Source organism: Scyliorhinus torazame, chromosome 6 (assembly GCF_047496885.1).
Source record: "Scyliorhinus torazame isolate Kashiwa2021f chromosome 6, sScyTor2.1, whole genome shotgun sequence".
NCBI lineage: Eukaryota > Metazoa > Chordata > Chondrichthyes > Carcharhiniformes > Scyliorhinidae > Scyliorhinus > Scyliorhinus torazame.
In genome coordinates, this window is record NC_092712.1 from 111,016,977 (window position 1) to 111,161,155 (window position 144,179).

General features: G+C 48.0%; 2 protein-coding genes across 3 annotated transcripts; both read left to right on the forward strand.

Annotated features, from left to right (window-relative positions):
• Positions 1–43,242: 43,242 nt before the first annotated feature.
• steap4 (STEAP family member 4) lies at positions 43,243–74,287 on the forward strand. Its single transcript, XM_072508672.1, has 5 exons — positions 43,243–43,500; positions 60,133–60,577; positions 64,858–65,385; positions 67,091–67,255; positions 69,942–74,287. The coding sequence occupies exons 2-5, from the start codon at positions 60,146–60,148 to the stop codon at positions 70,200–70,202; spliced, it is 1,386 nt and encodes a 461-aa protein (XP_072364773.1). The 5' UTR covers positions 43,243–43,500; positions 60,133–60,145; the 3' UTR covers positions 70,203–74,287.
• A 10,125-nt stretch (positions 74,288–84,412) lies between these two features.
• Positions 84,413–114,510, forward strand: LOC140424953 (metalloreductase STEAP4-like). 2 transcript variants are annotated; one of them, XM_072508673.1, is made up of 6 exons: positions 84,415–84,691; positions 85,054–85,392; positions 92,967–93,439; positions 93,623–94,150; positions 104,167–104,331; positions 109,759–114,510. In XM_072508673.1, the coding sequence occupies exons 3-6, from the start codon at positions 92,969–92,971 to the stop codon at positions 110,002–110,004; spliced, it is 1,410 nt and encodes a 469-aa protein (XP_072364774.1). In that variant the 5' UTR covers positions 84,415–84,691; positions 85,054–85,392; positions 92,967–92,968; the 3' UTR covers positions 110,005–114,510. The 2 variants fall into 2 exon arrangements, with proteins under 2 accessions (XP_072364775.1, XP_072364774.1); XM_072508674.1 differs by lacking the exon at positions 85,054–85,392 and having other exon boundaries at positions 84,413–84,691.
• The last annotated feature ends 29,669 nt before the right edge of the window (positions 114,511–144,179 follow it).

Consider the following 144,179-nt stretch of genomic DNA (forward strand, 5'->3'; position numbering starts at 1 on the left):
GCCTACTTGTGATAATAAAGATTATTATTATTAAAAGCCTTCCAACACTTTAAGCAGGTCTTGCAATCTTCGAGCCTACTGGTTTATTTTGACCTGAGGAAACCCGCCATCCTGACCAGTGATGCTTCGCCATATGGGATTTGGGCAATTCTATTCCATACAATGGAGGATGGCTCAGAGAGGACAATTACTTTTACCTCAAGAACATTTTTTGATGCTGAGCGTAAATACGTGCAAATTGAGAAGGAAAGTCTTGCAGTAATCTACGGCATCAAGAAATGTTACCAGTATTTCATTTGGCTGACGGTTTACAATAATTTTATTTTTTAATTTAGAGTGCCCAATTTAATTTTTCCAATTAAGGGGCAATTTAGTGTGGCCAATTCACCTTCACCGAACATTTTTGGGTGTGGGGGCGAAACCCCCACAAACACGGGGAGAATGTGCAAACTCCACACGGACAGTGACCCAGAGCCAGGATCGAACCTGGGACCTCGGCGCCGTTAGGCAGCAGTGCTAATCACTGCGCCACCGTGCAGCACCCCAGTTAACAATAATAATGGACTACAAGCCCCTGCTGGGGTCCCTTTTTGAAGATAAGCCAATATCGCCAATCGCCTCTGCCAGAGTACAATGGTGGGCCTTGTTGCTGGTGGCCTATTATTTCATCTTTCAGCATAGGTTTGGTGCACAGATTTCATGGTCCTTTCATGTTCCTCGTTTTGGTCGTCGCCCATTAAAAGTGGTTGGAGCTTCAAGAGATGGAATGATGACCCCGGCAGCCACAGTAGAGGCCTTACGGTGGGTGTTTGGCACACTTGGCCTCCCTGAAGTTATTGTGTCAGACAATAGCATCCCTTTTACTGGTGAGCATTTTGTTGGAATGAATAGCATTCACCATACCGGGACAGCTCCCTATCACCCTGTCTCAAATGGGTATGCAGAGAGAGAGCTGTACAAACGTTCGAGGCAGCTATCAAGGAGTAGTTCAGCCGACCACTATGTCTCAGGTTGGCCACCTTTCTTTTGTCTTACAAAACAATCCCCCATACTACTACAGATGTCACACATGCAGAACCACTGATGGGCCCTCGATTAAGGACCCAGTTGGACTTAGAATCATACAGTATAAAAGTGTCCCTTTGGCCCATCAAGCCTGCTTGTTTTTCCCAAATTTGGTGGGGCGAGTGGAACCTGGAAGAAACAACACACTTCGTTAAAAGGAGACAGATCTTTCCAAGTCACATATTCCCCTTTTCTTCCGTCTGGTGTAGACCAGTTCTTATATTTTTGAGAATAATTCCCTAATCTTTCCCCAATAAGAAACAGCTACTCTCACTTACAAATTCAAGTATGCACTTCATTGTAACATGATTCCAACATTCCACTGCTGTCATCATGGAGTGTCCGTGGACTCAAACCGTCAAATTGGCCCGGGTTACCGAGGTTCTTGGAAGGGCAGATCGCAGGGACAGTGTACTCAGCTCCATGTGGAATTTATGGATAACAGCAACTGACCCATCATTCGGTATGCTCCAGCTGGTGACACTTCCTGAGCATGTGATTGTCCTGTACATGAGAAGCAAGTTTTAAGCTTACTTTTATTTGTGTAATAAGATGAATGCAACTATGATTTTACCTTAGTGTCCTTTAACTTAACCCACTTTTATTTCTTAATATGTCATTAGTTTTTAGCTCAGTTGGCTGGCCAGCTGGTTTGTGATGCAGAGCGAGGCCAACAGCATGGGTTCAATTCGCGTACCGACTGAGGTTATTCAACCTTGCCCCTTGGCTGAGGTGTGGTGATCCTCAGGTTAAATCACCAAAAGTCAACGTTCCCCTTCAAAGGGGAAAGCAGCCTATGGTCATCTAGACCAGTGTTCTTCAAACTTTTTTTCCGGGGACCCATTTTTACCAACCGGCCAATCTTTGGGACTCAACCCGGTCGACTTTCACGACCCACGCCGGCTGATCTTCGCGAACCACATCGGCCGACCTGCACGACCCACCATTTCCTCTTACCTTGTTTGCTGCTGACAAAAATGGAGGAAATGGGTTTGGGTCCCTTTGGCCCTCGTACACACTCCTCCAATGGAACCTGTTGGATGAAGGTGAAGCCTTCCGGTGTCGGAAACTATGGTGTCTCCATCCGTCCAAAGTTCTGCATTTTTTTCCTGTAAAGGTTTATCAAATAAAACACCCCCGAACGTGTAAAAAAAAAAATTTTTAAATAAATGAAAAAAATAAGAATTAATCAATAAAATAAATGAATAAAATGAATTAAAAACCCCAAACTTGTAAAACAAAAAGCTGCGACCATTTTTTTAAAAAGCGGCCGCACTGCGCATGCGTGCCCGATCATCGGCGTGCATGCGCATAGTTTTGCGCTTGCACGCAGATGATCTGGCACGCATGCACAATGCGGCCGCATTTGTTTTACATGTTCGTGGCCATTTTGAAGGCCGCTTGCAGCCAGCATTATTAACAGCTGGCTGCTGTGGCTGTTGCGCCCAGATTTGCGCGATCGGGAGCGCCGCGACGGATGGCTCCGCGACCCTCCCGACACCCGCCCGCGACCCACCCGCGGGTCGCGCCCCCGAGTTTGACAATGCCTCATCTAGACTATGGCAACTTTACATACTTAATAGTTTTCAGAGAACTGACTTAAAAACGCAAGATAAGTGTGTAACCTTCATTTGAAAGCTGAAGACTTTGACCCAGGCATACTTGTATGCAACTGTTAGTTTATTTCGCCTTGGCTTGTTTTGTACTCTGTTATAAATGATGGTCACTGAATTTTACCGTGTACATTAGTTGCTTCCTTATGCAATATTCTGTCGTTTAATTTAGCATTGGACATATCTTGGCTGCTATCGTCTTGTGCATGTTTGTGGTCAACCTAATCAGAGATTTGAGTTTGTTCCTATTTCTAATAAAATCCTTACTTGTATGTGAAGTACTGTTTACATAGTAACTCCAGCCAGTTGTGGCAACCTCAATCAATTTTTAATTGTGTGTTGATGCAAGTGGCAGACAGAAAGAACAGAGAACAATACAGCACAGGAACAGGCCCTTCGGCCCTCCAAGCCTGCGCCAACCATGGTACCTGCCTAAACTAAAACCGCATACACTTATGGAGTCCGTATCCTTCCATTCCCACCCTATTCATACATTTGTCTAGAGGCCCCTTAAATGCTACGATCGTACCTGCTCCCATCATCTCCCCATGGAGCGTGGTCCATATCGAATTGTGGAAAGTCTACTGTTCAATGATAGATTGTGTAAATATTGCTTTTGGCTGGACTATTTCTGTACAAATGATTTATTATATTATTAAACATTTTGTTAAGGTTAAAAGAATGAAATTAATTAGCATGTCCTCAAAAGATTAAGGAATATGTAAATTTTTGAATATCAAAAGACTACTTTGCATTTATATTTTGTTTCTTGCCTTTCTTGTTTCTAGAACTGAATTCCAGGCCATGAGTTGATCCTGTAACTCCCAAATCATTAATTAGCCTGCCCCCACATTTGGGAGTGTAAAAATACTTTCACAGTATTTTGTGTGCTGGTTCAGCCAGCTTCTTGAAGTTGAGGTCACTTGCCAAATGGAAATTTTACTCGGCAAACTAATCACCATTTTGGAAATATTATATTCTGATGCACTCTAATGAAGCTTGGGCAGTTTTATTCATATAGCACATCCGAGTTTAAGATGGGTTAATTCAAAGGATAGTGTGCGGGAGTCTCTGTTTCTGAGACTAAGTGCCAACGCCGGCGTGGGAACTGTAGCATTTTTCCTGTTTTACCTACCGGCACCGATTCAGCTACCTTAAATGGGCTGGCATCTTTGCCATGTGGAACGCAATCAATTCCATGGAAAACGGTGCCGGATTCGCTGGGTCCGTGATTGCCGTTCATGAGGCTCACATGCCGCAGCCGCACTTAAATGGTCCTCCCCCACCCCCCCCCCCCCCCCCACACACCGTCCCATCCAATAAGATGTCTGTAAGGAGAGCAGTGCCATGGTTCAGGGATGCTGAGCTGGACACCCTGATGGATGCCATGGAGGAGAGGTGGATGACCATGTACCCCGGCCCGGGAGGAAGATCGGCAGGCATTGCCATTCGCCGTGCCTGTGCGCAGGTAGCAGAGGTGGTCAGCGCCGTAGGCAACGTTGCCCGGACTGGCATGCAGTGCAGGAAGAAACTCCACAACCTCCTCAGGGCGGCCAGGGTGAGTTGGCCGCTCCGTGCCCTTGGCACTAATCCTGCTTCCTCCGCACACCTGCAACCCGGCCCCTCTGTCCCAGCGCCCATGCCATCCGCCATGGCCGGGTGCCTTGGCCACTGAAGCCACCAACTACCCAACCACTGGGCTGCATGCGTCGGAACATCTAACGGTTGTGCTGTTTATGTCCCCCCCCTCCCCCAGGAGAGGGCCGCGTAAATCCGCCAGGAGCGAGAGAAGACCGTAGGGGGACCACTAGAACTGCGATCCCTCAGAGGGCACTGGACGTGGTTGGCGGTCCGGAGGAAAGGGAGGACACCGAGGCGGAGTTCGGCAGTGGGCAAGGAAGTAAGACCCTGCTTAGTTGCGGGTCCCCATGACACATGTGTGGACACTCCCCTCCCCACACCCCCTCACCACCCCACCTCACACACACCCCACCCCGCTGATACCAAACCCCTCCACCCCCCTCACCCCTCACTGCACACACCCAACTCCCCTCACCCCACATCCCCCCACCTCTCTCACCCCACCCCACCACAGGGTGGTGACACAGTCAATGGGTGATGTGGTGCAGTCCCTGACAAAGATGCTCCACTCCCTGTGCTCCATGGCCGCGAGCGAGCAGACCCTGGTCGATACCATAGCAGGCCTCCAGCACTGGCAGTGCCAGATGGCGGGGGAGCCTCAGGGGATAACTCCGCTCACACTCCGCCCAATGAAGTAGCCCAGGGGCCATTGGACACTCCAAGGGAGGAGGAGGTGCTGGGGCCCGTGCTGGTGACTCCCGCAGGGGAGGTGCCGGAACACCGCAGCACCTCGGATTCCCCCCCGCCCCCCTCCTGTCCCTGGTGCATCTTGTGGGTATGGGGCAGAACAGGGCAGCACCACGCCTCCAGGGACATCCGAGCAGCAGCCGGGCCCATCCAGGCCGGGTTGCCGCCGGATATGCGCATCAACGTGAACCCTTGTCGCAAGGCAGGAGTCACAGTAGGCCGCCTCCACTCCTACTGTACCGTCTGGGGAACCATCTCAGCATAGTGTTGAGCCATTAAGGCCAGAAAATTAGACACTAGTTAGGTTGGCACGGGTGCAGGGTACAGTTTAATCATAGGGGCTAGGGTACTGACTGTATATACTTCCACACAATAAACACCTGTTAACAACGCTCAAACTAGCCTCGGTGCTCTGTCTGATGGCTGTGGGGGTGGGCCGGTCAGTGCTGACCTGGGGGACTACGGGGTGTGGGACCAGTGCAGGCCCAATGGGAGGACCATGCTCCCCCTCTCCCACTGTCCCCAGCACCCCCAGCCCAGTGGTTCGACGGGGCCGTGTGATGAACTGGCCAGCTTGCATGCAGGGATCACCCAGGTGGAAGGTGCTACTGTGGGCATGAATCAGACGTTGTCATTCAATTTGGAGCACCAGAGCTCATCGCAGAGCGGGCTGTCATCAGCCCATGGACCAGACCCGCTGTCACTGCCAACCCAGAGCCCCCAGCTCGTAATACTGCAGGTAAATATAATGGAGGGGTGTGCAAGCGGTGTGGGAAGTGAGTGGGTGTTGGTCTGGAATGTGGTGCCCATGCCCCTGGCCAGCAGCCACCTCCCTCCACACCCCCTGCCCCCTAGTCGGTGAACCTGGAGGCAATCAGAGCGTCCCATGCTCGTTGGCCCAGGCAATGATGTGCGGCCACCCCTGCCTGCCCGGGCCCCATGTCCTGCTCATTGTCTCCCCCCCCCATCCCTGCATCCTCCTTGTCGGACGAGGCCTACCCTTCACCCTCATCCTCCTCCTCCAGCACATCGCTCCTCTGCTGCGCGATGTTGTGGAGGATGCAGCAGGCCACTATGATGCGGGCGACCCTCTGACCTCGTACGGGAGGGCCCCTCCAGAACGGTCCAGGCACCTGAAGCACATCTTCAGGATGCCGAAACACCGCTCGACCACAGTCCTAATCGCTGTATGGGCCTTGTTGTAGCAGGTCTCCACGTCGGTCTGTGGCGTCCAGATAGGTGTCATCAGCCACGGCCGCAGCGAGTAAGCCCTGTCGCCCAGGAGCCAACCCCTCAGCCGGAGGGCGGGTGCCCCTCGAACATGTCAGGAATCCCCAAATGTGCCAGGATGAAGGAATCGTGCACACTGCCGGGTTTTGGGAGCAGAGGTGTACGATGCGTAACTAGGGGGTTGGTTTATCTCAGTGGGCTAGACAGCTGGTTTGTGATGCAGAATAAGGCCAGCAGCGCGGGTTCAATTCCCGTACCAGCTGAGAATTCTGAATTTTCCCTCTGTGTACCCGAACTGGCGGAGGAATGTGGCAACTAGGGGCTTTTCACGGTAACTTCATTGCAGTGTTAATGTAAGCCTGCTTGTGACAATAAAAACATTATTATTGTTATCATTGATGGTCACAGACTAGCTGGATGGTCATTGCGTGGTAACCCCCTCGGTTAGTGTAGAGCGGCCTGTTATCCGCAGGTGCCTGTCGGGCGACATGCATCCTGTCTATCGCCCCCTGGACCCGATGCATCCCAGCGATGGCAACGAACCCCGCTGCCCGGGCATCCTGGTGGGCTCGATCCACATGGAATTGGATGAATTGAGGTGCCTGGGCATATAGGGCCTCCACGCCGGCACGGATGCACCTGAGCGCAGAGGCCTGTGAGATCCCAGACAGGTCCCCACTCGGCGACTGGAACGATCCCGTCGCATAGAAGTTCCCTTGACGGTCACCGGGAGCGGGTGACCTCCCCCATACCGCCACAATGCCAGATGTGCCGTCATCTGGCAGATGTGTCGTACTGTCTCTCTGCTCATCCGGTGTCTCCGATGGCATGCCCTGTCCAGCTGGTCCTTAAATGACGGGCGGCGCCGGTACACACGAGGCCTCCTTGGCCCTTCCTCCTCCTCGGCCTGTTGGGCAACCGGCCCGTCAGCCTGTGCGGCCACCACCTGCCCCTCTGCAGCCCGGTCCTCTGCTGGATGTGTGCTGCTGCCCACTCTGCTGCTGCAGCTTCCTGTGAATGTGACTCAGTACCAGGTTAACCTTGATGAGGCGCTGCGGGCCATGTCCCAGTCTCAAGTGAACATTGTCATGAGCACGTCCTGGTCGCTTGGGGAGGTCTCCCAGTCTAATGTGGGCATAGCCGGGGCGCTGTGAAACATGCCCAGTCTCAGGTGGGCATAGCCTAGGCGCTTCAGAGCTTTCCCCAGTCGCAGATTGGCATTGCCGGGATGCTCCAGAGTCCAGTCACTGAGGAGCATCACCGAGGGCGTCAACACTGTGCTGCTGACATTGGGAGCCGCCAGGGCTGGCAAAGCCAGATGTTGCAAGGGTAGTCGGGCCTCGTTCCAGCTGCCACTCCGCCCCGAGGTGAACCCCAGGGCAGTTTGGACACCGACTGGGTACTGGATGCTGGTGCCCACCACCTTCCCCAAGACCCACCCTCCTGACAACGATGGATCTTGGAGTCAGCACCTGGAACAGGGTGGCATGGCAAGGCATGTGCCACCAGCAAGTGGACCGGTGCCTCCTGGCCCCAGGGCCCCCAGAGGAAACCCGACAGCAAAGGCCATGGGCCGCGGTAGGCAGCAGGCTGCCTCCATCTCTGATGTGCATCCTGGGAACACACCCAGGCGCAGTGGTAGAGCATGGAAGGTTAAGGAGGTCGCGGATCACTGAGAGGGCAATGAGACCCGGGGGATAAAGATAACGGGGTGAGGGCCATTGAGGGGGTATTGGGAGAGTGGAGCAGCACCATTGGGGGATTGAGGCAGCTGGGGATACATGTATAGAATTTTTAAAAATTGACCTCAATCAATATGACGCCTCTGGCACTTTCTTCCACAACGTGAGCTGAGCACCAATCCCATGCCACAGCTCTCAGACATGGAGGTCCTGGATGCCTCGTCCTCCACCTGCCGCCGGCGCACCACGTGCAGGTGATGAGTGGGAGCGAGCACTCAGCAGGCAGTCAAGGGCCAGACTATCACATAGATTGAGGAGCACCAGTGCTCAGCTCTCTGCGGGTTACCATCAGCCCCCTGCCCATGACAGTGACCCGCTGACAGTGCCGACACACTCCCATCACCCATCAATGTCTATGCTTCTGGGTCTTTCTATTGTGGGCAGGAGCCGGGCAGGAGCCATGCTGCTGGGGGGGGTTTCCGCGAGGGCTGAGGGACTGGTGGGGGGTGGCCAGGGGATGGCAAGGGGGTGTCCAGGAGAGCACTATCTGGCAGGTCAGGTCTGTGCACGGCCGACGCGATGTTGTACAGTGTGGCTGCTGCAGGTCGTCGCCGTGCGCCTGCGCAGCCATGGACCCGGCCATTCTCCAGCCTTTTATTTTGTGGCGGCCGGGAGTTTTACATGGCACGGCTGCTAGCCCGTCACCGGCCGCAGCTATATCAGCACCGTTATTTTTGCCACATAAAACGCCACGGATCCTCCGCACTTAGTCTTAGAATCGGAGAATCTGGCTCAAGGTCTTGGAATGATCACTTGGGAAGAGGAAGAAATATGAGAGATAAGTGTGAAATATAACGGGTCGTAAACATTAACATTTGCTGTAGTCTGTCCAATGAAAGAGGAGGTGGTCATTGGTTACGTGTAGGAAAGCATGTAGGCGCTCGGACTCACAGTCCCAAGAAAGGTATAAATATTAACGCAGAAGTGACCAAGGTTTGCAAAACTTCAAGGAAGAACAATCGCAGAAAAGACCTCTAGCCTCCAGCCTAAAGATAGAGTCCGATCCCAGCTCATGCTTCGCCAGTGTGATTGTGCAGTAAGTCTCCACAGGTCCACTAAAAGTCATTAGATAAGTATGATGGACCATCAATTCACACGAGTCGAGTTGTAGAAGAGAACAGTGGTTTTAATAAGCTAAGAAGTATGCCAGCCTGCTGCTGCTCCCGCGCTGAGAGCTGGCCACAGGTCTGCCAATTATATACCTCCCCTGAGGGGCGGAGCCACAGGCGGAGCCAACAGAAGCATCAACACGACAACAGTAAGTAACATTGAATAAGAACAACAGTGAACATATATACAGTGGTGGTTAACAGTAGGACGAATAACAAATAACGGTAAATATATATATATAGTAGCAATACGTGGTTCACCACATTCACCCCCAGTTAAAAACGAGTCCAGAGGGGGTGAAGTGGACTCACAGGTTGAGTCTGACGGGAGCCTTGACCTTCCGCCGTGATCGCCTGAGCCCCGGCTGCAGTGTGGGCACGGGTGTCGGGACCTTCGACTCCGGGACCGTGTCGTCTGCAGCTTCATCGCGATGTGTTGACGGAGAGGGAGACGGTGTAGGGGTGGGGGCGGTGGTAACGGCCCCTGGGAGGCTTGCCGGTGCCAAGTCCCGCCACATTTGAGTGATTGTGTTAGGCAGTGTAGGGGTGGGCGCGTTGGTAATGGTTGCTGGGGAACCTGCGGGTGCCAAATCCCGGAGGGAGACTGTGTCCTGCTGTCCGTCGTGGTGTGCCACGTATGCATACTGAGGGTTTGCATGGAGGAACTGACCCCTCTCGACCAGGAGGTCGGACTTATGGCTCCTCACATGCTTCCTGAGGAGGACAGGTCCTGGTGTTGTCAGCCAGGACAGAAGCGAGACCCCGGAGATGGACTTCCTGGGGAAGACAAACAAACGTTTGTGAGGGGTCTCGTTAGTGGTGGTGCAGAGAAGCGACCGGGTGGAGTGGAGCGCTTCGGGAAGGAACTCCTGCCAGCGGGAGACTGGGAGACCTCTAGACCGTAGGGCAAGAAGGGCAGCCTTCCAGACGGTCGCGTTCTCCCTCTCCACCTGCCCGTTTCCCCGGGGGTTGTAGCTGGTAGTCCTGCTTGAGGCGATGCTCTTACTAAGCAGGAACTGACGCAGCTCATCACTCATGAAGGGCCTTGATGACAGTGGCCGAGGTCATGTCAGGGCATGGGATGGCAAAGAGAAAACGGGAGTACTCGTCAATGATGTTGAGGAAGTACACGTTACGGTCAGTGGAGGGGAGGGGCCCTTTGAAATCGACGCTGAGGCGTTCAAAGGGGTGGGAGGCCTTCACCAGGTGAGCCCTGTCTGGCCGATAGAAGTGCGGCTTGCAGTCCGCGCAGACTTGGTAGTCCCTGGTCATGGTCCTTACCTCCTCGGTGGAGTAGGGCACGTTGCGGGCCTTGATGAAATGGAGACGCCGCGTGACCCCCGGATGACAGAGGTCATTGTGGATGGCCCAAAGTCGGTCTTCTTGCGCGCTGGCGCATGTACCGCCGGACAGGGCACCTGGGGGCTCGTTGAGCTTCCCAGGACGATACAAGATATCGTAGTTATAGGTGGAGAGTTCGATCCTCCACCTCAAGATCTTGTCGTTCTTGATCTTGCCCCGCTGTGTGTTATTGAACATGAAGGTAACCGACCGTTGGTCAGTGAGGAGAGTGAATCTCCTGCCGGCCAGGTAATGCCTCCAATGTCGCACAGCTTCCACAATGGATAGAGCTTCTTTCTCGACAGAGGAGTGTCGAATCTCGGAGGCATGGAGGGGTACGGGAAAAGAAAGCCACGGGCCTTCCTGCCTGGTTGAACAAAAGAACAAAGAACAAAGAAATGTACAGCACAGGAACAGAGCCTTCGGCCCTCCAGGCCCGTGCCGACCGTGCAGCCCGACTAAACTACAATCTTCTACACTTCCTGGGTCCATATCCCTCTATTCCCATCCTATTCATGTATTTGTCAAGATGCCCCTTAAATGTCACTATCGTCCCTGCTTCCACCACCTCCTCCGGTAGCGAGTTCCAGGCACCCACTACCCTCTGTGTAAAAAAATTGCCTCGTACATCTACTCTAAACCTCGCCCCTCTCACATTAAACCTATGCCCCCTAGTAATTGACCCCTCTACCCTGGGGAAAAACCTCTGACTTTCCACTCTGTCTATGCCCCTCATAATTTTGTAGATCTCTATCAGGTCGCCCTTCAACCTTCGTCGTTCCAGTGAGAACAAACCGAGTTTATTCAACCGCTCCTCGTAGCTAATGCCCTCCATACCAGGCAACATTCTGGTAAATCTCTTCTGCACCCTCTCTAAAGCCTCCACATCCTTCTGGTAGTGTGGCGACCAGAATTGAACACTATACTCCAAGTGTGGCCTAACTAAGGTTCTCTACAGCTGCAACATGACTTGCCAATTCTTATACTCAATGCCCCGGCCAATGAAGGCAAGCATGCCGTATGCCTTCTTGACTACCTTCTCCACCTGTGTTGCCCCTTTCAGTGACCTGTGGACCTGTACTCCTAGATCTCTCTGACTTTCAATACTCTTGAGGGTTCTACCATTCACTGTATATTCCCTACCTGCATTAGACCTTCCAAAATGCATTACCTCACATTTGTCCGGATTAAACTCCATCTGCCATCTCTCCGCCCAAGTCTCCAAACAATCTAAATCCTGCTGTATCCTCTGACAGACCTCATCGCTATCCTCAATTCCACCAACCTTTGTGTCGTCTGCAAACTTACTAATCAGACCAGTTACATTTTCCTCCAAATCAGTTATATATACTAGAAACAGCAAAGGTCCCAGCACTGATCCCTGCGGAATACCACTGGTCACAGCCCTCCAATTAGAAAAGCATCCTTCCATTGCTACTCTGCCTTCTATGACCTAGCCAGTTCTGTATCCGCCTTGCCAGCTCACCCCTGATCCCGTGTGACTTCACCTTTTGTACTAGTCTACCATGAAGGACCTTGTCAAAGGCCATACTGAAGTCTATATAGACAACACCCACTGCCCTACCTGCATCAATCATCTTTGTGACCTCCTCGGAAAACTCTATCAAGTTAGTGAGACACGACCTCCCCTTCACAAAACCATGCTGCCTCTCACTAATACGTCCATTTGCTTCCAAATGGGAGTAGATCCTGTCCCGAAGAATTCTCTCCAGTAATTTCCCTACCACTGAAGTAAGGCTCACCGGCCTGTAGTTCCCTGGATTATCCTTGCTACCCTTCTTAAACAGAGGAACAGCATTAGCTATTCTCCAGTCCTCCGGGACATCACCTGAAGACAGTCAGGACCCAAAGATTTCTGTCAAGGCCTCAGCAATTTCCTCTCCAGCCTCCTTCAGTATTCTGGGGTAGATCCCATCAGGCCCAGGGGACTTATCTACCTTAATACTTTTTAAGACGCCCAACACCTCATCTTTTTGGATCTCAATGTGACCCAGGCTATCTACACACCCTTCTCCAGCCTCAACATCTACCAATTCCTTCTCTTTGGTGAATACTGATGCAAAGTATTCATTTAGTACCTCGCCCATTTCCTCTGGCTCCACACATAGATTCCCTTGCCTATCCTTCAGTGGGCCAACCCTTTCCCTGGCTACACTCTTGCTTTTTATGTACGTGTAAAAAGCCTTGGGATTTTCCTTAACCCTATTTGCCAATGACTTTTCGTGACCCCTTCTAGCCCTCCTGGCTCCTTGCTTAAGTTCCTTCCTACTTTCCTTATATTCCACACAGGCTTCGTCTGTTCCCAACCTTTTAGCCCTGACAAATGCCTCCTTTTTCTTTTTGACGAGGCCTACAATATCTCTCGTTATCCAAGGTTCCCGAAAATTGCCGTATTTATCCTTCTTCCTCACAGGAACATGCCGGTTCTGAATTCCTTTCAACTGACACTTGAAAGCCTCCCAAATGTCAGATGTTGATTTGCCCTCAAACATCTGCCCCCAATCTAGGTTCTTCAGTTCCCGCCTAATATTGTTATAATTAGCCTTCCCCCAATTTAGCACATTCACCCTAGGACCACTCTTATCCTTGCCCACCAGCACTTTAAAACTTACTGAATTGTGGTCACTGTTCCCGAAATGCTCCCCTACTGAAACTTCTGGTCGGGCTCATTCCCCAATACCAGGTCCAGTACCGCCCCTTCCCTAGTTGGACTGTCTACATATTGTTTTAAGAAGCCCTCCTGGATGCTCCTTACAAACTCTGCCCCGCCTAAGCCCCTGGCACTAAATGAGTCCCAGTCAATATTGGGGACGTTGAAGTCTCCCATCACCACAACCCTGTTGTTTTTACTCTTTTCCAAAATCTGTCTACCTATCTGCTCCTCTATCTCCCGCTGGCTGTTGGGAGGCCTGTAGTAAACCCCCAACATTGTGACTACACCCTTCTTATTTCTGATCTCTACCCATATAGCCTCACTGCCCTCTGAGGTGTCCTCCCGTAGTACAGCTGTGATATCCTCCCTAACCAGTAGCGCAACTCCGCCACCCCTTTTACATCCCCCTCTATCCCGCCTGAAACATCTAAATCCTGGAACGTTTAGCTGCCAATCCTGCCCTTCCCTCAACCAGGTCTCTGTAATGGCAACAACATCATAGTTCCAAGTACTAATCCAAGCTCTAAGTTCATCTGCCTTACCCGTAATATTTCTTGCATTAAAACATATGCACTTCAGGCCACCAGACCCGCTGTGTTCAGCAACTTCTCCCTGTCTGCTCTGCCTCAGAGCCGCACTGTCCCTATTCCCTAGTTCTCCCTCAATGCTCTCATCTTCTGACCTATTGCTCCCGTGCCCACCCCCCTGCCATACTAGTTTAAACCCTCCCGTGTGACACTAGCAAACCTCGCGGCCAGGATATTTATGCCTCTCCAGTTTAGATGCAACCCGTCCTTCTTATATATGTCACACCGGCCCCGGAAGAGCTCCCAGTGGTCCAGATAATGGAAACCCTCCCTCCTACACCAGCTGTTTAGCCACGTGTTTAGCTGCTCTATCTTCCTATTTCTAGCCTCACTGGCACGTGGCACAGGGAGTAATCCCGAGATTACAACCCTAGAGGTCCTGTCTTTTAACTTTCTGCTTAGCTCCCTGAACTCCTGCTGCAGATCCTCATGTCCTATGTCATTAGTACCAATATGTACAACGACCTCTGCCTGTTTTCCCTCCCCCTTCAGGATGCCCTCTACCCGTTCGGAGACATCCTGGACCCTGGCACCAGGGAGGCAACATACCATCCTGGAGTCTCTTTCACGTCCACAGAAGCACCTATCTGTGCCCCTGACTATAGAGTCCCCTATTACTCTTGCTCTTCTGCGCTTTGACCCTCCCTTCTGAACATCAGAGCCAGCCGTGGTGCCACTGCTATGGCTGCTGCTGTTTTCCCCTGATAGGCTATCCGCCCCGACAGTATCCAAAAGGGTATACCTGTTCGAGAGGGGGACAACCACAGGGGATTCCTGCACTAACTGCCTGCCCTTTCTGGTGGTCACCCATTTCTCTGTCTGCACCTTGGGTGTGACCACATTTATATAACTGTGATCTATGACGCTTTCCGCCACCTGCATGCTCCTAAGTGCATCCAATTGCTGCTCCAACCGAACCATGCGGTCTGTGAGGAGCTCCAGTTGGGTGCACTTTCTGCAGATGAAGCCACTCGGGACGCTGGAAGCCTCCCGGACCTTCCACATCTCACAGTCAGAGCACTGCACCCCTCTAACTGACATTGCGTCAATTAATTAGTAAATTAAAATTAAAAGTTAAAAAAAGTTAAGTTACTGTTAACTATCTGTTTCCTCACACTAGATTTCTACTATAAATGTGAAAGCTAAATATAGTACTCTCCGATCTCTGGCTTAGATACCCCTCTAAATTATAATTAAGTAATTATGTTTAATTAGTTACCAATGCTTAATTTTTATAATTTAGTGTTGATTCCCAACAAGCCACTCAGGTCACAGCTTTTCTGTGATGTCACTTCAGTTCCCCCCCCACACACACAGTTTGAAAAGGTAATGAAAGTAAAAATGAGTAAAAATCACTTACTTACCTTCTTGCCAAGTCCGACGCATCGCTCTCCACCTGGAATGGAATGGACTCGTCCACAGCGTGCATCGTGGCCTTGGCAATGTCTGTCTTGATGCGGTCGAAGGCCAGGCGGGCCTCAGCCGTCAGGGGAAAAATGGTGGATTTGATAAGTGGGTGGGCATAATTGTCCGCAGAATTGGGGACCCACTGGGCATAATAGGAAAAGAACCTCAGGCATCTCTTCAGGGCCTTGGGGCATTGGGGGAGTGGAAGTTACAGGAGGGGGCGCATTCGATTGAGGTCGGGCCCGAGGACTTCGTTTTCCACGACATAGCCAAGGATGGCTAGTCGGGTTGTGCGGAAAACGCATTTCTCCTTGCTATAGATCAAATTAAGGAGTTGGGCGGTGTGGAGGTATTTCTTAGGTTAATGTCATGGTCCTGCTGATCATGGCCGCAGATGGTGACATTATCCAAATACAGGAACGTGGCCCGCAGCCCGTACTGGTCAACCATTCGGTCCATCGTTCGTTGGAAGACTGAGACCCCATTGGTGACGCCAAAGGGAACCCTGAGGAAGTGGTAGAGGCGGCCGTCTGCCTCGAAGGCAGTGTAATGGCGGTCCTCCGGGCGGATAGGGGGCTGGTGGTACGCGGACTTCAAGTCTACCGTGGAGAAGACACGGTAGTGCACAATCTGGTTGACCATGTCAGATATGCGGGGAAGAGGGTACGCATCGAGTTGCGTGCACCAATTGATCGTCTGACTGTAGTCGACGACCATCCGGTTCTTCTCCCCGGTCCTGACGACCACCACTTGGGCTCTCCAGGGGCTGTTACTGGCCTCAATGATCCCTTCCCGCAAGAGTCGCTTGACCTTCGACCTGATAAAGGCCTTGGCCTGAGCACTGTATCATCTGCTCCTGGTGGCGACGGGCTTACAGTCGGGGGTGAGGTTCGCAAAGAGTGAGGGAGGGGCAACCTTACGGGTCGCGAGGCTACAGACGGTGAGAGGGGGCAGGGGTCCACCAAACTTCAAGGTCAGGCTTCGGAGGTTACACTGGAAATCCAGTCCTAATAAGAGGGGAGCGCAGAGATGGGGGAGGACGTAAAGTTTAAAGTTGGCGTACTCTACACCCTGTATCACAAGGTTTGCGACACAGTACCCCCGGATCGGCACGGAATGTGATCCGGAAGCAAGGGAGATTGTTTGGGACACGGGGAAAATCCGGAGGGAGGAGCGCCTTACCGTATCTGGATGGACGAAACTATCCGTGCTCCCGGAGTCGAAGAGGCAGGACGTCCCATGCCCATTGACCCGGGAGGCCATCATAGAGTTCTTGAGGTGATGGGGCCGGGACTGGACGAGTGTAACAGAGCCGAGCTGTGGATGACTGGTCCGGTCGGCGGCAGCTGGGTGGTCCCAAAATGGCGGCCTCCATGAGTCGCACGTGCTGGGCGGCATCGAAGACGGCGGCCAAGATGGCGGCCCCCACGGGTCGCACGTGGCGGGCGGCGTTAAAGATGGCGGACAAAATGGCGGTCCCCATGGACTGCACGAGGTGGGTGACGTGTCAGAAGGGGGCGGTACCGGAAGGCACGATGCCACACTGCGGGATCTGTGAGCTTCAGGTCGGGCCTGGCAGGCTTTTGATTTGGGAACTTTAGGTCAGGCCAGGCAGACTTTGGCAAAATGCCCCTTCTTACCGCGCTCGTTGCAGGTCGCGTTCCAAGCTGGACAACGCTGCCTGGGGTGCTGGCCCTGGCCTCAGAAGTAGCAGAACGGCCCCCCGGAGTTGGCGGGCAGCCGCGTGGCACAGGCATGGGTCACGCCTGGTTCGGGTGATGGCCGCACCTCCGACGTCCATGAGGATGCCGCGTGGTCAGGCGTGAAGGCATCCAAACTCTATCAACACCAAGTCATAATGGCACAGGAGGACATTCAACCCATCAAATCCATCCTGACTCTGTGTAGACCATTTCAGTCAATCCTATTTTTCTGCTATATCCCCATAGCCTTGCAAAGTTTATTTGCCTCAAGTGTTCATCCAATTTACTTTTGAACTCATTCAGCATCACTGCCTCCACCTCCCTCCAGGTTGCTGCCATTCATTGCATTAAAAACTCCTTCCTCACATCTCTGCATCTCTTGGGCAAAACCTTTAATTTTTTACCCCCAGTCCATCCGCTATCAGCTAATGCAGGCATTTTCAAAGTGGGGGTCGTTACTCGCGGGTGGGTGTCGGGAAGGTCGCGGAGCCAGCCATCGCGGCGTTCCCGATTGCGGGAATTCACGTGCAACAGCCACAGCAGCCAGCTTTTAACAATGCCTGCTGCGAGCGGCTTTGAAAGTGGTGGCCGCGACCAGCTAAAAAAATGCGGGCGCACTGTGCATGCATGTCCGCTCATCAGTGCACATGCGGCCCGGGAATGTTGGGACTAGAATCCGGGGTCAAAGTGTAATCGCGGCATGGCGGAATCTGACTGCGTGGTGATCACCGATGATGAACAAGGCTATGACCCCGATCTGTTTTGCATCCCTAAACATTACTGTAATGATCTGGAGAGAGTATATATTCCTCATGGTTTAATCATGGACAAACCTGAACATTTGGCAAGGGATATAATGAAAGCCATGGGAAATCATCACATCGTCACCCACTGTGTACTGAAGAGTGGCTATACGTTTTTGCTGACCTTTTAGACTACATTAAAGCATTGAATTTAAACCAGTGACCAGTCAATCCCAATGACGGTGGACTTCACCCGCGTGAAGAGTTACTGTAATGGTGAGTCAGCAGGGGAACTACTCAGAGTTTACCAACTGAGGTACAAAATCCACACTCTCCTCCTGTGAATCTGATTGGAGTGAGCTCATGAGGACCAAGCACGCTCACCTCTCTCATTAAAGGTAAGAGAAAATGGTGGGTCGCAAAGTTCGGCCGACGTGGGTCACAAAGTTCGGCCGACGTGGGTCGCAAAGTTCGGCCAGCGTGGTTCGCGAAGCTCGACTGGTGTGGGTCGCGGAGGTCGTCCGCCGTGGGTCGTGAAGGTCGGCCGATGTGGGTCCCCGAAGGTTTGGCCGGTTGGTAAAGACTCTATCTGTATTTTATCCATAGATATTCCCCTGTCCACTAGTTCAGTCACACTGTCAACAAATTAAATCATATTTGTCAGGCATGATCTCAGCTTTATAAATTCATACTGATCCTCTATGATTGGGAGATCATTTTCAAGGTGTTCAGTCATGCTATCCTTAATTATAGACTCCAGAAATTCACTGACAACAGATGTTATGCAAATTGGTGTATCATTCCTTATGTTCCTCTTACCTTTCTTCGCAAGCTGCAGGCTGCAGGTTTTTCTGAACCTCCTCATCTCTCTTGTGGGCAACCAATACATTTTTGTGGTTGTTGGACCTGTCCCTTCTCCTCTTATTCATCCTCATATGCATATGAAAGGGCTTTTATAAGTGCATAATTACAGAAGGGTAAATACAAATAATTATTCCAAATCCTTCTGGCGAGTTGCATGCCAACACAGCTCCACCAGATCCATCAGTCATCTGAAACAAGACTTCAGTGTTCCGACAGTCCAATCAATAACAACTGGAGGTGCTCCAAGGCTCTTGTTATGCCTTTGTACCTTGCTGAGGATGTTGCCTTAGAGGTGTCATCAACTAGAAGCGCACAGGGTATCCTAGACTCCATTCAGTCTCGGCATTACAATGTTTTTGGCTCAACAATGCAGTGAGGGCTGATTGACAACATTAAATGAGTCACAGCTGCTTGCAAGGTAGCAGACATGGGCACTGACATGTAAAATTGTGTGTTTGGCATGAGCTGCACATTAATTGAATTAAACTCCTTCTCGTTTTTAAACTTGAAGGGTTTGGATTTGGATTTTGTTTTATTGTGTACCGAGGTATAATGATAAGTATTGTTCTGCGTACAGTCCGGACAGATCTTTCCATACATGAAAGAAAACATAAGACATACATAAATACACAATATAAATACACAGACACATCAGGCATCGGGTGAAGCATACGGAGTGTAGTACTACTCAGTAGAGAAGATGCGTGGAGAGATCAGTTCAGTCCATAAGAGAAATATTCAGGAGTCTGGCAACAGTGGGGGTAAGAAGCTGTTTTTGAACCTGTTAGTGCGTGTTCTCGGACATTTGTATCTCCTGCCCGATGGAAGAAGTTGGAAGAGAGAATAACCCTGGTTGGAGGGACCTTTGATTATGCTGCCCGCTTTCCCAAGGCAGCAGGAGGTGTAGACAGAGTTAATGGATGGGAGATGGGTTTGTGTGATGGACTGGGCTGTGTTCACGACTCTCTGCAGTTTTTTATGGTCTTGGGCTGAGCAGTTGCCATACCAGGCTGTGATGCAGCGAGATAGGATGCTTTCTAAGGTGCATCAGTAAAAATTGTTCAGAGTCAATATGGGCATGCCAAATTCCCTTAGTTCCCTGAGGAAATATAGGCGCTGTTGTGCTTTCTTGGTCGTAGCGTTGATGTGGGTGAACCAGGACAGATTGTTGGTGATGTGCACATTTAGGAATTTGAAGCTGTCAACCATCTCCACCTCAGCACCATTGATACAGACAGGAGTGTGTATTTGCTTCCTGAAGTCAATGACCAACTCCTTAGTTTTGCTGACATTGAGGGAGAGATTATTATCGTTACACCTCTCCACTAGGTTCTCCATTTCCCTCCTGTACTCTGACTCATCGTTGTTCAAGATCCAACTCACAACGGTCATGTCATCAGCAAACTTGTAGATGGATTTGGCTCCAAATTTTGCCACATAGTCATATGTGTATAGCAGCCGAGTAGAGGCTAAGTATGTAGCCTTGTGGGACCCCGGTATTGACGACTATCATGGAGGAGGTGTTGTTGCTTATCCTTACTGATGGTGAACTATGGGTCAGAAAGTCAAGGATCTAGTTGCAGTGGGAGGAGCCAAGTCCTAGGATTTGGAGCTTTGATACAAGCTTGGCTGGGCTTATGGTGTCGAAATCCAGGGTGGAGTGCGGTCACGGGCAAGGAAGTAAGACCCCGCTAAGTTGTGATTCCCCATGACACGTGTGTTGAGACCACCCCCGGCAACCTCCCTTTCCTCTGAGCCGCCGGCCACATTCAGGGCCCTTTGCTCAGCCACGGTGAGGGGCTTCAGGTCTGGTGGTCTCCATCCAGTCTACTCCCACTCCCGGCAGTTGTGCGCGGCCTTTTCTTGGGGGGGGGGGGGTACACCTACAACAAAACTTTTAGAGGATCCCACGCATGCAGCCCATGGGGTGGGTAGCTGATGGCCAACGTGGCCAGGGCACCCAGCCATGGCGGCTTGTATGGGTGCTGGCATGTGGGGCAGGGTGGAGATTCAGCTGTCTCCTGGGGGGAGAGGCCGGGTTATGGGTGTGTGGCGGGGCTGGGTTAGTGCCAGGGTCACGGTGCTGCCAACACAGCCTGGCCGCCTGAGAAGGTTGTGCAGTTTTTTCCTGTACAGGATGCCTGTCCGGACGACGTTGCCCACGGCGCTGACTGCCTCTGCCACCTGCGCCCCAGCACGATGAACGGCGGCGCCTGGCGAGCTTCTTCCCAGGCCGGGGTATAGGGTCACATGCCTCTTCTCCACTGTGTCCAGGAGGGTCTCGAGCTCAGCGTCCCTGAACCGTGGCACTGCTCTCCTTCCAGTTATCTTGTTGGCTGGGATGGTGTGTGTGGGGGGTAGGATCATTTATGTGCGGCTGCGGTGTGTGAACTTCATGAGTGCCAATCACAGGGCAGCACGGTGGCGCAGTGGGTTAGCACTGCAGCCTCATGGCGTCGAGGTCCCAGGTTTGATCCCGGCTCTGGGTCACTGTCCGTGTGGAGTTTGCACATTCTCCCCATATCGCTCCCACACACACCATCGCCCCCACAACCCAAAGATGTGCAGGCTAGGTGGATTGGCCACACTAAATTGCCCGTTAATTGGAAAAAATGAACTGAGTACTCTGAATTTTTATTTTTTTTTAATTATTTAATTTGTGCCAATCAGGGAGCCGACGAATTCGGCATCGTTTTTCGTGGAATTTATTGTGTTTCATGTGGCGATGGTGCCAGCCCATTAATGGTATCGGAATCGGTGCAGGTGTGGCGCCGATTTTTCTGTCATAAATGTCCACACATGCTTCGCTGCCATCACCATGGAGAACCCACCGCAAGGTTTTATACACTAACCACAGCAAAGGTGACTAATCGTTTAATAACCTCTTTAAACAGTCAATCAAGATGTCAATCAAGCTTTTGAAATTCAGCCAAGCCCTGGGAAATATCAGTGAAGAATTCTATTGAAATGCGAGGAATAAGTAGTAAAAATCTTTTCTAACCTACTCCAGATGGTCTGTCAATCAAAACTGATTGTGTGTATTATGCTGACTGAACGTTTCAACCTATTTTTCATGTTTAAAGGGCTGAGGATTTTAAATACTTTGGATCATAACATCTAAACCGACCTTAACTGCACTTCACAAGCATTTTATTTTATTCATTGAAGGTATGTGGGCTTCACTGGCGATGCCAACATTTATTGCCCATCCCTAATTGCCATTGAGAAGATGGTAGTGAGCTTCCTTCTTGAACCATTGCGGTCCATGTGCTTTGTGCCTACTTCATAACTTTGCGATTCCCAAACTGTGGGTTAAAGTTCTTGGAAAGCTAAAGTGGGGTCTGAACTCAGCACAAATTTTAAGTGGCCCCTTTTGAGTTTAAATTTTCTCCCTGTGTGATTTACCCCGCATGCAAAAAATGGGCGGCGGAATTCTACGTTCCTGAGACAAGTGTTGACACCGGGGCAGGATTCGTGGACTTCTACAGCAGCAAAACTGGACCGATTCAGCGACCTTTGACAGGTTAGCACCAGTGCCATGTTCAAAACAATCGATTCCAATGAGAAACAGTGCCGGATTCGCCGGATTCAGGATTGCCACTCAAGAGGCTGACAAGCTGCAAACACATGTACACACTTCACTCGCCACACACACCATCCCAGCCAACAATACGGCAGCAAGGAGAACGGCCCCGAGATTCATGGATGTCGTGTTTGAGACGCTGCTGCATGTCATGGAGGTGAGGCGGGCCACCCTGTACCCCGGCCCGGGAAGAAGGTGCCAGGCTCCCCCATTCGCTGAGGAGCAGGTGGCAAAGGCAGTAAGTGCCATGACCAACACCATCCGGATTGACCAGCAGTGCCGTAGGAAACTGCACGACCTCTCCAGGACGGCCAGGGTGAGCAGGCAGCACTGTGCCCCGGCACCAAACTCTGCCCCACACATCCATAGCCCAAACCCCCCCCCCCCATTCCACCCTCAGGGTGACTGAACCTCCGCCCTGCACCATATGCCAGCACTCATACGGGCCTCCATGGCCAGGTGCCCTGGACACTATAGCTGCCAGCTACCCACCCCCTGGGCTGAATGCGTCGGACTGACTAACACTGCACATTTTCTGTGCCCCCCACCCCACGTCCCAGGAGAAGGCCACCCACAACTGCCGGAAGTGCAAGAAGCCTGGAGGGGGACTGCCAGACCTGCGGCCTCTCACCATAGCAAAGCAGTGGGCCCTGGGCATGGTTGGCGGGCTTGAGGAAAGGGCATTTGCCAAGGTGGAGACCGGCAGCAGGCAAGGACGTTAAACCCCGCTGAGTTACGGTTCCCCATGACGTGTGTGTCACCCCCCCCCCCCCCAACGCCACCCTCACGCCCACACCACCACCACACCGCCCTTACAAACCCAGAAGATAGTGGCACGGTAACAGCTTGATGTGGCGCAGACCCAGATGGAGGTGGTCCACTCCCTGTGCTACATGGCCACAAGAGTGCAGATCCTAGTTCAGACGACAGCGGGCCTCCAGGATTGGCAGCGGCAGGTGGCGGGGGAGCCTCAAGGGTTAGCTCCGCTCACATCCCCATCCCATGGAGTAGCCCGAGGCCACCAGCCACCTCGAGGGAGGAGCAGGTGGTGGGGCCCGTGCCGGTGACTTGTGCAGGGGAGGTGCCAGAAGATATGGGGATTTGGTGTAAGAGCCGGAGAGTGGAGCTGAGTCCACAAAGATCAGCCATGATCTCATTAAATGGCGGAGCAGGCTCGAGGGGCCAGATGGCCTACTCCTGTTCCTAGTTCTTATGTTCTTGTAAGACCGCAGCACCTGGGGCTCCCCCTTCTTATCCCTGGTGCATCTGGTGGGCAGCGGGCAGGACAGGGTGACACCACGCCATCTGGGACAGCTAAGCAGCCCCAGAAGAAGGCCACCAAAGGTGTCCAGGTCACAGGACGGGAATCACAGCAGTCCACCTGCGCTCCTGATGTGCCATTTGGGGATCCACCTAGACGTAGCGTTAGGGCCCGTAAGACCAGAAAAGGAGACACCAGTTAAGTTGGCACAGGCGCAGGGCACAGTTTAGTGATTGGGGCTAAGGCACAGACCTGTACATATGTTTTCACATTAAACACCTGTGCACAATGTTACAACCTGCTCTGTTCGCGTATGTGCGGGGTGGGCTGGTCTGCGCTGGCCGCATAGGGGGGACGTGTGTGTGTGGGGGGTGGGTGGGGGGGGAATTGGCAGACATTGTGGATGGGCTTGTCTCAGGGACCGAAGTTCAAACAGTGCTCACTGCTCCGGTGTCCCACCTCTCCCCCTCCCCCCCATCATCCCCACCCCCACTGTCCCCACCTCCGGCACCCCAGGGATTCGATGGGACCATGTGATGGAATGGCCAGCTCGCATGCAAGGATCACCCAGGTGGAAGGTGGGAAGTGCTACCTTGGGTAGGAATCAGACGTTGTCAAATGATTCGGAGCACCAGAGCTCATCACAGAGCGGATTGTCATCATCCTTCATCCTGTGGACCAGGCCCGCTGTTACTGCCAACCCAGGGCTCATACCACGTAGTGTGGCAGGTATGTATCGCGGAGGGAGTTGCAGGCGGGGAGGGGGGTGTGGGGGGGGGGGGATGGTTGGGGGGTGGGGGTTGAAGCCGTTGTGGGGGTGATGTGGTGTCCATGCCCCTCGCCAGTACCCTCCATTTTGGTGAACCTGGAGATGATCAGAGCATCCCGTGAGCTTTAGCCCTGGCACACATGATGTGTGGCCTCCTGTGCCTGCCGGGGCTCCATGTTACAAAGAACAAAGAACATACAGAACAGGAACAGGCCCTTCGGCCTCCAAGCCTGCGCCGACCATGGTACCTGCCTAAACTAAAACCGTTCTGCCCGCCCTCGCCCTCCCCTGCTTCCTCCTCGTCGGACGCGGCCTGGCGTTCATTCTCCTCCTGCACGTCTTCCCTCTGCTGTGTAATGTAGTGGAGGAAGCAGCACGCCAGCACAATGTGGGTGACCCTCCCAGCGCTATACTGGATGACCCCTCCAGGCGGTCTAGGCACCTGAACCTGGAGGCTGAAGCACTGTTCGATCCCTAACGCTCCTGGTCGCAGCAAGGGCGTCATTGTAGTGGGTCTCTGCATCGGTCTGTGGCCTATGGATAGGTCTCATCAGCCAGGACTGCAGCGGATAGCCCCCTTCACCCAGGAGCCAGCCCCCAGCCGGGGGTGCGCCACGCAGAGGCCAGGAACCGTCGAGTGTGCCAGGATGAGGGCGTCGTGCAGACTGCCTGAGTATCAGGTGCAGACGGCATGATGCTCATCTGATGGTCACACATCAGCTGCACATTCATCGAGTAGAACCCCTTTTGGTTTATGTAGAGCGGCCTGCCATCTGCAGGTGCTGACAGGGTATTGTGCATCCTGCCAATCACCCCCTTGACCAGGGACTTCTTAGCAATGGCAGTGAACCCCAGTGCCCAGGCATACTGATGGGCTTGGTCCACATTGACGTGGATGTATTGTTCTGACTGGGCATATAGGGCCTCCGTGACGGTGCAGATACACCTGTGCACCGAGGTCTGTGAGATCTAGGACAGATCCCCACTCGGCACCTGAAAGGAGCCCACAACGTAGAGGATCAGGGCGACTGTCACCTTGACAGTGACTGGGAGCGGGTGACCTCCCCCCATTCCCCCACGGTGCCAGGTACGCCATAATTTGGCAGATATGCCGTACAGTCCCCCTGCTCAGCTGGAGTCTTCGATGGCATGCCCGGCTCAACAGGTCGTCAAATGACAGGCGCTGCTGGTACACACGAGGCCTCATGCAGCGTCTCCTTTGCACCTCCTCCTCCTCCTCCTCAGCCTGTTGGGCGGCTGCCTCTCCATCCTTAGTGGCTACCACCTGTTCCCCTGGGACACGCTCCGCTGCTGCAACGTCCTCCTCCTCCTCGAGCAGTTCCAGCTCGTACAGCCGCAGTGCATCCCCCAGGGCTGCGGCGACTAGGAGGAAGGCCACCATTGCTGGTTGTATTCCAATACCAATTGTCCACAGGGGGTGAAAGGCTGCCATGTTAGCATGGTGCATACCCATGTGCAGAACCAGGTCCAATGGGCTACACGGTGGCCCCAACTGGCACTGCAGGCTCTGCCCCCACATGTTCCCCCCCTCTCCACACCCATGGCTCCATCAGTGCCCGGTACCATGGGGGCCTCTGTCCCTGGCGCCCAATGCTGCTGCCAGGGGTATCATTGGCTGGCATTGCCCAAGTCAGCGGTACACTCCGCACCCCCCACCCAGTGCCCCCTTGTAGGGCTACTGTGGGCTTTGCCCTTGGGTGGGCCGTGTGATGACCCGCCAGTTGGGCGGGGTGGTATAGCAGAAAGTAGGGTGTGGGGGTGAAGGGTTCGAAGGTGGGAGCTGGGGCGAGAGAGGTGGAGCCTGGGTGCTGGGGTGCGAGGGCTGGTGGGGTGGGACAGTGTAGGCTGGGGCGCGGTGGTGGGAGCATCCTTATGGGCCGGTGGCATTCTGTAGAACCAGGGGCCAGGGTCGGTGATCAGTGGGTGCGCAGCAAGTCTTGCAGGCTGCAGTAATGGCGATCAGTGCCTGGGCACCGCCCCAGTCCCATGGGGGTTCACCCCCGGCCCCACGACCAGGCCCCTGGTCACCCCCCCCCCCCCACCCCCAGGCCCCAGCAGGTGCCCTCCCCCTCACCCCGCCAGCTCGGCCAGTGTCTGGACCGGCAGCTCACGGTCGCGCCTCTGTATGTCCTACCTCCTCTCTCTCCCTCATCAGCCATGGTGCCCGTTTCCCGATTTTTAAAAGCACAAGTGAACCTCGCCATCGGGAATCCACCCCGGTGGAGGCGGAGAATCACGGAGGTCCCGGAGAATACCGGGTCAGACCCATTAATGATAAGCCAACAGTATTTACTGTACTTGCAGAGTGGAACGTATTGACGCCAATGTCGAGGCACCGGAGAATTGTGATTTAACGTGAAACCGGCGCCTGCCATAATTTTGGCATTGGAAACATTTCTCCGCCCAATCGCGTTTCCCAATTCCAGCTTCAGCCGACAGAGTAACCCGGCCAGGATCTATTGGAAATGGGGGCAGGACTTTCACATCCAGTTCCAGACACAATTTGCAAAGGTAATTGGCCCGAATGGTTTTTCTGGATGGATGATTGTCGAAATGGCCTCCCTCCATCATAATAATGTTGAGCTGGGATAAATTCTCACACCGAAGAAAACAAATACCTATCCAGTTTTTAAATGCTTTCAATTCTCTTATTCATGAGTTACTTTGTGTGAACCTTTCAACAATAAAAAAAGTTGCCAGTAAATATTCCAAACCATGTGCAAGACTGTGAACAGGAATCAGCTGTTCCTGTTTGTTCAGCCTGTTATTCAGAAAGTTATTTAATAGTGATGTCTTTTAGAGTAAATTTAATGAATCTTCAAGGTCTGTGGGAAGCCTCAACCATCAGTAGCACAATTTTGTTTAGAAAATCATCGGCAATGCCAACATGAATCTATATTAATTTGAAATATTTACAAAACTGTGTTCTTTCAGTGCTCATTATCTAGCTATCTGGATCGGATAAAAGTCGATGGTTCTAGGCAGATTAATGAAGTAAGGATATCGATTTTAATCCATGGGTGAAAAGAAGCCAGGTTAATTGGCTGGCAGTGATGTACCCAGCCGAATTACTGAACGATTATCATAGAATGGTTATGGCATAGAAGAAATCCATTCAGCCCATCTTCTCCATGCCAGCCTGAGACCATCCAGGTGCGCTTTCTAATCCTGCCTTCCTGCACCCGGCCCATAACTCTGTAGTTTTATAGCACTTAAAGTGAAGATCCAGGGGCGGGATTCTCCTACCTCCCGCCGGGTCGGGGAATCGCTGGGCGGGCGGCGTGAATCCCGCCCCGCCATCCCGACGCCGGCTGCCGAATTCTCTGGCGCCGGGGTTTTGGCGGGGGCAGGCATTGCGCTGCGCCGGTCGGCGGCCGCTGGCAGGGCACCCCCCCCCGGCGATTCTCCGGCCCACAATGGGCCGAGCGGCCGCCCGTTTTCCCCCGTTCCCGCCGGCGTAAATCAAACCAGGTCCGTACCGATGGCACCTGGCTCTACGGGCGGCCTGCAGAGTCCTTGGGGAAGCGTGGGGGGATCTGGCCCCGGGGGTGACCCCACGGTGGCCTGGCCCACGATCGGGATCCACCGATCTGCGGGCAAGCCTGTGCCGTGGAGGCACTCTTTCCCTCCGCACCGGCTGCTGTCAACCTCCGCCATGGCCGGTGCGGAGAAGAACCCCCCTGCGCATGCGCTGGGATGACGCCAGCACATGCTGGCGCTCCCACGCATGCGCCAACTCGCGCCGGCTGGCGGAGGCCCTTCGGCGCCGGCTGGCGTGGTGCCAACTCCGCCGGCGCCGGCCTAGCCCCTGAAGGTGTGGAGGATTCCGCACCTTCCAGGCGGCCCGACGCCGGAGTGGTTCACACCACTCCTAGGTGCCGGTAAGGACCGCCCCGCCGGGTAGGGGAGAATCCCGCCCCAGGTCTTTTAAAAAAGAATTTAGTGTCTCTGCCTCCACCGCCAACTCGGACAGTGAATTCCAGACATTCACTACCCTCTACATAAAAATGTTCTTCCTCATGTCCCCTCTACATCTTCTGCCACTTATCTTAAATCTATGTCCCCTGGTTCTAGAAATTTGTGCCAAGGGAAACATTTTTAGCCTGCCCACTCTATCTCTTCCCCTCATCATTTTGAACACCTCAATTATAGACACTCCTCAGCCTTCTTTGTTCCAAGGAAAATAACACCAACCTATCTAATCTCTCCTCGTAACTACACTTTCCTAGCCCTGGCAACATTCTTGTAAATCTCCTCTGCACTCTCTCCAGAGCAATCACATCCTTCCTGTAATGTGACCAGAACTGCACACACTACTCCAGTTGTGGCCTCACCAGTGTTTTATGCAATTCCAACATTATATCCTTACTTTTATATTCTTTATTTCTGCCAATGAAGGAGAGCATCCCATATGCCTTATTTACAACCTCATCTACTTGAACTGTTGCCTTTGGCGATCTGTATACTTTTACGCCAAGATCTCTCACTTCATCTACCCCACTAAGTATATTTCCATTTATTGCGTACTCTCTATAACTGTTTGACCTCCCTAAATGCATGACCTCACACTTCTCTGTGTTAAAATCCATCTGTCACTTTATCACCCACTCCACCAGACCATCTATATTGTTTTGAAGATTATAGCTATCCTCTACACTAACCACTATTCGGCCAATCTTTGCGTCGCCTGAAAATTTCCCAATCATACCCCTCGTATTCACGTCCAAATCGTTAATATACAACACAAACAGTAAGGTTCCCAACACCGAGCCATGTGGAAGACCATTTGAAACAACTTTCCATCCATTGACAATTTCTTTTTGTTTCCTGTTACGAAGCGAACTTTTAATCCAGTTTGCCACATTATCCTATATCCCATGAACTTTAATGTTTTGCCCAATCTGCCATGTGAGAACTTGTCAACCCCTTGCTAAAATCCATGTCCACAACATCCACTGCACTACTTTCATCAACCCTTCTTGTCACTTCCTCAAAGAATTCAATCAAATTTGTGACGCAAGACCTTCCTTTAGCAAATCCATGCTGACCATCCCTGACTAGTTCATGCCTTTCTACAGTTAATCCTCTCGCTCAGGTTTTATTCCACTAATTTGCCCACCACCAATATAAGACTAACAGCCCCATAATTGCTTTGCATTTCCTCTATCCCTTTTAAACCCGACACTTGACCCTTACACTTTTCGGGCAGAGTATTTTGGATGGTGGGGTTCCCACCCACCTTTCAAAGAGTTGACCTAGAACACATGTTCACCGATACTAGATGCCCTGCAACCATTTAATATTCAGTATGACGTTAATTGGCTAAGCGGGAAACTTCCGCCTTGACCTGGAGGTATTAATTGGCAATTTAACAGCCTCAATAGGCCCAAGAGTATGTGGGCTGCCTGATGCCTCCACCACCCCCTGTAAAAGGGGAGATAGGTCAGGGGCGGGCGATTAAGCAGCATTCAAGCCAGGCATTGAATGTTACAACCCCCTCTCCTTTCAAATCTGCTGATAGGGGACCAAAAACCTCCACCCATTTACTCCTACAGGTCTTCTGCAGTATCAAGTTCTCGATTTCTGTCAGAAGCTTTTCTTTCCTTTCTTTATCTACACTTTTAAGCCCTTTGATACCCACGGGACTCTGGATTAATTAGTCCCATAATATTTCTTTAAGAAAAGAAACTTTCTCTGAACCCTCATGATCTCTTCCTTTAATACCTCCCACTGATCTGGCACTGACTTACCTTGAAGGAGCTGTTACCAGCCCACCTTTGCTAAATTACATCTCAGTTTCATAAAACTAACTTTTCTTCAGTTGTACTTCTTGTCTATCTTTGCTTTTTCCATAACTACCCTAAATCTAACTAATTTATGATCACTTCCACCAAAGTGCTCACCAACAACATTCCAGAACACCAGCTTCATTCCCTAAAACTTGAATAGCCTAGAAAATCCTTAAATCCTTTAAACAACTTAGTTTATTCATATGTCTCCCATATTCAAAGGAGTGCAAGTCTATATAGTGTTCTCATAATTGAGAATCCCTTTGCTCTAGTATTATTCTGGTGAATTGGCACTGTCCCACTGTCCCAATATTTCCTTCCCGAAGTGTGATGTTCAGAACTGAATGCAGTAGTCTGGATGCTTAAGTAACTGTTGCATAACTTCTGTCCCTTTGTATTCCAATCCCCTTGAGATTAAAGTTGGCATACAATTGTTCTTTGGACCGTCTGTTAAATTTTGGTAGCTACAGTTTGTCTCCTAAATCTCTCCACATTTAGAAAATACTCATTTATCTTTCTTAGGTCCGAAGTGCATGACCTCACCCTTATTCATATTTACCTTTGTCTGCCACAGAGTTGCCCACTGATTTAATCTAACAATGTCCCTTGGTAATTTCCTGTTCCCATCAACACTACTTGCTGTGCCACCTAAATTAGTATTGTTAGCCAACTTGGATATACAGCTATCTATTCCTTAATCTGTGGGCGCAATTTAACACCTAAAAAACAGAGTCTTATTTTGGACGCGAATAGTGGGGTGTTTCTCCGTGCCTGCAGCAACGAGAATGAGCCCACTATCAAATGCGACTTTGGGGGTTTTTTGGGCCTTGGCTAGGAATGCCCGGCCGAAGCCGCATTTACCTCACTTCCTGCACTAACAATCAGCTCGTGCAGGAAGAGCCATTTTTAAATGCCGCCCCGATCTCTCGACCACACCCTTCCTCAGACTCCCCACAGCAGTCTCCAGACACCCCTAACTTACCTCTTCGGGGAGTCCTCACCTCTTAAGGACAAATCACGCGGCATGGGCAAGCTAACACCTGGGCACCTTGGCACTGTCAGCTTGACACCCTGGAAGGGTGCCCAGGTGCACTGCCAAGGAGCATGGCTGGAAGTGCCATGGTTCCTGGGTGCCAGTAGGAGTGTCAGGGTACTATCCTGTCCAGAGCCTGATGGCCACGGGGCCTCCGATGGCATGGGAGACCCCCTCAGGTGCCATCATGCCTGGTCTATATTTGTGTGGACCAGTGCTAAACGGCCTGATGGCAAGGTCTCCCAGGTATGGGCATTTGCTCCCGGGCCTTGGGAGAATCAAGCGCCACATATTGAAATGAGTCTAAACGCTTACTTAAAGATGTAAATCTGGATCTCGCCCAGTGACGGTGCAATCCAGATCATGACGTCTCACAAGATCTCATTAGATCTTTTTTTTAATAAATATTTTTATTCCCCTCCTTTTTCACATTTTCTCCCAAATTTACACCGACCACCAATAAACAATAATCAGCAACAAATATGTCAATCCCCATAACAATAACAACAATCCCATCCTCCCACCAACCCCCAAGCATTAACCCGCATGTTTACATAAACAAATGACAAAAAGGAATCAGGGATCACCCATAATACACACAGCCCCCCTCCCCCAACCCTCCCACCCATTCCCCCCAACTAATGTTCGATGTTATCCAGTTCTTGAAAGTGCATAATGAATAATGCCCATGAATTGTAGAACCTCTCCGTCCTTCCCCTCAGTTCAAACTTAACCTTTTCAAGAGTCAAGAGTCAACAGGTCCCCCCCACGCCAGGGCACAGGGTGGAGAGGCTGCTCTCCATCCCAACAGGATCAGCCTTCGAGCGATCAATGAGGCGAAGGCTACGATATCTGCCTCCGCACACGTTTCCAACCCTGGCTGGTCCGACACCCTGAATATGGCCTCCCGGGGATCCGGGTCCAGTTTCACACGCACCACCTTGGGAATTATCCCAAAAACCTCCTACCAATAATCCTCTAGTTTTGGACAGGACCAAAACATATGAACATGATTAGCCCCCCCCCCCCCCCCCCCCCCACCCCCGCCGCAATGCTCACACACATCTTCTACTCCTTCAAAGAATCGGCTCATCCTCACCCTCGTGTGGTGTGCTCTGTATACCACCTTCAGCTGTATCAGCCCCAACCTCGCACATGAAGTGGCGGCATTTACCCTCCGGAGCACCTCACACCAGACCCCCTCCTCTATAACCTCTCCCAACTCTTCCTCCCACTTTGCTTTGATCCCTTCCAGTGGTGCCTTATCATCTTCCAAAATAGCTCTGTAAACCACTGAAACTACCCCCTTTTCCAGTCCCCTTTTCGTCAGCACCTCCTCCAGCAATGTGGAGGCCGGTTCCTCCGGGAAGCTCTGTATCTCCTTTCTGGCACAATCTCGAACCTGCATGTATCTAAACATTTCCCCCTGCTCCAGTATCTAAACATTTTGTCCTGCTCCAGAAGATCTCATTAGATCTTGTGAGGCATTCTGAAAGTCGATAATCTCGCAATAGGCCTCTCGCTAGATTTAACAATCTCGTTGCGTCACCGAGTCGGGCACGTCGAGACCGATCAATTGGGCCCTATGTCTTTGATAAATATTGTAAAATGCTGATGCACCAGTACAGATTACTAGGGAACACAATTATTGTCATCCTGTTAATTTAAGTGTATTTTACAGATCAATAGGGACACCAGTTCGGGGATATGGCGTGAAATTTTGGATACCCTACCTCAACAAACTATAAATGGACAGAAAGGGCATGATCAGTATGATTCCAGGAACTAAGTTGTGAAGATAGGCTTGTCTATTTTCTGTGGGCTTAAAATTGAGGGAGATATAAAAACATTGAACCAAACAAGTAATTTACTTGGGTAATGGAATTAAGGGGAACAAGAAACAAAGTTTGAGGTTACAACAAGAAATTCTGATAAAATTGTTGGGATGTACAGCAGTCTCCAGAAAAGATTGGTGCCTGATTTCAAATGTTTTGAAATCTGACTATTGCTTTTACTGCACTTAACTCATATTCTAGGCAAAAGACAACTGAGGGAGAGATAGAGAGAAGCAGTAAGCAAATAGAACCCACAGAAATTAACCTCACAGTAATCCTGTTAGTACATTTTATTCAGGCATTCTGTTTGGGGTGAGGATTGGGAAGACATTCAGTACATTGTACTTATTGAGAAACATTATATACATATTACTAAAATTATAATAAGGCATGTACTTTCTGACCAGAAATCTGTATTACATTGTCACAATTTCTGGTAACACCAATACAATTCAAACTACCAGTAGCCTTTCATAATGGGAATATTCCGTTGTCACCAATTGTCTAACAGAATGAAATTTGAAGTTTCAGCACAGTGTGGCAATGTGGTGCAAGTTTCTCAAATTTGCCAAATTCTTTGCTGATCTTATTTTTCATTTCAAACATTTTTTCAAATCAATTTATTTCGATTTTAATCAACATGCATATTCATAGTTCATGACTTATTTACAGCTGACTCCTCATTAAATGTGCACCATTATTCAACATATTCTCTTCATTTTCTCAGAACCTTTCAATTTACTGCTTATGTTAACATAATACACTTTAGACTAAGCCTACCTTTATTTGAAACTGCTTCTTACAAAATCCTTTTTGTTGTTTACCTAAATGTTTACCAAACAGCTGTTTATGGGAGATTCTGAGTCACCAGGTCAGGCTGCATGCATCGTATTTTGCTCCTGTTTTTTCTTCTCTTGTTTCATGTATTTATTTGTGCACCACATGTTATTTCATTCTCAATGGAGTTTTCAGTTAATGCAATCAAATTATGCTTGCTCCTTTTAGTAAATGTGGAAATTTGCATAAACCTGTACAATACAATTTTCACCCATATCGTCATCAAATGTGTACTGCTTTTATTGAGTTAATATGTCTTTGCACCAAAGTTATTCCATTAAATGGCAACTTTTTAATTAATTACTTTTTTTGAGAATTTCAGCAATTAGCTATTTGGTAAACATTTAGGTAAACAAAAAAAAGGATTTTGTAAGAAGCATTTTCAAATAAAGGTAGGCTTAGTCTAAAGTGTATTATGTTAACATAAGCAGTAAATTGAAAGGTTCTGAGAAAATGAAGAGAATATGTTGAATAATGATGCACATTGAATGAGGAGTCAGTTGTAAATAAGTCATGAACTATGTATATGTATGTTGATTAAAATCACGTGTCTGCGTGCGTTTCCTCTGGGTACTCCGTTTTCCTCTCACAGTCCAAAGATGTGCGGGTTAGGTGGATTGGTCATGCTAAATTGCCCTTAATGTCCCAAAAAGGTTAAGTGAGGTCACTGGGTTACATGGATAGGGTAGAGACGTGGGCTTGAGTAGGATGCTCTTGGTAAGGGCCGGTGTAGACTTGGTGGGCCGAATGGCCTCCTTCTGCACTGTAAATTCTGTGTGATTTACATACTCAATATGTTTCTGCTAATTTGGATCATTTGCACCAACAGCAAAAAAAGAAAAGGGAAAGCCATTCATATTTCCATCAGAACAGAGGTGATAATTGTGATATGCTGGATGTGAGTAAAGATTGGAAATGGTAAAGCTGATTTAGGAATGATGGAGAAAGCCCACAGTTTCCGAACAAAAGCAGGTGGTTGGCAAAATTAAAAATGCACGGGACAGCAGAGGAGACTGCCTGACCGCAGCACCTTTAGCAGGGTGTGTCAAACTCCGGCAACTCCACCCCAGTTCTGCAAATGTGCAAAGCTTTCCTCAAATGATATCAAAGCTTACACTCATGGAGGAGTTTCTACATACACATGGACATAAGAATTAGGAGCAAGAATGGGCCATTTGGCCTCTCAAGCCTGTTCTGCCATTTAATAAGATCATGTCTGACTTCATTGTGGCCTCAACTCCATTTTCCTGTTTCCCCCAAGACATTCCCCCCCCCCCCCCCCCCCCCCCCCCCGCCAACCCCCAACAATGACTTCCTTGTCAGTCAAGGATCTATCTAACTCAGCCTTAAAAATATTCAATGACCCAGTCTCCACTGCTCTCTGGGGAAGAGAATTCCAACGTCTGATCTCCATTTTAAATGGGAGACCCCTTATTTTTAAACTCTGTTCCCCAGTTCTTGACTCTCTCCTAAGGGGAAAAGTCTTCTCAGCATCCAACCTGTCAAGTCCCCTCAGGAGTTTATCTGTTTCAATCAGATAATTTCTCAGTCTTCTAAACTCCAATGAGTACAGGCACAACCTGACCAGCCTTTCCTCATAAGATGACATTTCATCGCAGGAATCAGTCAAGTGAATTTTTCAGAACGGTTTCTAATTTCATAGATTTTACAGTGCAGAAGGAGGCCATTCGGCCCATCGAGTCTGCACCGGCTCTTGGAAAGAGCACCCTACCCAAAGTCCACACCTCCACCCTATCCCCATAACCCAGTAACCCCACCCAACACTAAAGGCAATTTTGGACACTAGGGGCAATTTATCATGGCCAATCCACCTAACCTGCACATCTTTGGACTGTGGGAGGAAACCGGAGCACCCGGAGGAAACCCACGCACACACGGGGAGGATGTGCAGACTCCGCACAGACAGTGACCCAAGCCAGAATCGAACCTGGGACCCTGGCGCTGTGAAGCAATTGTGCTATCCACAATGCTACCGTGCTGCCCTTAAACTCTAATGCAATAATGGATGCGATTTAACGGCCACGTTGCACCTGGCATAGACATGCACGCCGGTTAGATCGCGGGAGAGGCCGGAATTGGGATCTGCGCTGGGCACTGATCGGTTCATGATCTAACTGGCCCACTCCTGTTGGAGGGTTCCAGACCTCCCTCATCAGCCATGGCGCCTGTTTCCCGATTTCTAAAAGCGCAAGTGAATTTCGCCGTCGAGAATTCCCCCCAGTGGAGGCGGAGCATCGCGGATACCCCGGAGAATTCCATGCCCGCTAATGATATGCAGATGGAGTTTACTGTACTTGCGGAGAAGAATGCATTGACTCCACTGTCGATGCACTGGAGAATTGTGATTTGGCATGAGCCCGCTGCCCGCAATGATTTTGGCATCAAAACTGATTTTACACCCAATCGCCTTACCCAATTTCATCGTCGGCTGACAGAGAATCCTGCCCTACATTTCTCAATTCTGTCATGATTTTCTATACTTGCCGCCGATGCTGCACGCGGCGAGTGCAGCCTCAGGATCCCACCCTCTAATTGTGCCCATTCCACCAGCAACTTAATCCTTTAAAGGTTGGCTTGCTATTTTTAAAGGCAACCCTGATGTACAATATGTAGAACGGAACCCTTGCAATCCCCCACCACGCAACTCACCCCCCCTCCCACCACCACCACCACATTTCCCCCTGGCACTGTCCCTGGCATTGCCTGTTGGCACTCCCGTCATGACCCATTTTCCCCATAAGCTATGCACTCACCTGAGCTCCTCTGGCGGGTCTACCCACCAGGTAGATGCCATTGGAGACCAGTTGTAATTCACACCGGAGTGAATGGATGATCTAACAGGGGTTGGTCAGGCGCAGACGTCAATAATGACATGCAAATCTATTACAATGGGGTTCTTGACATCGAAAATCACAATTCCTGCTATGCCATTGGCCGGGGTGGGGACCATCATGATGAGACTCCCCCCAACGTAAACACTAGTTGGGTCTCTTGCGCGATTTTCTGCTCCAAACCCGCCCGAGAAGAATGGGAGTGAAAATTCCCGGTATGGTCTCACATCAAAGGAGCTATGTGGTTTCACTTCCTCTTTTCTCACAGCTGAAAGCACTTAGCTCCTTTGATGTGGTGAGGAGCTGGTTTAGAACACTGGGCTAAATCGCTGGCTTTTAAAGGAGACCAAAGAAGGCCAGCAGCGCGGTTCAATTCCCGTACAAGCCTCCCCGAACAGGCGCCAGAATGTGGTGACTAGGAGCTTTTCACAGTAACTTCATTTGAAGTCTACTTGTGACAATATGCAATTTTCATTTCATCTTCATCTTGGGACCATTCAAAAACATTGCCGTTAGCATCAAAGCAGGTACTTGAAATGCATTTAAGCGTTAAGGGAAAGATAAATAAACAATCCACCAAGTAGCTGTGTCTGAACCATTAAACTGTCAAGCACAGGTGGTGAAAAGTATTGCTCCATGAAACTAAATGGAGGTTTTGCATTTCAAAGTGTGTCGGGCATTTGAAGACTTTTAAAATGTTCTGGGCATTCGAGGAAGCCTCTTACACTTGCAACAGCTGCTGCTTTAAAGGCTTTTGACTGAGGGAGCAGATGTTCGCAAAGGACCAATTCTGCGGGCCCTGAAAAGCAGCGTGCTCGGGGAGTACACCGCGCCGCCTGGGAACATTGCCACTGGCCCGCTCAGCAATTCTCTGCCCCGAACCGGCCGAAGTCCTGACGCCGTGGCACTAATGTGCTCCAGCCGGTTGGGATACTCACATGGCGGCTGCGGACTCAGTCTGCGACCGCCCTGGTCGGGGCCGGGCCGATCAGAGGCCAAGGGGGAGCCTTATAGGCAGCCGGGGAATGTTCGTGCAGGGGTTGAGGTCGGCGGCACAGTCGATCAGGGGGTCTCTTTCTTGGGTCTAGCTCCGCAAGTCGAGTCCGCCATGGAGCACAGCGTGGCCTCTGGAGGCCGCCGCCATGCGCATGCGCGGCCTCTTACCCGGACGTGCGGGAGCCCATATCGGCAGCAAAAGCTGCAACATTTCCTCTCGGTGCCTGCTAGCTCCCTGCAGGGCTAGGAATTAGTGGTCCTTTCATGCCGGTTTTTCACGCCAGCGTCGGGACATACTTCCAAAATCAGAGAATCCGGCCCCAAACCTTTTGAAGTAAAATGCCAAACTGCCTTTTTTCCTCGCTTCATTTTCTTGGCTCGCTTTCAACTTTCGGTATTTTTGACTGCCAGATTCATTGGGCGGGATTCTCCATTGGCATACGGACGGAATCTGGAGACGCGATTGGGTGGAGCATCGGTTCCAATGCCAAAATCGCGGCGGGCGCCGATTTCATGTCCAATCGCAATTCTCCGGTGCCTCGACAGCTGCACCTATGCACGTACAGTAAACGCCGTTGGCATATCATTAGCAGGCCCGATCCAGAATTCTCCTGGGCCTCCATGTTTCTCCACCTCCAATGGGCAGAATTCCCAACGGCAAGGCTCTCTTGTGCTTTTAAAACTCATGAAACAGGTGCAGTTGCTGCTGAGGGAGAGAGTGGGGGTAGGGAAAGTGTCCAACATCATCATAGTTTGCTGACATTTGAGCCGCTGGTCGGGAGACTTCTGCCAGGGCCAGGGGGAGTAGCTGGGGTGCCGAGGAGGTGGGCTGTAGGGTCAAATTGGACGGGCACTGAACACCATTGCCGTGGCCTTTAAGGCACCCATGCGACTGCACTCGCGTTGACTGTCCACTGTGAACTTAAGGCCACAGGTCATATGGGTGTCTCCCAGACCATTCTCCAGGTGTCCTCTGGCCCCAGTCTACCTATCAGCTGACGGGCATGCTCCAGTGCAACCAGTGCAACCTTGTTGGTTGGGATGAGTGTGTGTGGGGAGTGGTTGTGGCAGTATGCGAATTGCAGTGAATCAAGCCATCCTGAGAGTATGGAGTTGATATGTGTATGCAGCTGCAGCTTGTCAGCCTCCTGAGTGTCAATCACGATTGCGGTGAATCCGGTGAATCCGGCACCTTTTCTCATTGTAATCGATTGAGGCCTCTGTGCCAGCCCCTTAAAAGCCGCTGAATTGTTTCAGGTGCGGCGCCAGTTATACTGGCGTGGAAGTCCACGAATCCTGCCCCGGCAACAACACTTAGTCTCAGGAACGGATAATCCAGCCGATAGTCAACGTGACTGATCTGTCTTCATTTGAAGTAATATGAATTTTCAGAAAGAGCAGCTTCTTTGCCCTCCTCAGCCTGGCCTGGAAGCCAAGTTGCTTCTGCAGCTACCGACTGCTCACTTTTCAGTCAGATGGACGGGCCTTGAGACTCAACAACCGCATGTGCTCCTGGCTGGCTGCCTGACTGCTGCACTGGGCCATCTGGCCAGGCCTCTGCTCTCGCCCTCGCTAGACCAGTCACCACCCAGCCATGTCACTTTCAGCCATTGCCACTAAATGTTGTCAAGTCACCCCGCTGACTGCTGCCTCCTGAAACCCACAACATTGGCGCTTGTCTCGCCCTCACACCTCATGGATTCTCACCTCTTGCTCAGGTGGCCAGGTGTCAAGCCTCAATGACTGCAGGTGTTCCTGGCTGGTTGCCTGGCTGCTGCTGTCTTTATCTGACCTGGCTGGCCTGTGTTCTTCCTTTGGTTGCCCACCCATCCACCCTCCTCAGCCCTGGCTTGGAGGCCGAGAATGGCCTTGCTGCTCCCCTCAATGGTTGTTGACCACTGTCTCTTCCTGTCAGAAACCCAGTAACTTTGACATCTGTCATTATGAAATGCTTCAAGAGGTTTGTCATGAAACACCCCATACCCTCAGAATGGCTTGATTCGCTGCAATTCACATAGCGTCCACAGCAGACACTATATCCCGGGCCCTACACTCATCCCTGGAGCTTCACAACAACAAGGACTCCTACGTCAGACTCCTATTCATTGACTGCAACTCTGCCTTCAACACCATAAGCCCAGCCAAGCTCATATCAAAACTACAAAACCTAGAATTTGGCTCCTCCCTCTGCAACTGGATCCTTGACTTCCTGACCCATAGACCACAAACAGTAAATATAAATTACAACACCTCCTCCACAATAGTCCTCAATCCGGGGCGCCACAAGGCTGTGTACATAGCCCCCTACTATACTCCCTATACACACATAACTTGTGGAGAAATTTGGCTCCAACTCCATCCACAAGTTGCTAGAGGGGCTGGTTCAGCACAGTCGGCTAAACAGCTGGCTTGTAATGCAGAACAATGCCAGCAGCGCGGGTTCAATTCCCGTACCGGCCTCCCCGAACAGGCGCCGGAATGTGGCGATTAAGGGCTTTTCACAGTAACTTCATTGAAGCCTACTTGTGACAATAAGTGATAATTATTATTATAAGTTTGCTGATGAAATGACCGGAGTGGGTCGGATCTCGAACATGATGAGTCAGAGTACAGGAGGGCAGGGTGGCAAGTGGCACGGTGGTTAGCACTGCTGCCTGCGGTGCTGAGGACACGGGTTCAAATCCCGGCCCTGGTTCACTGTCCATGTGGAGGTTGCACATTCTCCCTGTGTCTGTTTGCGTTTCACCTCCTACAACCCAAAGGTGTGCAGGTTAGATGGATTAGCCACACTAAATTGCCCCTGAATTGGGAAAAAAAATAATTGGCTACTCTAAATTTAAAAAAGTACAGGAGGGATAGAGAACCGAGTGGCGTGGTGTAACAACGACAATCTCTCCCTCAACATCAGCAAAACTAAGGAGCTGGTCATTGACTTCACGGAGTGAGGAATCGTACACACCCCTGTCTGCATCAATGGTGCCGAGGTGGAGATGGTTGACAGCTTCAAATTCCTAGGTGCCAACGTCACCAGCAATCCCATCCATTGACTCCGTCTACACCTCCCGATGCCTGGGGAAAGGGGACAGCATTGTCAAACATCCCTCCCACCCGGGTTGTTCTCTCTTCCAACCTCTTACATCGGGCAGGAGATACAAAAGTCTGAGAAAACAGATTCAAAAACAGCTTCTTCCCCACTGCTATCAGACTCCTGAATGACACTCTTATGGACTGAACCTATCTCTCCACGCATCTGCTCTACTAAGCAGCACTACACTCTGTATGCTCCACCCGATGTCTATGTCTGTGACTATGTATTCACATTGTGTATTTATTCTATGTCCTATGTTTTTCATGTATGAAATGATCTGTCTGGACAGTACGCAGAACAATATTTTTCACTGTACTCGGTACATGTGACAATAAATCCCAAACTAAATTCAGAGCTACCAGACTCTGATTGGTACTCCCGCACCACAGCCAGCTTTCAATATGGGCACAAACCTCCCCCCACCCCCACCCCCAGTCATTGTCCAGGGGCCTGCGATGCAACACTGTGTGTTTCATTGTCAGTCCATCTGGGGCTGTTTGGCACAGGGCTAAATCGCTGGCTTTGAGAGCAGACCGAGGCAGGCCAGCAGCACGGTTCAATTCCGTAACAGCCTCCCTGAACAGGCACCGGAATGTGGAGATTAGGGGCTTTTCACAGTAACTTCATTTGAAGCCTACTTGTGACAATAAGCGATTTTCATTTTCATTTAATTTCATCTCTACGTTTCTGTACCTTTTCTCTTTGAGGCACATCAAGAATATCACAAAAGTATATTTAAATGAATGGTAATCAGATTCACGTGCTTGCTGAGCATGAACCTGATTATGACTACTGAGAGGGCCCGGGAACTTTGCGAACTGTTTTGCGCGCAGCGCAAATTCCATTTCAGCTTCTCCCGCAATTTTCCCAAAGTAACATGATTTACACCGGATGCAACGTAGCTGAAAAAGAGCCCCCACTAGCGACGTTATATAATGCAGCTCCCTTTTGAGAAGGTCAGGCAGCCTCTAAGAAGAGAGTGCTGGTGGCTGTGCTTTTAGAATGACATAAAGGCACCGAACATTCATAAGGGATTATGTAAACATGCAGTGGGTTCATTTATTTATTCTAGGCATATCAGCACAACTATAGAACAGTGTGTGCTGTTTTCTGCCCACAGGCCAAAGTGAAACTGCAGCTTGATCACATGACATACCTCTCCTCTGGTGATGGCATGAGTTGCCATCTCTGAAAAAGTACATTACAATACCAGCTGCACCTCACGATATCAGCACAATGCTAATCAGTTCCCTTCTGAGTGCCGAGGCAACCAGCAGCACAAGGAGGATGCCAGCTGTGGAGAACCTGCTCGAACCTACATTGAAATTAGACAAATGAGTTGGGAGCACCGAAGGGTGGCACAGCGGTTAGCACTGCTACCTCACAACGCCAGGGACCCAGGTTCGATACTGGCCTTGGGTGATTGTGTGGAGATTGTATGCTCTCCCCGTGTCTGTGCGGGTTCCTTCCGGGTACTCTGGCTTCCTCACACAATCCAAAAACATGCAGGTTAGGTGGATTGGCCATGCTAAAATTGCCGTTTGATGTCCAAAAGATGTATAGATTAGGTGGGATTACAGGGATAGGGCAGGGGAGTGGGCCAAGTTAGGATGCTCTTTCAGAACCATTTCAACTCACTGTCGTGCTGTCACGTCCACATGTCCATCCTTCGCCTGCTGCAATGTTCCAGTGAAGCCCAGCGCAAACTAGAGGAACAGGGCCTCATCTACCGATTAGGCACATTACAGCCTTCCGGATTTAACATTGAGTTCAGACTGAGAACTCGCTCCGCCACCTTCACCCCATTTTTTATTTCTATCAATTAATTTTCATTTCTTCTCTTGATCTGTTTTTCCCTCGCCATTGTTCCCCCTCCCCCACCCCCCTTGAGCTTTCTGTTCCTCATTGCCCTTTGACACACCACTTTGTTCTACCATTCACACAATCTAATCTCTTTATGTGCCACTATCAGCACCATTCTTAGCCTTACCTATTTATATTCCTATTGTCTTTTTGTACTCAACATCTTTGTCAATCTCCACCTATCGCTGGCCCCCTATCCAGTCCCACCACTCTAAGCCGCGCACGACAGTATAAATCTGACCCCATTTCCTCTTATCTCTAGCTTTGAGAAAGAGTCATCCAGACTCGAAACGTTAGCTTCTTCTCTCTCCACAGATGCTGTCAGACCTGCCGAGATTGTCCCGTATTTTCTGGTTTTGTTTCAGGTCCCAGCATGCGCAGTCGAGGGTTGGTGCAGACTCAATGGCCCAAATGGCCTCCTTACGCACTATAGGAACTCGATGCATTCTACAAAATTTATGTTCTCCCTTACTTCCAAGAGAACCAGCAGGGGCAGGTCATGAATTGCAACCCTCACCCCTCAAAATTGAGACAAACCAATTTTTAACCCTTATATACAGTTCACCTGCAGGTTAAAAAAAAAAATTGATATTAAAACTCATAAACGAGAAGATAACTCAAGATTTGAGAAAGAATGTAACTGGTTTATTTACCTTTTTATGAGATTATAACAGATTCATACATAGCAATTAAAAAACAGATGATGTTGGAATAAATTGTATCTACTGCTGTTAGTATGGTTAGTAACATTCTTCATCTGATGGGACTGGGCAGACTTCTAAATTCTATTACACATCCACTGTGCACAGGCAGTACATTGTGTTAACTACTGTGTTTTCTGAAAGTAGGACAGAATACTTATCATGCAGTTGCACAATTCTGTGGTGTACATTTCTGGGAAAGAACAGTTAACATCAGATTAACGGCCATTGGGGATTTCCCCACAATCTTTGAGGAATTTGAGTATGATTAGCAATAGCTCACGCTGACGGATGGGGAGAGAAAGGAACACATTAGGAAATCCAGAATCATGCAGCCAACTATTTAAAGGCAGAAAGAGTTGAAAAACCTAACAGATGAGCTTGCACAGAAGACCAAACAAGTTGGCAAATGCGAGCTTCGAGTCATTTGTGTGGCAATATCTGATGTAACAGACATCATATTACGGTGAGTTGGATCATTCCAGTTGGAAAAGAAAATTAAAGGTCTTTCATAAATGTTTTTATTTCAACAATTTATATGGCTGTGTTGTGCATAGTAGTTTAAAAATACCCAAATTTAATGTCACAAGATCATCAAATGTATGAAATGTAAGTTGTCAGTGTTTCCACTCTTTCTCCTCTTTCCCTTTGCTTTCCGAAGCTGATTACTTGTAAAAGGTTATAATTCTAAAGATTTTTAGCAGCCTTTTAGTATTTTGTTCAAGCAGTTTTTCTTCACATGAGCAGACAGTGGAACCAGTATTAAATGCCTCCACTGGATGGGAACAGGGTAGTAATATTGCAGAAATCACAGAGCTTATTATCTGTACCCACCTGTACTTCGCCATTTTGATGGGAATCTTTATGGGGTTGGCCCAGGTCTTCACTAAAGCAAGCAGGAGCCTTATTACTTTATATTGAAAGGTTTCAATAGAACCCGAATAATACTTTTACTAGAAAGTGGTGAAATAATACAGTGGTGGTCACGATCTTTACCACCAGGTGGCGTATGTGTGAAAATGTTTTAGAATTGTTATTTTTAGGGGAATTATCTGCAAGTGCTCAGATCGTCGGAATCCATTTACAGTTTGCTCCACTATATTTATTCAGAAATTTATGCTTCTGAAGTCGCTCTTTTTTTTTTGCCGGTCATGTTGTGATCGGCCACATGCAGGGTAGCTCCCACACGAAGGGTACTTCGATATTCAGGTGGCTCCTGACTGGGCTGCGATGTATAAATGCGCCTGGTGGAGGGGGTGAAAGAAGATTTTAAACGGTGGAATGCCCTTCCGCTTTCATTAGCAGGATGGGTCCTGCCAAAGTTTTTGTTTGTGTTTCAATCACTTCCAATATTCTTGCCGAAGACGTTCTTCTGTAAGATGGATATAATAATTTTGGATTTCATGTGGGCTGGTAAGACAGAGGAGGGTGGATGGGGGTGGGGGGGTGGTAGCTGGCACTCCCTAACCTTTTGTATTAGTATTGGGCTGCAAATACAGGAAGAATTTGGCAGTGGTGGTCAGAGGAAGAATCAAAGTGGATACAGGTGGAGGAGGCATTGTGTACGGGGACTAGCGTGAGTGCATTAGCTGCATCCCCACTCCCATTTACTCCAGGGAGGCATACGGAACGTTCGGTGGTGGCAACTTCATTAAAAATCTGGAGCCACTTGAGGTAACACTTTGGTTTTGGGTGCATGTCGATGCTGGCCCTTATTTGTGGAAATCACCGGTTCACCCTGGTAGGGTTGGATGTAACATTTAAGCGGTGGCATAGGAAAGGGATAATACAAGTGAAGAACTTGTTTTCAGAAGGTAGGTTTGTGAGCTTTGAAGAATTATGGGATAAACACAAATTGCCGTGGGGGGTGGAATTTAGATAACTTCAGTTTCGAGATTTTGTGCGGAAGGAGTTGTCCTCGTTCCCTCCACTGCCAGATCACAACTTGCTTGGCAGGTTGCTCTTACTAGATGAGTTGGGGATTGGGAGAATTGCAGAAATCCATGGGTGACTGGTGGACTCAGGGAAAGCACCGATTGAGGAGATAAAACAGAAGAGGGAGGAGGATCTGGATTTGGGATGGGATGTATGGAGTGAATTTATCCACCAGGTCAATGCTATAACTTTGTATGCTAGGATGAACTTGAAACAGTTCAAGGTGGTACATAGGGCTAATATGACACAGACGCAAACGAGTGGATTCTTTGCAGAGGTAGAAGATAAATATGAGAGGTGTAGAGGGGACCAGCTAAACATATCCACATGTTCTGGTCATGTCCACGATGAGTGGGATTCTAGGATTCTGGACCCTAACAAACATTGTGGGGGTGGAGATGTCACCAGCTCCTCTTGAAGTGATTTTTGGGGTGTTAGATTTACAGGGCAGGTGGAGGGGAATGGGGGCCGATGTGGTGGCCTTCGCCACGTTGATCACCTGGAGGCACATTTTATTGGAATGGATATTCGGAGGAACCACCAAAAGTATCGACATGGTTGTGGGATATTGAAAAATTCTTGAAACATGCTAAAGATTAAGGGCGGAATTCTCTGAAAAAGGGGCTATGTCCCCACGCCCGTGAGAAAGTCCAGAGTGATTCTCTGTTTTGAAGGGGGCCAGCAGGGCCCCGGACTAGTCCACGCAGCTTCGGCTGCCAATACGGGGCCCTGCACTTACGGCACGCGGCTGCCGCCTATGGCGGCGGCCCCTTGCAACATGGCGGACCTACACAGCGGGCCGGCCCCGACAATATAGGCCCCCCCCCCCCCCGAGATCGCGCGCGCCCGCCAATCGGTGGCCCCGATCGCGAGCCTGGCCGTCCTGGATGCCCCCCCATGGTGGATACCCCCGTCCAGCGCCGCCACAGCCGGGGGAGGGCCGATCCGCAGGTAGTGGGCACATTATTCGGGGCTGGGGGCACTGTGGTGAGGCGGTCCACGGCGCACAAGCCGACCGAAGGGGGGGACTATTTTGGGGGCCGGGTCTGCGAGCGGCCTCCGCCATGAAGCACGGCGTGGCCGCTGCAGGCTGCCACCGTGCGCATGAGCAGTCACGGACCCGGCAATTTTCCGGGGCGTATCGGCAGCTAGAGCCTGGTGCTCTACGCTGCCTCCCTGCTAGCCCCCAGCAAAATGGAGAATCGGTGGCCGTTTTGCGCCAGTTTTCCCACCGTTCCCACCCTGGCATGGGGACATAGCCCGGAATTGGAGAATCCAGCCCCGTGTTTTTGGGTATCGGTTGAGGGCTGAGTGTCAACCAGGACATTGTCTTCTCTAATAGTGCTGTGGGATCCTTTACATCCATTTGGAGTTGGTTTAATGCCCTATCCTCACGTCCGACCGTGCAGCACTCCTTCAGTGTCCAGATCATGTGCCTACGTTGCTGGTGTGGTGCTTGATCCTATGGGCAGTTGATTTAAAGGCACAAAGGTTGCCACTAAGCCAAGGCTGACAGCTTTAAAACTATCTTATCACCCAGGGTGTCAGTGTCTGTGCTGATCCTTGGGAAGGTTGGAATGAATGTTTGTTCTGAAGGGTTGTCCGCCCAACTGCAAGGTTTGACTCAACAGAACCTAATAAAAGGAAAGAGAAACAAGAGCCAGCATGGCACAGAAAGATTGTCACACTGGCTGAATGTACAATTTCTTTAGAAAGGAGAAAAGCTCAATTAATTAGGCAGACAACCTCCTGAGTTTAACATCCAGCACTCCCATTGCTGAAGCTTCTGGAGCTGCCTGCTCCACTTTTGCCAATGGTTTTCTGGCCCTCTGGGTAAGTGCATGGACAACTGCACCCTCCTTGCTCCAAACCCTCATGTGCGGTTGTTATGAGAGGTTGTGCAGAAGTGTGAACAACTTCCGCTAATTGAGAAGGAGCAGGAATAACTTCTGAGCAGGAAGGTGATGTAGTTTTGTCCAAGGACATGGCTCTAGTGTGAAATAAGAAAACAGTAGTCAGAGGAGTGAAATGCTTTGCAGTTGCTACCACGTAAAAGCAGATTGTTTCAGGTGGCTGGTGCGTGTGCAGCAACAATCAAATGTGGGATTGGAATGTGAAGAGGATTCACTGAAGTGTCCCCTTGTGATTGAAGCACATGGAGTGAGTTATCAAATGCTGGGGCTAGGAGTGAGGGGGCACTTGTGGTTCAGTGTAATGCAGAGAAATAAATGAAGCATTACATCACTTTTAATTCTTGCAGCACTTGCAGCATTGAATCCTGGGGCGGTGGGAGGGGGGTGGGGTCAGGGTGATTGATACACCATCAATAATAGACGACGAGTGATAAACGCAACTGAGGCTTTAATACACTAAACAGCAAGCCTCCTGCCTCTGGACCCGAACTGGGTCCGGAGGCGGAGACTTGCCACTTTTATACAGAAGCCCCGAGGGGAGGAGCCACAGGCGGAGCCAGCCTGGACAAGCCCAGGCATGTACAACACAGCACAGTGAATATAATACAATAAACACAATAACGTGGTTTACCACATTCACCCCCTGCTTAAAAAAATTCCGGCGGGGGGTGAAGTGATGTTAAAGGTCAAGTCTGTCGAGGGCCTTGACCTTCCGCTGTGACCACCTCAGTCCCGGCTGTGGTGTTGCCGCCAGCGTCGAGACCTGCACGTGCGGGAGCATGTTGTCATCTTCTTCACACAGATGTTGAGTCGGCAAAGGGGGGAGGGCGGTGTATGGGTGGTGGTGGTGGTGCTTGTCCTCGGTCTGCCTGCGGGAGTCAGTTCGTGAGGAAGCTGGGTGGAGGTGGGGAGAGATGGTGTAGGGTGGGGTGTGGTGGTGATTGTCGCCGGGGGCCTGCAGGAGCCAAATCCCGAAGGGAGACCGTGTCCTGCCGCCCGTCCTGGTGTGTCACGTAGGCATATTGGGGTTTCGCATGGAGCAGCAGAACCTTCTCGACGAGGGGGTCAGTTTTATGGCTCCCCGCATGCTTGCGGAGATGAACGGGCCCCGGGACTGTCAGCCAGGACGGAGGCGAAACCCCAGAGGTGGACTTCCTGGGGAAGGCGAACATCCGCTCATCAGGAGTCTGGTTAGTGGCCGTACATAGAAGCGACCGTATGGAGTGGAGCGCATCGGGGGGGGTACCTCCTGCCAGCGGGAGACTGAGAGACTTTTCGACCGTAGGGTCAGGAGGACGGACTTCCAGACCGTCGCGTTCTCGCTCTCCACCTGTCCATTTCCCCGGGAGTTATAGCTGGTCATCCTGCTGGAGGCGATGCCTTTGCTGAGCAGGAGTTGACGCAACTCGTCCCTCATAAAGGAGGAGCCCCGATCACTGTGGATATAGGCGGCAAACCCAAACAGGGTGAAAAGGCTGTGCAGGGCCTTGATAACGGAGGTAGAGGTCATGTCAGAGCAGGGGATGGCAAAGGGGAATCTGGAGTACTCATCAACGATGTTGAGGAAGTACACGTTACGGTCAGTGGAGGGTGGGGCCCTTTGAAGTCCATGCTGAGGTGCACAAAACGGCGGGAGGCCTTTATCAGGTGTGCTCTGTCTGGCCGATAGATGCGGTTTGCACTCCGCGCAGACATGGCAGTCCCTGGTCACGGACCTGACCTCCTCGATGGAGTAGGGCAGGTTGCGAGCCTTGATAAAGTGGAAAAAGCGGGTGACCCCCGGGTGACAGAGGTCGTTGTGGAGGGCCCTGAGTCGGTCGACTTGTGCGCTGGCATATGTACCGCGGGAGAGGGCATCTGGGGGCTCATTCAAATTCCAGGGCCGATACACAATGTCATAGCTGTAGGTGGAGAGCTCAATGCTGTGGTGAATGTAAACCTACACGACCACAAATCCCTCGCGCGCAACTGTAACTACCAGGCCGTTACGGCCACTCAGCACATGGAGCTCGCCGTCCGAGCCGTTTACGTGGTGGGGGTCCGATCGAACTATGTGAGACAGCGCCTGCTCGAAAAAGGGGCCCAGGACTTGGACGACACGGTAAAACTGGCTACCTCTCTGGAGGCCGCTTTTCAGAGTTTCCCGTCCGATCACGCGATCCCCTCGTGGGCCCCCGACCCGAGACTACCCCAGGCCTGTGCCGCGCAGCCGCCCGCCCATCATGGGGGGCTACCCTGCTACTTTTGCGGCCAGTCCCAACACCACCGACTGCACTGCCCGGCCCGCAACGCGAATTGCAGCAGCTGCGGGCGAACAGGACACTTCGCCAAGGTCTGCCTGGCCAGGTCTAAGAGCTCGAACTCACAGACCCGATCCACAGACTCACAGGCCCGCAGACCCCGCAAGGTGGCAGCGTGTCTGCCGACTCCGCCTCTGCATAACATGTGCGACTCATGGGGGCCGCCACCTTGGCCATCCTCCCCCACGCGGCCGGCCACGTGTGATCCATGGGGGCCACCATTTTGGACACCATCTTCCTCACCGTCCGCCATCTTGGCCGCCATCTGCTACACCGCTCGATGCTTACGACCTACACGGACAGCCATCGCGGGGCCGCACCAGCACCTACGATCACGCCGCCGGCTACCCACACCTCAGCGCGGTCACCCTGGACCAGTCGCGACCTAAGCACCTCCGGAGCTCCATGATGGCCGTCCAGGTTAACGGGTACGAGACACCTTGCCTTTTCAACTCCGGGAGCACAGAGAGCTTCATTCACCCGGACATGGTAAGACGCTGCTCGCTCCCAATATTCCCGATGCAACAAACCGTATCCCTCGCCTCTGGGTCGCACTCAGTGCAAATCCAAGGGTGCACTACTGCAACCCGAGCGATACAGGGCGCTGAGTACGCTAATTTTCAACTATATGTGCTCCCAGACCTCTGCACTCCTCTCCTTTTGGGACTCGACTTCCAGTGCAACCTCAGGAGCCTAACTCTTAAGTTCGGGGGGCCCCTGCCCCCGCTCACCATATGCAGCCTCGCGACCCTAAAAATCGATCCTCCCCCCCTCTTTGCAAACCTCACCGCCGATTGCAAGCCAGTAGCCACCAGAAACAGGCGGTATAGCATGCAGGACAGGACGTTCATTAGGTCCGAGGTCCAGCGCCTCTTGCGGCAGGGGGTCATAGAGGCCAGCAATAGCCCCTGGAGAGCTCAGGTGGTGGTCGTCAAGACCGGGGAAAAGTTCCGGATGGTGGTTGATTATAGCCAGACCATTAACCGGTTTACGCAACTCGATGCGTACCCACTTCCCCGGATTGCAGACATGGTAAATCAGATCGCGCACTACCGCATGTTCTCCACGGTGGATCTGAAGTCTGCATACCACCAGCTCCCAATCCGCCTGGAGGACCGCCACTACACGGCGTTTGAGGCAGACGGCCGCCTTTTCCATTTCCTCCGGGTCCCCTTTGGCGTCACGAACAGGGTTTCGGTGTTCCAACGAGCGATGGACCGAATGGTGGACCAGTACGGGCTGCGGGCCACGTTTCCGTGCTTGGACAATGTCACCATCTGCGGCCATGATCAACAGGACCACGACGCCAACCTCCACCGATTTCTCCAAAGCCCCCAAAAACTCAACCTCACCTACAACAAGGAGAAATGCGTTTTCCGCACAACCAGGCTAGCCATCCTCGGCTGCGTCGTGGAAAACGGGGTCCTAGGGCCCGGCCCTGACCGTAAGCGCCCCCTCCTACAACTTCCTCTCCCTCACTGTCCCAAGGCCCTGAAGAGGTGTCTTGGATTTTTCTCCTATTACGCCCAATGGGTCCCCCAGTATGCGGACAAAGCCCGCCCGCTATTTAAGGCCACCCTCTTTCCACTGGCAGCCGAGGCCCGCCAGGCCTTCAATTGCATCAAGGCGGACACCGCCAAAGCTGCGATGCGCGCGGTGGACGAGCCCGTCCCCTTCCAGGTGGAGAGCGACGCCTCAGAGGTCGTTCTCGCCACCACCCTCAACCAAGCAGGCAGACCGGTAGCGTTTGTTTCACGCACCTTCACCACCTCCGAAATTCGAAACTCCTCGATCGAAAAAGAAGCCCAAGCCATCGTGGAAGCCGTGCAGCACTGGAGGCACTACCTCGCTGGTAGGAGGTTTACCCTCGTCACCGACCAACGATCGGTTGCCTTCATGTTTGACAATACGCAGTGGGGCAAGATCAAGAATGATAAGATCTTGAGGTGGAGAATCGAACTCTCCACCCATAACTACGATATAGTATATCGTCCTGGGAAGCTCAACAAGCCCCCAGATGCCCTGTCCCATGGCACCTGCGCCAGCGCGCAAGATGACCGACTACGGGCTATCCACGATGACCTCTGCCACCCGGGGGTCACCCGACTTGCCCATTACATCAAGGCCCGCAACCTGCCCTACTCCACCGAGGAGGTCAGAGCTATAACAGAGACTGCCAAATCTGTGCGGAGTGTAAACCGCACTTCTATCGACCAGGTAAGGCCCACCTGGTAAAGGCATCCTGGCCCTTTGAGTGCCTCAGTATCGATTTCAAAGGGTCCCTCCCCTCCAAGAACTGCAACACGTACTTCCTTAACATCATAGATGAGTTCTCCCACTTCCCGTTTGCCATCCCCTGCCCTGATATGACCACCCCTACTGCCATTAAAGCCCTGCATAGTGTCTTCACCCTGTTTGGTTTCCCCAGTTATGCCCACAGCGACAGGGGCTCGTCGTTCATGAGCGACGAACTGCGTCAGTACCTGCTCAGTAAGGGCATCGCCTCGAGCAGGACTATCAGTTATAACCCCAGGGGAAACGGGCAGGTGGAGAGGGAGAACACGATGGTCTGGCAGACCGTCCTACTGGGCCAGTGGTCCAGGAATCTCCCAGTTTCTCACTGGCAGGAGGTCCTCCCCGATGCGCTCCACTCTATTAGGTCCCTCCTTTGCACAGTCACTAACCAGACTCCTCATGACCGTTTGTTTGTTTTCCCGAGGGGAGCTACCTCAGGGGCCTTGCTTCCGCGCTGGCTGATGGCACCGGGTCCAGTCCTCCTCCGAAAACACATTCGGAGCCATAAGACCAACCCCCTGGTAGAGAGGGTCCAGCACTTCAACCCACACGATGCATACGTCGAACGTATGGCCGGCAAGATACCGTCTCCCTCCGGGACCTGGCGCCCGCAGGCTCCAACACCACTCCCACTACTGCATCCCCCACACTATGTCCCGTCCAACCTACCATGTTCAGCGCCTCCACCCCTATATGGTTCCCGCGCTCCCTCCCAACCGCCGCACCGGTCCACAGGAATGAAGCTCCGGAAGAGCCGCTCCCGGAATCCACGCCTGTGCCGGCTCCGGACCCACTTCCACAGCCACCCAAAGCGGCTGCAACACTAGTGCTTCGGCGGTCGCAACGTACATTCCGGGCACCGGACCGACTGAATCTATGAGCCCGTCACCCCCGCCGGACTTCATTTTTTAATCGGGGGTGAATGTGGTGAATGTATAATTACTGATAATTCGCCAGTGCACTGTGTTATGTTATTAACCCTGTGGGCTCTACCTATGGGCTATTGTGTGGCTTCACCCACAGGGGATATGTTGGGGCATGTACGGGCTCCGCCCATGGCTCCATCCCCTTTACAGGAAGTATAAGAGCCGCTGACCTGCGGGGCCACCTTCAGTGTTGTACCGGTCACAGGCTGGCTTAGTTCTAAGCTGATTAAAACCACGGTTTACTTCTCCACGTGTCTTCATGTGAATTGATGGTCACACCAGATGCTCCACCTCAGAATCTTGTCGTTCTTGATTTTGCCCCACTGTGTATTGTTAAACATGAAGGCAACCGACCGTTGGTCAGTGAGGAGAGTGAATCGCCTGCCGGCCAGGTAATGCCTCCAATGTCTCACAGCTTCTACTATGGCTTGGGCCTCTTTTTCGACGAAAGAGTGTCGGATTTCGAAGGCATGGAGGGTATAGGAGAAGAAGGCCACGGGCCTGCCCGCCTGGTTGAGTGTAGCGGCGAAAGCAAAGTCCAACGTATCGCTCACCACTTGGAAAGGGATGGACTCATCCACAGCATGCATCGCGGCTTTGGCGATGTCTGCTTTGATGAACTCGAAGGCCAGTCGGGCCTCAGTCGCCAGGGGAAACGTGGTGGACTTGATCAGTGGGCGGGCCTTGGCCGCGTAGTTGGGGACCCACTGGGCATAGTAAGGGAAGAACCCCAGGCAACTCTTCAGGGCCTTGGGACAGTGGGGAAGGGGGAGTTCCAGCAGGGGGCGCATGCGGTCGGTGTCGGGCAGGTTGTACGAAAGACGCATTTCTCTCTATCATAAGTGAGGTTCAGGAGTTTCGCGGTGCAGAGGAAGCACTGGAGGTTCTCGTCGTTGTCCTGCTGGTCACGGCCGCAGATGGTGACGTTGTCTAGGTACTTGTCAACGTTTGGTCCATTTCCCTTTGGAAGACCGAGACATAGAACATAGAACATAGAACATAGAAAATACAGCACAGAACAGGCCCTTCGGCCCACGATGTTGTACCGAACCTTTGTCCTAGATTAATCATAGATTATCATTGAATCTACAGTGCAGAAGGAGGCCACTCGGCCCCCCGAGTCCGCACCGGCCCCCGGAAAGAGCACCCCACCCAAACTTAACACCTCCACCCAACACCAAGGGCAATTTGGACATTAAGGGCAATTTATCATTGGCCAATTCACCTAACCCGCACATCTTTGGACTGTGGGAGGAAACCGGAGCACCCGGAGGAAACCCACGCAGATACGGGGAGGACGTGCAGACTCCGCACAGACAGTGACCCAAGCCGGAATCGAACCTGGGACCCTGGAGCAGTGAAGCAATTGTGCTATCCACAATGCTACCGTGCTGCCCTTGAGAACAAATAAATCTACACTATATCATTTTACCGTAATCTATGTACCTATCCAATAGCTGCTTGAAGGTCCCTAATGTTTCCGACTCAACTACTTCCACAGGCAGTGCATTCCATGCCCCCACTACTCTCTGGGTAAAGAACCTACCTCTGATATCCCTCCTATATCTTCCACCTTTCACCTTAAATTTATGTCCCCTTGTAATGGTTTGTTCCACCCGGGGAAAAAGTCTCTGACTGTCTACTCTATCTATTCCCCTGATCATCTTATAAACCTCTATCAAGTCGCCCCTCATCCTTCTCCGTTCTAATGAGAAAAGGCCTAGCACCCTCAACCTTTCCTCATAAGACCTACTCTCTATTCCAGGCAACATCCTGGTAAATCTTCTTTGCACCTTTTCCAAAGCTTCCACATCCTTCCTAAAATGAGGCGACCAGAACTGTACACAGTACTCCAAATGTGGCCTTACCAAAGTTTTGTGCAGCTGCATCATCACCTCACGGCTCTTAAATTCAATCCCTCTGTTAATGAACGCGAGCACACCATAGGCCTTCTTCACAGTTCTATCCACTTGAGTGGCAACTTTCAAAGATGTATGAACATAGACCCCAAGATCTCTCTGCTCCTCCACATTGCCAAGAACTCTACCGTTAACCCTGTATTCCCCATTCATATTTGTCCTTCCAAAATGGACAACCTCACACTTTTCAGGGTTAAACTCCATCTGCCACTTCTCAGCCCAGCTCTGCATCCTATCTATGTCTCTTTGCAGCCGACAACAGCCCTCCTTACTATCCACAACTCCACCAATCTTCGTATCGTCTGCAAATTTACTGACCCACCCTTCAACTCCCTCATCCAAGTCATTAATGAAAATCACAAACAGCAGAGGACCCAGAACTGATCCCTGCGGTACGCCACTGGTAACTGGGATCCAGGCTGAATATTTGCCATCTACCACCACTCTCTGACTTCTATCGGTTAGCCAGTTCGTTATCCAACTGGCCAAATTTCCCACTATCCCATGCCTCCTTACTTTCTGCATAAGCCTACCATGGGGAACTTTATCAAATGCCTTACTAAAATCCATGTACACTACATCCACTGCTTTACCTTCATCCACATGCTTGGTCACCTCCTCAAAGAATTCAATAAGATTTGTAAGGCAAGACCTACCCCTCACAAATCCGTGCTGACTATCCCTAATCAAGCAGTGTCTTTCCAGATGCTCAGAAATCCTATCCTTCAGTACCCTTTCCATTACTTTGCCTACCACCGAAGTAAGACTAACTGGCCTGTAATTCCCAGGGTTATCCCTAGTCCCTTTTTTGAACAGGGGCACGACATTCTCCACTCTCCAATCCCCTGGTACCACCCCTGTTGACAGTGAGGACGAAAAGATCATTGCCAATGGCTCTGCAATTTCATCTCTTGCTTCCCATAGAATCCTTGGATATATCCCGTTAGGCCCGGGGGACCTGTCTATCCTCAAGTTTTTCAAAATGCCCAACACATCTTCCTTCCAAACAAGTATTTCCTCGAGCTTACCAATCTGTTTCACACTGTCCTCTCCAACAATATCGCCCCTCTCATTTGTAAATACAGAAGAAAAGTACTCGTTCAAGACTTCTCCTATCTCTTCAGACTCAACACACAATCTCCCGCTACTGTCCTTGATCGGACCTACCCTCGCTCTAGTCATTCTCATATTTCTCACATATGTGTAAAAGGCCTTGGGGTTTTCCTTGATCCTACCCGCCAAAGATTGTTCATGCCCTCTCTTAGCTCTCCTAATCCCTTTCTTCAGTTCCCTCCTGGCTATCTTGTATCCCTCCAATGCCCTGTCTGAACCTTGTTTCCTCAGCCTAACATAAGTCACCTTTTTCCTCTTAACAAGACATTCAACCTCTCTTGTCAACCATGGTTCCCTCACTCGACCATCTCTTCCATGCCTGACAGGGACAGACATATCAAGGACACGTAGCACCTGTTCCTTGAATAAGTTCCACATTTCACTTGTGTCCTTCCCTGCCAGCCTATGTTCCCAACTTATGCACTTCAATTCTTGTCTGACAACATCGTATTTACCCTTCCCCCAATTGTAAACCTTGCCCTGTTGCACGTACCTATCCCTCTCCATTACTAAAGTGAAAGTCACAGAATTGTGGTCACTATCTCCAAAATGCTCCCCCACTAACAAATCTATCACTTGCCCTGGCTCATTACCCAGTACTAAATCCAATATTGCCCCTCCTCTGGTCGGACAATCTACATACTGTGTTAGAAAAGCTTCCTGGACACACTGCACAAACACCACCCCATCCAAACTATTTGATCTAAAGAGTTTCCACTCAATATTTGGGAAGTTAAAGTCGCCCATGACTACTACCCTATGACTTCTGCACCTTTCCAAAATCTGTTTCCCAATCTGTTCCTCCACATCTCTGCTACTATTGGGGGGCCTATAGAAAACTCCTAACAAGGTGACTGCTCCTTTCCTATTTCTGACTTCAAATGACCTCGTTGGTGACGCCGAAGGGTACCCTGAGGAAGTGATAGAGGTGGCCGTCGGCCTCAAAGGCAGTGTATTGGTGGTCCTCCAGGCGGATAGGGAGCTGGTGGTACGCAGACTTCAAGTCGACTGTAGAGAAGACTCAATACTGCGCAATCTGATTGACCATGTCAGATAAGCAGGGGAGGGGTAACGGTTGTTGATCTGGCTATAATCGATGACCATCCGGTGCTTCTCCCCAGTCTTGATGACCACCACTTGGGCTCTCCAGGGGCTGTTACTAGCCTCAATACCCCCTCTCGTAGGAGTCGCTGGACCTCTGACCTGATGTTGGCCCTGTCCTAGGCACTGTAGCGTCTGCCTCTGGTAGCGACGGGCTTACAGTCCAGGGTGAGGTTTGAGAAGAGGGAGGGTGACCTTAAGGGTCGCAAAGCTACAGACGGTGAGGGGGGCAGGGGTCCGTTGAACTTTCGGGTAAGGCTCTGGAGGTAGCACTGGAAGCCGAGCCCCAGTAATAGGGCAGCGCAGAGATGGGGGAGGACGTAGAGCCTAAAGTTGGTGTACTCTATGCCTTGCACAGTGAGGGTCGCGACACAGTTCCCCCGGATCTCCACTGCGTGGGATCCGGAAGCCAGGGAGATTTTCTGGGTCGCGGGTAGGATGGGGAGTGAGCAGCGCCTTACCGTATCTGGGTATATGAAGCTGTCCGTGCTCCCAGAGTCGAAAAGGCAGGCCATCTCGAGCCCGTTGATCCGGACGATCATTGTAGACTTTGCGAGGTGGTGCAGCCGGGACTGGTCCAGTGTGACGGAGGCGAGTGTCGGAAGATGGTTGGCGGACCGGTCGGCGGTAGTGGCGGCCAGTGTACGGTCGGGCGAGCTGGGTTCCTGGGAGGCAGCGGAGGGGTCCCAAGATGGCGGCCCCCATGAGTCGCACGTGGCGGGCGAGGTGCAAGATGGCATCCAAGATGGCGGCCCCTGTGGGTCGCACATGGCAGCTGAGATTAAAGATGGTGGCCCCCACGGTTCGCACATGGCGGGCGGTGCGGCAGCTGGGGGTGGCCCCGACCGGCAGCAGGCAGCGCTGCTGGGCCTAGAAGATTTAGGTGGGGGTCGGGCCTGGCAGGCTTTTGCGAAGTGGCCCTCCTTCCCACAGCCGTTACAAGTAGCATTCCGTGCTGGCCAGCATTGTCGGGGGCGAGTACCCTGGCAGCAGAAGTAGCACTTCAGGCCCCAGGCATTGGCGGACCGCTGCATGGCGCAGGTTTGCGTCGCGCCCGGGTCGGTTGATGGCTGCGCCCACGAAGCCCACGAGGGTGCCGCGCGGTTGGAGGTGTAGGCCCCCATGTACTGTGAGGCTTACTCCAGTGAGTTGGAGAGCTGGACTGTCTCTGGGAGGCCGAGTGTCCGCCCTTCTAATGAACGCTGGCGGATATAGTTCGAGTGCATGCCCGCAACATAGGCGTCGCTGATCAGCAGCTCCGCCTGCTGGGTAGCCGATATCGCCCAGCAGTCACAGTTTCGACAGAGTATGCGCAAGGCGCACAGGAATTCCGCGAGTGATTCCCCAGGGCATTGGCGTCTCGTGGCGAGGAGGTGCCTAGTATATACCTGGTTGACGGACTTCACATAATGTCCTTTTAGCAGCGTTATCACCTCCGCGTACGAGGGGGCGTCCCTGCTGAGGTTAAAGACTCTTGGGCTCACCTGTGCGTGGAGGACCTGCTTCTTCTGGAGGTCCGTGAAGTCTTCATTGAAAGATGCGAGGTAGGCCTCGAAGCAGCTTAGCCAGTGTTCAAAAGTCTCTGTAGCGTCAGCTGCTTGTGGGTCCAGGTGCAAGCGATCAGGCTTGAGTGAGGAGTTCATCTTGAGTGAAGAGTCCATCTTTAGAAGTTTAGTGTATTAAATTGATACACCATCAATAATAGACGATGAGTGATAAACATAACGGAGGCTTTAATACACTAAACAGTAAGCCTCCTGCCTCTGGACCCGAACTGGGTCCGGAGGCAGAGACTTGCAACTTTTATACAGAAGCCCAAAGGGAGGAGCCACAGGCGGAGCCAGCCTGGACAAGCCCAGGCATGTACAACACAGTGAATATAATACAATGAACACAATAACGTGGTTTACCACAGTGATTATCCTGACGTTGATATTTTCTCAAAACATCCTTCCAAAGTCTCCCCAAGCATCCCTGCACCCTTCTGTTTCCCCCACCCCATCATCCAAGGTGAAAAGAATTTGCCTACTTGTTAACTTTCAGTGCTCAACAAAGACCTCCACTCTTCTGGAGTCCTGGGCCAACATTTCTCCTTCAACCACACAACTAAAAAACAATTATCTGGTTATTATTGGTTGTTGGAATTTACGGTATGTACATTGACTGCTAATTTCTCTGCATTGCAATAGTTGCCAAAACAGTGGTCAAAAATAGTTGATTGACTCTGAGGTACTTTGAGATACTCTGAGGTTATGAAAGGTGCTATATGAATTCAAACAGTTTGAGGATACACTTGAGTCTGTGGCTGAACCTTTCAAGTAATCAGATTGTCAGGCCTCCCACTGTAGCATCTGAAAACCTGGAGGCCTTAGACACTGTAAGCCTTCTCAGAAATGTTGTCAGCCCTTCCCCTTTTCCCTTCCCCTGCCCTACCCCCTCCCTCTCTCTTGGAGGCCAGGTGACTGGCAAAACATCCTACATCATCATTGGGGCCTGTTTGAATTATAAAATCCAGGCCTCATTTGTATCGGCCCTGCCCGAAATCCAAAGCCCCAAATCAGCAGGAAACAGCAATGGGTGACCTGGTGTCTGGGGGGAGGGGCAGGGTGACCAACCATTCCAGATTTTGTGTGATTATCCCATAATTGAGGTGATTGTCCCCCAGTTAGAACATAGAACATACAGTGCAGAAGGAGGCCATTCGGCCTATCGAGTCTGCACCAACCCACTTAAGCCCTCACTTCCACCCTATCCCCATAACCCAATAACCCCTCCTAACCTTTTAGGTCACTAAGGGCAATTTATTATGGCTAGTCCTCCTAACCTGCACGTCTTTGGACTGTGGGAGGAAACCGGAGCACCCGGAGGAAACCCACGGTTGCATGTTGTTGGACTCTGGTTTTTCAACCTCCCAACACAAAGGTTCACCAGAATCCTCTGACTGCCTATAGGGCTCCCCCATGCCAAAGTGTCCCACAATTTTCTGGTCACTCTGATCCAGTCAGGAGGTGGGAGTGGATGTAGGAAATCGAGAATATTGTGCTTTTAGGAATGGTGATGCGCTAGGAAGGGATTCTGGTGGGTCTTACAATTGGAGGTGGGTGAAAAGAGTGTTGTGGGTAGGCCTAAATGTTCCTTGTGAGGACTAAAGGAACACCCATGCTCAGAGTACAGGTTTAAATTGAGAACTGTTGAAATTTGTTCAAGTGAGTCCAACAACCTGCTGCCCTGCATGGAGAAAACCTTAAGGTACGTACTTCTCATACGTGACTTTTCATTTAGAAAATTTCAGTGAATTTGCTTACTTGAATTACCTTGTTGGTTCATTTTACTGCTTTTGATAAACTCCTGTTCCTAATTTGGGTACAGAGAGAGGAAAACAGAGAAACACAGTAGATGAAGGAGGGTAATAAATGCTAAAATGTAATGGGGAAAGTTCATTAAGTCTGACCTGATTTGTACTGGAGGTAATAGCCTGATTTTACCAGTGATATTGGCATCTACTATTCTCTGTGCCTTCACTTCAAAATAATTTAAAGCATGCCAGTTCATATTTTTAGATCATTCAATAAAGATATTTACTTTTATGTGTTTAGTTTTACAGATAAAATGGCTGGAGTTGGTGAAAATGCTCACAAGCGGGACACAATTTGCATTCTTGGTACTGGGGACTTTGGAAGATCCTTGGGCATAAGGCTGCTCAAATCAGGTCACCCAGTGGTATTTGGGAGCCGAGACCCAAAGAACGCTGCCTTGCTGCCAAGTGGAGCACAAGTGTTTAGCCACGCAGACGCTCTGAAAACATCCAAGATCGTTTTCTTGGCAGTTCACAGGGAACACTATGATTTTATCCCAGCTCTGTCTGATTTGCTGGATGGAAAAGTGCTGGTGGATGTAAGCAACAACCTCAGAATGAAGCAATACCCTGAGTCCAATGCACAGTACCTGTCTCAGCTGGTTCCCAAAGCCAATGTGGTGAAGGGATTCAACACAGTTTCAGCCTGGGCCCTGCAGTCAGGCAGTCTGGATGCCAGCAGTCAGGTAAGATAGAATATTAGAATTAGGAGCAAGAATAGATCTGGTGGCCCCTTACACCTGCCCCCGCCCAATAAGGCAATAGCTCAACTTTGAACTCAGCTTTGAATACACTCAACAATTGAGCACCCACAGTTTTCTGTGGTAGAAATCTCAAAAGATTCACTGCCCTCTGAGTAAAAGATTGTTCCTCATTACAGTCATAAATGGCCAATCCATCATTCTCAGTATACCTCCTATAGATCGCAAGGTGGGGAAACAATCTCTCGGTTTCAACCCTGTCAAGCCCTCTCATTACCTCAAATGTTTCAGTGAGATCACCTCACAGATTTCTAAACATCAAGGGCATAGGTCCATTCTACAATCTTTCTTCCCAGGACAACAATGTCATCACAGGAATCAATCGAGGTAAACTTTGTTGCATCATTTCTAAGCCAATTATATCCTTCCTTAGATATGGAAACCAAAACTATACACAATACGCCAGATGTAATCTTATCAAGTTGCAGCACAAATTCCTTATTCGTGTACCCCAACCCATTTTGCAATAAAGACAAGCATACCGGCCTGAATTGATCGGCTGTTGCTATTCACTTTTCCTGCCAGCAACGCAACCCCGCCCATGGGCTTCCCGGTGGTGTGGGGTGGTTTCAATGGGTAACCCAATTGACAAGCGGAGGCAAGATAGAATCCCGCCACCAGAAAAAGGCGTGCCGCAGAGAAACACGCGGCAGGAGAAGCGGAGAATCTAGCCCATCATTTACCTTCCTAACCACTTGTTCTATCTGTATGTTAACTTTCTGTCTTTCTTGTGCAAGGGCACCCAAATCTCTGCAACAGCAGCATTTAAATGTTAATATTTCGGGTCAATTACCTTTCATTTAACTGGATAAAGTGGGTTCTAAAGTAGACTTTAAGCAAGTCCAAAGGCAGGAAAGGGAAAAGAAGGGGTAAAACAACAAAAGGAAAGTCTACGGTATGATGGACGACAGGAGGGATTAAATGACTAAAGGTATGGTGCAGGGGCATTTTCAGAGACTAAGTATTGAGCTGTATTTCACATGTGGAATTTCCCTTCTTAATTACAGCTCAGCTAACACAAAGACTCGCGGAGACAGCAACTCTGATTAAGACGGTTTTTATTTTCCAAGTTTGGTCAACATACGAGGGAGAGCGATATGGGGCAGTTCCAAATCAACTCTGCTTTACATTGCTTTTGGTTCAACAATTATACAATTTTCAAAAGTCAGTAGCCCTGCCTCAGATGGACTTGATCCAAACCTTGTAGCCATAGATTTTACCTTGACCAATGAATTTTACTTCAAGTGGCATGGTAACTGCATGATCAACTTATGGGGTCATTACTTCCTGTCTCATGCCCATCTGTTGTTTGGCAGGACTCCTTACCTGCTTTCCTTCACGATTCACATTCTCAGTTCCCTTCATCGTAGTTTGGTTCTTAACTGTACCATTGCTTGTTTGTGCACGGGATGTCTGGGACTGCAGATAAGAACTGTTTTCCCTGAATATGTTTATGATGACCAAATTGTATTTGCATGATTCTGTGTGGAACTGTCTTTCTCGAGAACATGGTTAGGTTAGTTAGCTAAAGTTCCACTATGCATTGTGGGCTCCTACTATCAATGAGGGTTTATATGCTTGTTACTGTTATGTTTTAAGACTAGATGCACAATGGTTAATAATGGTTACGGATATATTTTTGATGGTTAGTTTCTGTCCTTGGTAAACTAACTTATGTTGAGCTATTCTAGTGCTATCCTAGCTATCTAGTTCTAAAGAGTTTAGTCTGAGGCCCCTTTTCAGATGGTGGTGCAAAATAATAGGAGATAGTAACTGGACAAGCGTAGAAACAAAAAATAGGTCTGGAGGAATTGTGAGTGGGAAAAGCAAAATCATCACCAACAGTTGTCATCCAAAAGAAACAAAAAAGAAAAAAATAGAGTAAAGTTACCACCTGAAATTGTTGAACGCAATGTTGAATCCAAAAAGCTGTGAAGTGCCCAAGTGAGAAATTAATTGCTGTACCTCGAGCTCTCCTTGAACTTTATCAGAATAAGGATGCCTAGGACAGAGAGGTCAGAGTGGGGTGGAAAATTAAATGACAGTCAACCAGGAGGTCGGGATCATGATTTTGGACTGAACAGAAGATTCCATAAGCAGTCACCCAATCTGCATTTGGCCTCCCCGGTATACAGCAGTCTATATTTTGAGAAATTATTACAGTTTGCTACATTGAAAAAAGTACAAGTAAATTTCTGTTTCACCTAGGAGATGTATTCAGGACCCTGGGTGTTAGAAAGATGTTGCATCTCGTGCCTTGCATGGGATAATGCTATGGAATGTAAAAAGGATGTTGTGGGTGACGGAGAAGTGGATCAGGGTGTCGCTGACGGAACAGTATTTTCAGAATTCTGGAAGGGGAGGGGAAATGTGTTCGGTGGTGTCATCATGCTGGAGGTGGCAGAATTCTGTTGAGTATTGTTGCCTTTCTTTTCCTGTGGCTCTGCTGTAACTACGGCAATCAGTGGGTTTGCTCTCCTTCCATTTGGTACCTGTATTCTAATGCTCAGAGTCGCCAGGTATCAAATGATACCACCACAAGGTTCAACCAGCTATTGATCAAAGAGCCAAACACCAGTTAGTTAGTTCAAGCTCAAGGGTACTTTATTTATACACAATTAGTCATGCAACATAAACACTACTAGTTAACTAACCTATCGACTAAGACAACCTGTACTTAACTTCAGGCACCCAGCTTAGATCAGAGGAACAGTGGCCGCTGTCTGATTCTGGATCTATCGAGTCTGGAGAAGTAACTGCTGCTCAGCTAGGCTCATCCGTCTGGTAGTGAGCGTTGAACTTGGACTTGCTTCTGGTGGTGACGTGTTTGGAGATGGACGTTGCCGGGGCGCCAGGTCCAAAAGAGGACGAACATATGGCGTACTCTCTTCTTATACTTGGGAGTTTTCGCGCTCTTTCGGGCGGTCCTTCAGTTTGGACCCCACTAATTGGGTGATTCCCTGATCACTCTGTTCGATTCCTAACCAATAAATGGGTAGGTGCCTGGATGGCTGGGCGTGTCCCAAGCGGTCACTGACCCCGTTGTTTACGCTTCCCTTGAACAGGGAGTGGAGACGAAATGTCTGGGACTGCACCGGTCGCTCGAGTACCAGCCCATTGTCTTGGTGGAGATGAGCCATCAAATGCTAATCGGCCCATCAAAATGCTAATTGGTCGGAGTTTCGATACCGTCTGGACTCCTTCTTGCAAATATACATTTCAGGCTCTGAGCCTGCCTGAGTCTTGCTTTGTCCATTTTACCCGCTAGGCTTTGCGAGTTTCTCTGTTCCTGGTTGTAAGTGGCCATCCCAGAGAGCTACAGTATGGAGGCTGGTGGGGTGGAAGGTGAGGAAAAAAGGAACACAATCACCCTTTTGAGAGGGAAAGGATGGGGTTAGAGTAGAAGTGTGGGAAATAGAATGGACACTGTCTTTGTTGTTCTTTCTCACCATTCCCCCTCCAACCCTTTCCCTGTCCATATACTTGCTTAAAACCTGTTAAACCTCTATTTTTTCTAGTTTCGATGAAAGATCAATGTTAACTCTGTACGTTCACCACTGAGTGTTTCCAGAATGTTCTGTTTGTTAGATTCCTAGCATTCGTAGCACTTTGCTTTAGTAAGAGTTGATGGTTTCTCACCATTTAAAAAATGTTCTGTCTTTCCATTCTTCATCCCAACGTGAGTACTCACATCTGCCACCTCTTGCCCACTCACTTAACCTGTCTATATCCTATTGCAGGCACTTTACGAGGACTTTATAACTTACTTTCCCATCTAAGTTGGTATCATCAGCAAACCTGTCCATGTTACTCTCAGTTCCTTCATCTGAATCATCGATACAGATTTTAGTAGTTAAGGCCCCAGCATTAATCCCTGCAGCACCCAAGAGTAACAAACTGCCAACCAACAAATGACTCGTTGATTCCTATTCTGTTTTCTGTCCCTCAACAATTCCTTAACCATGCTAACATTACATTCCCAACCCCATGAGCACCTATTTTGTGCCACAACCTTTTGTGCGGCACTTTATTTAATGCACCTTGGAAATTTATATATGTACATTGCTGTGAAGAGAGTGGTGTGAGTAATTATCAGCTAAAGCTATTGTCTACACTGATACACTAACTATTAGTTTGTACTGAATATACTAAATTGCAGCAACAATATTTGCACCAGTAATAACATTTTTCATTCTGTGTTTCAGGTTTTCGTCTGTGGGGATGACAATCAATCTAAACAATTGGTGATGGATGTTGCCAGGAGTATAGGCCTCACTCCTTTAGACCAGGGATCCCTTCTAGCAGCCGAAGAACTGGAGAACTACCCTCTCCAGCTATTTCCAATGTGGAGACTGCCACTTACTATAGCGGCTGGTCTCACAGTACTGTTCTTCATTTACTGTGTGGTGATTGATGTAATTCATCCCTGGGCAAAAGAAAATAAAGATGTTTCCTATCGGCTTGCAATTTCCATTCCTAATCGTATATTCCCAAATGTCTCCCTAATCTTACTTAGCTTGGTTTATCTGCCGGGTGTGATTGCTGCATTCATTCAGCTCTACCGAGGGACAAAATACAAGAGATTCCCCAACTGGCTCGACAGGTGGATGTTGTGTCGAAAGCAGCTTGGGCTTGTGGCACTTGCCTATGCCTTCCTTCATGTTCTCTACACATTCATCATACCCACAAGATACTCAGTTAGATGGCGCTGGATGAACTCGATGATTGAAGAGGTAATAACATTTTCCACACATGTATTGTCTTTCTAGGATTTTCTATGCAAATGCCACAGAAGCAATTAGAGTATTAGGATGAATTGCGAGCATTATCAAATGCACATCAAAAAAATTATACTCTGTTTTAGTATAATGCAGTAGTTAGGCTTCATTTAGGATTGTGTCCAGTCCCGGTTTTGATGTCCTTAGGTGATAGTGATACAGAGGCTCCGGACATGATTTGGAGAAAAATCACTGGAATGTGCCTAATTTAAAAGCATTTAGTTATCACAGTGGCTTATGGGGCCTTTATACACTGGAGAAACATAACTTTCTGAAGATTTGATTGACTCTTTAAAATAATGAAAAGGGTAGGTTCAGTACTTATGGACAAGCTATTTGAGTAATGAGCTAGATTAGCAAGGTACGGCGATATAAATATAATTTCTGTAAGCGTGAGCTAATTTAGCTGTCAAGAAGCAGTTATTTTCATAGAAATCTGATGGAATAAATTGTTGGCTCATGCAGGGAGTGTGGACTCACTGGAAACATTCAAAAACAGAACAGAAAGTTTCCTGAGTGTGACTGACATTGCTACATAAGGAAGGTACCAGCAATGTGTTTCCCAGTCACAACATTCTCCTCAAAGTGGTTTGATTCTCGTTAGGGATTGGAAATATATTTTCTAAATTTTCCAACTTAGCAGTGAATACTTTTCCCTCTGATGTTTTTACCTCTCTCAGAGAATTCCACGAATGATTGATTATGGGCAAGTAGGTGACAAGAAGAAATTGCAGCATGGGTCTGGACCAGTGGGCCAACTGGTCTGTCCCTCTCCTTTGTTTTCACTTGTGAAGTTAATTGTGGGAATGTTGTTCATTTTGGGAGAAAGAATAAAACACAATGTATTCCTTATATAGAGAATGACTGTAGAATTCCAAGTTGCAGAAGGATCTAGGTGTTCTAGTGCATGAGTCACGAAAAGTTAATACGCAGATACAAGGAATTAAGATGGCTAAGAGGTGGTGGTGGTGTTGGGGTGGGGAGGGCGGGTGGAATGGGTGTTCCTCACCACTAAGAGACAGACACCGGCCTTCTGCCATGATTAAGTGGTCTCAGCCATTGCGCTTCCCCTCACAACGGATTGCATTAAATCCAGCTCAATGTGTTTTTTGTATTTTGCAGTGAGGTCATTGCCACAGAGAATAAGCAATGTATTAAAAACATCTCAAGATGGTGTCACTGCCATTCTATATGCTAATTTCATTCTCATTTCAAACTAAAAGATAATGGGACTAGAACGTTCAAAACTTTTTGTTGGTTAAAGATATAAAAAGATACGGAGCTAAGGACGGTAGATGGTATTGAGATACAGTTCGGTCATGATCTGATAGAAGATAAAAGCGAATTACTGCGGATGCTGTAATCTAAAACAAAAACAGAAAATACTGGACAATCCCAGCAGGTCTCACAGCATCTATGGCGAGAGAAGGGATCTAATATTTTGAGTCTGGATGAATCTTTGTCAAAACTTTGACAAAGGGTCATCCAGACTCCAAACGTTAGCTCCCTTCTCTCTCCACAGATGCTGTCAGACCTACTGATCCAATAGAAAGTAGCTCAAGGGGCTGAAGGGCCAATTCATGTTCTTAAACCCAAGGGTTATATTGCACCTTACACTGTATACAAACCATTATTTTGACATTTCTCTTTGTTCTTGCAGTCAAAGAAGAATAAAACTATGCAGTTAAGCAAAGTGCTGTCTTGGCGTGTGGACCTGTATTTTGCATTAGGAATGCTGGGGTTTGCTCTTTATGTTTTGCTGGGTATCACATCTCTTCCATCAGTCAGCAATGCTGTAAACTGGAGAGAGTTCCGATTTGTGCAGGTATGTGTAATCAATTCCTCAAATTGCTAAATTAGATATAAATTTTGCATTATTATTAGAAACATTACACAACATAATATTTTCAGGCACTGTATGCCTACCCCTCTGTTGAAGACATGGACTGGATTCCCCGCCGGCGGGATGCCCGGGGGTTTCCCGACGGCGTGGGGCTGCCCACAATGGGAAACCCCATTGACTAGACGGCGTAACGGAGCATCCTGCTGGTGGAGTGAAACAGAAATGTGGCACGGCGGGGCGGAGAATCCAGCCCATCATCTACAGCGATTTCCATATTGGGGAAATATGGGAATGAATATTAACTTAGTGTGTTTCACTTTTGCAACATTTTGAGCCAAAAAAAGAGCTTTGGCTTAATAATGATGTGACAAGTGTTGTCTGCAGTTGAAGAAAGCAATTTAAGGTGTCTGATCTAACCCAGAGTGTTTAAGGAGGTGGCTCTGGAAATAGTGAACGCATTGGTGGTCATCTTCTGGGATTCTGTAGATTCTGGAACAGTCCCTGCAGATTGGAGGCTAGCTAGTGTCACTCCAATATTCAAAAAGGGAAATAGAGAGAAAACAGGGAACTATAGACCAGTAAGTCTAACATCGGTGGTGGGGAAAATTCTTGAATCCATTATCAAGGACTTCATCGTGGAACATTTAGAAATCAGTGGCAGGATCAGTGAGAGTCAGCATGGATTTATGAAGAGGAAATCATGCTTTATAAATATGTTGGAATTCTTTAAAGATGTAAATAGTACATTTGAAAAGGGGGAGCCAGTCAATGTGGTATATTTGGACTTTTAGAAGGCGTTTGACGAAGTCCCGCATAAGAGATGATTGTTTAAAATTAAAGTGCATGGGATTGGGGGAAATGTATTGAGGTGGATAGAAAACTGGTTGGCAGAGAGGAAACAAAGAGTCGGGATTAATGGGTCCTTTTCAAATTGGCAGGCAGTAACTAGTGGGGTACCACAGGGATCAGTGCTGGGACCCCAGCTATTCACACTATATATTAATGATTTGGATGAGGGAACAAAATGTAACATCTCAAAGTTTGCAAATGATACCAAGTTAGGTGGGAGGGTGAATTGTGATGAGGATACAGGGCTCCTGCAGCATGATCTGGGCAGGTTGGGCGAGTGGGCAAATCAATGGTAGATGCAGTATAATTTGGATAAGTGTGAGGTTATTCACTTTGGAAGCAAAAACAGGAAGGCAGATTACTATCTGAATGGTTATAAATTGGGAGATGGGAGTGTGCAGCAAGACCTGGGTGTCCTTGTGCACCAGTCGCTGAAGGTAAGCATGCAGGTGCAGCGGACGGTAAAGAAGGCTAATGGTATGTTGGCCTTCATTGCAAGAGGTTTCGAGTGCAGGGGCAGGGCTGTGTCGGTGCAATTATACACGGCCTTGGTGAGGCCACACCTAGAATAGTGTGCGCAGTTTTGGTCTCCTTTTCTGAGGAAGGATGTTCTTGCTCTCGAGGGAGCGCAGCGAAGATTTACCAGACTGATTCCAGGGATGGCGGGACTGTCATATGAGGAGAGATTGACTAGGTTAGGATTGTTCTCACTGGAGTTCAGAAGAATGAGAGGGGATCTCATTGAGACTTATAAAATTCTAACAGGACTAAACAGGGTAGATGCAGGGAAGATGTTCCCAATGGTGGGTGTGTCCAGAGCCAGGGGTCACAGTCTGAGGATTCAGGGTGAACCATTTCAGATAAAGATGAGGAGACAATTCTTCACCCAAAGAGTGGTGAGCCTGTGGAATTCATTACCACAGGAAGTAGTTGATGCTAAAACATTGAATATATTCAAGTGGCGGCTAGATATAGCACTTGGGGCGAATGGGATCAAAGGCTATGGGGAGAAAGCAGGATTAGGCTATTGAGTTGGATGATCAGCCATGATCGTGATAAATGGCACTTCAGGCTCAAAGGGCCAGAAGGCCTCCTCCTGTTCCTGTCTTCTGTGTATCTATGTATATATATGTAACTGGCTGGGATTTTGACAAGCTGACAGGGATCATGCCCATTGGTTGGAGAATTGGGGGTATCTATAGCACATTCATTTGGAATAAGCATAGCTTAACGGGTTATGCTAATAAAGAAAAATACCACTTTTATATGGAATTATATGATTGCATTTTGTATCAAAATGCACATAATTTTGTTTATTTTCTGCAGACTTTTCACCAAGCTAATTAGGTAACTGAAGTTACATCTGTCACAGAAATTGTCTCAGTTGGAAAACATTAGCAATTGGGGAGGAGGTGGCGTAATGGTATTGACATTGGGCAAGTAATCCAGATACCCGGAGGAATGCTCTGGGGACCCGGGTAGAAACCCCACTAAGGCAGATGATGAAATTTGAATGCAATAAAAATCTGAAATTAAGCGTAATTGTGACTGTGAGGTGGTTGTTGTAAAAACCCATCTGGTTCACGAATGCCCTTTAGAAAAGGCAATTAACCATACTTACGTGCATGTGACTCTTGACCCACAGCAATGTGGTTGACTCTTAAATGCTCTCTGAAGGAAACTCAGTTTAAATGCTGGCTCATCCATCAATGACCACACTCCATGAATGAATAAAACACATTAAGTAAAATGTTGTACATGTGTGTATTTTACAGTTGTAAATAAGAACTGATTAAATGATTTCTCCATTGTCTTACAGTCCAAGCTGGGCTATGTAACACTCCTGTTGTGCACGACACATGCTGCAGTGTTTGGCTGGGACAGATTTCTGCAATCAAAGTGGTATAGATGGGGGCTTCCACAAGCATACATGTGGGGCCTGATCATTCCCTGCACTGTGCTGGTTCTAAAGCTGATTCTCATAATACCGTGCGTGGACAAAATGCTCACCAAAATCCGACGGGGCTGGGAGAGTAAACTAGAAAATAAAATGTACGGTAACAAATCGTTATGTATATGAAGAATACTTGGAAGCAGTTTTCCTCTGTTTTAAGCTAGGAAACATTCCCTTGGGAACACAAAGAAGGGAACAATGGGCAGTAATCCCTGATGCCTTGTTTCTGATTCCTTGCCCATGTGTTTCTATATTTTTCCTTGAGGTGCACCTCGACCAATGCATTCAAGCAGCATTTAAATGAGAGTCTGGAGTAAAGGAGCACCGTGCAGCATATTTGTCTGTCTTTATGCTGATCTGGATGACTTCCCAGGGAAGTGGGAAATTGGTCTCTTTTGTTTTTCTTTTTAGCATTTTTTTCCTGCACAGTGTTTGTTTGCTCGTGGTCTGTGATTCTGGGACCTGGGTTCAAATAAATGATAAACTGAATGCATGAAAATACAAATTTGGAGCAGGAGCACGCCATTTGGCCCCATGAGCCTGCATGTCAATTGATAAGATAATGGCTGATCTGATTATTGCCTTAATTCTATTTACCTGCTTACTCTCAATGCCCTTTGACTCCCTTGTCAATCAAGAATCTACTAACTCAGCTTTAAAAATACTCAATCAACTTGCCCCCTGGATAAGAGAATTCCATAGACGAATGACCCTCAGAGAAAAAAATATCCCTCATCTCTCTTAAATGAGAGACCCTTTATTTTTAAACTGTGTCCCCTCGTTCTAGTCTCTCTCATAAGGGGAAGCATCGACTCTTTTTTAAAAATGAACTTAGAGTACCCAATTATTTTTTTTCCAATTAAGGGGCAATTCAACGTGGCCGATCCACCTAACCTGCATATCTTTGGGTTGTGGGGATGAAACACAGACATGGGGAGAACGTGCAAACTCCACACAGACAGACAGTGACCCGGAGCCGGGATCGAACCTGAGTCCTCAGCACCATAGGCAGCAGTGCTAACCACTCGCAGCATCATCCCAGCATCCACCCTTTTAAAGTTCTCCCAAGATCTTACCTGTTTCTGTAAAATTGTCTCTCATTTTTTTAAACTTCAACTGATACAGGCCAGCCTGTCCAACAATTCCTCACATTGTAACGCCCTTGTCTCAGGAATTAGTTGAGTAAATAAACTCTAAGGGCATCCAGATCCCTCTTAACTGCAGAACTCTGCAATCTCACTCCATTTAAATAACTTACTGATTTTCTATTCTTCTTGCCAAAGTAGAAAAGTTCACATTTTCCCAAATTATACTCCATCTCCCAAACTTTTACCCACTCGCTTTATCTATGGACCTTTTCAGACTCTTTTGGTCCTCACAATTTACTTTCCTACCTATGTTTGTACCAACAGAAATTTAGCAATCATGCATTTTGTCCTTTCATCCAAGACATTCATGTAGATGTAAATAGTTGAGGCCTCATCACCGATCCCTTGGCACTTTACCAGTAACATCGTGACTACATACAAATTACCCATTTATCTGTACTCTCTGTTTCCTATTAGCCAATGAATCCTCTATCCATGCTACTGTATTACCCCGACACCATGAGCTCTTACTTTGTGTGGCAACCTTTGATGTAGAACCTTATCAAATGCCTTTTGGAAATCCAAGTACACCATAGCTACAGGTTCCCCTTTATCCATATTGTTTTTTACTCCCTCAAAGAACTCCAATGAATTAGTCAACTATGATTTCCCTTTTTGAAAACCACGTTGGCATTGCCTGATTGCTGTGAGATTTTCTGAAAGCCCTGCTATAACCTCCTTAATAACAGATTCTAGCATTTTCTCTATGACAGATGTTAGGCTAACTGGCCTAACCTTTCGGTACCCTTTTCCTGGTGATGGTAATTGTTTTCAGTTCCTCCCTTTTGCTTTGCATACCTCACCAAGCTGTTCTTGATGCTGACACCAGTGAGGAAGTGTGAGGGATGGAGGTCAGAGTTGGAAACCCATTTTACACCAATGTAATAATAATAATAATAATAATCAGCGCTCATTGTCACATGTAGGCATCAATGGAGTTACTGTGAAAAGCCCCTAGTCGCCACATGCCAGCACCTGTTCGGGGAGGCTGGTACGGGAATTGAACCTGCGCTGCTGGCATTGTTCTGCATTGCAAGCCAGCTATTTAGCCCACTGTGCTAAGCCAGCCCCTGGCCATTTAATAGAAAATGCGGCAGATTTAAAACATGCCGTTGACTTGATCGCGAACATTTGGCAAAACCATTCAATGTTTGAAAGTGTTCCATCCTCCAGCATTAACATCCCTCAGCTTAATGAGGACACGATTCCTAAAATACAATTCTTTGAAAAGAAATCTATATTTCTATTGGCAGGGCTTTGTTTATTTTAAATTTTAGAATGAATGAAAGCCCTCTTGATAGACAGAAACAGGATAGATATCAAAAAGCCTTGCTTCTCATAAATAACCTTGAGGACTCTGACTTATTCTGTACAGTTAATTTATTGTAACTGGGATATCTATTTATCTTTACTTTTCCAACACAGAGGCTGGAATTTTTGGCTCCCGTTCACATTAGATGCGAATAACGGTGAGAGCGCAAAATGTTGCAAGAGGCCCAATTCATGTTATGCGCTGCCGTTGCGATTGGTCCCACCATGGGCAGTGCCCAGGCAGTGCCAGAGGGGTGGGCGTGTCAGGGAGGTGGGAACTTCTACTTTTACTTTTGTGTACCTGGGTGACCTCCAAGAATGCTGCCCTGATCTTTAAAGAAAAAGTTGCTGGTGAAATCTACTCACCAGTGTGATACCGTGCCATTTTTCTCCTCTATGTTGGGAGCAATACGGCAGGGAAAGCCATCGTTGGGGCTGGCAGCTTTAATGTCCCTTTCGCCAACCATTGTGACACTCGGCAAGAAAAGGAAAGATTCTGCCCAGAGATTTTCACACTGCATGCATACATGAGAAATTCAGGCAGACAAATTCACAATTTTCTATTAATTAAATTAGCAGATAAGAAATTTAACTGAGGTGAACACCCAAATTTCCAATATGCATTTCATGTGGTAGCATTTAGTGTTTATGCCTTTTTGAATTTTACATGTACGAAAATAGAATGACAATGACATTGAAAGTACCACTGTCTTTTTAAGGATCTTAGTGAGATAATTTGTAATACCATGTCCTGATAGCAAAAATTTTAATCAAGTTGTCTTCTTCAGTAATCTGTACACAGTATGTAATTCTATGCAACTATAAACAAAACCTTTGTATCTATACATGCATTCCAGGAACGGAAAGACCTACAGTACACCCACAAATCTTTGTCAGAGGCAGGACAAGTTAATAAAGATGTTTGAAAAGATACAGGATCCTGGGCTTTACAAATAGAGGGATAGGGTACAAACACACAAAAGTTGAGCTATACCTTTATGATTCACTTTGGCCTATCCTGGAGAATTGTGTCCCATCTAAGCACCACACTTAAGGAAGAATGTCAAGGCCTTGGAGAAGATGCAGAGATCTACCAGAATGATAAAGGATAAGAGACTGCAGTTATGTAGAGAAGAAGCCAGGATTTTCTTGAAGCAGAGAAAATCAAGGGGAATTTAACAGGTGTGTTCAAAATTATGAATAGATGGGGTGATCGCTGACAAGGAGAGATGGTAACCAAAGAATACAGATTTAAGATAATTGGCTAAAAAAGAGGGAGGGTGGGGCAATGACAATTGTATTTTTAACTCCATATGTTACTGTGAACTGGAATGCACAGCCCAAAAAAGTGGCAGAATATGATTCAGTCATCAGATTCAAAAAAGGAATTGAGGATAAACATGAAAAGGAATAAGTTTCAGACCAATGGAGAAAGAGTGGGGAGTAGAAGTAATATCTTTCTGGAACTAGCACAGGAGACAAGTGATTAAATAGCATCTGATCATGCTCCATTGTTATTGATTTTATGATTATGTAGAATGATGATAAAACTTAACATGACAATGTTAATTCATAGCTATTTTAAGATTTCTTTTTTATTCCGATAACAGCAAAATATGTTATAGCTCTTGCAAAGTAGGTTTCTCATTGTTCTTCAGGACATATTTATATCCTATGTCTGGCTGCAAGTTTGCAATGTTGCTATTGTCATGCATTAAAAGAAGTTTCAATAAAACAGTCAGGTGAAATGTTTGCGAGTTTTGGCATGTAACTAAATTTATTTACTTGTAGATGAAGCAAAACAACAACAATCACCACTGTGCATTCATTGTTCTGCACTCACCAAAAGATGTTCTGTAACACTTTACCATGAATGGAAACAATTTGCCCAGATCACCTATTCATTCCCCAATTATTTCATAATTAGGTGCCATTAACCTTGGCCACCGGCATTTTGCCGACTGTATGTAGCCTCCCTACAACACCCTGAGAGGGCCATTAGTACCAGGTGCCTCACAGTTGACAAAGAGGTCATGCAGGAAAACTAACTCGCATCCCCAGTGGTTCCCGCTGGAGGGCTTTTCCATCTGGTTCATGAAGCCTTCAGCCCGCGGGCATCATTAATTTCTTTGTATCACATACCCTTCAGAGGCTTGAGGTCCTCTATCTGCTTCAGTCGCACCCGCCTCTCTCAGTGACACGGCCAAAGTTTTGAGTTGCCTGCCCTCTGATTGGAAGCTTGCCTTCAGTCCTTAATTAGACAATTATAAGAACATAAGAACATAAGAACTAGGAGCAGGAGTAGGCCATCTGGCCCCTCGAGCCTGCTCCGCCATTCAATGAGATTATGGCTGATCTTTCTGGACTCAGCTCCACTCTCCGGCCCGTACACCATATCCCCGAATCCCTTTATTCTTTAGAAAGGTATCTATCTTTTTCTTAAAAACGTTTAAAGAAGGAGCCTCAACTGCTTCACTGGGAAAGGAATTCCAGAGATTCACAACCCTTTGGGTGAAGACGTTCCTCCTAAACTCGGTCCTAAATCTACTTCCCCTTATTTTGAGGCTATGCCCACTAGTTCTGCTTTCCCCGACCAGTGGAAACAACCTGCCCGCATCTATCCTATCAATTCCCTTCATAATTTTATATGTTTCAATAAGATCCCCCCCGCATCCTTCTAAACTATCGACCTGGGTGTGACCGATTTGGAAACCTTGGATGAAAGAGAAAATGTTGGAAAATCTCAGCAGGTCTGGCAGCATCTGTAGGGAGAGAAGAAAACTAACGTTTTGAGTCCGATGACTCTTTGTCAAAGCTGGAAACCTTGGGCTTCATTTAACTAAATGGGAACAAAGTCCCATAGCGAGCATGTTTAGCCATGTATTTCCCGGCATTCGTAGCGCCGAGAAATACAACGCTGTTAAACGCACTCTCGGTTAGATAGGGGCCTCCGCAGGGAACATGCGGCCCGAGGCTGCACATAGCCCCATTTTGTGCAATGAGTAGCTCCGCTCGACGGAACTCCTCAGTGCAGCAAGAGATCGGGAAACCATTTTTAAATGGCATCCCGATCTCTGGAGCCCCTGATATCATGCAGCACTTACCCAACAATAATTTTCTTACTGACACAGTTTGGGTTCCACCAGGGCCACTTAGCTCCTGACCTCATTACAGCCTTGGGCCAAACATGGACAAAAGAGCTGAAGTTAAGAGGTAATGTGAGAGCGACAGCCCTTGACATCAAGGGTGCATTTGCCCAAGTGTAGCATAAGACCATAAGACCATAAGACATAGGAGCGGAAGTAAGGCCATTCGGCCCATCGAGTCCACTCCGCCATTCAATCATGGCTGATTTCAACTCCATTTACCCGCTCTCTCTCCATAGCCCTTAATTCCTCGAGAAATCAAGAATTCATCAACTTCTGTCTTAAAGACACTCAACATCCCGGCCTCCACCGCCCTCTGTGGCAATGAATTCAACAGACCCACCACTCTCTGACTGAAGAAATTTCTCCTCATCTCTGTTCTAAAGTGACTCCCTTTTATTCTAAGGCTGTGCCCCGGGTCCTAGTCTCCTCTGCTAATGGAAACAACTTCCCTACATCCACCCGATCAAAGCCATTCATTATCTTGTAAGTTTCTATTAGATCTCCCCTCAACCCCCTAAACTCCAATGAATATAATCCCAGGATCCTCAGACGTTCACCGTATGTTAGGCCTACCATTCCTGGGATCATCCGTGTGAATCTCCGCTGGACCCGCTCCAGTGCCAGTATGTCCTTCCTGAGGTGTGGGGCCCAAAATTGCTCACAGTATTCTAAATGGGGCCTAACTAATGCTTTAAAAAGCTTCAGAAGTACATCCCTGCTTTTATATTCCAAGCCTCTTGAGATGAATCACAACATTGCATTTGCTTTCTTAATTACGGACTCAACCTGCAAGTTTACCTTTAGAGAATCCTGGACTAGGACTCCCAAGTCCCTTTGCACTTCAGCATTATGAATTTTGTCACCGTTTAGAAAATAGTCCATGCCTCTATTCTTTTTTCCAAAGTGCAAGACCTCGCACTTGCCCACGTTGAATTTCATCAGCCATTTCTTGGACCACTCTCCTAAACTGTCTAAATCTTTCTGCAGCCTCCCCACCTCCTCCATACTACCTGCCCCTCCACCTATCTTTGTATCATCGGCAAACTTAGCCAGAATGCCCCCAGTCCCGTCATCTAGATCGTTAATATATAAAGAGAACAGCTGTGGCCCCAACACTGAACCCTGCGGGACACCACTCGTCACCGGTTGCCATTCCGAAAAAGAACCTTTTATCCCAACTCTCTGCCTTCTGCCTGACAGCCAATCGTCAATCCATGTTAGTACCTTGCCTCGAATACCATGGGCCCTTATTTTACTCAGCAGTCTCCCGTGAGGCACCTTATCAAAGGCCTTTTGGAAGTCAAGATAGATAACATCCATTGGCTCTCCTTGGTCTAACCTATTTGTTATCTCTTCAAACATCTCTAACAGGTTTGTCAGGCACGACCTCGCCTTACTAAATCCATGCTGACTTGTCCTAATCTGACCCTGCACTTCCAAGAATTTAGAAATCTCATCCTTAACAATGGATTCTAGAATCTTGCCAACAACCGAGGTTAGGCTAATTGGCCTATAATTTTCCATCTTTTTCCTTGTTCCCTTCTTGAACAGGGGGGTTACAACAGCGATTTTCCAATCCTCTGGGACTTTCCCGGACTCCAGTGACTTTTGAAAGATCATAACTAACGCCTCCACTATTTCTTCAGCTATCTAGGAGCCCTCGCAAAACTGAAGTCACTGGGAATTGGGGTAAAACTCTCCACTGGATGGAGTCATGCCTGGCACAAAGAAAGATGTTTGTGGTTGTTGAGGGTTAATCATCTCGGCCCCAGGACATCGCTGCAGGAGGTCTTCAGGGTAGTGTCCAATATTTTCAGCTGTTTCTTCAATGACCTTCCTTCATCATAAGGTCAAAAGTGGGAATGTTTGCGGATGATTGTACAATGTTCAGCATCATTTGTGATTCCTCAGATGCTGAACAATCTATGTCCAAATGCAGAAAGACCTGAACAATATTCAGGCTGCGGCTGGTAAGCAGCAAGTAATATTCGCACTATCAGGCAATGACCATCTCCAACATAAGAGAATATAACTATTCTACCCTTGACACTCAATGGCATTACAATGCTGAATCCACAAACTATCATTATCCTGGCAGTTACCATTGACCAGAAACTGAACAGGATAGCTATATGAGTACTATGACTACATTAATGGGTCAGAGGCTTAGAATTCTACAGTGAGTAATTCACCTTGTAATTCCCCAAAGCCTGTCCACCAACTACAAGGCACAAGTTCGGAGTGTGATGGAGTATTCTTGACTTGCCTGGGTGAGTGCAGCTCCAGAAATACTGAAGAAGCCTAATAATGTTTGGAACAAAGCAGCCAGCTCAATTGGCAATCCATTCACCACTTTAAACAATCACTCCCTCCGCTAATGAGGCACAGTGCAACAGTGTTTACCATCAGCACCTGCCAAATCAGCAACTTCGTCCAACCAGAAGGACATGGACTGCACCTTCAGTTTCCATCCAAGACACATACCATCCTTCCTTGGAACTTGTATTAACCCCGCGAGAACTCCCCATGGGGCTGGTGGAATACATAAGAACTAGGAGCAGGGGTAGGCCACCTGGCCCTTCGAGCCTGCTCCGCCATTCAATGAGATCATAGCTGATCTTTTGTGGACTCAGCTCGATTTTCCCACCCGAACACCATAACCCTTTATTCCTTTATTCTTCAAAAAAACTATTTATCTTTACTTTGAAAACATTTAATGAAGGAGCTTCAACTGCTTCACTGGGCAGGGAATTCCATAGATTCACAACCCTTGGTGAAGAAGTTCCTCCTAAGCTCAGTCCTAAATCTACTGGGGCTGGTTTAGCTAGGGGCTAGTTTAGCACAGTGGGCTAAACAGCTGGCTTGTAATGCAGAACAAGGCCAGTAGCGCGGGTTCAATTCCCATACCAGCCTCCCCGAACAGTCGCCAGAATGTGGCAACTCGGGGCTTTTCACAGTAACTTCATTGAAGCCTACTTGTGACAATAAGTGATTATTATTATTATTACTTCCCCTTATTTTGAGGCTATGCCCCCAGTTCTGCTTCCACCCGCCAGTGGAAACAACCTGCCCGCATCTATCCTATCTATTCCCTTCATAATTTTATATGTTTCTTTAAAGTCCCCCGCATCTTCTAAATTCCAACGAGTAGATTCCCAGTCCACTCAACCTCTCCTCGTAATCCAACCCCCTCAGGTCTGGGATTAATCTACTGAATCTCCTCTGCACACCCTCCAGCGCCAGTACATTCTTTCTCAGATAAAGAGACCAAAACTGAACACAATACTCCAGGTGTGGGCTCACTAACGCCTTATACAGTTATTGCATAACCTCCCTAGTCTTAAACTCCACCCCTGTAGCAATGAAGGACAAAACTCCATTCGCTTTCTTAATCATCTGTTGCACCTGTAAACCAACTTTTTGCGACTTATGCACTGGGACACCCAGGTCCCTCTGCACAGCAGCATGTTTTAATATTTTATCATTTAAATAATAATCCCTTTTGCTGTTATTCCTACCAAAATGGATAACCTCATATTTGTCAACATTGTATTCCATCTGCCAGACCCTAGCCCATTCACGTAGCCTATCCAAATCCCTCTGCAGACTTCCAGTATCATCTGTACTTTTTGCTTTACCATTCATCTTAGTGTCGGCTGCAAACTTGGACACATTGCACTTGGTCCCCAACTCCAAATCATCTATGTAAATTGTGAACAAGCAAATCATCTATGTAACTTGTGAACAAATCCGAGCTCCCCTGCTGCGGGGCGGAGGCCTAACAGTGGGGCTGCTTAAATCAGACAGATAAAAGCCGATCAGGAAAGGAACCGGCATCTTCGGATGGTCCCGGCTGGGACTGGATGTACTGCCCGCTGCATTGCAGCTTTGTATTTCTTTTACTGAAGAGTTTAAGCCTGGTCAGGATTCCTGCGAATATTGAATAACTATATTGTCGTTCTTTCACTGTTGCTGGGTCAATATCCTGGCACTCCCTTCCTACAGCAAATGAACTGCAGCTGTTCAAAAAGGTGGCTGAGCATCACTTTCTCAAGGACAATTAGAGATCTGCAATAAATGCTGGTCAAGCCAGAAACACCTGCCTCCCATGAATGAATTTTAAAATTTACTCGGATTGCTGAGGCACCACCGCAGGGAATTGACAGTGCCTCTATGGAGCATCCTTTCTCAGGGTGACAGCATTCATGTTGCCACCACTGCCACCCTGCCAGTGACTGGATAGCTTACATTCACCAACATGACACTCTGTGCATTGTCACACGCCAACTGCACATTGATGAAGTGTTAACCCTTGCAGTTCTGGTACATCCTCCCAGTTAGATGTGGGGCCCTCCGAGCCATGCATGTGCAGTCAATGGCTCTCTATAGCATTGGGAATCCTGCATCCCAAATAATCACCTCCCTGATGTAGTAATGGAGGGCCAACTGGGAAGTGTTGCCTATGCTGCCTGCTCCTTCCTGAAAAGAGCCCTATCGAAGGAGGTAACACAATTCAGTGGCCACCTCCTTGATGAAATGCAGGCCCCTGCCAAAGGCTCCTAGTTGAGGTGGGAGTATGGGAAATGCTCCTGAATACCCTTTGTAAGTATTGTATTCTGCTGAGAATGCTTCGCCTCCTTTGCACAGAATTTCTCCTATCTGCACCCTGAGCACATGTCACATTGCAACTCAAGACATACCTCAATTTTCTTTCATTGATTTACGGGATGTGGGCATCGCTGCTCAGGCCTGCATTTATTGCCCATCCCTAGTTGCCCTTCATAAGATGGTGATGGGTTGTCTTCTTGAACCGCTGCAGTCCTTGAGGTGTAGGTACACCCACTATGCTGTTAGGGAGAGAGTTCCAGGATGCTGCCTCAGTGACAGTGAAGGAGCGGCGATAGATTTCCCAGTCAGGGTGGTGAGTGATTTAGAGGGGAGCCTCCAGGTGGTAGGGTTCCCAGGTATCTGCTGCTCTTGTCCTTCTAGATAGTAGTGATCATTATGTTCGACAGTGTTCTCTAAGGAATCTTGGTGAGTTACTGCAGTGCATCCTGTAGATAGTACACATGGCTGCCACTGTTCATCGATGGTGGAGGGTTGGAATGTTTGTGGAAGGGGGAACAATCAAGTGGGCTGCTTTATCCTGGATGGTGTTGGCCCTCCATTACTACATCAGGGAGGTGATTATTTGGGATGCAGGATTCCCAATGCTATAGAGAGCCATTGACTGCACATGCATGGCTCGGAGGGCCCCACATCTAAATGGGAGGATGTACCAGAATTACAAGGGTTAACACTTCATCAATGTGCAGTTGGCGTGTGACAATGCACAGAGTGTCATATTGGTGAATGTAAGCTATCCAGTCACTGGCAGGGTGGCAGTGGTGGCAACATGAATGCTGTCACCCTGAGAAAGGATGCTCCATAGAGGCACTGCCAAGTCCCTGCGGTGGTGCCTCAGCAATCCGAGTAAATTTTAAAATTGAGTTTTCCCCGAGTCCCATTGACTGCAGTTTAGTCAGGGCTCCTTGATGCATTACTCGGTCAAATGATGATTTGATGTAACTCTCACCTCACCTCTGGCATTTAGCTCTAGTTTCTGTAAATATATTTTTTTTGGAGTGTTGTTGGACCTGCACTCATGCAATTGGAGACTATTCCATTATACTCCTGAGTTGTGCCTTATAGATGGTGAATAGGCTTTGGGGGGGTCAGGAGGTGAGATACTCGCCATAGGATTCTTAGTCTTTGACCTGCTCTGGTAGCCACAGTATTAATGTGGCCAGTCCAGTTCAGTTTCTGATCAATGGTAACCCCCAGGTTGTTGATTGTGGGCGATTCAGCGATGGTAATACCATTGAATGTCAAAGGGCAATGGTTAGATCCTCTCTTGTAGGAGGTGGTCATTGCCTGCCATTTATGTGGGGCGAATGTAACTCGCCACTTGTCAGCCCAAGCCTGAATATTGCATTTGGACATGGACTGCTTCATTATCTGAGGAGTCACAAACGGTGCTGAACATTGTGCAGTCATCCACAAACATCCCCACTTCGAACTGTGTAATGGAAGCGAGGTCATTGATGAAACGGATGAAGAAGATTGGACCTAGGACACTACCCTGAGGAATTCCTGCAGTGATGTCCTGAAGCTGAGATGATTGACCTCCAACCACCACAACCATCTTCCTTTGTGCCAGGTATGACTCCAACCAGCGGAGAGTTTTCCCCGAGTCCCATTGACTGCAGTTTAGTCAGGGCCCCTTGATGCATTACTCGGTCAAATGATGCTTTGATGTCACTCTCACCTCACCTCTGGCATTCAGCTCTAGTTTCTGTAAATATTTTTGTTTTCTGCTGACAAGTTATAAAACTCCCTTGACTTCCCTGTCAGGTGTAGCAACACTCCCTTTAAAATACAAATCTCAAAATATCCTTCAAGGGCTTACCACAGAACTTCCACGGCCATTTCAAGCACAAAAGTAAGCCAAGTCACCTCAGCTGCAAACTAGATGGCTGGTCCTTTAAATAACTTCAGTGGAGGCAGGAGGAAGTAAGACTGGGGGTGGGCCGGTGGGTGGGACAAGGACCTTGTGTACTTCAGACCATAAGACCATAAGACATAGGAGCGGAAGTAAGGCCATTCGGCCCATCGAGTCCACTCCACCATTCAATCATGGCTGATTTCAACTCCATTTACCCGCTCTCTCTCTCCATAGCCCTTAATTCCTTGAGAAATCAAGAATTTATCAACTTCTGTCTTAAAGACACTCAATGTCCCGGCCTCCACCGCCCTCTGTGGCAATGAATTCCACACACCCACCACTCTCTGGCTGAAGAAATTTCTCCTCATCTCTGTTCTAAAGTGACTCCCTTTTATTCTAAGGCTGTGCCCCCGGGTCCTAGTCTCCCTGCTAATGGAAACAACTTCCCTACATCCACCCTATCTAAGCCATTCATTATCTTGTAAGTTTCTATTAGATCTCCCCTCAACCTCCTAAACTCCAATGAATATAATCCCAGGATCCTCAGACGTTCATCGTATGTTAGGCCTAGTGCATATGGAGCTGTCTTTAATTAGGAGAAGGCATTAACTGGACCTGTGCTGTCCAAATTGGCCGAACTTGTTTAAAATTAGCTTTGCATACTGTTTAACATATTTAATTACCCATTCTGCATGCATTCAGCACAGACATGCTAACGCCCATACATTTATCATATGTTGTAGAAGGGACTTTAGTTGGTGGATTAGTTGCCTTAATACTCTGTATTCATTTTAACCGGCTGCTTGACTATATTTCATGGAAATAGGCACTTGGCAAAGCATGATGGATATTTAGCCTTATCTTTAGTCAAGAAGTTCTGTATGAAACAGTCGGAAGGTCATACAATGTAAACAAGCATACAGCTGCACATTGTTTTGCTGACAGCAGACAATTATTATTTTTCTTAGACGAGGAACTCAAGGCCTGCTATTAAACTCTAACTCCGGCCTGCTCGCGTTTCTGTCTTTTTGCTAATCTAAAGAATGCCTTTTATCCTAGATATTGCTTACTGTATCATATAAATTGCTTGCATTACTTCTGTAAAGCGGGGACATTTGGAATGACTGTGGTCTCTCTAATCCCCCCACGAACTTCGTGTTAAATAAAGGACCTTTGGTGAAAACTCGAAGTGCTGACTTATAATTTCTTCAACATACGTCATGCAGGCCATATCAGACGTACCCTGAAGCGGTGTGCCCAGCGTTTTCATTTCTCATTCGCGGCACAGTATGGGTTCCAGTGGCATTAGGTGAACCGGACATTCTGAATTCTCCCTCAATGTACCCGAACAGGCGACATAGTGTGGCGATTGGGTGTTTTCACAGTAACTTCATTGCAGTGTTAATGTAAGCCTACTTGTGACACTAATAAAGATTATTATTATGAACTACATCAAGTACAAAGTAACTAACTCTATAACTCCTCTACTCATCTTGAAGAAACTTTGGCTGTCGGAACTGATTTTTAGACGGACCCCTGCTTCCAGTAAGTTCTGCAACATTCTCTATACATATCAAATTTTTGGATGATTGATTACATCTAATTGACTCCTATTATAAAATGTGTTCACAATTTGTGAGGTATTCCAAGAAGGTAGCCCCAGTGTACGGTAGGGTATTTACTGTATACCGAACTTACCTCCAAAAATATTTTAAGAGAATATTTTTAGTATGTCGGTAATATTTTGGCAGTTTATGAATTAACTTGCTTTTAAAATCCTGCTGGATATTGTGCAATATTTGCCTGTGGGAAAATTCATGTGGTGCCCAAGCAGTACAAACATTTGTAATGCATCTACTTTCTTAGCTATGAGCTCTCCAAGTTAAAAAAAAATGCATGGAAAATATTGCCTCATTGAGTCTTGCTTAATACTGGTAATACCTAAAATGAGTCCAATGGCATACCGGCATCACAAACACAAAAGAATCCTTTCAGCTCAGCAAATAAAAACAAACAGTAATTACAAACTCTAAAGAAGTGAATCATTAATAACAAGAAAATGAACATCGAAGGGCTTAGAAAAAAGTGAAAGAAAGCAGTTTACATATACTGTACCAAACTAGTTTTTATTCTGACTGTTATTGCGTAAAAGCAGGATGCTCATTTTTCAAACGGCAGTAATCCCACAGGAAAAAAATCTGTATTAGCAGTTAATTTAGTTTTAATGGGCTGGATTGTGTGGAATGCTTGTGTCGATCTAACTGGGGGTTGCTGAACTCTGGCGAAGAGCAAGTAACTGAGCACAGAGCAGGAATTAATCTGCGACTGCCTGGTTGGGGGATGTAGCTGAGAATCTAGGAAGTTGTGGAATGTGAGAAATGGAGAGATTTGGGGAGAGACAAAATGAGCAGAGACAGGAGTAAAGGAGAAAGAACATGCACAGTTCGGAAACTCCAGGAATGGGGAGGGAGAATCTGGCAACCATCCATCATGTGCAGGCAACAGAGTGAAGTAAACAAAAATGTAGGTATTAAAGTACTAGCTCAACTAGTTTGTCTTTTGATGACTTACTGAACAAGATGCAAGGGAGCACAGTTTGGTACCTTCACATGCAGCTATGAGAGGTACACTAATTCATTCAGAAACACTGGAAGATTTTGGAAGTGTCATGAGTTGGAAGGTCGAGCAAAATTGAGATAAAATTAATTGAAACTAATTAGAAATAGTTTAAAAATGATATAGAAATAGATTCAGGAAAACTGATAAAATTAAGTATTTTGTTCCTATGTGTCCCTCTGTACCAAGATTAAAATGTAATGATGTAAATATCGAGAGAAGTGTTAACACTTAGCAAACCTGACTGTTAACTGGTTGTACTTTCACAGTAAAAGCTAAGTCAAAGAACAAAATCTTGATGTCACAGAAGAGCTGTCCAGCCAACTTTTTAAAATTAATTGTGGAACAAGCACAGAGATTTGATACTTTCCTGTGGTCATGCGTGCTCATCAGAAATTTGTGGCAGGGTTCGAGTTCTGGCAGATGTGCAAAGGGGTGGAGCAAAAGACACACTGACCTCTAAAACTTGATCATAGACTTTAAATATGAGGCTCAGTTTGAAAGATAAACAGTTCTAGGCTCTATCTATACATCATCTCAAGTGAAAGCTGTTTATTCTTTGTTTTAACTGTCCTCATTTACCAGTCCAGCCAACCAAAATAAGGAAGGTAAGAGCATTTAATATATTTCAAATTTTTTGAGCTTATTACATAATTAGTTGCACATTTCAACAACTTATCTTTATAAACTTTTATAAACTTATTGATTTTACCAACTGGAATTGCTATAAACAAGCGTTTGAGTCACAAATAATTTCACAACATTGACAAAACATTTATTTTCTAATTTTTTTCTTAGTGTTCTTTTCTTGCTTTCAATGGAAATGTTACTGAAGTGGATGCAACTTTTTGTTTGGTCCTAGATATATCATTCATTGGACAATTAGACAACGCACTTGCTGTTTTGTGACATTTTGACTCATTCTGAACTCCTGTTCACTTCTAAAATCTTCTGATTCTGTTTCAGATTTTTATAAATTTTGATTATGATATGCAGGTAAATTGACCATTCTCAAGGTACCAGTGAGGAGCAACGCTCAATAAGTTGAACACTGGTGAATTTGAGCTGCAGCCCTATTTTTGACCCCAGATTCCTTTTGATTGTTTGGTTTGGATCCTTTCACATGACAGCAATTTTCTTTTAAAATATTTATGGAACCAGTTATACCTGCAGCTCTTTTCTTGAATAAAATAAGTTATTGCTTATATTTGATGTGATGTGATGTAGTGCTAAAAAATTCACGAGCTTTCTCCTCTGGCATTACTATGGCACAGAGAGATTGGCAGCTACATTTGAGAGACAGGCCTGGCATCTCCAGGGCTTCTGGGCCAGACTATTTCCAGAAGAAATACAGGCAGCTGCCAATAGACAATAGTTGTGCATCTTGCCATACTTTGAGTGGAAAGTAATATGTAGCACTTGCTTGTGACATACAGGACAAGTTATAAGAATGACTTAAGACAGTTAATAAAATCAGTTCCTTTGTTCAGAGTGTAGATTTCACTCGGTCAAATATTTACTTTCCAGAGTAGTCCAGGGCAATGGAATAGCATTATTGCGATTGTCACCACAGCCTCAATCATTTCTGTGAACTCCATTTTACATTGCTTCATAGTACTAGACATTCTGCACTTGTCCAATGCTTTTGAGTAAAGGAGATAGAAGCAGTGGGAATTACAATGGAAATTACAATCATAAAACCCTGCCTGTTTGTTAATGTGGCATCAGGAGATGAAAATACAGCTCAAACCCAAACCTTTGAAAAACATTTCAGAAACGTATCAATGGGTTGGTAATGTAGTTTACTGGATATGAACCAAATCTGTCTTCACCCATGAAGGTCTTTCATCAGTTAAGCCTCAAACTCAGATGGACTCATGAACGTTTAAGAGTTCATCATTTTCCTGTCAAAAATGAAGGACTTTATGATATGTGACGAGAAAAACAAGACGTACAGTGATCCTAATAATAATAATAATCTTTATTATTGTCACAAGTAGGCTAACTTCAATGAAGTTACTGTGAAAAGCCCCTAGTCGCCACACTCCGACGCCTTTCGGGTACACAGAGGGAGAATTCAGAATATCCAATTCACCTCACAAGCACGTCTTTCGGGACTTGTGGGAGAAAAGCAGAGCACCCGGAGGAAACCCATGCAGACACGGGGAAACATGCAGACTCCACACAGTGATCCAAGCCGGGAATTGAACCCAGGATCCTTGTGCTGTGATGCGACAGTACTAACCACTGTGCTACCGTGCCGCCCATAATAGTGACAGGACTGGTTTCACACATTTGCAGAATCTTCCTGGCCCCGGGAGGCAGGTTTGGGGGTGAGAGCTTCTTGTGGAAACTTGTGGAAAACCCCACCAGAGTGGCTCACCACATTCGACTGCCATCCGGTTAGTTTCACAAGGCTGAATACCACCAAAAGCAGTAACCCAGCTTGAGGGAGTCAGATTGGCAATAATTAAAGCCTCCCCTACAATCAGTGGCCATTTCCTGAAATTAATGGAATTTTCTCAGCATCACATACCCATCTGTTGTGTCGGGAATATATGCTTCAACGGCAGTCTTGACAATGGGAGGTCACATTCAAGCTTGAATGAAATATCTGTATCAGGACTCAATTAAGTTTTGCACAGTCGTGGCGGCCTGCCCCGTGTGCTGACTGTGAGACGTGGCCTCATCAGAGAGGTGGAACTCAGGGGAGCTGGTGGCTACCATCGCCACACCATGGGACTTGTCCGGGTTGCCACCCAGGCATGGCCGCCACCGACTGCGTGATGCCTTAGACTCCTTCACTGATGGTGCCGGCATCATCCACCAGGCTCTCCACTGTTGGCCTCCGTGCCACACATTACCGGTGATATCTCCTACAGCCGTAGCCTTTGGGACTACTCCAAACGGCCATGGATCTGCGGGAGTGTCACTGACATCTCCTTCTGAATGTCCTGACCACTCCCCATCATCTTTATCAGCTCCGGGTATATCTCTTCCATTGGCTCAGCATCAGGCTGGGACCTAGGTGGTCATGTGGGAGGCTGGAGAGGGGGCTTCCAGGATGGGCCGGCACTGTCGGCTGGAGGACCTGCGGGAGAATGGACATGTGGTCAGTGGGAGGGATGGGTCAGTCAGTATGACAATAACAACTCACATTTGACAGGTCCTTCAGGTGGAGCCCGGTGGTTCCTCACCTTTGCTGCGTCCGCCAGCCTCCACATTGGTGACCGCCCTGTCCCAGTCATCTCCAGGTCCCGCTCCTCGAAGGAGGTGAGGATTCTCAAGCCTGGCACCCCACCGCCAGTCTGGGCCCTCTCCCAATGATTGTGGGAGAGCTTTTCCTGAGGAAACACAGAGAGGGCATCGTTAGCCACACACGTGGTTCATAGTGATGGGGGTTAGTGTGTGAAGTGTTGGAGGGTTTGAAGGGAGGGAGGATGAAGGAAGGTTTGAAGGGAGAGGGGGGTGAAGGGAAGGTTGGGGGATTGATGGGGGGTGAAGGGTGGGTTGGATGGGTTGAAGGGAGAGGGAGTGGAGGGAGGGTTGAGGATCGCATGGAGAGTTTTTGGTGGGTGGATGCTCACGTGGGGGCGGAAAGTTTTCGGGGAAGGGCGGCGTTGGTGTCTACTAACTCATGCTGCCTGGTGTAGGTCATTGACCTTTTTCTGACAGTGGAGGCCAGTCCTCCTGGTCACACTCACGCGCTCACAGCTGCTGGAACCTCGTCCCAGGAAACACTGGCTGTCCTGTGACTGACTCTCAGGGACCCTCAGGGGAACAAAGCATCTCTCCTGGCCCCACTGCATCTAGATCTGCATCTTGAATCTTGGGGCTGGTCTACTTGATGCCATTTTTGCGAGCTGGCTGGTGCTGGCTGAACAAGTGCTGCTTAAGTGCTGCTCAACCTTGATAGCGGCCGGGGTGCGGGGGGGGGGGGGGGGGGGGGGTGAGCATGGCGCCGGTGAATTGGCTAGCAAGCCTTCATTTGAACTTTGAATACCATTGCTGGCTGCAAGCGTTGCGAAGCTCGCTGCAGTTCCCGCTCACTACCACAGTTAGAAAGCTTTCCAGAGAATCGCGCCCAATATCTCCTTGTAATTTTCTGCCATCATCTAGGCTGCCTACAATGCCACCTAACTTTGTATTATCCGCAAATCTGGATATATGACTTTCTATGCCATCATCCAAGTCATTAATGAATAGTGTGAATATTCCGGCCCCATCACAGATCCCTATGGTACACCACCAGTCACCTCCTGCCAATTAAAGTAACTACCCAATATCCCCACTCTCTTTTGCCTGCCACTCAACCAATTTCCTAACCATGTCAATAACTTGGCCTGAACTCCGAGGGCATCTACTTTAGTTAACAGTCTCGTGTGTGGGACTTTATCAAATGCCTTCTGGAAGTCCATATAAATGACATCCATAGACATTTCCCTGTTCACTACTTAAGTCACCTCTTCAAAATATTCAATAAGATTAGTCAGGCATGACCTTCCCTTCACGAATCAATGCTGGCTCTTCCTGACCAGCCAAAAATTATCAAGATGTTCATTTACCCCATCCTTGATTGCCTTGTTAATTAGGAATGAAATTAAATCAATAGCACTAAACGACATAGGGTCAGATGATGTGGAGTCTGTGTGGGTAGAGTTGAGGAACCACAAAGGCAAAAAAACCATAATGGGAGTTATGTACAGGCCTCCTAACAGTGGTCAGGACCGTGGGCACAAAATGCACCACGAAATAGAAAGTGCATGTCAGAAAGGCAAGGTCACAGTGATCATGGGGGACTTCAATATGCAGGTGGACTGGGTAAATAATGCTGCCAGTGGACCCAAGGAAAGGGAATTCATTGAATGTTTACAGGAGGGCTTTTTGGAACAGCTTGTGATGGAGCCCACGAGGGAACAGGCCATTCTGGACTTAGTGTTATGTAATGAGCCAGACTTGATTAAAGATCTTAAAGTAAGGGAACACTTAGGAGGCAGTGATCATAATATGGTAGAATTCAATCTGAAATTTGAAAGAAAGAAGGTAGAATCAGATGTAAAGGTGTTACAGTTAAATAAAGGTAACTACAGGGGCATGAGGGAGGAACTGACGAAAATTGACTGGGAGCAGAGCCTAGTGGGAAAGACAGTAGAACAGCAATGGCAAGAGTTTCTGGGAGTAATTGAGGACACAGTACAGAGGTTCATCCCAAAGAAAAGAAAGGTTATCAGAGGGGGGATTAGGCAGCCATGGCTGACAAAGGAAGTTAGGGAATGCATCAAAGCAAAAGAGAAAGCCTATAATGTGGCAAAGAGTAGTGGGAAGTCAGAAGGTTGGGAAGGCTACAAAAACAAACAGAGGATAACAAAGAGAGAAAGAAGGAAAGAGAGGATCAAATATGAAGGTAGGCTAGCCAGTAACATTAGAAATGATAGTAAAAGTTTCTTTAAATACATTAAAAACAAACGGGAGGCAAAAGTTGACATTGGGCCACTCCAAAATGACGCTGGTAATCTAGTGATGGGAGACAAGGAAATAGCTGAGGAACTAAATAAGTACTTTGCGTCAGTCTTCACAGTAGAAGACATGAGTAATATCCCAACAATTCCGGAGAGTCAGGGGGCAGAGTTGAATATGGTAGCCATCATAAAGCAGAAAGTGCTAGAGAAACTAAGAGGTCTAAAAATTGATAAATCTCCGGGCCCAGATGGGCTACATCCTAGAGTTCTAAAGGAGATAGCTGAAGAAATAGTGGAGGCGTTAGTTATGATCTTTCAAAAGTCACTGGAGTCAGGGAAAGTCCCAGAGGATTGGAAAATCGCTGTTGTAAACCCCCCTGTTCAAGAAGGGAACAAGGAAAAAGATGGAAAATTATAGGCCAATTAGCCTAACCTCGGTTGTTGGCAAGATTCTACAATCCATTGTTAAGGATGAGATTTCTAAATTCTTGGAAGTGCAGGGTCGGATTAGGACAAGTCAGCATGGATTTAATAAGGGGAGGTCGTGCCTGACAAACCTGTTAGAGTTCTTTGAAGAAAGAACAAATAGGTTAGACCAAGGAGAGCCAATGGATGTTATCTATCTTGACTTCCAAAAGGCCTTTGATCAGGTGCCTCACGGGAGACTGCTTAGTAAAATAAGGGCCCATGGTATTCGAGACAAGGTACTAACATGGATTGACAATTGGCTGTCAGGCAGAAGGCAACGAGTTGGGATAAAAGGTTCTTTTTCGGAATGGCAACCGGTGACGAGTGGTGTCCCGCAGTGTTCAGTGTTGGGGCCACAGCTGTTCTCTTTATATATTAACGATCTAGATGACGGGACTGGGGGCATTCTGGCTAAGTTTGCCGATGATACAAAGATAGGTGGAGGGGCAGGTGGTATGGAGGAGGTGGGGAGGCTGCAGAAAGATTTAGACAGTTTAGGAGAGTGGTCCAAGAAATGGCTGATGAAATTCAACGTGGGCAAGTGCGAGGTCTTGCACTTTGGAAAAAAGAATAGAGGCATGGACTATTTTCTAAACGGTGACAAAATTCATAATGCTGAAGTGCAAAGGGACTTGGGAGTCCTAGTCCAGGTTTCCCTAAAGGTAAACTTGCAGGTTGAGTCCGTAATTAAGAAAGCAAATGCAATGTTGTCATTCATCTCAAGAGGCTTGGAATATAAAAGCAGGGGTGTACTTCTGAAGCTTTATAAAGCATTAGTTAGGCCCCATTTAGAATACTGTGAGCAATTTTGGGCCCCACACCTCAGGAAGGACACACTGGCACTGGAGCGGGTCCAGCGGAGATTCACACGGATGATCCCAGGAATGGTAGGCCTAACATACGATGAACGTCTGAGGATCCTGGGATTATATTCATTGGAGTTTAGGAGGTTGAGGGGAGATCTAATAGAAACTTACAAGATAATGAATGGCTTAGCTAGGGTGGATGTAGGGAAGTTGTTTCCATTAGCAGAGGAGACTAGGACCCGGGGGCACAGCCTTAGAATAAAAGGGAGTCACTTTAGAACAGAGATGAGGAGAAATTTCTTCAGCCAGAGAGTGGTGGGTCTGTGGAATTCATTGCCACAGAGGGCGGTGGAGGCCGGGACGTTGAGTGTCTTTAAGACAGAAGTTGATAAATTCTCGATTTCTCGAGGAATTAAGGGCTATGGAGAGAGAGCGGGTAAATGGAGTTGAAATCAGCCATGATTGAATGGTGGAGTGGACTCGATGGGCCGAATGGCCTTACTTCCACTCCTATGTCTTATGGTCTTATGATTATAGACTCCAGCAATTTCCCCATCATAGAGGTTAGGTTAACTGGTCTGTAATTCCTTGGTTTCCCCCTTTCTCCCTTCTTAAGAAGTGGAGTGACATGTGTACTTTTCCAATCCAGTGAGACTACTGAATCTCGGGAATTCTGGACGATTATAGTTTAGGCATCTACAATGTGCTCCCCTACTTCCTTTAACACCCTCGGGTGGAAACCGTCAGGTCCTGGGGATTTGTCACTCTTTAGTTCCATTAATTTCCAAGTTACAGATGCTGAACTTGCATTAATTGTATTAGGTTCCTGCCCTCTATCGACTATTAATGCTTTCAGCACTTCCAGAAAGTTATCCTCCTTTTCAACTGTAATTACTGAGGCAAAGTAATTGTTCAACATGTCAGCCATTTCCCCATTATTGATGACAATATCTCCATTTTCAACTTTTAGTGGGCCTACATTGCTCTTGACCACCCATTTTCTCTTCATATAACTATAACATTTGTTCTTATTGATTTTGATGTCCCTTGCAAGTTTCCTTTCAGAATCCCTTTTAGTCGCTCTTATAAGCTACTTCGTGGTACATTGCTGGTCTTTGTATCTATCGCATTCATCCAGATCTGTGCTCTTTCTCGCATTTTTGTAAGCCCTTTCTTTTTATGCTGCAGTTTAGTTTTGCTCTTTAGTTGACCATGGCTGTTTTTTTTTATGAAGCGGAGCCTTTTTCTCCGAGAGGCATATATTTGTTCTGTATCGCATTAAATGTTTCTTTAAATATTCCCCACTGATCGTCAGATTAAAATTAAAAAATAAGAAGAAATATGCAAAAGAACCCATAAATATCAGTGTAGCTGGTGTCTGGTATGAGCTAATTTATAGGAGCTGATTGATCAGAGTATTGTAAAATTTCTACTGACTTTATTTTTCAGAAATGGACAGCAATTCCGTAGGCCAGATCCCACTTCATCAGACCAGCAGCAGAAAAAGGTTGGATCATAAGCGGGACACAATTTGCATTCTTGGTACTGGGGACTTTGGCAGATCCTTGGGCATAAGGCTGCTCAAATCAGGTCACCCAGTGGTATTTGGGAGCCGAGACCCAAAGAACTCTGCCCTGCTGCCAAGTGGAGCACAAGTGTTTAGCCACGCAGAGGCCCTGAAAACATCCAAGATCATTTTCTTGGCAGTTCACAGGGAAAACTATGATTTTATCCCAGCTCTGTCTAATTTGCTGGATGGAAAAGTGCTGGTGGATGTAAGCAACAACTTCAAAATGAACCAATACCCTGAGTCCAATGCACAGTACCTGTCTCAGCTGGTTCCCAAAGCCAATGTGGTGAAGGGATTCAACACAGTTTCAGCCTGGGCCCTGCAGTCAGGCAGTCTGGATGCCAGCAGTCAGGTAAGATCACATCGCTATTTCCCTGTTATGTGAAGTAAATTTTGTTAGCAACGATCAATTAAAACCATTGTCTCCACTGACCAGTGAACAGTATTTCAAAAACAATATTAGGGTATGTTGAATATATTGAATTGCAGCAGCAATATTTTCACCAGTGATAAAAATTATCATTCTGTGTTTCAGGTCTTTGTCTGTGGAGATGACAATATATCAAAACAATTGGTGATGGATGTTGCCAGAAGTATAGGCCTCAGTCCTTTAGACCAGGGATCCCTCTTAGCAGCCACCGAACTGGAGAACTACCCTCTCCAGCTCTTTCCGATGTGGAGACTGCCATTTATTATAATGGCTGGTCTCACAGTATTCTTATTTATGTACTATGTTGTGCTGAAAGTGATCTATTCTTATGTAATTTATAACACTGATAAGACCTATCAGATGGTGATTTCCATACCAAATCACGTCTTTCCATGTGTCTCTCTCATTCTACTTGGCTTGGTTTACCTTCCGGGTGTTATAGCTGCATTCCTCCAACTCTACAGAGGGACAAAATACAAGAGATTCCCTGACTGGCTCGACAAGTGGATGTTGTGCCGAAAGCAGCTTGGGCTTGCATCATTTGCCTATGGCTTCCTTCATGTTTTCTACTCACTGGTCAAACCGCTTAGATACATATTTTACTGGAAACAAGTTCAGTATGCTGCATCCCAGGTAAGACCTGTTACTGTACTAATATTATACTTCTATTTTAATTTATTCTATCAGAAGTAGTGCAGTGTACTGAATTTGACTGTATAGCATTGTGATGTGGGTTCTGTCTCACCCAGTTGCTCTGGGAATGGATGCCATCTGAAGGTATAAAACTCCCGATGGGAACTAGAGAAACATAAAAAGAAAATCAGGCATAAACCCTCTCTTCAGAATTCTCTGGCTTGGCAAAACTACAAAAGAGAAAATAACCAGAGTTATTCTAACTCATGTTTTATAACCAGGAGCTGTATTTTAGGATATACACTTAATTCCAAGAATCATATTGCATTAGCATTTTATTACTTTATTTTTGTTAATTTATGGTTATCCCTTCATTGGTGGCATCTTAAACAGCAGGTCTGACAAACAAGCTCCTTCAATGGGGATGGGGTGGAAGTGAGGGCTTAAAGTGGGTCGGTGCAGACCCGATAGGCCGAATGGCCTCCTTCTGCACTGTATGTTCTATGTTCTATGTAATCCACATTTCCGCCATCCTTTTCAGCTGTAGGAAGCACTAACTCTTTCTATATGAGCACAGTACGAAGTCTTACAATACGAGGGTAAAGTCCAACAGGTTTGTTTCGATGTCACTAGCTTTCGGAGCTCTGCTCCTTCCTCAGGTGAATGAAGAGGTATGTTCCAGAAACATGTTCTCTCTATATGGAAAGGCAGCAAGCACCAGTAATCCTGAAGATTATTATAGAACTGGTATTCAGGTTCCATCATCAAATTTATGCTAGGAAACTAAGTGAGAAATCATTATATCTGTGGTCTGGGCTGGATTCTCCGATGCTGAGACTAAGTGCTAACTAACGCCCGCGTGGGAACGGTGGCATTTTACGACCTAAAAAACAGCACAAAATGGCCACTGATCCCGTGTCTGGTGGGGGGCTAGCAGGCATGCAGCATAGAGCACCCGGCTCTAGCTGCGGGTACGGCCAGAGAATTGCCGGGTCCGTGGCCGCACATGTGCATGGCGGCAGCCTGCAGCGACTGCACCGTGCAACATGGCACCAGCTGCGCGCAGACCCGGCCTGTCAAATAATGCACCCCTTTGGCCAGGCTTGCCACCCCCAGACCACCCCCCACCAGTGTCCCCATCCCCCGCCAAAGCCCCCACTGCACGCAGATCGGCTCCCCCTCCCGACTGTGGCGCCGAGTTCCCAAAAATAAATACCACACTCGACCGACGCCATCGGAAACTCGGCCCATCAGGGGCGGAGCATCGGGGGGGGTGGGGGGGGTGGGGGGGGGGGGAGTACCTCAAGTGATGTCCTGAGGCCATTCTGACCACGTGCGCCGTACTCTGCGAGTACGCTGTTTTGAAGGGAGCGGAGTATCGCAAAAGCGGCACCGCCGCCGATTTCAGCGCCAACATGGATCTCTGGCCGATCGCCGAACGCGATTTCAGCGTCGGAGACCGGAGATTTCTGCCCCTGGTCTCTGCAGAATAGAGTGGAGATAGCATCAAAGAGCATTAAGCTGGAACCAGAGAAATAAGCCTGCAACTTACAACTCTGCTTTCAGTAAATAAAAGTGAAAACAAATAAAATGCTCCACGCCTAATCCCCCAGCTGTTCTTTCTCCACCCCACTGCCTTCACAAAGATGTGCATTCTCAAAGGCTTCAGTACTTTTCTCCCAAATTACAGAAGTCATCAGCCAAATGCACAAAATTGTAAACTTCCACAGAATCTGTAAACTCATGGCCCATTCCTCCATCATCATCCAGACAGATGACCAACTCTGGCTCAATTGATGAATGCATCAGGCATACCTGTAAGTGAAATCAAAATATGGTAGAGCTACAACCCAGGACTCCATATATGCTAAACAATGGAATAAACATCCTACACACAGAAGTAAAATTAGAGAATGCTTTACACGCTCGCTGAATGTGGAGCAAGAGAGATTTTAACTCCTTGCAGGTGAGTGGGTTTTGAGTAAGTTAAAATCTCTCCCAAATGTTTCAGATCTACAACCCTACTCAGTATTACGGAAAGATGAACAGTTTTTAAGCATGTGCAGAGCCAGGGGAGGGTGAGAGCTTTGACAAAGGGTTATCTGAACTCGGAACGTTAGCTCATTTCTCTCCCTACAGATGCTGCCAGACCTGCTGAGATGTTCCAGCATTTTCTCTCTGGAGGGTGGGAGGGTGGTGTAAGAGAAATTGAATTACAGTTGGTGCAAGATAAAATGTAGTGATAACAAGGCTTTCAAAACACCACAGAGAAACATAGGGCTGGATTTCTCCCCCCCTCCACTCCCCCCTTCCGCCCGCTGCAACAACGCCATGGGTGAGACGCCAACAATGGAAAACTCCGGTCGCCGAGCAGCCAGAGATTCCCACCCATAGGACTTGGGAACAGGAGTAGACCATTCGGCACTTCTAGCCTGCTGTGCCATTCAATAAGATAATGACAGATCTGGTTGTGGTCTCAGCTCCACTTTCCTGTTTGCATCCCATAATCCTCGACTACCTTGCTGATCAAATACCTATCTGTCTCAGCCTTGAATAATTTAAAGACCTAAGAGTGTGATCTAACTGAAAAGAATCAGGGTCTGTTCTGGGCAGGATTGTCGGGGTCATTCCCGCCGCTTGTAGTGCCGGGAATGACCTCGGTATCAAATGGCACTCTGTTGTTATTTGGGACCACGGCAGGGAAGCCCCCCCACCCAAGGCCGCCCTTAGTGCCATTTTCTGCACTATGGAGCTCCGACAAATGAAGCTCCTCCTCATTGCAGGAAGGGATCCAATCATACGAGCCCCCAACGCAACCCCCGAACTACCCAACTCACCTAGAGGGGAATCCTCGGGCCCCCCTGCACTCCACCTCACACGGGTAGGGCACCCCCGGGCCTGATCTTAATGTGTGAAAAATGCCAGCCTGGCACCTTGGCACTGCCCGTACACCCGGTCCACATTTGTGGGGACCAGTACTAGCCAGCGACCGGCTGGAGACTCCTCGGAGGCCGGCATTCAGTCCAGCGGCAGCATTGTTAAGTGGGTTCTTAAACTCACTTACCTGTGTGAGACTAAGTCCTGCCCATTGTGGGCAGGATCCAGATTACGACATCTTGGGAGATCCGGGTTGATCATCAGGAATCCCGGGCTGGCCTCTCCTGGGTCCTACCAGCTACATCCCGTCCGGATTCTGACGATACGTGGACAATAAATCACGCTCCTAGCCTTTACTGCTTCCTGCAGAAGAGAATGCCATGGTCTAATGATCCTCTGAGAGAAAGAAAATCCTCATCTACGCCTTAAAAGGGAAACCTAAACCGTGTCCCCTATTTCCCATCACTCCCACAAGAGTAAACAACCACTTCAATAAGATCACCTCTCACTTTATAATGCCTATTGCTAGGAAAGATCTGTTCAAAAGGTCTTTTGTTCCCAGTGCTGTAAGTTTACTAAAGAACATCATGTAAATTTAACTTGCTGTTTTTATTTATTTTAACTGAAGTAAGTGTGGCAGAGCAAATGTGTTATGTTTGTATGATGGATGTTATATATGCACAAATGTATGAATATAGGTATACATGAAAGATTTACTACGTTTTACTAATAGCTGTACAATTATGTATTATATCAGAAGTGAATCCAAAGCCAAATTTCCACTTCTGCGTTAACAACAAAGCTCTATTCTATTCTATTATTTTAATTCAACATTTTTTCATAAATTAAGCCCTTCATCCCAGGAAAGAGTCACGTGAACTTTCTCTGAACTGCTTCTAATGCAATTATATGCTTTTTCAAATAAGGAGACCAAAACTGTACACAGTATTCCAATTATGGTCTCACCAAGGCCCTGTACAGCTGCAATAAAACTTCCCTACATTTATATTCCATTCTCCTTACAATACAGGTCAGCATTTCATTAGCCTTCTTAATCTCTTGCTGTACCTGCAAACCAAACATTTGTGATCCATGCATCAGGACACCCAAATCCTTCTGTACCACTGAGTTCTTAGTCTTAGACCCACTGTTCTCATCTTCAAACTGGACATGAAATACTATCATGTTATGATCACTCTCCTCTAAAGACTCTTTTACTATCAGGTTATTGATTAACCCTATCTCATTGCAAATTACCAGGTTTCGACTAGCTTTCTCCCTGGATGGTTAGAACATACTGCTCTAAGAAACTGACTCAAGTATTCCCTCTGAACTCAGGCTGAGGAGGGTGCATCTGTCTCACAGCAGGTGATACAAAGCAGCCCTCCACCCCAACCGCTCCCACCCCTGGGTAGCACCCACCCACACTTGTACAGATCTGCTCAGCAGGCATCTCTCCACAATAAATTGACAACCTGGGCAAGACCGGGTTTGATTTTATTCATGAGGTTTCCTAGTTGTAACCTTGCCAGATTGACAGTCTGACTATCCGTTAGGCAGGAAGGCAATCAGGGAGTGGAGCAGCAATAAGTGTATTTGGGGGTGATAGAGGAGGTTATACATCACAGTGGAGTTGGTGCATGCTGATTGATCACCAAGGTTCCATTGTAGGGGTGGGGTCAGTCGTTTGGGAAGATAGGCATGGGCTGATAACGGGACAGAACTGACTGATAATGGGAGCCCCATAAGGGGTGGTTGCCAAATTGTGAGTGTCCCATTATTGGGTATTGTCTGAATAAATCAGAAAACCTAGAAGTATTTTCAATGGCTGAAGCCATCATCCCCACCTACTCCACCACCACCACCTGCACTATGCCAATTCCTTATTCATGATTGCGTTCCACATATCGAACAATATTTGACCTTTTTGTCAGCTGTGATACTTTAAGTACTGCCACAGAACTCATTGGCTTTCCCAGCTTTTGACAGTCAACCAAAGAGCACAATTATACCACTGCTGTCCCACCCTAACCCTCCAGAAACTCCCATAGTTTGACAACATTGTCAAATGGTCAGGTGGAAGTCCTGGCCTACTGTTAACGCATCAGTGAGAGGAACATATAATCCGACAAGTCATGTGATACAATATCAGTTCAGTAAATATGAAGAGCTTCAGTTTTAGGAGCCTGCACCCATTTCAAATCTAACTTTACCTCAGCCAACGAGTAACTAATTGGAAACTGTTCATGAAATGAGCTTCTGGAGTTTAATGCATTTGTGTGACATTCCCTTGCCTTCAATTATAATGTAGCCCAGAACCATAAAATAATTTAAGAAACAGCTAAATGCTGTAATGAGCAGACTGTTGTCTTTTTTTCCACTGGAGGAATGAGCTAGGATAACCTTCCTCATCCTTAGGTGCCTTGTGATCTTTTGAATTATATGAGTTTTGTCTTGAGCACTTTGACATGTCACTGGCTTCAAGTACACCCTTAGAAACCACCTTGGAGTAATTCTGGTCTGTGCACTTTAACCAGTCGAAGCACTAGATACAGAAAATATTCACCTCAAAGGTCTTCAGATTTGAATTTTCTTTCTCACGGTGTACATCACTTCCAGAATATCATGGGGGTGAAATTGATCTTGTTTGGTGACCCAAAATGACCAATAATGACTAGGCAATAAGTGATATACACATTCCAAGTTTATTTTCCACTTTCCGCTGCTATCCACCAATTTCTCTTCCCATATGTGCTCATGTTGACTATCAACAGGATGTTAACACCTTGCATGTTGCCATTTTTTCTGAACACTTTGCTCATTGTGCATTGTTCTTTTTGTCTGTTTATTGTTGCCTCTCAAGCTTTTAATTCCCCCTTTGTGTTTCAGACAATCCAAAATTCTGGCTCTCAGTGTAGCTTCAACTGCTAAGTCCCAGGTGCCAACAACACAATAGAGCCTTTTCCTGATATCACAAGAACCAGCAAAATCTTCAGCATTGCAGACGTTTCCATACATTCTTCAATTGTTGCTTTATTGCCATTACCTTTATATGGACCTCAGCCCTGTTTTCAGTTTTTTGGGATGCAATAGAAGGGTATGTTTAAGAAGGGTAGCAAGGATAATCCAGGGAACTACAGGCCGGTGAGCCTTACTTCAGTGGTAGGGAAATTACTGGAGAGAATTCTTCGAGACAGGATCTACTCCCATTTGGAAGCAAATGGACGTACTAGTGAGAGGCAGCATGGTTTTGTGAAGGGGAGGTCGTGTCTCACTAACTTGATAGAGTTTTTCGAGGAGGTCACAAAGATGATTGATGCAGGTAGGGCAGTGGATGTTGTCTATATGGACTTCAGTAAGGCCTTTGACAAGGTCCCTCATGGTAGACTAGTACAAAAGGTGGCATCACACGGGATCAGGGGTGAGCTGGCAAGGTGGATACAGAACTGGCTAGGTCATATAAGGCAGAGAGTAGCAATGGAAGGGTGCTTTTCTAATTGGAGGGCTGTGACCAGTGGTGTTCCGCAGGGATCAGTGCTGGGACCTTTGCTGTTTGTAGTATATATAAATGATTTGGAGGAAAATGTAACTGGTCTGATTAGTAAGTTTGCAGACGACACAAAGGTTGGTGGAATTGCGGATAGCGATGCGGACTGTCAGAGGATACAGCAGGATTTAGATTGTTTGGAGACTTTGGCGGAGAGATGGCAGATGGAGTTTAATCTGGACAAATGTGAGGTAATGCATTTTGGAAGGTCTAATGCAGGTAGGGAATATACAGTGAATGGTAGAACCCTCAAGTGTATTGAAAGTCAGACAGATCTAGGAGTACAGGTCCACAGGTCACTGAAAGGGGCAACACAGGTGGAGAAGGTAGTCAAGAAGGCATACGGCATGCTTGCCTTCATTGGCCGGGGCATTGAGTATAAGAATTGGCAAGTCATGTTGCAGCTGTATAGAACCTTAGTTAGGCCACACTTGGAGTACAGTGTTCAATTCTGGTCGCCACACTACCAGAAGGATGTGGAGGCTTTAGAAAGGGTGCAGAAGAGATTTACCAGAATGTTGCCTGGTATGGAGGGCATTAGCTATGAGGAGCGGTTGAATAAACTCGGTTTGTTCTCACTGGAACGAAGGAGGTTGAGGGGCGACCTGATAGAGGTCTACAAAATTATGAGGGGCATAGACAGAATGGATAGTCAGAGGCTTTTCCCCAGGGTAGAGGGATCAATTACTAGGTGGCATAGGTTTAAGGTGAGAGGGGCAAGGTTTAGAGTAGATGTACGAGGCAATTTTTTTACACAGAGGGTAGTGGGTGCCTGGAACTCGCTACCGGAGGATGTGGTGGAAGCAGGGACGATAGTGACATTTAAGGGGCATCTTGACAAATACATGAATAGGATGGGAATAGAGGGATACGGACCCAGGAAGTGTAGAAGATTGTAGTTTAGTCAGGCAGCATGGTCGGCACGGGCTTTGAGGGCCGAAGGGCCTGATCCTGTGCTGTACATTTCTTTGTTCTTTGTTCTTTGTTCTTTGTTAATAGGTAATATATGCCAGGAATTTTCTCAAGGATTTCTCCTGATTGATAGCTGTAATTTAAGCAGAATATTGTCAGAAATTCTGTTTGTCCACCACCTTTACAATCAGAAGAACCCACTGAGGAAATATGAATCTTGCAGGTCAATGGAAATAAAAAGCAGGAGTGATGTAAAAGAACTGCCAACTTGTAGTCACCCATTCTACATGTTTGCAAATCATTAAGATCTATCCCGCATTTTGAGGATCTCACACTTGATTAGTACTGTGCACTGAGATTAAGAGAATTTAACTGGTAGATTTTAGAGTCACAGCACCAGATTTCCATAGCATGGGGAAGACTCTATGGACCTTTAAAAATGGTGGTTAAGCCCAGTTGCAGAAGTCCCACCCCCAATTCCAGTAAATTCAATTTTTGCCAGCAAGGAGAACGGGGTGGGGTGGGAAACTCAAAGCCAGCAGGGACATTCGAACTCAGTGCTGATTCAAGTAGACTCAATGTTGGCTGTTGCAAATGCTTTCATTCATACTGTGGGAGTCATGAATTGAGCAGAAATCTGGAGCAGAAATAAATGTGTCTTCAAGGTCTGATAATGTCTGTATATCTGTCATGACCTGAAGTTTATTGAGGTCTCCGGAGTTCTGCTCATGATGGATGCTGGGTGAGTAGCTTTGGAGGTGGCACAGAAGGTATGGAGGGGCCATGATGGTGTGGCGGCAGGCATGAGTTGACACATCAGAGATATGAAGGGCCATGGGGTGTGTGGAGGGACATGAGTTGACATGGAATTATGAGGGGCCATGGTGAGTTGGATGGAGTTGAGTTTATTTCATGGAAACCATAAAGTTCAGAAGGAGGCCGTTCTGCCCTTCGAGTATGTACCAATCGTCCAAAAGAGCACCCGATATAGGCCCACTCCCCCGCCCTATCCCTGTTACCCCACCTAACACTTGGATACTAAGGGGCAATTTAGCATGGCCAATCCACCTAACCTGCACATCTTTGGACTGTGTGAAGAAACCGGAGCACCCGGAGGAAACCCACACAGGCTCAGGGAAAATGTGCAAACTCCACACAGACAGCCGCCCAAAGTCGCAATCGAAGCCATGCCCCTGGCGCTGTGAGGCAGCAGTGCTAACCACTGTGCCACCGTACCCCCTGAGTTGCAAAGTGTATATGAGATGGAAGTGGTGGGGGCGGAAGTGTCGGGGGTGGGGGGTTTGGAAGGTGTGAGAGTTAGAGGGTCTAACAGCTTCTGAAACAACTGTGACAAGGTTCCGGAGGACCAGAAAGGTCTCCTAACTAGTCCGCTTCAGTTCTCATACATCCCCATGGCTACTTACGCTTTGCTTCTGGTATTGCTGGGCCTGATTCCATCCCATATCTGCCCGCCTTCCCCAGAGGAAAAAATCTACAATCTGGGGCAGTTTTAATTGAAACCTATCCAGTTCGAGCTACCTGCCTTGGTAGCCAAAATCCAAGTCACAGAGTCATTGCCACACAGAGAGAGGTCATTCAGCCTATTAGGCTGAATTTTCCAGTCACACCGACCGCGGGACCAGAAATTTCCATTCCAAGTCACCAGACCTTTTGCAGGGCCATCAAATATTCAGATGATTCTCGTGGTGGGAGGGCCTGTAAAATCCCACCTATCAAGTCCATGCTGACTCCCTGTAGAGCAATCCACTTAGTCCCTTTTCCGCTACTCAGTCTCTGTAGTACTGTACATTTATTTTGCTGAAGTACTCATCCAATTTCCACCACCTTCTGTGGCAACAAGCTCCAGCCCATTACCACTTGTTGCATTAAATAGTTCTCCACACATCCCCCCTTTATCTACGCCCAAACGCTTAAACCTGGGGTCACCTCAGCCCATTAGTTGATGGGAACAGCTTTTCTTTGTCTACCCCTTCTAACCCTGTCATAATCTTGGCCACCCTCTGTCGAATCCCCCCTCAAACTCTTTTGTTCCAAGAAGAACAACCCCAGTTTTTCCAACTTAACCTTCTAGCTAAAACCCCTCTCATCCTGCCTAAAGTGTGGTGAGCAGAACTGGGTACAATACTCGAGTTGTGGCTTAACCAGAGCTTCATAATATTCAGCATGACTTCCTTGCTTTTGTATTCAGTACGTCCATTTATCAAGCCTAAGATTTAATAGGCTTTGCTAACCACTATCACAATTCTGTTTTAATGGCGAATGTTAGATTCAATAGTTGCTGGCTTGTTTGTAGCATATATAAGAGAATTGGATCAAGTCATTCTGATTCAGCAAAGAACAGCACAAATTCAGTGTGGATATAAACATAAGAAATGGTCAGATTTGGTCCTGTGACTGGGCATGACTGAGTGAATAAGTTGAAAAAAACAAACGACCTTTGTCCATCCCCTCATTCTTCTATTTTTACAGTAATGGTACCTGCAGGATTGTTATTTTTGTCATGACAAAATATCCAAGTGTTGTGATCCAAGAAGGTGGTCAAAGTAGGATTGTTTCTCTCTGTGAGTGCTGTGCCAGACTAATAAGCTGCATAGGTAACATAGATAGGAAACACATATTTTTGTGTCTTCAAGCAGTTTAATTCTTGTTTTCAACACAGGTGAAAAAGAACACAACCTCAGAGATAGAGATGGTGTGGGTCTGGCGTGGTGATTTATTTTACGCACTTGGAATTTTAGGTTTTTTTGTCTTCTGCTTGCTTGGAATAACATCCCTTCCATCTGTCAGCAATGCAATGAACTGGAGAGAATTCCGATTTGTTCAGGTAATTCATTTGTCACTTAGAGAGGTCCATTCATTACAATGTCCATTTGTTCTATAAGGAAACTGGAACAAAACTGAGAAGCAGTGCATAACTGTCAATATATCCAGATGCTCAAGAACAACATGCATAGGCCAATTAAAGGAATTTTCATTCTTCAAATGTACTTTAAGCTGAAAAGTCTAGAATTCTCTCTCCCACAAGGCTGTGAGTGCTGGGTTAATTGATGAATTGATGTCTTCAAGACTAAGAATTCACATTTTTATTAGGTAAGAGCCACATACGAACATACAAAACAGGAGCAGAACTAGGACCCTCAAGCCTGCTCCGCCATCCAATAAGATCATTGTTGATCTGTCTGTGTTTCCAGTTCCACATGCCCATCTACCCCTGGTAATCTTTGATTCCCGTGCCTAACAAGAATCTATCTACCTCGGCCTTAAACATATTCAAAGATCCCACATTTACTGCCTTCTGAGGCAGAGAGTTCCAAAAGGTTACATAAGAGTTCATGGTGTTGAGGTATCATATTAGCATGGATAGAGGATTGGTTAAGTAACCAGAAGCAATGAGCAAGGAGTAAGGAGTCATTTTGGGGTTGGCAAGCTGGAAGCAGTGGAGTGCTACAGGGATCAGTGTTGAGATTTCAACAATTTACAGACTAAATCAATTACTTGGATGAAGGGACCAAATGTATGGTTGCTAAATTTGCTGATGAAGCAAACTTCAGTAAGAAAGTAAGTTTTGAAGAGGACATAAGGAGACTGTGAAGAGATTAAAGACAAGTCAAGTGAGCTGGCAAGAATTTAGCAGCAGAAAATGTGAATTTGTGCACTTTGACAGGAAGACTTTGGTAGGAAGAATAGAAAAGCAGAGTATTATTTAAATGAGGAGAGATTGCAATCTGATTTACAGAGGGATCTGGGTGTCCTGGTACATGAGACACAACAGTTAGTACAGTAAAATTGTTATTATCTGGTATGCACACAAAATGAGCGGTGCAGTTAATCAAAATTGCCAGTTAATTGGGATTTAGCGGCCATTATGTGATTTGCACATGCAGCTAACAGGGACCTAAATAGCGGCCAAGGTTTCTTGTACGCAGGTACATAAGAATATAAGAACATAAGAACTAGGAACAGGAGTAGGCCATCTGGCCCCTCGAGCCTGCTCCGCCATTTAATGAGATCATGGCTGATCTTTGTGGACTCAGCTCCACTCTCCGGTCCGTACACCATATCCCCGAATCCCTTTATTCTTTAGAAAGGTATCTATCTTTTTCTTAAAAACGTTTAAAGAAGGAGCCTCAACTGCTTCACTGGGCAAGGAATTCCAGAGATTCACAACCCTTTGGGTGAAGAAGTTCCTCCTAAACTCGGCCTTAAATCTACTTCCCCTTATTTTGAGGCTATGCCTCCTAGTTCTGCTTTCCCCGACCAGTGGAAACAACCTGCCCGCATCTATCCTATCTATTCCCTTCATAATTTTATATGTTTCAATAAGATCCCCCCCACATCCTTCTAAACTCCAATGAGTACAGTCCCAGTCTACTCAACCTCTCGTCATAATCTAATCCCCTTAACTCTGGGGTCAACCTAGTGAATCTCCTCTGCACTCCCTCCAGTGCCAATATGTCCTTTCTCAGGTAAGGAGACCAAAACTGAACACAATACTCCAGATGTGGCCTCACAAACACCCTATACAATTGCAACATAACCTCCCTAGTCTTGAACTCCATCCCTCTAGCAATGAAAGACAAAACTCGATTAGCCTTCTTAATCACCTGTTGCACCTGCTCACCAACGTTTTGCGACTCGTGCACCAGCACACCCAGGTCCCTCTGCACAGCAGCATGTTTTAACATCTTACCGTTTAAATAATAATCCATTCTGCTATTATTCCTTCCAAAATGGATAGCCTCACACTTGGCAACATTGAATTCCATCTGCCAGACCCTAGCCCATTCACCTAACCTATCCAAATCCTTCTGCAGACTTCCGGTATCCTCTGCACTTTTTGCTTTACCACTCATCTTAGTGTCGTCTGCAAACTTTGACACATTGCACTTGGTCCCCAACTCAAAATCATCTATGTAAATTGTGGACAACTGCGGGCCCAACACTGATCCTTGAGGGACCCCACTAGTTACAGGTTGCCAACCAGAGAAACACCCATTTATCCCCACTCTCTGCTTTCTGTTAGTTAACCAATCCTCTACCCATGCTACCACTTTACCCTCAATGCCATGCATCTTTAGTTTATGCAGCAACCTTTTGTGTGGCACCTTGTCAAAAGCTTTCTGGAAATCCAGATATACCACATCCATTGGCTCCCCGTTATCTACTGCACTGGTAACATCCTCAAAAAATTCTACCAAATTAGTCAGACACGACCTACCCTTTGTGAACCCATGCTGCATCTGCCCAATGGGACAATTTCCCTCCAGGTGCCCCACTATTTCCTCCTTAATGATAGATTCCAGCATTTTCCCTACAACCGAAGTTAAGCTTACCGGCCTATAATTACCCGCTTTCTGCCGACCTCCTTTTTTAAACAGTGGTGTCACGTTTGCTACTTTCCAATCCTCTGGGACCACCCCAGAGTCTAGTGAATTTTGATAAATTATCACTAGTGCGTTTACAATTTCCCTAGCCATCTCTTTTAACACTCTGGGATGCATCCCATCAGGGCCAGGAGACTTGTCTACCTTTAGCCCCATTAGCTTGCCCAATACTGCCTCCTTAGTGATTACAATCATCTCAAGGTTCTCACCTATCATATTTTTATTTCCATCAATCACTGGCATGTTATTTGTGTCTTCCACTGTGAAGACTGACCCAAAAAGCCTGTTCAGCTCCTCAGCCATTTCCCCGTCTCCTATTATTCAATCTCCCTTCTCATCTTCCAAAGGACCAATATTTACCTCAGCCACTCTTATAGAACATAGAACATACAGGGCAGAAGGAGGCCATTCGGCCCATCGAGTCTGCACCGACCCACTTAAGTCCTCACTTCCACCCTATCCCCATAACCCAATAACCCCTCCTAACCTTTTTGGTCACTAAGGGCAATTTATCATGGCCAATCCACCTAACCTGCACGTCTTTGGACTGTGGGAGGAAACCGGAGCACCCGGAGGAAACCCACGCACACACGGGGAGAACGTGCAGACTCCGCACAGACAGTGACCCAGCAGGGAATCGAACCTGGGACCCTGGCGCTGTGAAGCCACAGTGCTATCCACTTGTGCTACCGTGCTGCCCTTTTTTTTGTCTTATATATTTGTAGAAGCTTTTACTATCTGCTTTTATGTTCTGAGCCAGTTTACTTTCATAGTCTACCATACTCTTCTTTATGGCTTTTTTAGTAGCTTTCTGTTGTCCCCTAAAGACTTCCCAGTCCTCTAGTCTTCTAGGTCCCAGTCCTCTAGGTACAGCTAGTGATTAGGATGGCAAATGGAATGTTGGTGCTTATTGCAGGAGAAATGGAATAAGAAAAATAGGGAATCATTACTGCAGTTGTACAGGGCATTAGTGAGATGATATCGGGAATATCGTGTACAGTTTTGACCTCCTTAAGAAAGGATGTTATTCCATTTCAAACAGTTCAGAGAAGGTTCGCTCAACTGATTCCTCGGCTGAAGGGGTTATGTTCCAAGTAAAAGTTGAACAGGTCTGGCCTGTATCCATTGGAGTGTAGAAGAATGAGAGGTAATCTTATAGGATCTTCTAAGATCCTGAGGGGACTTCACATAGTATATGCAGAAAAGAATATTTCCCCATAAGGTAAACATTAGAATTGGGGATATAGTTTAAAAATAATGGGCCTCCCATTTAAGATAGAGATGAGAATTTCTTTCTCTCAGAGTGGTTAGTCTGAGGAGTTCTCTTCCCAGAGCAGTGAAGACCGGATCAGTGAATGTTTTTAAGGCTGATGAGATAGGTTTTTGTTTGACAAGGGAGTCAAAGGTTATAGAGGGCGGGGAGAGCCAAGAAAGTAGAGATGAAGCCACAGTTAGATCAGCCGTGATCTTATCAAATGGCAGAGCAAACGTGAGTGGCCAAATGGGCTACTGCTGTTCCTAGTCATATATTCAAATGTACCAAGAGACATGATCAAGGCAGGTTAAACAGAGTTGAGGTACAGATCTAATTTAATGATAGATTAAGGTGTAGAAGTAAAATTATATGCTCGTGTTCCTATGTCCAGACGCATCGTGCCAGACATTAGTTGAAAAAGTCGTAGAGCTGGATGGTAAATCAGGAATTACTGACTGCAGCACTGCCATTTGAAATTCTGTACATTGTGGAAGGAAGGGAAGCTGAGATATGAAGAGGTCCATCATTTTGAGGACTTAGGAAAGAATAGGTTAGACTGATGTTCAAAGAAAGTGGAGGAGTGCTCCTCTGTGCCCCTGAAAGAAACCTTAGGCCTCCTCTGACCCAATCTTCCCTTTTACTTCCCCAACCACGATTTCAGTTGGATCCCCGCCCATACAGAAGATTTATCAATGCCAAAGGATATTTCCTCTTGTCCCCAGCAGCAGAAATCATGTCACCTGATTTTAACAGTGTGGTGAATGTATTCTGCCAATAATCCACCATTGTATTTGTATCTGTGCTGTTGGCTTTGTATTTGTATCTGTGCTATGCTGTTGCCCTTGTGGGCTCCTCCTCTGGGACATTGTATGGCATTATCCATAGGGGAACATGTTGGGGTCTGTATGGGCTCCGCCCATGGCTCCTCCCCTTGAAGGGAGGTATAAAGAGCAGTCGACCTGTAGGCGGTTCTCAGTATTAGATCAGTCACAGGCAGGCACAGTTCTAAGTTGATTAACGCCTCAATTTACTTCTACTCCCGTTTCGAGTGAATTGATGGTCGCATCAAACAGCCACGCAGGCATCTCTTGTGGACTTCCAGACTGTCTTGATTGGGACGTTGACTGGTGATATTCTAGTGAGGCCTAACCGTTCAAGGTAATTGGGCCTTCTCCCCTGCTCACTCAGCCAGATTTCCCTTCCTGAACTTAAAATTAATCCTCAGAAGTCGAATTCTAAACTCCTCAATCCGGAAAATGGAGCTGTTGAGCTTATTTATCCTGAATAGCTTTACCTGTGTGTTTTCAGTTTATATAGCTTGCACCCAAACGGAAAAAACAGTTAAAACTGGGAAATAAGAATCCTGGTCCGAATGTTTTTTTCCCTTTTTGGGCATCATCTCATTGTGATTTGCCCATACATGGAGGCCCATGTTATTTTCATAGCTGAGATTCGATTTGACCAGTGGAATTTTATTTCATAGCAAAACAATCGCCGTGGCTATTTGTGGTTGTGTTTAATGAGAAGCATGCATTTAAATAATCTTGGTATGGTATTATGACAGAAATTTGAATTATTAATCCTGCCTAACATATTTCTCCTTTTCTTCCAGTCAAAGCTGGGTCATGTCACGTTGCTCCTGTGCACAGCTCACACTGCTGTACTTGGATGGAATAAATTTCTAAGACCTACAGCGTTTAAATGGGGGCTTCCACCAGGGTACATGCTGGCTATGGTGATTCCCTGCATTGTGCTGGTTTTAAAGCTAATTCTCATAACTCCATGTGTAGACAGAATGATCACACGAATTCGACAGGGTTGGGAAAGGAAAAGAAGAGACTTAGACTATTCCGCCTAAATGCTTTGAAAAGACAAGATTAGTCCATTCTGAATGAAAATACTGCAGAAATGTTCAACACTGAAATTTGATACTCCAAACCTCTTGGAATAATGGCACTTATGATGCTTAAATATTATCATTCCTGACTCACATCTAGAGAGTAGGTTACTCTCCTAAACCCCACCCCGTCCCAGTTAAACTGAACGTAAAATTGTTCCTGGTGAAATGAGGCCTCCCTGCCCCTTCCACACCCTCCAAGGGTACTTGTGGTACAAATTGCCCCCGCTCATTAATGCATGTCTGTTGAGCCACCTACTGCCTCACTTTAACTTAATTGGCAGTATGAATAATATAAAGAATAATACTTGTATTCATCTAGATCCGTTTCATGGTGTGATGTCCCAAGGACTTTATTCTTTTAACATGGATGAAAATGTAAAAATTGCAATAACAGGTCAGGCATTGAAACCAATGTAAAAGAGAATCAGAGGGGGTATTAAATAGGAAACCAATCTGCCACCGCCTGGTCTACATAATTGGAAAAAGTTGACTGACCTCCCAAGCGTTTCCTATAGAAAATTATTTGTGCTCTCAAACGTACATTCGGCCTCAATGCCATTTTGATGCTGGTATGCTTGCCGTCCGCAGTGCACAAGCCCCTTTGAGCCTGTACATTAACTGTCAAACGAGCAGTTCCTAAAACTGGAGGTGCCTTCAAAATTTCTAAAGTAATTTTGGGGCTGTTACTGATCCCACTATGTTCACTCCTGGATCTTCCACAGCAACCTCCAGCCCCCACCTCCTTCTCCAACCAAAAACCCCCATTTTGCCTGGAATCCCGTTTTTAAGATGAAAGATATATCTAGTTGGGAACTATTGGATTTTCCTACCCTCCACAACCCTGCCATGCACCCCACCCCAATCAGCACACTGCCTGTCAGTACTGCAAATACACAGACAGCTCACTGATCATTTTCAAATGAATCCCAACCATGAAATTAACTTGGGCTTCTATGAAACCTTACCAGATGGGTAATGGGTTTAATCTGCCATCCCTCCGACTCGCTCCCCATCTGACAAATGGGTCACTTTAAAATCAAGCTTTAATATTATATTTTGCTTTTGTTGACCCTCAGTATACTATCGCAGTGACCATAAGACATTGGGGTAGAAGTAGGCCATTCAGCCCATCGAGTCTGCTCTGCCATTCAATGAGATCATGACTGATCTGATATAATGACTTTGAACTCCACTTTCCTGACTTATTCCCTTGATTCAATTACTGCTTTAAAATCTGTCTTTCTCAGCCTTCAACATACTTAATGGGTGTTTCCCTGGTTGGCAATCAGTAGCTAGTGGTGTCCCTCAGGGATCAGTGTTGGGCCCACAATTGTTCACAATTTACATAGACGATTTGGAGTTGGGGACCAAGGGCAGTGTGCCCAAGTTTGCAGACGACACTAAGATGAGTGGTAAAGCAAAAAGTGCAGAGGATACTGGAAGTCTGCAGAGGGATTTGGATAGGCCAAGTGAAAGGGTTAGGGTCTGGCAGATGGAATACAATGTTGACAAAAGTGAGGTTATCCATTTTGGTAGGAATAACAGCAAAAGGGATTATTATTTAAATGATAAAATATCAAAACATGCTGCTGTGCAGAGAGACCTGGGTGTGCTAGTGCATGAGACGCAAAAAGTTGGTTTACAGGTGCAACAGGTGATTAAGAAAGCAAATGGAATTTTGTTCTTCATTGCTAGAGGGATGGAGTTTAAGACTAGGGAGGTTATGCTGCAATTGTATAAGGTGTTAGTGAGGCCACACCTGGAGTATTGTGTTCAGTTTTGGTCTCCTTACTTGAGAAAGGACATACTGGCACTGGAGGATGTGCAGAGGAGATTCACTAGGTTAATCCCAGAGCTGAAGGGGTTGGATTACGAGGAGAGGTTGAGTAGACTGGGACTGTACTCGTTGTAATTTAGAAGGATGAGGGGGGATCTTATAGAAACATATAAAATTATGAAGGGAATAGATAGGATAGATGCGGGCAGGTTGTTTCCACTGGCGGGTGAAAGCAGAACTAGGGGGCATAGCCTCAAATTAAGGGGAAGTAGATTTAGGACTGAGTTTTGGAGGAACTTCTTCACCCAAAGGGTTGTGAATCTATGGAATTCCTTGCCCAGTGAAGCAGTAGAGGCTCCTTCATTAAATGTTTTTAAGATAAAGATAGATAGTTTTTTGAAGAATAAAGGGATCAAGGGTTATGGTGTTCGGGCTGGAAAGTGGAGCTGAGTCCACAAAAGGTCAGCCATGATCTCATTGAATGGTGGATCAGGCTCAAGGGGCCAGATGGCCTACTCCTGCTCCTAGTTCTTATGTTCTTAACGGCCCAGCATCTTAGCCTCTGCGGTAAAGAATCCCACAGATTCAATTGCGCCCCCCCGCCCCCCCACCGAGAAGAGATTCCTCCACATCTCTATCTTAAATGGGTGACTTTGTCATTGAAATAGATCATTCATACTTTAAATTCAGTACAATGCAATCTTTAAAAATATAATCAGTCAAATGCAATATACATTGCATGCCAAAAATTATAAGCCATATTTATTTGTAAAATCATTATACAAAAATGGTATACACATTATGAAGACTCTTTCCTGTTCCTGTTTCATCAATGATTTTTCAGCGACCTTTTCACTGTTATTGTTGAATTCCAACATTGTAGTTCAACATAGTATGACTAATGATGTGGACTGAATAACAGAAAGCAGTTGCAGATCTACAATGAACATCACCTGGAAATGTGAACTGTGCAATACAGGGAACATTGATGAACTGAAGTAATAATCAAATTACTGCAATAATTAATTGAATTAATGTATTTTCTCATTATATACAGTTACAACATCCTAATATATTTACAATAAAGTTTCTTACTCATACTTCACCACTGGAATTTTGAGTAAGATCATATAGCTGACTGAGATGACAAAAAGACCAGGTTATGCCATTTTGATGGTCATGTCATACATTGCTTGTGGAGTTGTTGATTTATTCTACCAATCATCTCTGTCAATATATCAAATGGGGCAGCATGGTGGCACAGCGGTTAGCACTGCTGCCTCAGAGTACCAGGTACCCGGGTTCGATTCCAACCTTGGGTGACTGTGTGGAATTTGCACATTCTCCCCATGTCTGTGTGGGCTTCCTCCAGGTGCTCTGGTATCATCCCACAGTCCAAATATGTGCAAGTTAAGTGGATTGGCTGTGCTAAATTGACCCTTAGTGTCCAACGGTTAGGTGGGGTTACAGGGATAGGGTGGAGGAGTGGGCCTAGATGGAGTCCGTTTTTGGATGGTCTTTGCAGATTTGATGGGCCGAATGGCCTCCTTCTGCACTGTTGAGATTCTATGAATTTCTCTCTCTCTCTTTATCAATCTCTACCAGCTTTGACAAAGAATCATCCAGACTCGAAACATTAGCTCCATTCTCTCTCCACGGATACTGTTTTTGTTCCAGATTCCAGCATTCCCAGTAAATTGCTTTAATCTCTATCAATTAGTCTACAATAGACCCAGATATGATCCGAGGAAACCCACACACGTCATCTATGATAATATTAGGTTTTTGTACATCTATTTCACTCGGCTGGGTGCAGAGTAGCCCTCATATGTATATCTGCTCCCTAATAATTCCAATGCTGTTAAATTCTATCAAAAATTTCCCATTCATAAGGCACCTGAAGTTTAAGGGGTTCCAATCGTTACATTCACACCGGAATCACGCTGACTGATCCTGTCTGGTGCTGACCTTCCACTCACCACCAGAGTACCTAGGTCCTGGGACGGCACCAAATTTTCAGAGATTTGGAAGTTGCACAGATCAATTTAGGCGCTCACCCATTAAGAAGCCTCACTTCGCTATTAAGGCCAAGAATGTCAGGCGCAGTCCTTTCTGCTCCCCGACTCCGCAACCAAGGAAACACGCAAAATTCCACCCTGGGAGTTACAGTTAGACATTATGAAGAACAAAACTAATTTAAAATCTTTTTTTTTTTAAATTTAGAGTACCCAATTCATTTTTTCCAAATTAAGGGGCAATTTAGTGTGGCCAATTCACCTAGCCTGCACATCTTTGGGTTGTGGGGTGAAACCCACGCAAACACGGGGAGAATGTGCAAACTCCAGAGCCGGGATCGAACATGGGACCTCGGCGCTGTGAGGCTAACCACTGCACCACCATGCTGCCCTGTTAATTTAAAATCTTTTAGGGGCCCAGGTAATAATCAATTTGCTGTAACACCTAATTAAATTCATGTATTTGTTTCCATTGTAAACAATTGCAATATCTGAGAGATTTACAATAAAGTTCCTCTCTCATACTTCACCACTGGAATTTATGAATATGCTTGTATATCTGATCTGGACGAAAAAAGACCAAGTCCATGTATTCCAATTTATACTATTTTGATGTTTACATGATACATTGTTAATGAAGCAGTTGATTAAACAGAGCAATTAATTACTCCACCCTTGAAGGTGCTGGTACAACTATTTCTTCTCCCTCGGTATTCTGGCTCCAAACTAATGCTCGTTCTCTATTTGGGTAAAGATGTGGAAAATCTCGGTGTAGGTAATACCTGGGCTCCTGACTTGCTCTTTCAGGCATTGTTGGCCTATTAGGTACCATAAAGATCATAGTTTAGCCAGACCTTTCTGCATTTTAAATGATGGGTATTTATGGAATGCATGAAATGTGGATAAGGTGGGGCAATGTTGGGAAGGAGAAGGGTTAGGATGGAGGAGGAATCTTGTAAGGGGTCCAGTTTGAGGGCTATGGTGATGGCAGCGTTGCTAATTGCTCTGAGTAGATATTCAGGGAGCCCGGTGGTGAAGATATTGGATCAGTTGAGGAGGCATTTTAGGGTGGAAGGGATGTCGGTGTTAACGCGAGAATCATGGGTATGAGCCAGTGGGAATGGATAGTGTATACAGGAGGTGAAGGGAAGTGGAGCTGGTCAAGTTAAGGAAAGGTTCGCTAGTCTGGAGGAGCTAAGGGAGAGGGTCGAGCTGCCGAAGGGGAGTGAGTTCAGGTATCTGCAGGTTAGGGACTTTGCGAGAAAGGTCTGGAGGTGGTTCCTTAGGTTGCTGGAATACCCTGCTGGAGCGACTGCTGCTTCTGGATGTAGAAGGAAGGGAAGAATTGGGGATATATATAAGCGGCTGGGGGAGCAGGGAGGCGAGCGGGTGAAGATTAAGGAGAAATGGGAAGCGGAGTTGGGAGGAGAGATCAATTGGGGAGTGTGGAGTGAGGCACTGCATAGGGTAAACAGGACTTCCTCCTGTGCAAGGATGAGCCTGATACAGTTTAAGGTGGTGCACAGGGTGCATATGACTCGGGCGAGAATGAGTGGGTTCTTTCAGGAGGTAGCAGATGAGTGTGAGAGGTGTGGGCGGTGGCCAGCAAATCACGCGCATATGTTTTGGGGTTGCGGATAATTGTGAAGATTCTGGGCAGGGGTCATCGTGGTCCTAGCCAGGATAATGGAGGAGGAGGTGGACCCGGACCCTTTGGTGGCGATATTTGGGGATTCAGAGGAGCCAGAGCTCATGGAGAGGAGGAAGGCCGATGTCATGGCCTTCGCCTCTCTGATTGCACGCCGGTGAAGTTTGCTGGAGTGGTGGTCGGCATCGCCATCGGGGGTGGCGGCTTGGTTGGGTGACCTGTACGACTTTGTGTGGTTGGAGAAGATAAAGTACGAGTTAAGGGGCTCTGCAGAGGGGTTTGAGAAAAGATGCGGGATGTTTGTGAAAAAATCCATGGAATGCATGAGAAATCCCACTATTCGTGGGATTAGTCATCGGTTTAAGCACCACTCCCTTCACCACAAGCACACCATAGTTGCAGGATACACTATCTGCATGATACATTGCAGCAACCTACCAAGGCTTTTTTAGTAGTACCCATAAGGAATGATGGCAACCTCCAGGAGTCAGACTTCAGTGTTGGAGTGCTGTTGCTGAATTGGTCAAAGAGCTCGCTGCAGCTCTGAATTGGACTTAGTCTCATAGTTCATTAAAATAAGCTCAGTTGGAAAGTTATTTATGAGTACCCAAGCCAAAGGAGGTGTCATATGCCTCTGTCAAATCAAGGCATAGCTGATCCCTGCAAACGTCTTTGTACAGGATCTCTTGAAAAATAAAATTGAAGTCAAATTTTCAGAGGCTCGGACTTCTGGTGATTCCCATATCCACTATTAAATCAGCTGGTGCACATGTTCTCACAAGGTGTGCCTATGCTCACTATACACCAGTCAACCTTTGAGTGTCTATTTCCCTGTAACATAAATATTTCCTTATGACAATGGCCTTGCAAGGATTAGGCCATCCTGGAATGGTTGTTGCCTTGTCAGAACTTAAATGTATTTAGGTCCTGTTCTATTTTCCAACCATTGCAGTGCACTACCAATAATATTCAAACAGTCAGATACTATCAAGCATACTTAGAGGAAGAGCAACAAAAAGATCTCATAATGTTATTGTAAAAGCAAAAGAATATTGGTAGGGACACACCGGGGTGCACTACATTAACTGAAGTTAATATAAATGTAGGTGACTCCAGCCCGATAAAACAGCATCCATATCGTCCGCAAAAACTAGCTCAAATAGAAGTGGAAATCCAATACATATTGGGGAATAATTTAATTGAACCCAGTAAGGGTAGCTGGAGTTCGCTTGTCATAAAATTACCTAAACCATATAGGCCAACGCAGTTCTGTGCAGACTACCGGAAGGTCAATGCCATCACCAAAATGGATTTTTATCCACTCACAGATTGGAGGACTGTATCGATGAGATAGGCAGTGCCTCATGCCTTTTGAAAATCCACTTGTTAAAGGGGATATTGGCAGGTTCCTTTAATACACAGAGATATCTGCCTTTGTTATTCCAAGAGGATTCTATCAGTGTAAAGTGATGCCGTTCAGATTTTAAAACACACCAGCCACATTTCAATGACTCATACATCAAGTAGTGGCTTGGGTGCCTAACTGTGTGGTCTTTTTTGGATGACGTGGTAGTTTGCAGTCACACATGAAAGAAGCATGTAGGACAATAGGAGAAGTTATTTAAACAACTGCAGTTGAACAATTTAGTCATCAATTTTGCCAAAAGCGAGTTTGCCAAAGAAAAAGTGACCTGCCTAGGGCATGTTGTGGGACAGGGATGAGTGGTACCCAGAATAACCAAGGTAAGGGCATTATTAGATTTCCCCATTCCCAAAACAAAATGGGAGAATATGAGGTTCCTAGGCATGTGTGGGTTGAATAGAAAATTTGTACCTAACTTAAGTACCATAGCAGTAACTTGACGAATGTATTGCAGAAACAAGCAAAAATAGTTTGGTCTGCAAAATACCAAACAGCTTTTGAGAAATTGAGGGCCATATTAGTAAGCAAACCTGATTTGTCCAAACTCTTCAAAATGGCCACGGATGCCAGCGCCCTGGGGTACATAGTGCGACTACAGGTTGACGAGTCAAGAATAGAGAGGCCAGTGGGATACTTTTCAAAGAAACTAATTCTTTGCCAAAGAAATCCACCATTAAGAAGGGAGCCTTAGTATTGGTACCAGCCCTTCAGCATTTTGAAGTTATGTCCAACATGAAAATAAACAAAGTCGAATTTACACTGACCATAATCCACTTACTTTTGTGGAAAGATTTAAAACTCAGAACGCAAGGTTGTTTCTTTGGAGTTTATTGTTCCAACTTTTCAATCTACAAATTGCACTATTTCCTGGAAAGGGCAATATTATTGCGGATGCATTGTCACAAGTTTAAATGCTGATAAGCAGCAGATGTAGGTTTGAGGCAGCTTAGATGGTGGGAAAAAAATGATGAATGGATGTGGGTTTTGTGTCACAAACCTTGTGATAAAATGTCCTTTCAATGACGTTTCACCCCTCTAAGGTGGGGGAGGTATACAAGTGTCCTTCCTATTTATTTCCTTTGTTCCCATTTATTTTATTTTATTTTATTTTATTGTTTTGATCCTTGGACCCGCAATCAGGATGTGCCTTTAAGCACCTGTTGAAACAGCTTGCTTGCCGGGACACTGTGTTGCCAGGTTTTGTATTTTGGAGAGGAGAAACCAGGTTCTTCAGTACTGAGTAGATCTTAGGAACCAACTTTGGAGGGAGTCGGTTCAATTGGTTAACTGGCAACCAATGGGTTGGTCAGGGACTGGGTTCTGCCTAACAGTCAGTGATCGGTTCCTGCGTGATGCTTTCTGAGTGAACTGTGCAGAAGTGTTTAGACCTTGGAAGTGAAAGGAACTTTCTCTCTCTCTCTCGCTCTCATGCTTGCTAAACTGAAAGAACTGCTCTATTGTTCTGAAAGTAGTGAGTTCCTGCCACATCCGTTGCTGTGACCCTGAAATGATGCTGAGTCTACAGAGAAAGTAGACAACCTTGGCAGAGAAAACCATCTCAAGCCTCGAAGGAAGAAGTATCGAAATGAAAGCCTGAACTTCAAAAAGACAGATCATAAGCCATCCCAGTGCATCAAGGATCCTTATCCTTTTATTTTTTATTTTCTTTCCCTTTCCACCACCCTTTGCCCTCTGTGTTGTTTGTCTGTGTATGTGTGTGTGTGTGTGTCGAGAGTTATCATTTCTATCCGTTTAATTATAATACTGTGCATAATAAAAGGTTTATGTATAATAAAATTACAAACCTAATGACTGTACTTTATTGGTCTGAACCAAGTACCTCGAGTATTTTAAATAAAACCTAATTACATCTGACGAAGACTTATTCAGACTCGAAATGTTAGCTCCCTTTTCTCTCCACAGATGCTGTCAGACCTGCTGAGATTGTCCGTTATTTTTTGTTTTTGTTTCAGATTCCAGCATCCACAGTAATTTGCTTTTATTTGATTTCACCTGTGTGCGACTCTGGGTCAAGTGGGGCTGAAATTGACCGGGCACTAGCTCAGGGCGACGTAACACCATTAGTAATGTTTCCTGGAGCCCCCAACTTTTTTTCATTGTTATGGCTCATTGAATCATTGTCAGGAATAAAATGATCAAAATGCATGAGCCAAATTTGGAAATATAAACTTGCCTATGTTTTTGTTACTTTCAGACTTGGCTATTGCACTTGTCTCCCAGCCAGCCACCCATTTTTCACCCTTTGTAAACTTGAGCTCATTGCTGTTGCCTGAACACTAACTCATTGCGCAGCATTTTGATGTCATCCCTGTGCTTACAAATATTGTACCTTGGACCAGCAATCTCTTGATTTTAAAATTCTCACCCTTGTATTCAAATCACCGCCCACCCCTCTTTCCAACCCAACTGTTCCGATTCCCTGCAGGGACAGAGCTTGTATTGAATCCAGTTCAACCCAAAACAGTTCCTTTGAATAAACCACCAGCTGCAATGCCAGCATGTGGTCACCTCTCCCCCCACCCCATCCCCTCATCAGTGGAAAGGCGTCCAAACGAGGATTGCAGACCATTGGGAAAGGACACACCAATACTGGGCATGGCGAAGAGAGTGAGAGAACTCCCTTTATTGAAAACAACAAGACAGAATATAGAGCAAACACAAGAAAACCAACAAACAATTAAGTACAAGGCAACCTCCGCCGGGCTCCAGCAACAGCCCCATGTCGGTGAAGAGGTGCCCGCAAGCTGCACATTTCACCGGAAAAGGACAGACGGTGCACAGTTAAGGAGAGAGAGAACACCCCTCCCCCTCACTCACACCAGGAAGGTCCCCTCAACCCCCAATGCACAAAAGCAGGAGGGCTGCAACTGACAAGCACCCAGCTGCTGGGCACAGAAAATCAAAACAAAAATATAATAATAAGCATACAACTCCCTAACAATAAAACAAAACTAACATCAATACAACCCGTACACATAGTCAACTGGGCACCGCCCTGCTGTCTCACAGTTCCGCCATTCGATCTCCGGACACCATCTAGTTAAAAACTGCAAAAATGAGACTGTTCTCCTCCACTTTCAGCCTGACAGCAGGCCAACCAAAATCCGCCCCGTGCTCCACTCCCAGCCGATAAGCAGAAAGCAGCCAGTAACAAGTATGTGGTAACTGCACGCAGGCAAACTCGATCCTTTCTTTCCCCTGCAAGCAATTTCCCCTCCTTTAGACCTATCAAAGCAGTGTTCACCCTTGCTGTAATCTAGGCCTCAAAGGCAGCCAGCATACAGAATAACACAGCAGGCCCGGAAGCAGGGTTACAGCCAGAAGCAGCAGGAGCTCAGAGAAAGATTCCACTCCTACAACTGTTGACAACATGAAGAATACAAAAGAATCAGCAACATACTAAAAACAGTCAGGAATATCAGTAACATGCTAAACGGATTTACAAGACTCCAAAAAAACAAAACCACCAGCTCTCAAGCCAACACACACCCACCACCAACTCCCCCGCCCTCAGCCCAACTGTAGTCCCGCATCGACAGAAAGGCACCCAAACGGGCAACACAGATCACCGGAAAAGAACGCACCGGTGCAGAACACGGAGTGAGAGAGAAGGAGAGGGGGAAAATACCCCTACCCTCCCAAGAGGAGGCACAGTTCAACCCAAAACTATTCCATTAAATAAACCAGCAGCTGCAAAGCCAGCAAAAAGAGATAGATAGAGAGAGAGAGAGAGAATACAGAGCAACCACAAGAAACCCGACAGATAACTAATACATGGCAAGGCCGCCAGCACACAAGCAGCGCATGCCCCCCCCCCCACACACCCAGCCCCGACTCCAGCAACAGCCCCACGTCAGTGATGAGTCACCCACGAGCAGCTCAGTCCGGAAAAGGACAGGCAGCACACGGTTGATAAGAGAGAGAGAGAGAAAGGGAGAACACCCTCCCCCCTCAGCGGCACCAGGAGGGACCTCTCAACTCCCAGTGCAGAGAAGCAGGAGGGCCATAACTGGCGAGCAGCCAACCACTAGGCACAAAAAAATACACAACAAAAATACAATAATAATCATACAATCCCCCAACAATAAAACAAAGAAACGAACATCAGTACAAGCAGTACACATAGTGATTTGGGCCACAGCAACTTCCCCTCCATCCAACCAGTCATAGCATCGTTCACCCTTGCTGTGTTCCAGGCTTCAAAGTCTGAACAAGGCAGCCAGCATACAGAATAACACACCAGGGGCGGGATTCTCCGACCCCCTACCGGGCCGGAGAATTGCCGGGGGGCGGCGTGAATCCCACCCCCGCCGGCTGCCGAATTCTCCGGCGCCGGGGATTTGGAGGGGGCGGGAATCGTGCCGCGCCGGTCGGCGGCCACTAGCAGCCGCCCCCCCGGCGATTCTCCAGCCCGCGATGGGCTGAGTGGCCGCTCGTTTACGGCCGGTCCCGCCGGCGTAAATTGGAGTAGGTACTTACTGGCGGGACCTGGCTGCGCGGGTGGCCTCCGGGGTCCTCGGGGGGGCGCAGGGGGATCTGGCCCCGGGAGGTGCCCCCACGGTGGCCTGGCCCGCGATCGGAGCCCACCGATCCGCGGGCGGGCCTGTGCCGTGGAGGCACTCTATTCTTCCTCGTCGGCCACTGTGGTCCTCCGCCATGGCCGAAGCGGAGATGAAACCCACTGCGCATGCGCTGGGATGACGCCGGCACACGCTGGCGCTCCCGTGCATGGGCCAACTCGCGCCGGCCGGCAGAGGCCCTTCGGCGCCGGTTGGCATGGCGCCAAGCCCTTCCCCGCCGGCCAGCGCGGCGCAAACCACCCCGGCGCCGGCCTAACCTCTGTAGGTGCGGAGGATTCCGCACCTTTGGGGTGGCCCAACGCCGGAGTGGTTCACGCCACTCCTCGGCGCCGGAGTTGCCCGCATCGCCAATTCCCGCAGCATCCCGCCCCCGGTCCAGAAGCTGGGTTACAGCCAGAAGCAGCAGGAGCTCAGGGAAAGATTCCACTCTCATACCTCAGAGTGTGAGCTACTCAGGTGCCTGGGGGACGGAGCTTCCTCCACCTTGAGGAGTTCTCCACAGGATAGAAACTCCGATCTGGAAACCGTTTGGGGAAGGCGACCCCGCGGAGAGTGGTGACTATTATGACTAGTGTGGAATAAAATGAGTTGTACCCGGTCAGCCTGGCCCCCCGTGGAGTCTTTGCCTCCATCTACAACACTGCCGACGAAGATCAAGTGGAGCTCTGCAAATTCGGACCGTTTTTCAACCACCTTGGGAGGCCACTCTCCGACCTGCAGGCATGGCACACATAGGTAAACTCAAGCCTTTTGACACCTACTCAGATGATTGGGTCCAATACGTTGAAAGACTTCAACTTTATTTCCGCACAAACGACATCACCAATGACGAGCGACAGACAGTCATCTTACAGACTGCCGTTGGCGGACCGACTTATTCATTGGTCAGGAAATTGACTTACCCAGACAGGCTGGACGGTTTGCTGTTCGCCACACTGATCGACCAGGTGCGCCGTCACTTAAATCCACAGCTCCTGATTATGGTCCGACGCTACCCTTCCATACTGCTTCGCAGATGCCGGCGGAGTCCACTGGGGGAAACTTGATGCGCTTACGGGGTCTCGCTGCCCTGGCTGAATTGCTGGGGGACCGCTTCGTTTTTGGACTTCGGCACGGGGAGACGCAGCGGAAGCTGCTAATGGAGACCCCCCCTTGGACAGGGCCGTCAACATAGTGATCACACAGGAAAGCGCCGACCACGGGCTCCAGGATCTCCAGGTCCTGGCAATTGGTTGTCGCCAAGACCATCGGCCGAGACTACTAGAAGCGAGTAGTTCCAGGTCAGAAGTCACCACATGTTCCTCAACCGCCGCCGCGACTCACCCCGGAGCAACCATGAAGCTTCCCCCGACTCTGCGTTTCTGGATGGCAGGCGCCAATATCGAGCGGGAAACCAAGGCCAGGAACGAGGCACTAGGCAATCACTTGAGGGCGTCGTTCCCAGGCAACTAATGAATCGCCATTTGCCCCCAAGAGGCTGCATGCATTTCCTGGAGGAGTTGGAAGCTGAGGAGCCAACCCTACCGCTGCTTTGTGTGACTGGCCCCAGAACGGCACCTAACCATTCGGTCATCAGTCTTTCCATGTTTACCACCATCCGGGCAGGTCTTCAGCTGTTAGAACTTCGCGACAATGCGGCCCGACTGGCCACTTATACCGGGGAGCCCTTCGAAAACGAGGGCACCGCCCATGTGCCCGTGGCATACGGAGATCAGTCCGTGTACCTATCACTGTGGTAGTCCACGGCAATGGGCCCAGCCTATTGGGGCACGATTGACTGCGTCACCTACATTTGGATTGGAAACGCGTGTGCCAGATGTACCCCCATGGACCGGATGGAGTGCTGTTCTTGGAACTATTAATGGAGCTATGGCCAGGATCAATGTGGAGGAAAAAGCCCAGCTCCAATATTTCCATGCCCATCCTCTGCTGTACGTACTTCGCACCTAGGTGGACCAGGAATTGGACCATTCGGAGCAGATGGGGATTATTCGTCCTGTCCACTATGCCGATTGGGCCGCGCCTGTAGTCCCTGTGTTGAAGCGGGACAGGTCAGTGCAGCTCTGTAGGGACTACAAAATGACCATAAACCTGGTATCCTGCCTTGACCATTACCCGGTCCCTCGGATCGAGGATCTCTACGACCGGCTCAGCAACGGAAAAACACTTAATAAGCTGGACATGAGCCATGCGTACTTACAGCTGGTGCTCGAGCCAAGTTCCCGGAAATATGTGACAATGAATACCCATCAAATACAAATTGTACAAATATACGCCACTGCTGTTCGGAGTCTTCTCAGTTTGTGCGATATTCCAGAGGGTTCTGGAGGATATCTTGTGAGGGTTGCCAAAGGTGGCTGGCTACCTGGACGATGTTCTCATCACTGGGACCTCGCATCAGGAACACGTGGAGAAGCTATCCGAGGTCCGAGAGTGGTTTGCTCGGGCCGGGGTCCGCCTCTGGAAGGAGATGTGTGTTTTCCACGTGCCGGAAGTGGACAGCAGAGGCCCCTATCCAGTGGAGGAAAAGGTGCGGGTGATTCGCCAGGCCCCCATCCCTCTTGACCAAATGGAGCTCCGCTCTTTCCTAGGCCTGGTGAATTATTACGAAAGGTTCTTACCCCAGTTGGCCACGCTGCTCAGTCCGCTCCACCAACTACTGAAGAAGGGACAGAAGTGGGACTGGGCTCGCCCGCACCAGAAGGCGTTTCACGAGGAATTGCTGACCTACTTTGAACCGGATAAGCCCCTGCTCCTCACGTGTGACACCTCATCATACAGCGTTGGAGCGGTCCTGGCACACCACATGCCCGACGGCTTGAGCGACCTACAGCTTTTGCGTCCCGCACACTGGCGGATGCCGACTGAAACTGCACCCAGATAGAAAAGAAAGACTTGACAGTTGTGTTCACAGTGAGAGAATTCCACCAGTACGTTTATGGGCGGACTTTCATAAGAACATGAGAACATAAGAACTAGGAACAGGAGTAGGCCATCTGGCCCCTCGAGCCTGCTCCACCATTTAATGAGATCATGCCTGATCTTTGTGGACTCAGCTCCACTCTCCGGCCCGTACACCATATCCCCGAATCCCTTTATTCTTTAGAAAGGGATTTATCTTTTTCTTAAAAACGTTTAAAGAAGGAGCCTCAACTGCTTCACTGGGCAAGGAATTCCAGAGATTCACAACCCTTTGGGTGAAGACGTTCCTCCTAAACTCAATCCTAAATTTACTTCCCCTTATTTTGAGGCTATACCCCCTAGTTCTGCTTTCCCCGACCAGTGGAAACAACCTGCCCACATCTATCCTATCTATTCCCTTCATAATTTTATATGTTTCAATAAGATCCCCCCGCATCCTTCTAAACTCCAATGAGTACAGTCCCAGTCTACTAAACCTATCGTCATAATCTAATCCCCTCAACTCTGGGATCAACCTAATGAATCTCCTCTGCACTCCCTCAAGTGCCAATACGTCCTTTCTCAGGTAAGGAGACCAAAACTGAACACATTACTCCAGATGCGGCCTCACCAACACCCTATACAATTGCAGCATAACCTCCCTAGTTTTGGAACTCCATCCCCCTAGCAATGAAAGTCAAAACTCAATTAGCCTTCTTAATCACCTGTTGCACCTGCACACCAACTTTTTGCGACTCGTGCACCAGCACACCCAGGTCCCTCTGCACAGCAGCATGTTTTAACATCTTACCGTTTAAATAATAATCCATTCTGCTATTATTCCTCCCAAAGTGGATAGCCTCACACTTGGCAACATTGAATTCCATCTGCCAGACCCTAGCCCATTCATCTAACCTATCCAAATCCTTCTGCAGACTTCCGGTATCCTCTGCACTTTTTGCTTTACCACTCATCTTAGTGTCGTCTGCAAACTTTGACACATTGCACTTGGTCCCCAACTCCAAATCGTCGATGTAAATTGTGAACAACTGTGGGCCCAACACTGATCCCTGAGGGACCCCACTAGTTACAGGTTGCCAACCAGAGAAACACCCATTTATCCCCACTCTCTGCTTTCTGTTAGTTAACCAACCTCTACCCATGCTACCACTTTACCCTCAATGCCATGCATCTTTAGTTTATGCAGCAACCTTTTGTGTGGCACCTTGTCAAAAGCATTCTGGAAATCCAGATATATCACATCCATTGGCTCCCCGTTATCTACTGCACTGGTAACGTCCTCAAAAAATTCTACCAAATTAGTCAGACATGACCTACCCTTTGTGAACCCATGCTGCGTCTGCCCAATGGGACAATTTCCCTCCAGGTACCCCGCTATTTCCTCCTTAATGATAGATTCCAGCATTTTCCCTACAACCGAAGTTAAGCTTACCGGCCTATAATTACCCGCTTTCTGCCGACCTCCTTTTTTAAACAGTGGTGTCACGTTTGCTACTTTCCAATCCTCTGGGACCACCCCAGAGTCTAGTGAATTTTGATAAATTATCACTAGTGCGTTTACAATTTCCCTAGCCATCTCTTTTAACACTCTGGGATGCATCCCATCAGGGCCAGGAAACTTGTCTACCTTTAGCCCCATTAGCTTGCCCAATACTGCCTCCTTAGTGATTACAATCATCTCAAGGTCCTCACCTATCATATCTTTATTTCCATCAGTCACTGGCATGTTATTTGTGTCCTCCACTGTGAAGACTGACCCAAAAAACCTGTTCAGCGCCTCAGCCATTTCCCCCTCTCCTATTATTAAATCTCCCTTCTCATCTTCCAAAGGACCAATATTTACCTTAGCCATTCTTTTTTGTCTTATATATTTGTAGAAGCTTTTACTATCTGCTTTTATGTTCTGAGCCAGTTTACTTTCATACTCTACCTTACTCTTCTTTATGGCTTTTTTGCGTAGCTTTCTGTTGTCCCCTAAAGACTTCCCAGTCCTCTAGTCTCCCACTAATTTTTGCCACTTTGTATGTTTTTTCCTTCAATTTGATACTCTCCCTCACCTCCTTAGATATCCACGGTCGATTTTTCCCCTTTCTACCGTCTTTCTTTTTTGTCGGTATGAACCTTTTCTGAACACTGTGAAAGATCGCTCGGAAGGTTCTCCACTGTTCCTCAACTGCTTCACCATGAAGTCTTTGCTCCCAGTCTACCTTAGCTAGTTCTTCTCTCATCCTATTGTAATCGCCTTTGTTTAAGCACAAAATCCTAGTGTTTGATTTTACCTTGTCATCCTCCAACTGTATTTTAAATTCCACCATATTGTGGTCGCTCCTTCCAAGAGGATCCCGAACTATGAGATCATTAATCAATCCTGCCTCATTACACAGGACCAGATCTAGGACCGCTTGTTCCCTTGTCGGTTCCATTACATACTGTTCCAGGAAATTATCCCGGGCACATTCTATAAACTCCTCCTCAAGGCTGCCTTTACCAACCTGGTTAAACCACTCGATATGCAGATTAAAATCTCCCATGATAACCGCTGTACCATTTCTACATGCATCCGTTATTTCTTTGCTTATTGCCTGCCCTACCATCCTGTTACTATTTGGTGGGCTATAGACTACTCCTATCAGTGACCTTTTCGCCTTACTATTCCTGATTTCCACCCAAATTGATTCAACCTTGTCCATCATAGCACCAATATCATCCCTTATTATTGCCCGGATGCCATCCTTAAACAACAAAGCTACACCACCGCCCTTACCGTCCATTCTATCCTTTCGTATAGTCTGATACCCTTGGATATTTAACTCCCAGTCGTGACCATCTTTTAACCATGTTTCAGTAATGGTCACTAAATCATAGTCATTCACGATGATTTGCGCCATCAACTCATTTACCTTATTTCGTATACTACGAGCATTCAGGTAAAGTACACTTATGCTGTTTTTTATGTCTTTGTTATGAATCCTAACACCTTGATCAGTAACTTTTCGCAATTTATTTTTCCTCTTGCCCTTTCTCCTAATTTTCCTTGTCTTTGAACCCATATCTCTACATAATAACCTGTCACGTAACCTGCTGCCTTGATCTCCATTAACCATTATACTGTCCATAGCTTTACACTTCCCTTCCCCCCAACTTGCTCGTTTAAAGTCCTTGTGACCAACCTATTTATCCTATTCGCTAGAACACTGGTCCCAGAATGGCTCAGGTGAAGACCGTCCCAAAGGTACAGGTCCCTCCTGCCCCAGTACTGATGCCAATGCCCCATGAAATGGAATCCCTCTTTCCCACACCACTCCTTTAGCCACGTGTTAACTTCCCTAATTTTCTCAACCCTATGGTATATACCGAACACAAGCCCCTGCTAGGGTTATTTGAGGAAGAACGGATGATTCCACAGATAGTACCTGCCCAGTTTCAGCGGTGGGCCCTGCTGCTGACAGCCTACGAGTAAACTTTAGAGCATCGCCCAGGCACAAGAATCGGACGCATTGAGTCGCCTGCACCTACCCACAGAGGCGCCAGCTCCTGCCACAGCCGCATTTGTATTTCATGGACACTTTGTCAGTGAGGGGCTGCATCTCCAAGCTGCCCGAAATGACCATCGAAGACTGCGTCCTCCTGTGGCGGGCATGGGTGGTCGTACCCAAACAAGGGCACCCGACCCTGCTGAAAGACCTCCATTACTGGCACCCCAGAGTGGCCAAAGTGAAAATGTTGGCGCACAGCTATGTTTGGTTGCCCAAACTGGTTGCCGAGATCAAACGGGTGGCCCACAATTGCACCCCATGCCAGGAACATCAGAAGGCCCCCACAGTGGCCCTGATGTACCACTGGGAGTGGCCCAGGAAGGATCGGTCCCACAAACACATTGACTTTGCCAGCCCGGTTCAGGGGGCCACGTTCCTTATAGTAGTGGACGCCCACTCAAAGTGGCTGGAAGTACACTGGGTCCCCACGGAGACCGCTCAAGCAACTATGGACAGATTGAGGGCTAATTTTAGCACACCCGGGCTGCCTGAGGTCATGGTGTCTGACAATGGGCGGCATTCACAAGCCAGGAGTTCATGGCCATGAGCGCCATCAGGCATGTGCGGGTGGCCCCGTCCCAACTGGCCTTCAATGGACGAGCCAAACGAGTGGTTCAAACATTCAAGCAAGCAATGAGAAAGAGGTTTCTTTTCAGTTATTGTACGACTACGCGCGCCACAGCCAACATCGCACCAGCTCATGGGGTGCTGACTCCGGTCACATCTCAGCCTCGTCCTTCCCGATGTCGGGGCACGGGTCCGTCAGCAGCAGGAATGCTCATAAACGGATTCTCACCGCCGCCCACGAGCGGGCACCTTCACAACAGTTGACGCAGTTCATGTTAGGAACTTCAGGACCGGAGCCACATAGATCCCTGGGGTAGTCCTCCACGCGACGAGGCCAGACTCCTAGGCAATCCAGGTACAGGTCACCGAGACACACTGCCACCTGGACTACTTATGACAACGCAATCAGGAACAAGAGGCAAGTGGCCCAGAGACCCAATGCCGGACTCGGACTCTGTCTCCATACGGCCAAGGAGGAACTCCAAGGCCAGAGGGGAACCAGGGCCCCACCCACTCACTCAGAGGGGGAGCAAGGGCCCCACCCACTCACCCAGAGGGGAACTAGGGTCCTGCCCACCCGGAGGGAAACCAGGGCCACACCCAGTCACCCAGAGGGGAACCAGGGCCCCACCCACTCACCCAGAGGGGAACCAGGGCCCCACCCACCCAGAGGGGAACCAGGGCCCCACCTAGTCAGCCAGAGGGGAGCCAGGGCCCCACCCACCCAGAGGGGTACCAGGGCCCCACCCACTCACCCACAGGGGAGCCAGGGCCCCACTCACCTATAGGCGAACCAGGGCCTCACCCACCCAGAGGGGAACCAGTGCCCCGCCAACCCAGAGAAGAGCCAGGGCCTCACCCACTCACCCAGAGGGGAAACAGGGCCACACCCACTCACCCAGAGGGGGAGGCAGGGCCCCACCCACTCACCCAGAGGGGAACTGGGGCCCTGCCCACCCAGAGGGGAGCCAGGGCCCCACTCACCTATAGGGGTACCAGGGCCCCACCCACCCAGAGAAGAACCAGGGTCACACCCACTCACCCAAAGGGGGAGGCAGGCCCCCACCCACTCACCCAGAGGGGAACTGGGGCCCTGCCCACCCAGAGGGGAACCAGGGCCCCAACCACCCAGAGGGGTACCAGGGCCCCACCCACTCACCCACAGGGGAGCCAGGGCCCCACTCACCTATAGGGGAACCAGGGCCTCACCCACCCAGAGAGGAACCAGGGCCCCACCCACCCAGAGAAGAGCCAATGCCCCACCCACTCACCCAGAGGGGCACCAGGGCCCCACCCACTCACCCAGAGGGGGAGCCAGGGCCCCACCCACTCACCCAGAGGGGGAGCCAGGGCCCCACCAACTCACTCAGAGGGGATCCAGGGCCCCACCCACCCAGAAGGGATCCAGGGCCCCACGCACCCAGAGGGGAACCAGGGCCCCACCCACTCACCCAGAGGGGGAGCCAGGGCCCCACTCACTCACCCATAGGGGAACCAGGGCCCCACCCACCCAGAAGGGAACCAGGGCCCCACCCACTCACTCAGAGGGGAAACAGGGCCTCACCCACCCAGAGGGGAAACAGGGCCTCGCCCACCCAGAGGGGAACCTGGTCCTCGCCAACCCAGAGGTGAACCAGGGACACACAACCCAGAGGGGAAACTGGGCCTCGCCCACACAGAGGGGAACCAGGGCCCCACCCACCCATCCAGATGGGGAGCCAGGGCCCCGCTCACCCAGAGGGGATCCAGGGCCCCACACCCCCAGAGGGGAACCAGGGCCCCACCCACTCACCCAGGGGGGGAACCAGGGCCCCACCCACTCACTCAGAGGGTAACCAGGGCCCCAACACCCAGAGGGGAACCAGGGCCCCACTCTCCCAGAGGGGAAACAGGGCCTCACCCACCCAGAGGGGAACCAAGGCCCCACCCGCCCAGAGGGGAACCAGGGCCTCACCCACCCAGAGGGGAAACAGGGCCTCACCCACCCAGAGGGGAACCAGGTCCTCGCCCACCAAGAGGGGAACCAGGGCCTCACCCACTCAGAGGGGAAACAGGGCCTTACCCACCCAGAGGGGAACCAGGTCCTCGCCCACCCAGAAGTGAAACAGGGCCTCACCCATCCAGAGGGGAAACAGGGCCTCACCCACCCAGAGGGGAACCAGGGCCCCACAACCCAGAGGGGAAACAGGGCCTCGCCCATCCAGAGGAGAACCAGGGCCTCACCCACCCAGAGGGCAACCAGGGCCCCACCCTCCCAGAGGGGAAACAGGGCCTCGCCCACCAAGAGAGGAACCAGGGCCCCACCCTCCCACAGGTGAACCAGGGCCCCACAACCCAGAGGGGAAGCAGTGCCCCACCCTCCCAGAGGGGAAACAGGGCCCCACCCTCCCAGAAGGGAAACAGAGCCTCACCCACCCAGAGGGGAACCAGGGCCTCACCCACCCAGAGGGGAACCAGGGCCCCACCCTCCCAGAGGGGAACCAGGGCCCCACCCACTCAGAGGGTAACCAGGGCTCCACCCACCCAGAGGGGAACCAGGGCCCCACCCACTCACCCAGGTGGGAACCAGGGCCCCACCTACCCACCCAGAGGGGAACCAGGGCCTCACCCACCCAGAGGGGAAACAGGGCCTCACCCACCCAGAGGGGAAACAGGGCCTCACCCACCCAGAGGGGAACCAGGTCCTCGCCCACCCAGAGGTGAAACAGGGCCTCACCCACCCAGAGGGGAAACAGGGCCTCACCCACCCAGAGGGGAACCAGGACACCACCCACCCAGAGGGGAACCAGGGCTCCACAACCCAGAGGGGAAACAGGGCCCCACCCTCCCAGAGGGGAAACAGGGCCCCACCCTCCCAGAAGGGAAACAGAGCCTCACCCACCCAGAGGGGAACCAGGGCCTCACCCACCCAGAGTGGAACCAGGGCCCCACCCTCCCAGAGGGGAGCCAGGGCCCCACCCTCCCAGAGGGGAAACAGGGCCTCACCCATCCAGAGGGGAACCAGGGCCTCACCCACCCAGAGGGCAACCAGGGCCCCACCCTCCCAGAGGGGAACCAGGGCCCCACCCACCCAGAGGGTAACCAGGGCTCCACCCACCCAGAGGGGAACCAGGGCCCCACCCACTCACCCAGGTGGGAACCAGGGCCCCACCTACCCACCCAGAGGGGAACCAGGGCCTCACCCACCCAGAGGGGAACCAGGGCCTCATCCACCCAGAGGGGAACCAGGGCCCCACCCTCCCAGAGGGGAACCAGGGCCCCACCCTCCCAGAGGGGAAACAGGGCCTCACCCACCCAGAGGGGAACCAGGGCCTCACCCACCCAGAGGGCAACCAGGGCCCCACCCTCCCAGAGGGGAACCAGGGCCTCACCCACCCAGAGGGGAACCAGGTCCTCGCCCACCCAGAGGTGAAACAGGGCCTCACCCACCCAGAGGGGAAACAGGGCCTCACCCACCCAGAGGGGAACCAGGACACCACCCACCCAGAGGGGAACCAGGGCTCCACAACCCAGAGGGGAAACAGGGCCCCACCCTCCCAGAGGGGAAACAGGGCCCCACCCTCCCAGAAGGGAAACAGAGCCTCACCCACCCAGAGGGGAACCAGGGCCTCACCCACCCAGAGTGGAACCAGGGCCCCACCCTCCCAGAGGGGAGCCAGGGCCCCACCCTCCCAGAGGGGAAACAGGGCCTCACCCATCCAGAGGGGAACCAGGGCCTCACCCACCCAGAGGGCAACCAGGGCCCCACCCTCCCAGAGGGGAACCAGGGCCCCACCCACCCAGAGGGTAACCAGGGCTCCACCCACCCAGAGGGGAACCAGGGCCCCACCCACTCACCCAGGTGGGAACCAGGGCCCCACCTACCCACCCAGAGGGGAACCAGGGCCTCACCCACCCAGAGGGGAACCAGGGCCTCACCCACCCAGAGGGCAACCAGGGCCCCACCCTCCCAGAGGGGAACCAGGGCCCCACCCACCCAGAGGGTAACCAGGGCTCCACCCACCCAGAGGGGAACCATGGCCCCACCCACTCACCCAGGTGGGAACCAGGGCCCCACCTACCCACCCAGAGGGGAGCCAGGGCCCCACCCACCCAGAAGGGAACCAGGGCCCCAACCACTCACTCAGAGGGTAACCAGGGCCGCAACACCCAGAGGGGAACCAGGGCCTCACCCACCCAGAGGGGAACCAGGGCCCCACCCTCCCAGAGGGGAACCAGGGCCCCACCCTCCCAGAGGGGAAACAGGGCCTCACCCACCCAGAGGGGAACCAGGGCCCCACCCACCCAGAGGGGAACCAGGGCCCCACCCACCCAGAGGGGAACCAGGGCCCCACCCTCCCAGAGGGGAACCAGGGCCCCACCCACCCAGAGGGGAACCAGGGCCCCACCCTCCCAGAGGGGAACCAGGGCCCCACAACCCAGAGGGGAAACAGGGCCTCGCCCACCCAGAAGGGAACCAGGGCCCTACCCACTCACCCAGGTGGGAACCAGGGCCCCACCTACCCACCCAGAGGGGAACCAGGGCCCCACCCACCCGTTCTGCCTCCTGTTGAACGTCAAGACGGCAGGAGATCTCTGGCGCCTGTGGACCCGGCCAGTGACAGCGTATACAGCGAGACGGATTCCGTTATGAAGATTGGACCCCCGAGAGATGATACGCCGGCAAACAATTGTACCAGTAGCCTTAGCGACTGGGTCATGCCAGCTACGACGTTCATCGCAGAAGCAGTAGTCCCCGGTATGCTACATACCTCCCGTGCCGGCTGTACCACCCCTGGATCTCCGCCCATAACCCAAGTAGCCACGGGACCCTCCACCTGAGGACATGGACATTTCTCCAGATTTGGGGGAGGGGGGAGGGGTGTTACAACCCCCGACACAGACGGAGCTTGTGCAGCATCCACGCCTTCTCCTACACCTCAGAGTATGAGTTACTCAGGTATCTAGGGGGCGGATTTCCTCCCAATTCGAGGAGCTCCCCACAGGATATAAATCCCGACATGGGGAAGGAGATCCTTTGGGGAGTGGAGAGGAGCGATTATTGTGATTAGGGCGGAATAAAATGAGTGTACGCTGTCAGCCTGGCCTCTCGTGGAGCCATAGAGTCATAGATGTTTACAGCATGGAAACAGGCCCTTTGGCCCAGCTTGTCCATGCCGCCCAGTTTCTATCATTAAGCTAGTCCCACTTGCCTGCATTTGGCCCATATCCCTCTATACCCACCCTGCCCATGTAACTGTCTAACTGTTTTGTAAAGGAAAGGATTGTACCCGCCTCTACCACTGCCTCTGGCAGTCCGTTCCAGATGCTCACCACCCTCTGTGTGAAATAATTTCCCCTTTGGTCTCTTTTGTATCTCTCCCCTCTCACCTTAAACCTATGCCCTCAAGTTCTAGACTCCTCGACCTTTGGGAAAAGATGTTGACTATCTAGCTTATCTCTGCTCCTCATTATTCTATAAACCTTGAAAAGATCACCCCTAAGCCTCCTACGCTCCAGGGAAAATAGTCCCAGCCTATCCAGCCTCTCCTTATAACTCAGACCATCAAGTCCTGGTAGCATCCTTGTAAATCTCTTCTGCACTCTTTCGAGTTTAACAATATCCTTCCTATAATAGGGTGACCAGAACTGAACACAGTATTCCATGTGTGGTCTTACCAATGTCTTGAACAACTTCAACAAGATGTCCCAACTCCTGTAGTCAATATTCTTACCAATAAACCCGAGCATGCTGAATGCCTTCTTCACCACCCTGTCCACCTGCAACTCCACCTTCAAGGAGCTATGAACCTGTACCCCTAGATCTCTTTGTTCTATAACTCTCCCCAACTCCCTACCATTAACTGAGTAGGTCCTGCCCTGGTTTGATCTACCAAAATGCATCACCTCACATTTATCTAAATTAAACTCCATCTGGCATTCATCGGCCCCCTGGCCCAATTGGTCAAGATTCTGTTGCAATCTTATATAACCTTCACTATCCACTATGCCACCAACCTTGGTGTCATCTTACGAACCATGCCCCCTACGTTCTGATCCAAATCATTAATATATATAATGAAATAACAGTGGACCCAGTACCGATACCTGAGGCACACCGCTGGTCACAGGCCTCCAGTTTGAAAAACAACCCTCCACAACCACCCTTTGGCTTTTGTCGCCAAGCCAGTTCTGTATCCAATTGGCTACCTCACCCTGGATTCCGTGAGATTTAACCTTTTGCAACAACCTACCATGCGGTACCTTGTCAAAGGCCTTGCTAAAGTCCAGGTAGACAACGTCGACTGCACTGCCCTCATCTACCTTCTTGGTACCCCTTCAGAAAACTCAATCAAATCTGTGAGACACGACTTTCCCCTTACAAAGCCATACTGATTTTTCCTAATTAGCCCTTGCCTGTCTAAACGCCTGAAGATCCTGTCCCTCAGAATACCTTCAAACAATTTACCAACAAGGCTAACCGGTCTGTAGTTCCCAGGCTTATCCCTACAGCCCTTCTTCAACGAGGGCACAACATTTACTACCCTCCAATCTTCAGATACCTCTCCTGTGGCTGTCGATGTTTCAAATATCTCAGCTAGGAGGTCGGCAATTTCCTCCCTAGCCTCCCACAACGTCCAGGATCTGCACATAGATGATCTTGTTTATCCTTAAGAGGCCCTATTGTCTCCCTCGTCACCCTTTTGCCCTTTATGTATCTGTAGAAGCTCTTTGGATTTTCCTTTGCCTTATCTGCCAAGGCAATCTCATGTCCACTTTTTGCCCTCCTGATTTCTCTCTTAACTCTACTCAAACAAGTAGAGGAAATACTGGAGGCGTTAGTTCTGATCTTTCAAAAGTCACTGGAGTCCGGGAAAGTCCCAAAGGATTGGAAAATTGCTGTTGTAACCCCCCTGTTCAAGAAGGGAACAAGGAAAAAGATGGAAAATTATAGGCCAATTAGCCTAACCTCGGTTGTTGGCAAGATTCTAGAATCCATTGTTAAGGATGAGATTTCTAACTTCTTGGAAGTGCAGGGTCAGATTAGGACAAGTCAGCATGGATTTAGTAAGGGGAGGTCGTGCCTGACAAACCTGTTAGAGTTCTTTGAAGAGATAACGAATAGGTTAGACCAAGGAGAGCCAATGGATGTTATCTATCTTGACTTCCAAAAGGCCTTTGACAAGGTGCCTCACGGGAGACTGCTGAGTAAAATAAGGGCCCATGGTATTCGAAGCAAGGTACTAACATGGATTGACGATTGGCTGTCAGGCAGAAGGCAGAGAGTTGGGATAAAAGGTTCTTTTTCGGAATGGCAACCGGTGACGAGTGGTGTCCCGCAGGGTTCAGTGTTGGGGCCACAGCTGTTCTCTTTATATATTAACGATCTAGATGACGGGACTGGGGGCATTCTGGCTAAGTTTGCCGATGATACAAAGATAGGTGGAGGGGCAGGTAGTATGGAGGAGGTGGAGAGGCTGCAGAAAGATTTAGACAGTTTAGGAGAGTGGTCCAAGAAATGGCTGATGAAATTCAACGTGGGCAAGTGCGAGGTCTTGCACTTTGGAAAAAAGAATAGAGGCATGGACTATTTTCTAAACGGTGACAAAATTCATAATGCTGAAGTGCAAAGGGACTTGGGAGTCCTAGTCCAGGATTCTCTAAAGGTAAACTTGCAGGTTGAGTCCGTAATTAAGAAAGCAAATGCAATGTTGTGATTCATCTCAAGAGGCTTGGAATATAAAAGCAGGGATGTACTTCTGAAGCTTTATAAAGCATTAGTTAGGCCCCATTTAGAATACTGTGAGCAATTTTGGGCCCCACACCTCAGGAAGGACATACTGGCACTGGAGCGGGTCCAGCGGAGATTCACATGGATGATCCCAGGAATGGGAGGCCTAACATACGATGAACGTCTGAGGATCCTGGGATTATATTCATTGGAGTTTAGGAGGTTGAGGGGAGATCTAATAGAAACTTACAAGATAATGAATGGCTTAGATAGGGTGGATGTAGGGAAGTTGTTTCCATTAGCAGGGGAGACTAGGACCCGGGGGCACAGCCTTAGAATAAAAGGGAGTCACTTTAGAACAGAGATGAGGAGAAATTTCTTCAGCCAGAGAGTGGTGGGTCTGTGGAATTCATTGCCACAGAGGGCGGTGGAGGCCGGGACGTTGAGTGTCTTTAAGACAGAAGTTGATAAATTCTTGATTTCCCGAGGAATTAAGGGCTATGGAGAGAGAGCGGGTAAATGGAGTTGAAATCAGCCATGATTGAATGGCGGAGTGGACTCGATGGGCCGAATGGCCTTACTTCCGCTCCTATGTCTTATGGTCTTATGGTCTTAAGTCCTATACTCTTCAAGGGCATCCACTTGATCCCAGCTGCTTATGCATGTCATATGTCTCCTTCTTCCTTTTGACCATGGCCTCAATATCCCAAGTCATCCAGGGTTCCCTCCTTCACTCTTAGAGGAATGTGCTCACCCTGAACCCTTGTTAACACCATTTTGAGAGACTCCAGCTGTCCCCTTGACTGCAAATAGGCACCCCCAATCAACTTTTGAAAGTTCCCACCTAATACCCTTGAAATTGGCCTTGCCCCAATTTAGAATTTAACTTTTGCGCAAGCACTATCATTCTCCATAGCTATATTAAAACTAATGGAATTATGGTCAGTGGTCCCAAAGTGATCTCTCACTAACACTCCCTTACCTGCCCTTCCTTATTCCCCAAGCGGAGGTCAAGTTATGCTCCCTCTCTAGTCTTTGCCTCTGTCTACAACGCCAACAATTCTTATAGAACTCTGCATTCCTCCAATGCTAATCTCGGGTGAAACTCTGATGTTAATCCCTCCACAATAGTGGTTGTGCTTTCAGTTGTCTAGATCCTAGCTCTGGAATCACTAAACTTCTCTAGGACTCCTGTTCTGAAACAGTCCTTAAAACCTTCCACCTTGGCCCAGTTTTTGGTCATGTCTCTAGCATTCCCTTATCTGGATCTATGCCATAGATTGAATAATAAAACTGTTGTGTAACACCTGGGCAAGTTTTACCACATTAAAGGCCCAACACAATTGCAGATTTTTGAGCTGGTGAGGGACCATAAAGGGATAAAAATACCCCGAACATCGGAGACAATGAGTCACTGAAAACCTTGACCAAATCAAAGGCCTTTTCTAGGTAATTTTTGGACACTAGACTGGAAGGAGAGGATAACATTACGAGGCTCTCACCATCCATGGGGAAACTGGAAGGTCATGCTCACATTTCCTGGGATTGTGTAACACTTTCCACATGTAGGTTTATACTACTGCAAGATACAGAGAGAAACCCATTTGTGACCCAACCCTCATGTGGCGAAGCAGTGAAGGGAGGTCAGCAATGGTCCTGCAGGGGCAAAATAAAGGAAATGCAAAGGAGAAATACATGTATAAGAATGTTATTAATGGAGGAGCTAAGTATGGGTGAAGGGAGATAATGTTACAGAGGTAGAAGAAAGCAATCTTTGTATTCTATGAGAAACAATATTCAGGTTCAAGATGAAACAAGACACGACATTGTGGGTGGAATTTGATGCCGAAAGCCTCCCATCTCGCTCACGGGTGGGATTCTCCAGTCCTTCTGAAAGTTTTGGCTGGGGTGCCAAATTCTCCATTCTCACTTGCAGTGGGCAGGCAATGGACAAGATCGGAGAATCCCACCCCGAGTATATCAATAGAACTATTGGAGAAGCCAGAGGCCCAGGGGTACATTTTCTGGTCCCATCCGCTGGGGGAATCGACGCAGATGGGATGGAAAATCTGACAGACCATTTAAAGGTCCGTTGACCCCAGGCGGGAATTTCTCAGTCTCAGGGCAGGCGCGACTGGAAAGTTCTGCCCCAAAGATTTAAGTAATGTACTTGGAACATAAAATAGAAGGCAAACAAGGGAAATTACTAATTAAGGACTTGAAACACTATACGGTACGTGTTGACACACTATTCTTTCACTAGTCTTTGGCATTTTTACAGGTGTGTTCTGCTGATGTGCCGCACTAGCCATTTGTACAATCATTGTAGAATGAGGGGCTTACTTATTAAATTTGATTTCCTTTCTCCTTTTCAATAGTCAGTGTATGCAGTTCTAATTGGGTCAAGACTGGTTTCTCATTATTTCTTCACCAGTTTGCCCTTTGGTCATCTTGTGAAGGGAAGTGGAGAGTTCATTTGTGAAGGGTAGAGTGATCTTTTAGGTAGCTCCCAGGATGATTGGGATGTTCTGCTGAACAAATAAAAACTCAAAAGTAACTTATTATTCGTCTAACTTTTTAGACACAAGTCTATCAAACACAAAGTAAAAGGTGTTTAAACACAACAGAAAGCAGCATGTTGATATAAATATTTGCATAGAAATGCAGCCTCGTGGGCACAAAAGGCAGCATTAGAAAGAAGTGGATCCAATTCTAAATTTGGTACCAATGGTACTACCCTCATCAGTGTCAAGTGATCCAGTGAAACCTTTGTGAATATCTGGAGAAAGCCTCACAGATAAGTTGCTTGACCCCTAATTTAACAGGGAAATTTTAACTCTCTCTGATCAATGTGAGAGAAGCAGGAGAGCAGTTAAAATCGAGACACGCCATTTATCACTCCAGTCCTGCTGGATACGCATTTTAACACAGTTCTTTTTGGTGACAGACCGAGGCTCCTGTTGGATTCGAATGGGACCCCCTTAATAAATCAGGGTCCGGTGATTTATGGAGGGACCTCAATGGCAACTTAATCTTCTTCTCATTTAGGAGCTTGTCACGCTGGTCACCCCTCAGGTAAAACTGTTGGGATGGCAACAAAGATATTAGAGGTTTATTTTAAATTTACAGTACCCAATTCATTTTTTCTAATTAAGGGGCAATTTAGTGTGTTCAATCCACCTACCCTGCACATCTTTGTGTTGTGGGGGTGAAGCCCACGCAAACATGGAGAGAATGTACAAACTCCACATGGACAGTCACCCACAGCCGGGATCGAACCTGGGACCTCGGCACCGTGAGACTGCAGTGCTAACCACTGTGCCGCCGTGCTGCCCCCATAGATATTAGAGTTAAGTGCCACAACTTTCTTCAGCAGGGTCTGAAGGAACAGGAGTGCTACTGCTGGCCCTGAAGGATCATCTGAACCTCAGCTTCCCAAACCATTCCAAAACCTACACCCAAGCCGGGAGACTCTCTCAACTGATTCCCCCCTTGTCACTTACCGTGATGCATGCAGCCATCTGTCAGTGCTGGCAGACAGCTTTTAGTTCACCTGCCCGTCATGCCTCCCGCAGACCAGTGGCTGCATTCTGTCTGTAATGGGAGGGCAGTTGAGCAGCAAGTGTCAAATGAGGGCCAACTGCTAAAATCTGTCAGCCTTCCAACTCAAACTTATGAACGTCCCAGGCACCAAAAGATGCCAATAATCACAGAACTTCCGTCTTTTATTTATACTTATAATGTGATCATTTACATTTCTAGGAGATTTTTTAAATCAGAAAATGTAACTATGGACAACACAAATTTGGCAGAGGCGAGTTAAGAGATTGATAAGGTTCCATGAAATACAACAGTAATGCTTTGTTCTGTCAAAATACTGTCAAGTGTGATACATTATGCCATTCTGATTAATAAAGGAGAAGAAATTCTACCATTTATTATGGCAACAGTTTTTTTGTGAGTAACTCAGCACTTGAAATTTAGAAATAGTAAATATTTGACACTGGATATGTGTGAAGTGGTCAAAGGTTCTCTTATAATCTACAAACTAAACAGCAAGTACCATTTCAACCTCCTGATTGAGCACTGTGGTTGCAAACATAGTGAAAATAGTTTCAATAATTAAGGTGTGATCAAGGGTTTTGGTCAGATAAAAAAAATCACAAAAGACCAGGAATGATTGAATTGAGAGGAACCGAGAGGTAATCAAATGTTTAACAAAAGTCTGGAATATACTTTGATTCTTAGTCACTTTTAAAACTCTTGTCGTTCTCCATAGTTTACTTCATTCAAAACCAAATCAAGAGTGAGATTTCAATAAACAATTTTGGTTTCCTAAGAAACCTGAAGTTTTATGTTTCCACCTTCAGCAATTTTCTTGAACCGGTTAATTTTCTGTCCTTCCTAAACAGGAACAGTTTATGCGTTTAGGAATCCTGTTGTAACAGGTGAGGTGAACGGGACCAAGTATCCCAAATTCTAACTTCTGGGTGGAACCAGATGCCAGCCCCTGCCCATTGCAAGGCATTCCCTGTGGGCACTAAGTCCCCATCAACAGAGGACATTGGCCCAGGAGAACGCTGGGGTGGGGAATCAATTGGCCCTGGGGATCTCCCTCAGGACAAGAGGCGAGGCTCTCGGCAGGCTGGGGCAGTGACTGGAATGAATGTCCATTGTCAGAAGTTTGTTTCCCTGAACAACGCTCTTCCATTAACATTTGTAAGGATCTGATGCCAGTTAAATAAGAAATCCCTGTTTTCTAACCTTCGAGCAGTCTGTGTGCTTGTATTTCATGTCAATGAAAGATTGCAGATGAAGAGTAAAATGCTGGAAATTGGAAGCAGAAACAGGATTTGCTAGAGTAGGTCAAGAGCTGTTAAGATTTTGAGAGAAGAGTAGCCATACAGGAGTGTAATATTGAATTCCTGTTCTCTCCATGGACATTGACTAGTCTGCTGTGTGTTGCCAGTATTTGCTTTTTATTATCCCAGTTGGGTTCTTGTTGAGAGCTATTCATAACACAGTAGGTATTCATTTTAGTTGACTCATGAGCAATCCTTAACCAGAGGTGGGCCAATTTGTATTTTCACTATGCTTGCAATCATATTTGACATTGAGTAACTTGGGAAATCCCAGCAGGCAGCAGAAAAGACTCCATGTGTTGCCCTTTCCCAGCCCATTCAGGCAAGACATCATCACCGGTCACAGTGAGATACCATTCTTTCTGGCTTGTACTTGAAAAAGAATCAATAGCACAGTTATTGCCAAGAAATTCCCCAGTTCATTCCAAGGTCAATATCTGTGAATCATGTAGATACATACACACTGCATATTTTAATAGAACTTTCTTCAGAGAACAAAAACAAACATTTTCAAAATTAATTTAAAGTAGTAATTGTTGTTTGAGAGAAACCAGAAGCAGATTGTCACTTAGGCAAGGAATAGAAGCTGGAAGAGTTTAATTTTTGTAATGTGAACTACAAATGATGGAGGTGCTGTTTTTGTGAAAGTAAGCGGCTTTAGGACGCAACATGCTTGTGAGCAGAAGAAATTGTTTCCTGCTAACTTTATAGGAACAATAATAGGGAGGACCTTTCATTTGCAATAAGTGTAGTAAAACCAAAAATATATTTATAAAGGTGCCGTGCAAATTTCTCCACGAATTGCACAAGGGGAATTTCTCAATAACTCTTTAAGCACCATGCACAATAGAATATTTCCAATTTCTTAATTTATGGGGTGGGATTCTCCGTCCCACCACACCTGTTTTCTGGTGGGGCGCGGCCCTGGCCGGCAGCGGGATCCTCCATCCTGGCAGCCAGCCAATGGGGTTTCCCATTGTGGGTATCCCCACGCCATCGGGAAATCCACAGGCATGAGTGCACTACCGGTGAAGCGAAGGTTCCCGCCAACGGAGAATCCCACCCATGATGGTTAAAAAAAATGAAAGTGCTGTGTGAATAAGCTGTCCTCTGCATCACATCCACGGTCCAATGCGCACAATGAGGACCATCTCCCACTGTGAACTCATCTTGGCAATGCCGAGGATTTCCTGAGGAACATTCCCTGCGATGATACTACCCATCAAAGGTGCCCGATGGTGGAATAGCCCTTCCTTGAAATCTTAAACGAGCACAGTTTTTCTTCACTTTTTATGAATGTAGAGCATCATTGTTCTTACTCACAATAATGGACTCACAGTCCATAATGCGAACCTACTTCCCATCCATTGACTCTATCTACACCTCCTGCTGCCTTGGGAAAGGAGGGAACCATAATCAAAGACCACCCGGAGTTATTCACTCTTCCAACCTCTTCCATCAGACAGAAAAGTCTGAGAACACGCACTAACAGATTCAAAAATCTGGGGCTGCTTAGCACAGGGTTAAATCGCTGATTTTGAAAGCAGACCAAGGCAAGCCAGCAGCACGGTTCAATTCCCGTCTCAGCCTCCCCGAACAGGTGCCGGAATGAGGCAACTAGGGGCTTTTCACAGTATCTTCATTTGAAGCCTACTTGTGACAATAAGCGATTTTCATTTCATTTCAAAAACAACTTCTTCCCCGCTGTTAACAGACATTCCTGAATGGCCCTCTTATGGACTGAACTGATCTCTCTACTGTTGTAGCACTATACTCCATATATAGTGGTGTATAGTCGGAACGGAGTTGCTCTGGGAGTCCTCAACATTGACTCTGGGCCCGATGAAGCCTTATTGCTTCAGGTTAAACATGGGCAAGGAAACCTCCTGCTGATTATACGTACCGGGCACCATCAGCTGATGAATCAGTACCCATTCCATGTTTAACACCACTTGGAGGAAGCACTGAGGGTGGCAAGGGTGCAGAATATGCTCTGGGTAGGACTTCAATGTCCATCACCGTGGCTTGGTAGTATCACCAAGACTGAGCTGGCCAGGTCCTAAAGGACACAGTTGCTAGACTGGGACTGCAGCAGGTGGTGAGGGAACCAACAAGAGGGAAAAACATACTTGACCTCATCCTCACCAACCTGCCTGCTGCAGATGCATCTGTCCATGACAGTGTCGGTAGAAGTGACCACCGCACAGTCCTTGTGGAGACAAAGACCTGCCTTCACATTGAGGATACCCTCCATCATGTTATTTGGCACAACTGCCATGCTAAATGGGATAGACTTTGAACAGATCTAGCAACTCAAGACTGGACATCCATGAGGCGCTGTGGGCCAACAGCAGCAGCAGAATGGTATTCAATCACAATCTGAAAACTCATGGCCTGGCATTTCCCCCACGCTACCATTACCACCAAGCCAGGGGATCAACCCTGGTTCAATGAAGAGTGCAGGAGAGCATGCCAGGAGCAACATCAGGCTTACCGAAAAATGAGGTGTCAACCTGGGGAAGCTACAACACTGGATTACTTGTGTGCCAAACAGCATAAGCAGCAAGAAATAGACAGAACTAAGTGATTCCACAACAAACGCATCAAGTCTAAGCTCTGTAGTCCTGCATATCCAGTCATGAACAACTCACTGGAGGAGGAGGCTCCACAAATACCCCAATTTTCAATGATGGAGGAGCCCAGCACTTATGTGCAAAAGACAAGGCTGAGGCATTCACAACAATCTTCAGCCAGAAGTGCCAAGTGGATGATCCATATCAGTCTCCTCCAGAGGTCCCCAGCATCACAGGTGTCAGTCTTCAGCCAATACGATTGACTCCAAGTAGTATCAAGAAACGGCTGAAGGCACTGGATACTGCAAAGGCTATGGGTCCTGACAATATCCCAGCAATAGTATTAAAGACTTGTACTCCAGAACTGGCCGCACCCTTAGCCAAGCTGTTCAATTACTACCACAACATTGGCATCTGCCCCACAATGTGGAAGCTTGCCCAGGTGTGTCCTGTACCCAGCCAATTGCCGCCATATCAGTCTGCTCTCCATCATCAGCA

Coding starts and splice junctions, on each gene's coding strand:
- steap4 (XM_072508672.1), top strand. CDS start 60,146: ATGGCTGGAGTTGGTGAAAATGCTCACAAGCGGGACACAATTTGCATT. Junction 60,578..64,857: donor GTCTGGATGCCAGCAGTCAG/GTAAGATAGAAT, acceptor TCTGTGTTTCAG/GTTTTCGTCTGTGGGGATGA. Junction 67,256..69,941: donor GAGAGTTCCGATTTGTGCAG/GTATGTGTAATC, acceptor ATTGTCTTACAG/TCCAAGCTGGGCTATGTAAC.
- LOC140424953 (XM_072508674.1), top strand. CDS start 92,969: ATGGACAGCAATTCCGTAGGCCAGATCCCACTTCATCAGACCAGCAGC. Junction 93,440..93,622: donor GTCTGGATGCCAGCAGTCAG/GTAAGATCACAT, acceptor TCTGTGTTTCAG/GTCTTTGTCTGTGGAGATGA. Junction 104,332..109,758: donor GAGAATTCCGATTTGTTCAG/GTAATTCATTTG, acceptor CTTTTCTTCCAG/TCAAAGCTGGGTCATGTCAC.